The 113,791-nt window shown below is 47.0% G+C and overlaps 2 protein-coding genes and 1 pseudogene across 2 annotated transcripts in view; 2 read left to right on the top strand and 1 right to left on the bottom strand.

Moving 5' to 3' along the window:
- The first annotated feature begins 22,188 nt into the window (after positions 1–22,188).
- On the top strand, positions 22,189–103,817 carry ITGA10 (integrin subunit alpha 10). Its single transcript, XM_073609332.1, has 30 exons — positions 22,189–22,388; positions 37,958–38,069; positions 44,622–44,731; positions 46,842–46,930; positions 51,914–52,028; positions 54,848–54,975; positions 57,893–58,041; positions 61,662–61,812; positions 62,135–62,300; positions 64,074–64,147; positions 67,160–67,304; positions 68,343–68,491; positions 69,337–69,480; positions 69,996–70,199; positions 71,398–71,528; positions 71,808–71,974; positions 80,182–80,324; positions 80,828–80,938; positions 83,022–83,107; positions 83,295–83,436; positions 83,718–83,810; positions 84,791–84,867; positions 85,534–85,623; positions 87,087–87,171; positions 89,344–89,457; positions 89,544–89,630; positions 89,831–89,944; positions 95,564–95,659; positions 96,304–96,417; positions 103,261–103,817. The coding sequence occupies exons 1-30, from the start codon at positions 22,337–22,339 to the stop codon at positions 103,327–103,329; spliced, it is 3,507 nt and encodes a 1,168-aa protein (XP_073465433.1). The 5' UTR covers positions 22,189–22,336; the 3' UTR covers positions 103,330–103,817.
- On the top strand, positions 76,689–76,794 carry LOC141120770 (U2 spliceosomal RNA; annotated as a pseudogene).
- A 5,279-nt stretch (positions 103,818–109,096) lies between the features above and the next one.
- RNF115 (ring finger protein 115) overlaps positions 109,097–113,791 on the bottom strand; it is a 40,480-nt gene continuing 35,785 nt past the window's right edge. The window contains 3 exon segments of the mRNA XM_073609330.1: positions 109,097–110,034; positions 113,075–113,190; positions 113,662–113,755. Of these exon segments, the coding sequence (XP_073465431.1) occupies positions 109,903–110,034; positions 113,075–113,190; positions 113,662–113,755 (342 nt within the window). The 3' untranslated portion in view covers positions 109,097–109,902.

Below are 113,791 nucleotides of genomic sequence, written 5' to 3'. Positions count from 1 at the left end.
GATTTACTCCCTTTGCCACCCCAAGGCCGGGTCCTTCAATGCCGCCCCACCCACACACACACACATACACACACCACGTCCTTTATCGATGACTTCTACAATAGATCAATTAAAAACATATCTCCATACACGAAAACACTGAAAATAACTGGCTTTAATTGTACAGACTAAAAATACTTCAGGGTAAGCGCGCGAGGGGTAAGGATTTTTCGCAGGCAATTTTTCAAGGCAATGGCTGGTGTTAGTGCTTCAATCATCCCCGGCACCATGGTTGTTATGGTGTCAGGATGATTGAAACACATTACTTCTATCATTACATTGTAATATAAACTGAAATAGTTCAACTCACCATAATGCAGAATCATTGGGAGCCCTGAGTGTGTCACTTGCCACCATCTCTTGTCACTTGCCACTATGCCTGCCACCAGATGGGGATGTCACTTGCCATGCTGCCTGCCACCAGATGGGGATGTCACTTGCCACCATGCCTGCCACCAGATGGGGATGTCACTTGCCACCATGCCTGCCACCAGATGGAGATGTCACTTGCCACGCTGCCTGCCACCAGATGGGGATGTCACTTGCCATGCTGCCTGCCACCAGATGGGGATGTCACTTGCCACACTGCCTGCCACCAGATGGGGATGTCACTTGCCACGCTGCCTGCCACCAAATGGGGATGTCACTTGCCACCATGCCTGCCACCAGATGGGGATGTCACTTGCCACCATGCCTGCCACCAGATGGGGATGTCACTTGCCACGCTGCCTGCCACCAGATGGGGATGTCACTTGCCACGCTGCCTGCCACCAGATGGAGATGTCACTTGCCACGCTGCCTGCCACCAGATGGGGATGTCACTTGCCACCAGATGGGGATGTCCCTTGCCAATGTTGCCATGCTGCCTGCCATCAGGAGGAGGGCGGAACAGCGGTGCGGGCAATAGGAGATGTCATCTTTCTCCCACGCCGCCGCACCGCTGACACTACTAGCTAATCTCAATTTTTTTAAAAATGGCACCGAGCGGCGCAATCACGCTACTGCGCATGCGCCGCCCAGCCGAGCGCTTACGAGCTTTCCCGAGCCGGGCCGGCGCATGCGCAGTTGCGTGGTCGGCTCGCGGCCATTTTTTCTATGGGCACTGGTGCCCATAATAGACTTTAATGGGCAGCACGAAAGGGGGGGCGGCCGCGAAGTCGCTGCAGGAGCGGCGCCGCCCCTACACCACTGCCGCCCCGAGGCCTGGCCTCGGTGGCCTTGTGGCTAATCCGGCCCTGAGTATGTCACAGAACATGTTGGCATTCATGGTTCCCTCAATGATCTGTAGCTCCCCAGTGCCGGCAGCACTCATGCAGCCCCAGACCATGACACCCCCACCACCATGCTTGACTGTAGACAAGACACACTTGTCTTTGTCCTCCTCACCTGGTTGCCCCCACACACGCTTGTCACCATCTGAACCAAATACGTTTATCTTGGTCTCATCAGACCACAGGACATGGTTCCAGTAATCCATGTCCTTAGTCAGCTTGTCTACAGCAAACTGTTTGCGGGCTTTCTTGTGCATCATCTTTAGAAGAGGCTTCCTTCTGGGACGACAGCCATGCAGACCAATTTGATGCAGTGTGCGGCGTATGGTCTGAGCACTGACAGGCTGACCCCCCACCCCTACAACCTCTGCAGCAATGCTGGCAGCACTCATACGTCTATTTCCCAAAGACGACCTCTGGATATGACGCTGAGCACGTGACCTCAACTTCTTTGGTGGACCATGGCGAGGTCTGTTCTGAGTGGAACCTGTCCTGTTATACCGCTGTATGGTCTTGGCCACCGTGCTGCAGCTCAGTTTCAGGGTCTTGGCAATCTTCTTATAGCCTAGGCCATCTTCATGTAGAGCAACAATTCTTTTTTTTCAGATCCTCAGAGAGTTCTTTGCCATGAGGTGCCATGTTGAACTTCCAGGTGGGCTCAGAGTGCAATGCTCTGCGCCACGAGCCACCCTTTTTTTTAAGCCAATTAGAGCCTCAGGCTCTAATCATGTGCTTCTAGAAAAAAAAAACCCTCATTGGAATCCATGCACGTAGATTAGGGGTCCGGACGCATATATATATATATATATATATATATATATATATATATATATATATTCAGATCCTCGGAGAGTTCTTTGCCATGAGGTGCCATGTTGAACTTCCAGTGACCAGTATGAGAGAGTGAGAGCGATAACACCAAATTTAACACACCTGCTCCCCATTCACACCTGAGACCTTGTAACACTAATGAGTCACATGACACCGGGGAGGGAAAATGGCTAATTGGGCCCGATTTGGACATTTTCACTTAGGGGTGTACTGACTTTTGTTGCCAGCGGTTTAGACATTAATGGCTGTGTGTTGAGTTATTTTGAGGGGACAGCAAATTTACACTGTTATACAAGCTGTACACTCACTACTTTACATTGTAGACAAGTGTCATTTCTTCAGTGTTGTCACATGAAAAGATAGAGGAAAATATTTACAAAAGTGTGAGGGGTGTACTCACTATTGTGAGATACTGTAGCTCTGACATATACCGCAGCACTGTACAGAGATCACTGAGCCAGTCATATCAGTATCAGAGGAGCTTATGCTCTAATGTACCCCCACAATATTCTTATACATTTAGAGAAGTCTGATCTAGTATTGAAATCAGAGGATCAGTCTGACAGCCAGGCAGATGGCATTTTCAGAGTAGGAGGTCAGTCACTGGCCCCCTCCATGTCTCTATAAGGATGGGTGTCACCCTAGAGTCTCATCTTCCAGTAATAATTTTAATCTGCCAAATCTTAAAAATCAGTTGAGTAGCTGCAGCCTAAGATTTGATACGTAGATGTTGCTCAGGATCCCCCCACCAGTGACACCCAACCGCTTCCTCCCTGATCAGAAATGGTAGTCAGCAGCCCGACAATTGGTGACACATAGATGCCGAGGTGTGATAGCGCCAAGCGATGTTACTTCTCACCTCCACACCATCATATTTCCTACATTTTAAGTTATTTATTTCTTTGCAACTCTAGAAACTGAACTTTAACTAGCTCTATAAAATATTTACCAGCTGAGCATTTATTAAGGTGCACTCTGCCTGCATGCTTGTTGGCAGCCTGTGTAAAACTGACTACTTAGAGGAAACCAATGGTTTCACTTTAAGGGCTTAAAAAATGTTTATATACTGAACATACAATAATAAATACTTGCTTAAAAAATATTAATATATACAGTTCATCCGGAAAGTATTCACAGTGCTTCACTTTTTCCACATTTTGTTATGTTACAGCCTTATTCCAAAATTGATTAAATTCATTATTTTCCTCAAAGTTCTACAAACAATCCCCCATAACATGAAAGAAGTTTGTTTGAAATCTTTGCAAATTTATTAAAACTAAAAAACTAAAAAACATATCCCATGTACATAAGTATCAGAGACTCCTCCCATGTACATAAGTATCACAGCCTCCTCCCATGTACATAAGTATCACAGGCTCCTCCCGTGTACATAAGTATCACAGGATCCTCCCATGTACATAAGTATCAGAGACTCCTCCCATGTACATAAGTATCAGAGACTCCTCCCATGTACATAAGTATCACAGGCTCCTCCCGTGTACATAAGTATCACAGGATCCTCCCATGTACATAAGTATCAGAGACTCCTCCCATGTACATAAGTATCAGAGACTCCTCCCATGTACATAAGTATCACAGCCTCCTCCCATGTACATAAGTATCACAGCCTCCTCCCGTGTACATAAGTATCACAGGCTCCTCCCATGTACATAAGTATCACAGGCTCCTCCCATGTACATAAGTATCACAGGCTCCTCCCATGTACATAAGTATCACAGCCTCCTCCCATGTACATAAGTATCAGAGACTCCTCCCGTGTACATAAGTATCACAGGATCCTCCCATGTACATAAGTATCAGAGACTCCTCCCATGTACATAAGTATCAGAGACTCCTCCCATGTACATAAGTATCACAGGCTCCTCCCGTGTACATAAGTATCACAGGATCCTCCCATGTACATAAGTATCACAAGCTCCTCCCATGTACATAAGTATCACAGGCTCCTCCCATGTACATAAGTATCACAGCCTTTGCTCAATACTTGTGGTGAAGCTCCTTTGGCACCAATTACAGCCTCAAGTCTTTTTGAGTATGAGGCTACAAGCTTGGCACTCCTGTTTTTGGGCAGTTTCTCCCATTCTTCTTTGCAGGACCTCTCAAGCTCCATCAGGTTGGATGGGAAGAGTCGGTGCACAGCCATTTGGGCCACTCAAGGACATTCACAAAGTTGTCCCACAGATACTCCTTTGTTATCTTGTCTGTGTGCTTAGGGTCGTTGTCCTGTTGGAAGATGAACTTTCGCCCCAGTTTGAGGTCCAGAGTGCTCTGGAGAAGGTTTTCATCAAGGATGTCTCTGTATATTGCTGCATTCATCTTTCCCTGACTAGTTTCCCAGTTCCTGCCGCTGAAAAACATTCCCACAGCATGATGCTGCCACCGCCATGCTTCACTGTAGGGGATGGCATTGACCAGGTGATGAGAGGTGCCTGGTTTCCTCCAAACATGATGCTTGCCATTCAGGCCAAAGAGTTCAATCTTTGTTTTATCAAGCTAGAGAATTTTGTTTCTCATGGTCTGAGAGTCCTTCAGGTGCCTTTTGGCAAACTCCAGGCGGGCTGTTGTGCCTTTTACTGAGGAGTGACTTCCGTCTGGCCACTCTACCATACAGGTCTGATTGTTGGACATCCTGCAGAGATGGTTGTTCTTCTGAAAGGTTCTCCTCTCTCCACAGAGAAACACTGGAGCTCTGTCAGAGTGACCATCGGGTTCTTGGTCACCTCCTTGACTAATTCCCTTCTCCCCGATCGCTCAGTTTGGACGCCCACTCTAGGAAGAGTCCTGGTGGCTCCAATCTACTTCCATTTACGGATGATGGAGGCCACTGTGCTCATTGGGACCTTCAATGCTGCAGAAATGTTTCTGTACCCTTTCCCAGATCTGTGCCTCCATACAATACTGTCTCTGAGGTCTACAGACAATTCCTTGGACTTCATGGCTTGGTTTGTGCTCTGACATGCATTGTTATCTGTGGGCCCTTCTGTAGACAGGTGTGTGCCTTTCCAAATCATGTCCAAGCAACTGAATTTCCCACCAATTTCTGTCCTAGTGGCAATGATCCCCAGGTCCAGGGATTTATCACTTTCACACGCTACCTAAAACTAAAACAGAAATTGAATCCAGTTGGGGCCCATTCACATTGTGGCAAAATATGCACGTTAATGCAATGCATGGCACTGCATCTGCTCCAAATGCGGTCCAGCACACACTGCAAAAAAAAAAGGTTATATGCGTAAGCATGTGTTGCCACATCACGCAAGTGTGACGGAGACCCATAGAGTGTAGTTTTACATATAGCAAATATATGTACAGTGGAACCTTGGTTAACGAGTAACGCGGTTAACGAGCGTTTTGAAAGACTAGCAACTTTTTTTTTTTTTTTCTTACTCCGTTTGCAAGTGTTGCCTTGCAAAACGAGCAAAATTCAATCTAATGTGGTGTGCAGTACAGTACCACTTTTGGCCAGAGGTGCGGGGGCGCCGGTGACACTTGGAACGGTTCGGAAATACTCGGAATCACTCAGAAATACTCGGAAATACTCCATTCCCGAGTGTTTCCGAACCTTTCTGAGGGTTTCAGAGTTCGGCCGAGCTGTCCCCGAGTATTTCCGAGGCTCTCTGGCGCCCCCCCCCCCCCCCACCTCTGGCCACATGCGGTATTGCATGCAATAGAAGTCAATGCGGAACGAATTATCTTCGTTTCCATTGACTTCTATGGGGAAACTCACTTTGATATGCGAGTGCTTTGGATTACGAGCATTCTCCTGGAACGGATTATGCTCGTAATCCAAGGTTCCACTGTACCAAAGTCTTCACACAGTTCTATCTGTGAACATAGCAGAGGAAAGAACTCATCGCAATGTTGCTGCTTTGTCCATTTTACAGGCCAAGGATGGCTTCTTCTGGAGCTGCTGGTATTGCCCGGTGTGGTCTGCATGGAGGGCCAGAGCCTGGATCACAAAACTATCTTATGGTAATCGCAATTAAAGCTGCTTATAAAATGCACCAAGTAATGCAGCTCTGTAATAAAGAAAAAATATATATATATATATATATGTGTGTGTGTATATATTATAGATATACAGTATAGATATATATATTTTTTTAATACAAGCAGCGTAAGTATCTGAATGTGACCTGGTATCAGCCTCTTGCAGTCCCTGTACAGCAGGGCTGGAGTGTAAGAGGAAGAAGCCGCAGCACAAGGGGCCACTCAGTTTGTGTGCTGACAAGAAGCATGCTGCTAGGAAGAGAGAGAAGAGTGACAGAGAGATGAGCTCATCGCTGTGCTGCTTCTCCTTTCACTGTGGTTAGCATTTCTGCCTAGCAACACTAGGGTCCTCGATCCGAATACCAACTACAGCACCGCCTGCCTGGAGTTTGCATGTTCTCCCTGTGCCTGCGTGGGTTTCCTCCGGGTACTCTGGTTTCCTCCCATGCTCCAAAAACATGCTGGCTCCCGTTTTAAATTTGCTCAAGGATGTATGAATGTGAGTTAGGGGCCTTGGATTGTAAGCTCCTTGAGGGCAGGGACTGATTTAAATGTACAATATATATGTAAAGCGCTGTGTAAATTAATGGTGCTATATAAGTACCGGTAATAAATAAATGAGCTAATCACTGTGCTGCTTCTCCTTTCACAATTAAAGTCACAGGTCGGGGGCATGTCCTGGATGACCACAGGCCATCAAACTAAGGACATCTAGTGGCAGAAAAAAATTACTGCAGGGAAAATCCTTGGATTGAGGGTGAACATTGCAGCAAAAGCTGCTTTTTTTTTTTTAGGCTGTTTTCTTTTTTTCTTGTTGTTCTTGGCTGGAGAGAAGGAGCAGAGTGGCAAAGAGGTGAGCTAATCACTGTGCTGCTTCTCCTTTCACAATAAAAGTCACAGGTTGGGGGCTTGTCCGGGATGACCATGGGCCACGAGACCGAGGGCATCTAGTGGCAGAAGAAAGTACTGCAGGGAAAATTCTTGGCATTGATGGTGAAAATTGCTGCAAAATCTGCTTTTTTTTTCAGGCTGTTCATTTTTATCTTGTTATTTTTGGCTGGAGTTTTGCTGTAAATAGTTCATCGCTGTGTGTTTCGGTATTTATCAGTTTCCGTGGAGCTCGGCTCTCACACCTCTGCCACAATGAGCTAACTTTATCAGCTTTTCTGTGATAAGCGTTTACACGAGGTAGATCATCCAATAATATAGAAATATGTGTTCAGGAAATTCCCTCCACCACCACCTTTACCTAAAAAAAAAAAAGATACAAACATACTTTTCAAGTGTAACCTCTTAAAGGTACAGACCCTGCCATATAAAATGGAGATCACATATCTTCAAACTGGAATATAGAGACGACAGCTTGGCATCCAACCTACAAGGAACTGTAGTTGACCTGTAAATGAAGAGGGAACGTACTTATCTTTCCGTGTCTTGAAATGCCGCTGTTTCATTACTCCTTGAATGCTGAAAATGTGGGGTGCATGGAATACCTGCTCCCCCCGCTACTCATTGTGGTTCCTTTCGCTGTCTTGTATGTTACTACCATACAGGTGGGCAGGAGCAATAGCGTTGCCACCTTTGTTCTGGCAACATAATGAGTGGGGTTAGAGGGGGGAGTAAAAGGTGGAGCTAATAGTGGACAGTGACATCTGCATTGGATGATGATGTCACCCTCTCCTTGGGAGTTCCTTCTTCACATCGGACGCCTCCATTGCCCTTTCCTCAGTCCCACTTCACAGCCGAGTCCTCAGTTCCTTCTTCACAGCCGAGTCCTCAGTTCCTTCTTCACATCCGAGTCCTCAGTTCCTTCTTCACAACCGAGTCCTCAGTTCCTTCTTCACAGCCGAGTCCTCAGTTCCTTCTTCACATCGAAGTCCTCAGTTCCTTCTTCACATCGAAGTCCTCAGTTCCTTCTTCACAGCCGAGTCCTCAGTTCCTTCTTCACAGCCGAGTCCTCAGTTCCTTCCTTACAGCCGAGTCCTCAGTTCCTTCTTCACATCCGAGTCCTCAGTTCCTTCTTCACAACCGAGTCCTCAGTTCCTTCTTCACAGCCGAGTCCTCAGTTCCTTCTGCACATCGAAGTCCTCAGTTCCTTCTTCACAACCGAGTCCTCAGTTACTTCTTCACAGCCAAGTCCTCGGTTCCTTCTTCACAGCCGAGTCCTCGGTTCCTTCTTCACAGCCGAGTCCTCAGTTCCTTCCTCACAGCCGAGTCCTCAGTTCCTTCCTCACAGCCGAGTCCTCAGTTCCTTCTTCACAGCCGAGTCCTCAGTTCCTTCTTCACAGCCGAGTCCTCAGTTCCTTCCTCACAGCCGAGTCCTCAGTTCCTTCCTCACAGCCGAGTCCTCAGTCCCTTTTCTCATCCGAGTCCTCAGTCCCTTTTCTCATCCGAGTCCTCAGTCCCTTTTCTCATCCGAGTCCTCAGTCCCTTTTCTCATCCTAGTCCTCAGTCCCACTTCACATCCAAGTCCTCAGTTCCTTCTTCACAGCTGAGTCCTCAGTCCCTTTTCTCATCCGAGTCCTCAGTCCCTTTCTTTACATCGGAGCTCTTCATAATTCCACATCACTCCAATAAAAATGGGACAACGTGTGTTACCACGTGGTTTGCTACAGAGTTACAATATACAGTATGAACATTGGGGGGAGGAGAGACTGAGAAAATTCTTCCTGCTCCTACAAAGTTGCAATGTACAGTTTGATCACTGGGGAGGATGAGAGACTGGGGAAATGCCTTCTCCTGCCTGCAGCAGACTTATGACATCATCTCAGCCTAGAGAAAGTAGAGCTGGCATGAGATGGGTGGAGGTGATGCTCAGTCCCCATTAGTATGCACACAAGAAAAAACAAAAATTGCCCATGGGACTTTTAAAGAGCACACCTCAAGTAAAATGTATAAATGATTTATTTAACACGCATTTAAAAACGGCATATAATACAGAAAAAAGAAAACATATTGGATATCAACATATTAGTACATTTTGCATTCGTATCACAGGAACCTGGAATTGCAGATGCAAGCTTTTCCTCAAAAACATTACATCCATCTGTATTCCAGAACCTGGGGCAAGTAAAAATACCGTGCCCCAATTGACCACATTGCAGGCATGGGACATTACCTTTCATGTCTCTATGGGAAAACGGAGCAACTTTTCTGCTGTAGTTCCTGTTTTCAGGTGAAACCTTTCTTCTCTTTGCCAAAGGAGACCACACTCTCTCAGTGGACCTTTTCCAGCGCTCTCCATCTGGTTGCACAGGCTCCTCTCAAACCCATCTGTCATGACTCTCATCAAGAACACTCCACCTTGATCACACAGACCTCATGATTGAGTTCATCTTTGTTGCTACAGGCAACACCACCCATCTCTGCAGTCAGGCACACAACAATTTTTAACATAGTTCCTTTCAAATTAGGAAACTTTAACATACTTGTCTCTTTAAGACTTGCAAGACAATACACTTCTCCATGCAGACTTCACTGCAATCATATCAGCTGCTACACACATCAGAACACACAGTTTCTTGCTACTCACTGTTTCTTGTATTCAAGAATCTGGAACTCCACCATCTTTGCCCGCATTCTCCACCAATTGTGACACGTCGGGGTTTCTTAGCTCAATAGTAGTGCCAAAACAGTGAGTTTGCTCCACGGAGTCCACGCCAAATATAGTTTTCAGGACTTTCCTGCCCACTTTTATTTAAAGGAACATCAAAAGTTCACACAGATATGTCTGCACATGCAGAGGGTTCTCACCATCATTATGAATCAAACAAAACATTCAGCCTTCTGCAGGGGCGTCGGGAGGGGGTGGTTAGATGTGGCTGAAGCCCCGAATGTGACCCCGAAAAGCCCAGAGTCTCGGCCATTTATTTTAAAATTATTAGCCCCGAGTCCCCCATGAAAGTGCGGCGCCGCACTGCGCATGACCGAGCACAAAGTCCGGTCACGTGGGCTGAGGCGCCTAACTCCGAGTGACCGAGACTATTGGACGTCACACGGTTCCCCCCGCGATCCCGGCATTGGACCAGTGATACGTTCATCATAGGCGCCGCGCTGCCATGTCCTATGATGGACATCACACTGGTCCAATGAATGCCAGGATCGCGGGACGTGTGACGTCATTATAGGCACGCGCGGCCGGCCCGGAGAGACACACTGCGTCTGCGCACGGCTTGCACTTGAGTCTTGAGGACCGATCTGACCCCGAGCGGCGAGCATGGCCGAGTGACATAGCAGGTCCCGCCCTCTGGAGCCTGCAGTGCTTACGATGGACATCCCACTGGGCCAATGCCGGGACCGCGGGACGTGTGACGTCCATCATAGGCGCTGTAGGCTCTAGAAGGCGGGAATTACAATGCGGCCCGCCACGCCGTGTCACTACAAGATCCCCGCTCGGCTCTCCTCTCCTGTCATGGCTCTGGCTGCCTGGAGTCACCAGTGGAGTGCCTGCTGCAGTGCTATCTAGTCTACTCTACTCTGATGGGCGCGCCGCACAGTACGGCTGAGCTGCAGGACTCATCACCTGAAGTCTAGTCAGGTAGGTCACTCAGTGTGTTTTAGGTAGGTCAGTGTATGTCAGGTCAGTGTGTGTCAGGTAGGTCAGTGTATGTCAGGTAGGTCAGTGTATGTCAGGTAGGTCAGTGTATATCAGGTCAGGTAGGTCAGTGTGTGTCAGGTAGGTCAGGATGACCCCCCCCCGGTGCCAGGCGCGGACTTCGGGCTGAAGCCCCTGGTCTTTTTGCCAACTAGCAACGCCCCTGGCCTCCTGCCTCTATTGTGGCAGCTTTACTGCTCCAAGTACCTCTTCTTCAAGGTCTTCCTGACAATCAGTACCTTTTTGGTCCTCCTGAACATGAAACACGTCGCAGTGTTTATGCACAGACACAGCTCTTCATCTTCCTTACAGCTCCCTAGCTGCTTTGTCCCTCATGGGCTCTCTCTTTCTCAGACTCGGGCCTTGCTCTGTCTCGACTTGGACACCATTGTGCACACCAGCACCTCTCTGGGTTCCTTTTACACATTACCCCCTCGTGAGGGTGAGGTTGTGAGCTCTATCTGTATCTCATTTGAAGCCAGCACACACCTGTGCCATTAGTATGCTTTTTTCTTAGAAAATCTGGCATAAACCATCAAACCACCATCAGAAAATCTGGCATAAAAAGTGGCACAGGCTAACCATGCCACGTATTCCCTCCCCCTTGTTTCGACCCAGATGGAGGAACACATAAACCCATCACTGTGGTTGGGACACCTCTGTGCCAGCTGTTAGCTGCAAAGGGCCAACTCTTTATCTAGTTATGTTTCCACAAGCACTTAACACTGGCACCTCTGTGCCAGCTATCACGAACAGGTGTCCTAGTCTGTCCAACCTTCTATTTAAAGGGGCACTTGACTTACACAAGCATTTGTTTATGATCAGTGGGCTCCCACTAGTCTCTCTACTATCCCTTCTACCCTATGGCTACAGTACTTAACAGTTCCTAATTCAAACGTAACAGTTCTCTCAGCTTTACTACAACTTCTACTTGTAGTTTTTCAGCCCCTTGAGCCCCTAGTCTCTGACTGGAGTCTCTGATTCACTGACTCTGAATCCCATGAGCTCCTCAAGGCTTTTGTGGTGGTATCTCCCTCAAGCATCATCTACGCTTCCCTGCTGGGTCCCTAGATTTGCACTTCGGATACCTTAAAGTTTCACCCCTGCTGACCGGCACAGTCCCTAGCTCAACACACAAGGCTGCTCTGCAAGCGTCACCTCCGCTGGTTGGATCACTGCCTGAAGTTTCCTGATTCCCCACCGTGCCCGTTCGGTGAGAATGTTGCTCCGGTACTTGCTTCAGTTACTCACTGTGGTCCCTGGTAAAGGTGGTTGGTCCCTTAGTGGAGACAGCTTCCCCTCTACCTCCGACCACGGCAGGTTCCCCGGCGGCAGAACCGTCAATTTTGGTTGGACTGCAAGCCACAGCCCCAACTCTGCGGTGCCCTCTTACTTCTGGATAGGCCCTCACACAGCCTGTGTTCATTAACACTGAGTCATTCCAAGTCCTCATCAGTTACACTGCCCTTTGGACACTCAACCTTGTTCATCTGTTGAGGTGTGGACAAAACCTCTGCCATATATGCGCCCCTTATCTGGTCCTTCTGACTGGGGGGGGGGGGGGTTAATGTCTGCAGCAACTACTACTGGCGGCTCTGCAGACCCTCTATTTGGTACAGCGGCACTAGTATCCACCTCAACATTACCCATGGACACACTGTCCAACAGCGCAAGTACTTCCTTGCGCCACTCAACCTAGTCCATCGTAACATCATCAGACCGTGATAATACATGTTGTACCATTTGAATTGACTGCCTCTTCTGGTCCACTAGATCAGAATCAGAGCTGCCCTGGACAACCGCAATCTCTGACCCCCCAGGAGTCCTTGTGTGATTTCCGGGGACAACTCTACAGTGCCACCTGTGGTTGTCATGGGGAAACCTCCATCATCAAAATTATCATAATTACATTCCTCATTATTATTCCTGACTTTCATAGACTGTGTTAGCTCATTACCAGCTTGAGCCTGTGGGACACTTAATACAACACTTTTTACCTCATGTGAAATACACTCGTCTGTCGGGGCGGCCACACTATTGTCCTGGGGAACCTCAAGCTCAGACACCATGAGCTCCTGGGAGGTCTCCAGGGACACCTCTGTTGCACCTGTCACGGTTGCTAGGGGGAATGGCACACATCTCTCAGTGATCCCGACCTGGACACCATGGTGCACGCCAGCACCTCTCATAGCTCCCTTCACACACTGACCCCCCCTTGGGAGGGTGGGGCTCTGAGCTCTACCAATGAAGCCAGCACACACCTGTGCCATTAGTGTGCTTCCTTCTTTAAGCGCCCTCATCCTTCCGTGCTCACGCGCAGAAGCGAACCCATATATAGGTCACGTACGCAGGGCTGGCCCAAGACCTTGTGCTGCCTGGGTCCAAGAATGAAATGCTGCCCCCCCCCCCAAAAAAAATCACGCCCACCAAAAGGCCCCCACATCCATTATTTTATATCATGATAATTAAATCTAAAATAAAATTCATCAGGAAGTCAGATTTGCATGCAACAGCACCTTGTCTATATGCAAAATTATATGACATACCATTATGTTCAATTCTAAGGGGCGGGCTAGGGTAGTATAGGGGCAGGGTAGGGCAGTATATAGACAGGCTAGATAGTATAGGGGCAGGCTAGGGTAGTATATAGACAGGCTAGGGTAGTATATGGACAGGTCAGGGTAGTATATGGACAGGCTAGGGTAGTATATAGACAGGCTAGGGTATTATATGGAAAGGCTAGGGTAGTATATGGACAGGCTAGGGTAGTATATAATCAGGCTGGGGTAATATATGGAAAGGCTAGGGTAGTATATGGACAGGCTAGGGTAGTATATAGACAGGGTAGGGTAGTATATAGACAGGCTAGGGTAGTATATAGACAGGCTAGGGTAATATATGGAAAGGCTAGGGTAATATATGGAAAGGCTAAGGCAGTATAGGGGCAGGCTGGGGTAGTATATGGACAGGCCAGGGTAGTATATGGCAGGCTAGGGTAGTATATAGACAGGCTAGGGTAATATATGGAAAGGCTAGGGTAGTATATGGACAGGCTAGGGTAGTATATAGACAGGCTAGGGTAGTATATAGACAGGCTAGGGTAGTATATAGACAGGCTAGGGTAGTATATAGACAGGCTAGGGTAATATATGGAATAGCTAAGGCAGTATAGGGGCAGGCTGGGGTAGTAGGTAGATAGGCTAGGGTAGTATATAGACAGGCTAGGGAAGTATAGGGGAGGGCAAGGGTAGTACAGGGGCAGGCAGAGCATTGTCATCATGACACACAAAACTGCTAGAAAAAAAATCTTGGTCATCAATTTACTTGGTAAATAGAAGAGAAGAAGAGGTATCCGTGGTTCCATTTGCTGTCCCTCTCAATGTGCTGCCTGGGTCCAATGGACCCACTGGGGCCCATGGTAGGGCCGGCCGTGTTCGCACCACACGTGAGGTATCTCTAAACTAGTAACCTGTAAAAGAAAAAATGTAAAGCAAACCATAAAAAATAAACAGTAAAATAAATAAGAAAAAAAAATTAAAGGGAGTGTAAAAATAAAAAATTAAAGATAAAATAAAGAAGAAAAAAAATGAAAGGGACAGTGTAAAAAAAAACAATGCAAAGGGCCCCATCGCAGAAGCGAGCGCATACGTAAATCGCGCCCACATATGTAATGTGTTTGCACCACACATGTAAGCTATCGCCACGAACGTTAGAGTGAGAGCAATAATTCTAGCTTCAGACCTCCTATGTAACTCTAAACTGGTAACCTGTAAAGGCTTTTAAAGCGTTGCCTATGGAGATTTTTAAGTATTGTAGTTTTTTTTTTTTTTTAAATAGCGTTTAAAAAAACGCTGTGCAAATACCATGTGACATAAAAAAATAGCATTTTATTCCCTAGGGCAATGATGGTGAACCTTGGCACCCCAGATGTTTTGGAACATTTCCCATGATGCTCCACTACATTGCAGAGTGCCTGAGCATCATGGAAAATGTAGTTCCAAAACCTCTGGGGTGCCAAGGTTCACCATCACTGCCCTAGGGTGTCTGCTTAAAAAAAAAATGTATAATGTTTGGGGGTTATAAGTCATTTTCTAGCAAAAAAGACTTCATTTTCAACTTGTAAACAAAAAGTGCCAGAAAAAGCCGGGTCGGCATGTGGATGGTAAAAAAATGAAAACTGCGGAGGTGATCAAATACTACCAAAATAAAGCTGGATTTGTGTGAAAAAAAATTATATAAATTTAATTTGGGTACAGAGTTGCATGACCGTGCAATTACCAGTTAAAATAGTGCAGTGCTGCATAGCAAAAAAAAAAAAATGCCCTGGTCATAAAGGGGGGTAAATCTTCCAGAGCTCAAGTGGGTACGTGTGTTGAGCCGTATTGGACTTACAGTATAAAGTATAAATTACACTAAACATCTAAATCGTGTTCTCCACAAATCTGCCCTTTATGGAAGAGTGACAAGAAGAAAGACATTTGTGAAAGAAAGTCATAAGAAGTCCTGTTTGCAGTCTGTGAGAAGCCATGTGGAGGACACAGCAAACATGTGGAAGAAGGTGATCTGGTCAGATGAGACCAAAATTCAACTTTTGGGCCTAAAAGCAAAACACTATGTGTGGCGGAGAACTAACACTGCACATCACCCTGAACACACCATCCCCACTGTGAAACATGGTGGTGGCAGCATCATGTGGTGGGGATGCTTTTCTTCAGCAGGGACAGGGAAGCTGGTCAGAGTTGATGGGAAGATGGATGGAGACAAATACAGGACAATCTTAGAAGAAAACCTGTTAGAGTCTACAAAAGATTTGAGACTGGGGGGAGGTTCACCTTCCAGCAGGACAATGAAACATCCAGCCAGAGCTACAATGGAATGGTTTACATCAAAGCATATTCATGTGTTAGAATGGCCCAGTCACAGTCCAGACCTAAATCACATTGAGAATCTGTGGCAAGACTTGAAAATTGCTGTTCACAGACGCTCTCCATCCAATCTGACAGAGCTTGAGATATTTTACAAAGAAGAATGGGCAAAAATGTCCTCTCTAGATGTGCAAAGCTGGTAGAGACATCCCCAAAAAGACTTGTAGAGAAAGGCGGTTCTACAAAGTATTGACTCCGGGGGCGCCATACAAATGCCCCCCCCCCCCCCACTTGTCACATATTTATTTGTATCATTTATCGTTTTCCTTCCACTTCACAATTATGTGCCACTTTGTGTTGGTCTATCACATAAAATCCCAATAAAATACATTTACGTTTTTGGTTGTAACATGACAAAATGTGGGGAATTTCAAGGGGGGTATGAATACTTTTTCAAGGCACTGTAAATAGATCTCCTATTGGAAATCATCTGCATGAAGTGCTGCGAAGATTTTCCATCAAGGGGTTAACTGCCCAAAAGTTCAGGTTTCAGAATGCAGTTTTTCTTTCTTGGCTATTACGGCTTCTGTCAGCAGGGGGCAGCCAAGTCCTTTCTGTACGATCTGTTCAGGTAAGCGCAAGCCGCGCGTGAAATGATTCAACGTATCGCTAATACTACCCAGTAAACTCCGCAACCGTGCGAAAATCAGCAACCCCAGAGAGGTCACATTTATTCCGTTTTTGTTGTATTTTCCCCATAATCCCATTTTTTTTTTAAAAAAACATGCTTTGTGCGTCTGTTCAGGACTTTAGCCTCTTGCTAATGATTCTGTGCTGTGCAACCTCCCACTATTGCAATCAGATTTCTACAAAAAAAAAATCCCTTTTCAGTCTAGGTTCACATCTATGCCTGTTGCGCTTGATGCGTTTTTTTTTTTTTTTTTACTGCGTTTTGCATTTTTAAACCCTCGTTATTGATATTGGCCGGCCCAGCATGCACTGGTTGATGACGTCACAGGGGGGCCAGTGCCACCAGGTGATGTCGCCGGGTTGGCCCCGCCCTTTCGCTATGTCACACGGCAGGGAAGGCAGACGTTTCGTCGCGAGCGGAGTTTTTTTTTTTGGGGGGGTCCGGCGGGCCGCGTGAGTTGGATTTACATGGGGGGCACTGTTTTTTATTTTTTAATAAATTATTTTGTATTATTATTATTATTATTCTTTTTTTTTTTTTCTTTTTTTTTTTTTAATTTTTTAATTTTTTTAATTTTTTATTTTTTATTTATTTTTTTTTTAAATTTTTTAAATTTTTTAATTTTCATTTTTTTTAGGAAATTATCAAAAACTGCCTCCTGTCTTTATTTTTGACATTTAATTTTGGTGAATGGGTAAGGGCTCACTCACATATGGAGGAGTGGCCAGGTAAGTCCCCCTGCCTGCAGACCCCCCCCCCCCACAACCAACACCTAGGGTTGTTGAGAAGAGTCCCTTGTCCCCATCAACATGGGGACAAGGTGTTTTGCAGTGGGGGGGGGCGCTCGCCCACCCCCCCACCCCCTCATCCTGACCTGCCAGGCTGCTTGCTCGGATAAGGGCCTGTTACGGATTTGGGGGGGACCCCACGCCATTTTTTTTTTTGCCAGCAATTTTTTTTTTACATTCAGCTCTCAGCAGGGAAGCCCGCTGACATCTGATGACTCATCGGTTGTTAAGGACGCGGCGGCTGGCATCCCGGACCACTCCTTAGCAACCAGCTATATACAGTGAGTTCTTACGATAAAACACCTCTTGACGACAGTGTACCTCCACCACATGAATTGTGTGCTTACCAGAAGGCAAGCTTTAAGGAGCCTGTGGCTAAATACCCAGCCAGGGCCTTTATCCAAGAGCAGGGGCGTTGCTAGGTCTACAAAAGATCTGGGGCTAGAGCCCATTGCAGCATATTAAAGAAAGTTATACGCTTGGGCGGGCATACACATGTATATACAGTAATATACGTGTGTGTGTGTATATATATCCCCAGAGAGCCACCCCACTTACATCAGGGCCCCTAGAGAGCCCCCCACTTACATCAGGGCCCCTAGAGAGCCCCCCACTTACATCAGGGCCCCTAGAGAGCCCCCCTTTACATCAGGGCCCCTAGAGAGCCCCCCTTTACATCAGGGTCCCCAGAGAGCCCCCCTTACATTAGGGTCCCCAGAAAGCCTCCTCCTTTCATCTGAGTTCCCAGAGAGCCCCCCACTTGCATCAGGGTTTCCAGAGAGTCCCCCTTATATTAGGGTCCCCAGAGAGCCTCCCCCTTAAAATCAGGGTCCCCAGAGAGCCTCCCCTTGCATCAGGGTCCCCAGAGAGCTCCCTTACTTACATCAGGGTCGCCAGAGAGCCTCCTCTCCCCTTGGGGACCCCTGCAGAGACTCGAGGCTATGGGTCCCAGATTCGGGGCTATAGCCCCAAAAGCCACCCCCTACCGACGCCACTGTCCAAGAGGAAGATGGTTATCCACCACTGGTATTGGAAAGGAGCTTATAGTGAGCACCAATTAGCCTGGAATACTCGAGCATCAGCCACCAAGGAGCAAATTCAGGTATTACCCAGAAAATATAAAGAGAGACTCCATAGTGTATACCGTACCAGAAAGGATTTAATAGAATAAAAGGATTGCCCTTACAAATACGAAGATAAGAACAATCATTAAAAAAAACAGCCGGCCAGCAAGCGAACACCCGTTCACTGAGTATGCGTGATGACGTCAGCACGTCAAACTCCCTACTTGCGTTTCGTCACAATCTGACGTCGTCTCGGGGAAGACGTTCATCATAAGAACTCACTATATGTTTTTTATGGACTGTTCATTTTTTACTTGTGTCATTTATACACAACCATTGACTTGGACTATTTACATAAAAAAATTAAAAAAATGATTTTTCAATTCAAACTTATTTGGTCCTGTTTTTTTAGCACTGCTACTTTGTATTATTTATCTGTTTCTGTGTGTATCTCATGGTTTTAGCAGCTGCTCTCTTTACACAATTTTTTTGTTCTATATACGGTTTTCAGCGTGGTAGTTTTCCACTTTCTAGCTATATATTTGTTAGGGAGAAGAAAAACAAAAACGCAACATGCAAAACGCATGTAAACACACAAAACGCATGTAGAAACACATCAAAAACGCAACATTTGCGTTTCTGGTGTGGGTCCATTGAAGGCTATGCAATCTGCTGGGGAGGAATCCCCGACTCTTTCCAAAAACGCAGTGGCTGAAAAACCCAATGACGTGAATGTGTATACTATAGGAAACAATGTTAAATGGACTGTAGTGCATTTCTGCAAAATGCAGTAAAAACTGCATAGGTGTGACCGTAGGATCAGTGTTGCGTACAGTCGCTTGACTTGAACCTGACTCTTCAGCTTGAGTTTCGGATTTTCCACTGCTGGTTACTCAGCAGCGGAACCGCCAATGTAACAAAAGCGGTTTCTAGCCTCATTTTTAGGTCACAGGATGTTCGCTTCCTCAGAGACACATACGAGGGGTTTCTAGTTCTTCGAAAGGAAAGCGACCCACCACCCTGGAATGCGCCAGCGACCGCCTAATAATTACACGTAAGGCTGCGGATGGCATTTCATTAAGGAGCTGCAGATGGAGAAAGTGTCTCATGAAAGCGGCGGCGGGATCTGAAGTTATGAAGCGCCGGAGCTGGATGGGAGGGACTGCGAGGAGGGAGGGCCGCCATGATCCCTTAAAGGGGACCTGTAACACCATGCCAAGAATAGCGAATGCTGATTGTATACTGAGAATTGAAAAAGTATTCATACCCCTTTAAATTTCCCCCTTTTTGTCATGTTACAACCAAAAACGTGAATGTATTTTATTGGGATTTTATTTGGTAGACCAACACAAAGTGTCACATAATTGTGAAGTGGAAAGAAAATGATAATTGATACAAATAAATATGAGAAAACTGTAGGGGGGGGGGGGGGCATTTGTATTCAGCCCCCTTTACTCTGATACCCCGAACTAAAATCTAGAGGAACCAATTGCCTTCAGAAGTCACCTAATTAGTAAATAGAGTCCACCTGTGTGTCATTTATTCTCAGTATAAATACAGCTGTTCTGTGAAGCTCTCAGAGGTTTGTTAGAGAACCTTAGTGAACAAACAGCATCATGAAGGCCAAGGAACACACCAGACAGATCAGGGATAAAGTTGTGGAGAAGTATAAAGCAGGGTTAGGTTATAAAAAAAAATCTCCCAAGCTTTGAACATCTCATGGAGCTCTGTTCAATCCATCATCTGAAAATGGAAAGAGTATGGCACAACTGCAAACCTACCAAGACATGGCCGTCCACCTAAACTGACCGGCCGGGCAAGGAAAGCATTAATCAGAGAAGCAGCCAAGAGGTCCATGGTAACTCTGGAGGAGCTGCAGAGATCCACAGCTCAGGTGGGAGAATCTGTCCACAGGACAACTATTAGTCGTGTTCTCCACAAATCTGCCCTTTATGGAAGAGTGGCAAAAAGAAAGACATTGGTGAAAGAAAGCCATCTGCATAGCTCCGAACTGTCCCTGATTTTGAGGGACTGTCCCTGATTTGTCTCTGATTTCGCGGGACTGTCCCTGATTTGTCTCTGATTTCACGGGACTGTCCCTGATTTGTCTCTGATTTCACGGGACTGTCTCTGATTTGTCTCTGATTTCACGGGACTGTCCCTGATTTGGAGCAATGTCCCTCTGTCCCTTTTTCTTCCTCATTTTGATCTGATCTATATAGTTGTATTTAAAAAGCACTTTTTGTCTTTCAAAAAGTGTTTCCCAGTGCTAAGCCTTTCATTCAATTTCTAAATTGCTGCATTTGTACATTTTAAAAGCCAATATAAAGGAATAGTAGTGGTAAAAAAAAGCCCTTGTGGATTTAATTAACCTTTTTTTTTGGTTAATTCTCCCTTAAGGGGGTGTGGCAGGGGGGCGTGTCCTATGCCTACATACGTTTGATAGTAGGTGTTCCCATCTCAAAATGTTGGGGGGTGTGCAGAAGTCCCGTTGGAAATAGGGGAAGAAGTTGTCTCTGGGACAGGAAGTCGTGGGCAGCAATATTAATATAATATAACTATTATTATAATATAACAAATATTAATATAATTAAATATTAAATATAATATTATAATAATATAATTAATATTAATATGTATATTAACATTTAAAGCCCAATGCTAGCCAAAACTTTTGAAAGTTAAAACTTCTCCCAGTTTTTTTTTTTTTAATTCTGTCTGTGACCCCATTGGGACCATTTCCCTCAGTTCCTGTCCCTGTGGCACCAAAACAAGAAAATGGTTATGGGGGGGGTGATCATTACCAGGACAGGAAGTCACAGACAGCAGTATATGAACATCAAAGCCCAACGCCAGTCCAAAAATTTGAAAAGTTTTTTTTTTTTTTTTTTTTTTGCCTGTGACCCCATTGGGTGGATTTTCCCCACTTCCTGCCCCTGTGACACCTATGCAAAAAAAATGGGGGCGTGGTCATCACCAGGGCATGAAGTCACAGACAGCAATATAAACCTCAAATGCCAACTTCAGCCTAAACACAAAAAGTTTTTACATTTCTCAGTCTTTCTATTTTCAGTTTCTATTGGTGACCCAATTTGAGTGATTTGCCTCACTTCTTGTCTCTGTGACACCTGTGCAATAAATGGGGGGAGCAGCTGTCTCTGGGACAGGAAGTCATAGGCAGCAATATTATTATAATATAAATATTATTAGAAAATAATAAATATAAATATAATAAATATAAATGAAATATAATATTATTAATATAATATTAATATATAAATATATAATATATAAATATATATATATATATATAAACATTTAAAGCCCAATGCTAGTCCAAACTTTTGAAAGTTAAATATTTCCCCCAGTTTTTTTCCGTCCTTGTCTGTGACTACATTGAGACCATTTCCCTCAGTTCTTGTCCCTGTGACACCAAAACAATAAAATGGGGAGGGGTTATCATTAACAGTACAGGAAGTTACAGACAGCAGTATATAAACATCAAAGCCCATCTCCCATCAAAATTTTGAAACGTTTTTCCATTTTTTTTTTTTTTTTTGCCTGTGACCCCATCAGGGTTGATTTGCCCCACTTCCTGCCCCTGTGACACCCATGCAAAAAATGGGGGAGTGGTCATCATCGGGGCATGAAGTCACAGACAGCAATATAAACATCAAATCCCAACCTCAATATCAAATTTAGATTTTCTCAATTTTTCTTGTTTCTTTCTGTGACTCCATTGGGTTAATTTGCCCCACTTCCTGCCCCCGTCACACCTATGCAAGAAAATGGGGGGGGGGGGGGGAGTGGTAATCACCATCAGCAGTAAAAACCTAACAGGAGTTCCAATCCTTCCCCACTTTTTTTTTTTTTTTTGGGAGGAGGTACACTTTAAAGTCCATGAGATCTGTAGATGTGATCAGATCATCCCACACTCCTCGGGATTCCCGTTACCACCTCCGCTGGGAGTCGGCTCCTCGGGACGGACCGGAATGGGCTGCGTGTGCCGAGGTCCAGGAAAAACTCCCCGGATTATTTTTAGTGGCCAATGAGAGTCTCTGCCTGCTGGGAGAGAGGACAGAGCGAGCTTTCAGAGAGTGGCAACACCCAACATCCCAAATCTTAGAGTCTCCCCCTCCCAACCAGGACCATAATCTCCCTCCTCCCTACACAACCAGGACCATGGAGACACACAGACCTCTCCGGATCCTGCTCTGCCTGATCAGTGCTCAAGGTAAGACCCCCCCCCAATATACCCTCACTGCATGTCTACAGGACAGGGGCTGTCTGACTGGAAGGCTCTAAGGTGGTGGAACCTTCTCAAGCTTCACGTGTTTTGCTGATCTTCTCATCTCACTGAAGGTCTACCAGAGAGGGTCTCTTTAGATGGAAAGAGTAGGCTCTCAGCAGTCTTTGAGGATGTGAAACCCTCACAAGCCTCCTCATGTGTTCACCTCTCCCCCCCCCCCCCCCCATCTCAATATAAGTCTACCAGACAGGGTCTGTTTTATTAAAAAGGGCAGACTCTCTGCAGTCCCGAAAGTGGTGAAACCCTCACAAGCCTCCTCATGTGCTTTGCTGACCTTCTCATCTCCCTCCAAGTCTACTGGACAGGGGCTGTCTGATTAGAAGGACCAGACCCTCTGCAGGCTCTAAGGTGGTGGAACCTTCTCAAGTTTCATGTGTTTTGCTGATCCTCTCATCTCAGTGAAGGTCTACCAGACAGGGTCTCTTTAATTGGAAACAGTAGGCTCTCTGCAGTCTTTGAGGATGTGAAACCCTTACAAGCCTCCTCATGTGTTCATCCCTCTCCCCCATCTCATTATATGTCTACCAGACATGGTCTGTTTTATTGAAAAGGGTAAACTCTCTGCAGTCCCGAAAGTGGTGAAACCCTCACAAGGCTCCTCATGTACTTTGCTGACCTTCTCATCTCCCTGCAAGCCTACTGGACAGGGGCTGTCTGCTTGGAAACAGAAGGCTCTCTGCAGTTTCTAAGGATGTGAAACCCTCACAAGACTCCTCATGTGCTTTACCCTCTACCAGTCAGGGTCTGTCTGATTGGAAACAGTAGGCTCTCTGCAGTCTTTGGTGGTGAAATTCTTCACAAACTTCATGTTCTTTGCTGATCCTCTCACCTCACTGTAAGTCTACCAGACTGAGTCTGTCTTATTGGAAACAGTAGACTCTCTGCAGGCTCTGAGAATGTCAAACCCTCTCCAGCCTCCTCATGTGCTCTAATCTCTACCAGAGTCTGTCTTATTGGAAACAGGAGGCTCTCTGCAGGCTTTAAGGATGTCAAACCCCCCTCTAGACTTGTCACTGCAGGTTTACAAGACTAGGTCTGTCTGATTGGAAACAGTAGGCTCTCTGCAGTCTTTGAGGATGTGAAACCCTCACAAGCCTCGTGTGTTCAGCCTCTCTCCCCCATCTCATTATCAGTATACCAGATAGGGTCTGTTTTATTGAAAAGGGTAGACTCTCTGCAGTCCCGAAAGTGGTGAAACCATCACAAGCCCCCTTGTGTGCTTTGCTGACCTTTTCACCTTCCTGCAAGTCTACTGGACAGGGGCTGTCTGCTTGGAAACGGTTGGTTCTCTGCAGTCCCTAAGGAGGTGAAACCCTCACAAGCCTTCTCATGTACTCTACTCTCTACCAGACAGGGTCTGTCTGATTGGAAACAGCAGGCTCTCTGCATGCTCTAAGATGGTGAAACCCTCACAAGCTTCATGTTCTTTGCTGATCCTCTTATCTTACTGCATGTCTACCAGACAGAGTCTGTCTTATTGAAAACAGTGGACATTTTGCAGGCTCTAAGGATGTCAAACCCTATCAAGCCTTGCCATTGCAAGTCTACAAGACCGAGTCTCTTTAATTGGAAACAGGGGGTTCTCTGCAGGCTTTAGGGATGTGAAACCCTCACAAGGCTCCTCATGTGCTTTGCTGATCCTCTTATCTCACTGCAAGTCTACCAGACTGAGTCTCTTTAACTGGAGACAGTAGACTCTCTGCAGGCTCTAAGGATGTGAACCCCTCACAAGATTTGTCATTGCATGTCTACTGGACAGGGGCTGTCTGATTGGAAACAGTAGGCTCTCTGCAGGCTCTAAGGTGGTGAAACCTTCTCAAGCCTCATGGTTTGCTGATCCTCTCATCTCACTGCAACTCTACCAGACAGGGTCTGTCTTATTGAAAACACTAGATTCTCTGCAGGCCTTGAGGATGTGAAGCCCTCACAAGCCTCCTCATGTGTTTGACCCTCTACCAGACTGGGACTGTCTGATTGGAAACAGTAGGATCTCTGTAGTCTTTGAGGATGTGAAACCCTCACAAAGCCTCATGTACTCAGCTTTCTCCTCTTATCTCACTGAATGTCAACCAGACAGGGTCTGTCTTATTGTAGGCCCTCTGCAGGCTCTAGGGATATGAAGCCCTCACAAGCTTCCTCATGTGCTCTACCCTCTATCAGCAAGGTCTGTCTGATTGGAAACAGTAGGCTCTCTGCAGTCTTTTAGGACATGAAACCCTCACAAGCCTCATGTTCTGTGCTGAGCCTCTAATTTTATTGTATGCCTACTGGACAGGGTCTGGCTTATTGTAAACAGTAGACTCTCTGCAGTCTCTAAGGATGTCAAACCCTCACAAGCCTCCTCACATGCTCTACCCTCTACCAATCGGGTAGATTGGTATGGATTTTGGGGGGAGGGACCCCGCGCCATTTTATTCACAATTTCTATTAGCCGGAATTTTTTCTTTTTTTACATGCTCGCTCGTCCCCTCCCTTTCCTGAACTGTTGGGCTGCATGCCTGGATAAGGGTCTGGTATGGATTTTGGGGGGGACCCCACAGCATTTTTTAACCACTTCGCATTTAGGCCAATTCTGACACTTCGCTCCTACATGTCAAAAATCATCATTTCTTTGCTATAAAATTACATAGAACCCCCAAACATTATATATGTTTTTTTAGCAGAGACCCTAGAAAATACAATGGCAGTCATTGCAACTTTTTATCTTGCACGGTATTTGCGCAGCAATTTTTCAAACGCGTTTTTTTTTTTTTTAAAAAACAGTTTCATGCTTTAAAAAAAACAAAACAGCAAAGTTAGCCAAATTTTTTTGCATTGTGTGAAAGATGAAGTTACGCTGAGTAAATAGATACCTAACATGTCACGCTTCAAAATTGCACACACTCGTGGAATGGCGCCAAACTTTGGTACTTAAAAATCCCCATAGGCGACGCTTTAAAATTTTTTGCTGGTTACATGTTTTGAGTTACAGAGGAGGTCTAGGGCCAAAATTATTGCTCTCGCTCTAACGTTCGCGGCGATACCTCACATGTGTGGTTTGAACACCATTTTCATATGTGGGCGGGACTTACGTCTGCATTCGCTTCTGCGTGCGAGCTCAAGGGGACAGGGGCGCTTTAAAAAAAATTTTTTTATTGTTAATTTTACTTAAAATTTTTTATTTTGACACTTTTTAAAAAAAAAAATTTTTTGATCACTTTTATTCCTATTACAAGGAATGTAAACATCCCTTGTAATAGGAATATGACATGATCGGTCCTCTTTACAGAGAGATATAGGGTCAATAAGACCCCACATCTCACCTCTAGGCTGGAAAGCCTAAAATAAAAAAAAAAAAAAACGATCACCGCTTCCCAGCCGAAGCGGCGCCGTTTTTTTTAATGCAGAGGCCGAGCGTGACGTCATAACATCGCGCCCAGCCTCCGAACGATCATAGAGACTCCGGTGACCATCTGGAAATCTCTATGATCTACATCCGGCGCCGGCGGATCCGCTCTCCGACTCACCGGTCGCTGAGGTGAGTCGGTAGAAGCACCGGAGGGCGTCGGGAGGGGGGATATCCCCTTTCGCCGCCCGTAAGAACGATCAAGCGACGGAACAGCCGCTATGATCATTCTTATGGTGTATGGAATCGCCGGCTGAAAATGCCGGTATCTGAATGATGTCTGTAGCCTCAGGCATCATTCAGATATAACCCCGGAAAGTCGAGGCCGTCATATGACGGCCTCCAGATGTCAAGAGGTTAAAATTTTGCTCTGGGGTTCCCTTCCAGCAGTGGCGTCACTAGGGTTGGTGTCACCCAGTGCCAAAAAAATTGGTGTCACCCCCCTCCACCAACTACCTCAGTACAGACCCCCCTCCACTAACTACAGACCCCACTCCATCAATATAGCCCCCCTCCCTCAGTACAGACCCCCTTCCATCAATATAGACCCCCCCACTAAGTACAGACTCCCCTCCCTCAGTACAGACCCCCTCCATCAGTACAGACCCCCGCTCAGTGCAGACCCCCTTTCCTCAGTATAGACCCCCCACTAAGTACTGACCCCCTCCCTCAGTACAGACCTCCCATCAGTACAGAAACCCTTCCTCAGTACAGAGTCTGCAGACCCCCCTCCATCAGTATCAACCTCCCACCTCAGTGCAGACCGCCCCATCAGTACATACACCCCCCCCAGTGCTGACCCCCATCAGTATAGAATCCCCCGTCAGTGCAGACTCCCCCATCAGTATAAAATCCCCCCCTCAGTGCAGAGCCCCCCATTAGTATAGAATCCCCCCTCAGTGCAGACCCCCCATTAGTATAGATTCCCCCCTCAGTGCAGAGCCCCCCATTTGTATAGAATCCCCCTCAGTGCAGAGCCCCCATTAGTATAGACATCCCCCTCAGTGCAGAGCCCCCCATTAGTATAGACATCCCCCTCAGTGCAGAGCCCCCCATTAGTATAGAATCCCCCTCAGTGCAGAGCCCCCCATTAGTATAGAATCCCCCTCAGTGCAGAGCCCCCCATTAGTATAGAATCCCCCTCAGTGCAGAGCCCCCCATTAGTATAGAATCCCCCTCAGTGCAGAGCCCCCCATTTGTATAGAATCCCCCTCAGTGCAGAGCCCCCCATTAGTATAGAATCCCCCCAGTGCAGAGCCCCCATTAGTATAGAATCCCCCAGTGCAGCACCCCCATTAGTACAGAATCCCCCTCAGTGCAGCGCCCCCCATTAGTATAGAATCCCCCTCAGTGCAGCGCCCCCCATTAGTATAGAATCCCCCCCAGTGCAGAGCCCCCATTAGTATAGAATCCCCCAGTGCAGCGCCCCCCATTAGTATAGAATCCCCCTCAGTGCAGAGCCCCCCATTAGTATAGAATCCCCCTCAGTGCAGAGCCCCCCATTAGTATAGAATCCCCCTCAGTGCAGAGCCCCCCATTAGTATAGAATCCCCCTCTGTGCAGAGCCCCCCATTAGTATAGAATCCCCCTCAGTGCAGAGCCCCCATTAGTAAAGAATCCCCCTCAGTGCAGAGCCCCCCATTAGTATAGAATCCCCCTCAGTGCAGAGCCCCCATTAGTATAGAATCCCCCTCAGTGCAGAGCCCCCCATTTGTATAGAATCCCCCTCAGTGCAGAGCCCCCCATTAGTATAGAATCCCCCCCAGTGCAGAGCCCCCATTAGTATAGAATCCCCCAGTGCAGCGCCCCCCATTAGTATAGAATCCCCCTCAGTGCAGAGCCCCCCATTAGTATAGAATCCCCCTCAGTGCAGCGCCCCCCATTAGTATAGAATCCCCCTCAGTGCAGCGCCCCCCATTAGTATAGAATCCCCCTCAGTGCAGCACCCCCCATTAGTATAGAATCCCCCTCAGTGCAGCGCCCCCCATTAGTATAGAATCCCCCCAGTGCAGAGCCCCCATTAGTATAGAATCCCCCAGTGCAGCGCCCCCCATTAGTATAGAATCCCCCTCAGTGCAGCGCCCCCCATTAGTATAGAATCCCCCTCAGTGCAGAGCCCCCCATTAGTATAGAATCCCCCTCAGTGCAGAGCCCCCCATTAGTATAGAATCCCCCTCAGTGCAGAGCCCCCCATTAGTATAGAATCCCCCCCAGTGCAGAGCCCCCATTAGTATAGAATCCCCCAGTGCAGCGCCCCCCATTAGTATAGAATCCCCCCCAGTGCAGAGCCCCCATTAGTATAGAATCCCCCAGTGCAGCGCCCCCCATTAGTATAGAATCCCCCCCAGTGCAGAGCCCCCATTAGTATAGAATCCCCCAGTGCAGCGCCCCCCATTAGTATAGAATCCCCCCCAGTGCAGAGCCCCCATTAGTATAGAATCCCCCAGTGCAGCGCCCCCCATTAGTATAGAATCCCCCCCAGTGCAGAGCCCCCATTAGTATAGAATCCCCCAGTGCAGCGCCCCCCATTAGTATAGAATCCCCCCCAGTGCAGAGCCCCCATTAGTATAGAATCCCCCAGTGCAGCGCCCCCCATTAGTATAGAATCCCCCCCAGTGCAGAGCCCCCATTAGTATAGAATCCCCCAGTGCAGCGCCCCCATTAGTATAGAATCCCCCTCAGTGCAGCGCCCCCCATTAGTATAGAATCCCCCTGCACATGTCCACCCACATACTGTATGCATAAAGTTTACAGACCTCAGAACAGCGCGGACAGATGCACACAGCCGTGTGTGTCCCTCGGGCTCCTCCTCCTCCTGTGTGAAGTAAACAGAGAGGAGGGGGAGGCGGCTTCAGTCCGCTGTGCTGAGGGACACAGCACAAGCCGCAGCGGGCAGTGTAGCGGTGTGTGCCGCTACCTACGGGTGTCACCCCTCTGGCGGGTGTCACCCGGTGCAGCCCGCACCCCCCGCACCCACCTAACAACGCCACTGCCTTCCAGTTCCATATGGTATTGATCTGGATTTTTACATTCACACTTGCTCGTCCCCTCCCTTTCCTGACCTGCCGGGCTGCACGCCCAGATAAAGGTCTGGTATGGATTTCGGGGGGACCCCATGCAGTTTTTTTTAACAAATGTTTAACTTGAGATACTTTCACATTGTATTTACATTGGTTGTTATATTTTGGTCTATTTCCCTACGTTAACACCTATGCGTTCTTTTGTGTGTTTTGCATTTTGCAGAAATGCACTACAGTCTACTTAACATGGTTTCCTATGGTACACATTCACATCTACGCATTTTTCAGCTGCTCCATTTTTTTCCTGCATGCATTTTTTGACGCGTTTTTGTGGTTTTTTTTTATTTATTTATTTTTATTTATTTTGATTTTTTTTTCCCCTTAAAACACTGTATGTAGCTGGTTGCTAAGGAGCGGGCCGGAAAGGCTGCCGCATCCTTAACAACCGGTGATTCATCAGCTGTTAGTGGGGTCCCCTGCTGACAGCTTAATGTAAAAAAAGAGAATTGCCGGCTAAAAAATTTGTGAAAAAAATGGCGTGGGGTTCCCCCCCCCCCCATAATCCATACCAGACCCTTATCCAAGCATACAGCCCAGGAGGTCAGGAAAGAGGGGGGAGGAGCGAGCATGAATGCAAAAAAAAATGCCAGCTAATAAAAATGTGAATAAAATGGCGCGGGGTCCCCCCAATATCCATACCAGACCCTTACTGAGCATGCAGCCGGCAGGTCAGGAAAGAGGGGGGACGAGCGAGTGTGATTGTAAACTAAAAAGAATTGCCGGCTAAAAAATTTGTGAAAAAAATGGCACGGGGTCCCCCCCAAAATCCATACCGGACCCTTATCCAAGCATACAGCCCAGGGGGTCAGGAAAGAGGGGGAGGAGCGAGCGTGAATGTAAAAAAAAAAAGAATTGCCGGCTAAAACATTTGTTAAAAAAACAGCGTGGGCCCCCCCCAAAATCCATACCAGACCCTTATCCGGGCATGCAGCCCGACAGGTCAGGAAAGGAAGGGAACGAGCGAGTGTGAATGTAAAAATCCAGATCCATACCGTATGGAACTGGAGCGGAACCCCACAGCAAAATAAAAAAAAATGCTGTGGGGTCCCCCCAAAATCTATACCAGACCCTTATCCAAGCATACAGCCCAGGAGCCAGGAGGTCTGGAAAGAGGGGGGAGGAACGAGCGTGAATGTACAAAAAAAGAATTGCCGGCTAAAACATTTGTTAAAAAGACAGCGTGGGGTCCCCCCAAAATCCATACCAGACCCTTATCCAGGCATGCAGCCCGACAGGTCAGGAAAGGGAGGGGATGAGCGAGCATGAATGTAAAAAAAATTATTGCCGGCTATTAAAAATTGTGAATAAAATGGCGCGGGGTCCCACCCAAAATCCATACCAGACCCTTACTGAGCATGCAGCCGGCAGGTCAGGAAAGAGGGGGGACGAGTGAGAATGAATGTAAAATAAAAAGATTTGCCGACTAAAAAAATTTGTAAAAAAAATGGAGTGGGGTCCCCCCCAATCCATGCCAGACCCTTTGAGTCTGTTATGGATTGGGAAGGGAACCACACGTCAAAATAAAAAAAACATGGCGTGGGGTCCCCCCCAAATCCATACTAGACCCTTATCCAAGCACGCAGCCTGGCAGGTCAGGAAAGAGAGGGGCCGAGTGAGCACCTTATCTGCCTCTGTTGATGGGGACAAGGGCCTCTTCCCCACAACCCTGGCTGGTGGTTGTAGGGGTCTGCGGGTGGGGGGGGGCTCTGTAAGTCCCGTTTAACAAGGAGGCCCCCAGATCCCACCCACCATGTGAATGAGTATGGGGTAGATCCCAAAAAAAGAAGAAAAAAAAAGCTCCACCCGCCACAAACACTCCCGGCGTGAACGTAGGGTTAGAAACTTTTTTTGGAAACTTTGGAAACTTTATTATATATTTATTATACCTGAGGCATGTCACATTGTATTTACATTGGTCATTATCATCCATGTAAGGCTACAGGAGGCTGAGCCGACCTGCACTGGGTTGGGATGTTCTGTATGGTGATAGTGTCCTTCTCTCTGTCTTTAGACTTTTTAGAAAACTTTTAGAAACTTTTAGAAAATTTCCCACATTTTGTCATGTTACAACCAAAAAGGTAAATGTATTTTATTGGGATTTTATGTGATAGACCAACGCAAAGTGGCACATAATTGTGAAGTGGAAGGAAAATGATAAAATGATACAAATAAATATGTGAAAAGTGTGGGGGAGGGACATTTGTATGGCGCCCCCCTGAGTCAATACTTTGTAGAACCCCCTTTCTCTACAAGTCTTTTTGGGGATGTCTCTACCAGCTTTGCACATCTAGAGAGGGACATTTTTGCCCATTCTTCTTTGTAAAATATCTCAAGCTCTGTCAGATTGGATGGAGAGCGTCTGTGAACAGCAATTTTCAAGTCTTGCCACAGATTCTCAATGAGATTTAGGTCTGGACTGTGACTGGGCCATTCTAACACATGAATATGCTTTGATCTAAACCATTCCATTGTAGCTCTGATGTTTCGGGTCGTTGTCCTGCTGGAAGGTGACCCTCCACCCCAGTCTCAAGTCTTTTGCAGACTCTAACAGGTTTTCTTCTAAGATTGTCCTGTATTTGGCTCCATCCATCTTCTCATCAACTCTGACCAGCTTCCCTGTCCCTGCTGAAGAAAAACATCCCCACCACATGATACTGCCACCACCATGTTTCACGGTGGGGATGGTGTGGTCAGGGTGATGTGCAGTGTTAGTTTTCCGCCATACATAGCGTTTTGCTTTTAGGCCAAAAAGTTGAATTTTGATCTCATCTGACCAGAGGACCTTCTTCCACATGTTTGCTGTGTCCTCCACATGGCTTCTCACAAACTGCAAACAGGACTTCTTATGACTTTCTTTCACCAATGTCTTTCTTCTTGTCACTCTTCCATAAAGGACAGATTTGTGGAGAACACGACTAATAGTTGTCCTGTGGACAGATTCTCCCACCTGAGCTGTGGATCTCTGCAGCTCCTCCAGAGTTACCATGGACCTCTTGGCTCTTCTCTGATGAATGCTCTCCTTGTCCGGCCGGTCAGTTTAGGTGGACGGCCATGCCTTGGTAGGTTTGCAGTTGTGCCATACTCTTCCCATTTTCTGATGATGGATTGAACAGAGCTCCGTGAGATGTTCAAAGCTTGGGATATTTTTTTATAACCTAACCCTGCTTTATACTTCTCCACAACTTTATCCCTGACCTGTCTGGTGTGTTCCTTGGCCTTCATGATGCTGTTTGTTCACTAAGGTTCTCTAAGAAACCTCTGAGGGCTTCACAGAACAGCTGTATTTATACTGAGATTAAATGACACACAGGTGGACTCTATTTAATATTTAGGTGACTTCTGAAGGCAATTGATTCCACTAGATTTTAGTTGGGGGTATCAGAGTAAAGGGGGCTGAATACAAATGCCCCCCACACTTTTCACATATTTATTTGTATCATTTTCCTTCCACTTCACAATTATGTGCCACTTTATGTTGGTCTATCACATAAAATCCCAATAAATACATTTACGTTTTTAGTTGTAACATGACAGCATATGGAGCATTTTCAAGGGGTATGAATACTTTTTCCAGGCACTGTAATTACCCAGGATCCATTGCATGTCAAATTTATACTCAGTACATTTGTGTAAAGACATTGGTCGGGTCTTATTTTTCCAATAATGGACAATGAACTCGCTGACACCCCCCCCCCCCCACCCGCCTGTGTGTTGTGCATATTATTGCACCTTCTACCCCGCTGTGTACGCATCATGGCGGCCCTCCAACCGTCGCCCGGCGAGTCGCCCTGCGCTGTGGGCGAGATATATTTATATCTGTTTACTCTCAGTGTGTATTTCCAGCTGCATCCAGCCTGTAATTTACCATCCCAGGAACGATCAGGAATTTTAATAACAATGTCAGTGACCTTTAACACCCCGCCGCAGACCCCGAGACACCCCCCCCCAGCCCACTGCCAGTGTTCCCTCTCTAAGTTTAACTCCAGTGAAAATTGAGCATTTAACACGGAACACGTCTGCTCTACAGCCAAAGTTTATCCGTCACCAAACAGCGGCAAGATTTAAAAAACGGTCGCATTTAGCTAGCGGTCATCCTCGTTTAACGAAGGCTCTGTGCGTTTTAGAGTGCGTTAATGCCTTACACAGCTGTGAATGGGTGCTTTACCAATACCGAGAAGGTCGCTGCCCGCGATTTGCCGTTATTTCAAATGGCGGGCAGAATCGCGGCGATCCCTATCATTTCCAATGGCACCGTGATTGCGTCGCGATTTTGCCGTGATTCGTTTGGGCGTTGGGCGACAATCGCAGTAAAATCGTGCAAAACGGAATCGCGGGGACGCCTGTGGCCCAATAGAAGATCTTGTGCGCGATTTTACTGCAATTCATCGGGGGCGACAATTGCAGCAAAATCGTGCCACGATTGGGGGGTTCCATTGGAAGCGATGGGGATCGTACGGGCATCCCGTGATTTACCGCTTTTTGAAATTGCGGGCAGAATGGCGCCGATCCTGCCCACAATTCGGAATGCCAAGATGTGAACTGAGCCCCATCAACACGGGGGCATTTCACCACCCAGAAGGCACCTGTAGCGCACGCAGCCTGTCAAAATCAAAGACAGGCTGAAATACACGGCGGTTATACGCCCATCTGAGCGATATTCGCAATCATGGCGTCCGGGGACATAAGCCCCCAAGCACGTAATTTCTATGTAATAATAAATACAATAAATGAATACTATGTAATAATAAATAATATGTCATAATAAAGAAATACAATAAATGAATACTATGTAATAATAAATAAAGACAATAAATGAATACTATGAAATAATGAATAAATACTATGTAATAATAAATACTATGTAATAATAAATACTATGTAATAATAAATACAATAAATGAATACTATGTAATAATAAATAATATGTCATAATAAAAAAATACAATAAAGGAATACTATGTAATAATAAATAAAGACAATAAATAAATACTATTTAAAAATAAATAAATAACCCCTAACCACTTAACGGTTAGCATAGGTGTGCACCGAAAAATAGGTTATAAGGCAATTTGACTTAATATTGCGTTGGAATATAGTACGTTGTTGTTGCGTTGGACAGAACTTCGGATGTGAGTGAACTCTTCATTTTGAATAGCGTTGGGATTTCTTTGCTGTCTGGGGAGAGTCATCCTCTCTAGTTGTCCTGGTGTCACCTAGACAGGAAGAGACAGAAAATCCAAAACGCTAGTTGTCACCAGAACAGGCAGTGAAGGGGACACCTGTTCTGGTGACAAGTGACCCCACTTTTCAGAGATTCTTCTTACATCCTGTTGTGTCCCTGGGACAGGAAGTGAGGGGGATCTTCCAATGGGGACACCTGTTCTGGTGACAAGTGACCCCGCTTTTCAGAGATTTCTTCTTACATCCTGTTGTGTCCCTGGGACAGGAAGTGAGGGGGATCTTCCAATAGGGGCACCTGTTCTGGTGGCAAGAGGCCCTACTTTTTTAGAGTTTACTTCTTATATCCTGTTGTGTCCCTGGGGCAGAAAGTGAGGGGGATCTTCCAATGGGGACACCTGTTCTGGTGACAAGAGACCCCGCTTTTCAGAGATTTCTTCTTACATCCTGTTGTGTCCCTGAGACAGGAAGTGAGGGAGATCTTCCAATGGGGACACCTGTTCTGGTGACAAGAGACCCCACTTTTCAGAGATTTCTTCTTACATCCTGTTGTGTCCCTGGGACAGGAAGTGAAAGGAAATCTCTCTGTTGGGGACACAGGCAGGAAAAGAGTCAAACCCCTGCTACTCTCATCTAAAACTGAAACAGAGGTTTTGGCTGTAGATACAATGTAATAAATAGTCTTTATTTCTATTAATGATATGACATTGGATTGTATTATATTATAATATTTTTCTGTATTATTTTTCTGTTTATAGTTTACTTTATTTGTTACTTTGTATCTGTAATGTAATAAAACAAAAATAAAATGTATAAAGTTAGAGGAGACATTATGTCACGGGGCGTAATCGCACCCCCGGCTCTGACTCACCACGGCGTGCAACCGGCTGACATGTCAGTAACGTGTCCCTTAGGCTGCAGTCACACTTTAGCGTTCCGTGAAAGCGCATAAAAGTGCGCCACTTTTTTAAAACGCATGAAAAACACCCGTCATGCTTTAGTTGTCTTTCATTGTAAGTGTTACCCTAAGTACAGCAAAAAAAGCACGACTGACGTGGCGAAACAAAGTTCAAAGCTCGACGCTCAGACTGCATTCATACTGCGGCTTTCTGAATCGCAGGCAGATTTGCCGCAACTCTGCGAGCGATTTCAAAGCGGTGAATCGTGAATGACAAATCCGCATTTGAGATGCCATTCATTTGAATAAATTGTGCTGCAATCGCGTCAACCGGCATCACGTGAAGCACGTCACCCCCAGAAAAAGTTCAGGAGCTACTTTTGGCGTGACATGCTTCACGCTATGGGGGTTCCCGCGATTGCAGAGCAATTTCTCATGTGACAGTCGCGGCAGAACCGCACCGTGCTTTTACGTGCCATTCAAATGAATGGCACCTCAAATGTGCGTTCTGCGATTTTGTTATTCACACCTCGGCGCTTTGAAATCGATGTGTGTTAAAATGTTACACGTGTCCACAAAACGCCAAATGTGAATGTATTATATATATTTATATTATATTTTATATATATATATATATATATATATATATATATATATAACATTTTTTTTTTGCTGCTCTATGAGCGACAAACGTACCAAAGTAGCTCATGTAACTTCTTTAGCATCGAGCTTGGTGCGTTTTTTTATTGCACATTTTGCTACATTTATTGCGCTTTTTTTTTTTTCTTGCATTAGTTGCCCTTCTTTTTTTTTTTTTTTTGCTGCATTTGGGGTACCACCAACAACGAATGGCAATGCAAACGCGACAGGCGTTTTTCCTGAGTTTCGAAAATGCAGGTGAAATAGCACGCTTTTTACGCGCATTCATGAATTGCTTAAAATCATGCTGGATGGTTGTCAGCCCGCCCCCAACAGTGATAGGCGGAGCCTGGTGGGCGGAGTCAGCTTCTGGCTCCTAATATGTCTGCTCTGCTCCTGCACACCTGGGAGTTTTGGATGTCTCCGCCCCACCTTTGTACGTTCTGGCTCCACCCCTCACTGATTTTTTACAAAGTAAAGGTCAGCCAGCATGCTGGGAAATACTAATTGACATCCCATATGTACAGTATCTCACAAAAGTAAGTACACCCCTCAGTCACATTCTTGTAAATCTTTTCTTCTCTCTTTTCATGTGACAACACTGAAGAAATGACACTTGTCTACAATGTAAAGTAGTGAGTGTACAGCTTGTATAACAGTGTAAATTTGCTGTCCCCTCAAAATAACTCAACACACAGCCATTAATGTCTAAACCGCTGGCAACAAAAGTCAGTACACCCCTAAGTGAAAATCTCCAAATTGGGCCCAGTTAGCCATTTTCCCTCCCCGGTGTCATGTGACTCGTTAGTGTTACAAGGTCTCAGGTGTGAATGGGGAGCAGGTGTGTTAAATTTGGTGTTATCGCTCTCACTCTCTCATACTGGTCACTGGAAGTTCAACATGGCACCTCATGGCAAAGAACTCTCTGAGGATCTGAAAAAAAAGAATTGTTGCTCTACATAAAGATGGCCTAGGCTATAAGAAGATTGCCAAGACCCTGAAACTGAGCTGCAGCACGGTGGCCAAGACCATACAGCGGTATAACAGGACAGGTTCCACTCAGAACAGGCCTCACCATGGTCCACCAAAGAAGTTGAGGTCACGTGATCAGCGTCATATCCAGAGGTTGTCTTTGGGAAATAGACGTATGAGTGCTGCCAGCATTGCTGCAGAGGTTGTAGGGGTGGGGGGTCAGCCTGTCAGTGTTCAGACCATACGCCGCACACTGCATCAAATTAGTCTGCATGGCTGTCATCCCAGAAGGAAGCCTCTTCTAAAGATGATGTACAAGAAAGTCCGCAAACAGTTTGCTGAAGACAAGCAGACTAAGGACATGGATTACTGGAACCATGTCCTGTGGTCTGATGAGACCAAGATAAATTTATTTGGTTCAGATGGTGACAAGCGTGTGTGGGGGCAACCAGGTGAGGAGTACAAAGACAAGTGTGTCTTGTCTACAGTCAAGCATGGTGGTGGGAGTGTCATGGTCTGGGGCTGCATGAGTGCTGCCGGCACTGGGGAGCTACAGATCATTGAGGGAACCATGAATGCCAACATGTACTGTGATATACTGAAGCAGAGCATGATCCCCTCCCTTCAGAGACTGGGCCGCAGGGCAGTATTCCAACATGATAATGACCCCAAACACCCCTCCAAGACCACCACTGCCTTGCTAAAGAAGCTGAGGAGAAAAGTGATGGACTGGCCAAGCATGTCTCCAGACCTAAACCCTATTGATCATCTGTGGGACATCCTCAAACAGAAGGTGGAGGAGCACAAGGTCTCTAACATCCACCAGCTCTGTGATGTCATCATGGAGGAGGGGAAGAGAACTCCAGTGACAACCTGTGAAGCTCTGGTGACCTCCATGTCCAAGAGGGTTAAGGCAGTGCTGGAAAATAATGGTGGCCACACAAAATATTGACTAATTGGGCCCAATTTGGACATTTTCACTTAGGGGTGTACTGACTTTTGTTGCCAGCGGTTTAGACATTAATGGCTGTGTGTTGAGTTATTTTGAGGGGACAGCAAATTTACACTGTTATACAAGCTGTACACTCACTACTTTACATTGTAGACAAGTGTCATTTCTTCAGTGTTGTCACATGAAAAGATAGAAGAAAAGATTTACAATAATCGGAGGGGTGTACTTACTTTTGTCAGATACTGTATATAATACAAATATTACTGTAAAGCCTCCCTGCTTCTGTATGTTAAAGGATCTCTCCACCCAGAACTGATATTTCAGTGTTGGGTGGTGGTGGTGGGGGGGGGGTTATAGCGCCCTCTATTGATCTCTCCTTCCCTCTTCCAGGCCTGGTGACAGCGTTCAACATCGACGCGAAGCGCCCTCAGGTGTTCCGCGGCCCGGAGGAGGCTCAATTCGGCTACGCGGTTCTCCAGCATGAAGCCGGCGGACAGAAATGGTAAGCCGGTCCTCCGGGACTTTCCACATTCTCATAAACTTGCCCAAGAAAAAGCTTCAGTGCTGGTTTCCTGGCTGTCATTCTGATGATCTGGCTTTATATATGGAATCTCTGACCACACTCCAGATCCAATCTTCTAATGTGGTGGGTGGGTGAGACAGAAAGTATTGAAGCCAGAGGATCACCATGACAGGACTGACCATTTAAAGGGATCCTGCCCTTATTGCCCCTTTTTTAGGTGCCTGGCTCCCATACTGACTTCAATACGTTGAGTCTCCCCAAGTCGGGACTTTTCTCTGGCTTTCCTCATCTGCATCCTTTGTTGTGCTGACAGTATTGAAGCCTGAGGACCAGCATGGGTGAACACCAAGGGAGCCTGTCATTGGACGATCGGGTGTTCACTGAGTTTGTAGAGCCTGCCGTTTCCGTCTACTATAAATGCTGTCTGCCTGACAGTCATGGTAATCCTCTGGCTTCAGTGCTCTCTGAGATACAGAAATCCCGTGGATCAGGGGCTCACTCCAATTTCAATGGCTGCATGCTTGTTTAGGGGGGCAGAAAACGCATGGAGTTCAGAAACAGCCAGGAAACCGGCATCTTCAGAAGGAGGTCAACAATGGCAGCTCAGCTTTTCTTTAAAGGGGGCCGACAAGGTCAAGAATAAGGGGGGGCTGCTGTTATGGAGGTCTCCATCTGAAAATGCTGTTCGCCAAGCTGCCATGCCGATCCTCTGGCTTCCGTGTTTTGAGCGAGCTTCTCGCAATTAGAAGCTGCAGCAAATCAGATGGAACCCGCCTCATTTCCTGTCTGGAGGACGTCCAGCATTATCTAGGCCTTTCCTCCACAGGATAACTGTCTCTGTTCATCAGAGCTGGGATGGGGGGAGCAGAAGGGGCATGTGCCCCAGACTCAGTGCCCTGGACTGACTGTTCCTAGCTCTGCCCCTTTCATTAGAGCTAGGACAGGGGGCGCAGAAGGAACATGTGCCCCAGACTCAGTGCCATAGCCTAACTGTCCCTGGCCCCGTCCCTTTCATCAGAGCTAGGACAAGGGGGGGCAGAAGGGACACGTGCCCCAGACTTAGTGCCACAGACTGACTGTTCCTGGCCCTGCCCCTTTCATCAGAGCTAGGACAAGCGGGGCAGAAGGGACACGTGCCACAGATTGACTGTCCCTGGCCCCACCCCTTTCATTAGAGCTGGGTCAAGGGGGGAACAGAAGGGAAATGTGCCCCAGTGTCTGTGCCACAGCCTGACTGTCTGTGGCCTTACCCCTTTTATCAGAGCTAGGACGGGGGGCAGAAGGGGCATGTGCCCCAGACTCAGTGCCATAGCCTGACCGTCCCTGGCCCCGTCCCTTTCATCAGAGCTAGGACGGGGGGGGGCAGAAGGGACACATACCCCAGACTCAGTTCCACAGACTGACTGTCCCTGACCCCACCCCTTTCATTAGAGCTGGGTCAAGGGGGGGAGCAGAAGGGGCACATGCCCCAGAGTCTGTGCCACAGCCTGTCTGTGGCCCCACCCCTTTCATCAGAGCTAGGACAGGGGGGCAGAAGGAGCATGTGCCCTAGACTCAGTGCCACAGACTGACTGTTCCTGGCCCTGCCCCTTTCATCAGAGCTAGGACGGGGGGGGCAGAAGGGACACATACCCCAGACTCAGTTCCACAGACTGACTGTCCCTGACCCCACCCCTTTCATTAGAGCTGGGTCAAGGGGGGGAGCAGAAGGGGCACATGCCCCAGAGTCTGTGCCACAGCCTGTCTGTGGCCCCACCCCTTTCATCAGAGCTAGGACAGGGGGGCAGAAGGAGCATGTGCCCTAGACTCAGTGCCACAGACTGACTGTTCCTGGCCCTGCCCCTTTCATCAGAGCTAGGACAAGGGGGGGGCAGAAGGGACACATACCCCAGACTCAGTTCCACAGACTGACTGTCCCTGACCCCACCCCTTTCATTAGAGCTGGGTCAAGGGGGGGAGCAGAAGGGGCACATGCCTGAGAGTCTGTGCCACAGCCTGTGTGTGGCCCCACCCCTTTCATCAGAGCTAGGACAGGGGGGCAGAAGGAGCATGTGCCCTAGACTCAGTGCCACAGACTGACTGTTCCTAGCCCTGTCCCTTTCATCAGAGCTGGGACAGGAGGGGCAGAAGGGTCTTGTGCCCCAGACTCAGTGCCATAGCCTGACTGTCCCTGGCCCCACCCCTTTCATTAGAATTAGGACAAGGGGGGCAGAAGGGACATGTGCCCCAGACTCAGTGGCACAGACTAACGTTCCCTGGCCCCGCCCTTTTCATTAGAGCTGGGACAAGGGGGGTGGGGCAGAAGGGACACATGCCCCAGACTTAGTGCCACAGACTGACTTCCCTGGCACCGCCCCTTTCATTCACTGCATTTCAGTTCTTTCAATCATGGCGGTTCAGCATCGCATGTGGGCGTTATCTATGTAAATACAGCCTGCCTAGGAACACCCCCTCCTCCAGACTGACCCCGCCCCATCAAGGGATTTTGATATTTGCATAACTCCTCCTACTGCTTACATCAGGACTGGGGGCTCCGGAGAGGAGTACTGAGGCCGGGTGCTGTGATGTTATCAGTAAGCTATGTACAGCCCCCTGCCGTTCCTCCCACCAGCCATGATCTGCCTGCATTGCATAGAGAAGCATAGAGACCCAGTGATGATGTCATAGGATGTAAAATAAGGTATGTAATGAAATTGAAAAGCTTTATTTATAAATGTCATTATCATATTGATGGGGGGGGGAACCAGACACAGACGCTGAACATTTTGTTGCGTCTGTCTAGAAAAAGAACATTTTGATTGGTGGGATCGCCCACCTCTGGACCAGCTGATGTCTCCTGTACGGGGGTCACCTGTGACTCCTTCTCAGCACATTCCCTCTTCTCACGGTCGCCCACGCGTTCTCATCGGACGCAGCGATCTCTGGAAAAGACGTTTCCCCTTTTACAAGCCGGTGTTGTGTTTCACCTCCCCCGACAGACGCTACTGCCAGGGGCTCGTCATTATCCGGGTCACATCCCAGATCCCACGGATGGGAAGTGGAGCGCCCCCCCCCCCGGGGGGACATATACATAGGTGTCCGATGTACGCCAACAATAAAGAGAACCTGTCAGGGCGGAAATGAGGGAGACGATTTTCCTGGCCGTCATCCTCATCCTCGCTTAGTGAATATCTGACCCGTCCTACCAATGCGAGTCTACCAGTCAGACATGACTGATCGAAAACAATGGACTGTCTATGGGAGGTTTTATCTCAGCAGCTGTACATCAAATTGCAGGATATCTTCCATATGGATTGATTATCTGGGGGGAAAAAAGAGTGAACAGGTCGCAGCTGCACACCGACCTCCCTCCTGGGTCAGAGGTCAATATTAGGGTTAGGATTAGGGTTATGGGTTAATATTAAAGTTAGGAATTAATATTAGTGTTAGGGGTTAATATTAGGGTTAGGAATTAATATTAGGGTTAGGAATTAATATTAGGGTTAGGATTAGTGTTAGGGGTCAGGATTAGTGTTAGGGGTCAATATTAGGATTAGGAGTTTTTTGAAGCATTTGTATACGTGCTTTTTGTACAGCATTTTTAAAGCGTTTTTTAGCTTTGTTTTTTTTTAATTATTAGCCAATAGAGAATAATAGCATCTGTTTCATCATTTATTGCTAGGTTTTCAGCTTTTTCATTTTTATTAATTATTTATTATTTTTTATTTTTTTTTACTTTTTTTAAGGGGTTATGGGTCAGGGTTTTATGGTTATGGTTTAATTTATTTAATTTACTTATTTACTTAATTTTATGTATTTATTTTGTTAGGTTAGGGGGTGGAATTAGGGTTTGGCGCTAGGGTCAATATTAGGATTAGGAAGTAATATTAGGGTTAAGGGGGTTAGGATTAGGGTTAGGGGATAATATTAGGGTTAGGGGATAATATTAGGGTTAGGGCTCAATATTAGAGTTAGGGGGTAGGATTAGGGTTATGGGTCAATATTAGGGTTAGGGGTTAGGATTAGGGTTAGGAGTCAATATTAGAGTTAGGGTTAGGGGTTAAGATTAGGGTTAGGGGTCAATATTGTGGTTAGGGCTCAATATTTGAGTTAGGGGTTAGGTTAATATTAGGGTTAGGGGCCAATATTAGGTTTAGGAGTTAATATTAGAGGTAGGGGTTAGGATTAGGGTTAGGGGTTAATATTAAGGTTAGAGGTCAATATTAGGGTTAGGGCTCAATATTTGAGTTAGGGGTTAGGTTAATATTAGGGTTTGGGGTAATATTAGGGTTAGGGGCCAATATTAAGGTTAAGAGTCAATATTAGGGTTTGGGGTCAATATTAGGGATATATGGCAAATTTAAGGGTTAGGGGTCAATATTAGGGTTAGGTTTTTTTATTTATTTAATATTATTTATTTATTTTTCATTATTATTTATTTTTTATTTAATTATTGCATTTGAGCAGAAAAAAAGCTCAAAAACGCACAAAAACAAAAATGAAAATGCACAAATCTGCCCGATTTGATTTACAAGAAAACCTCCAGAACTTTTTCGCTCTTCAGGTGTTTGGTGTCAGGTGATTGGACGGGAGATGTGATTCGTCTCCACAGAGAATAATTGATTTTTTTCTCCTCCAGCGTTTTGGACCTTCGATCCTCCAGCTACAAAATGCTGCGTTGTAATTGGAGCCTAAAAGATCCCTAAGGATTGGCTCAGGGGTTTTATCTCAGCAGCTGTAGATGAGGGAGAGATCTGACTGAAGGAAAGTCTATAGATGTGTACGTTATAATACAGCGATGGAAATACGGAACAGCAAAAGTTCTGATCGCTGGGCTGGCACTCGGGGATGGTTTTATGGTGGAGGATCGGGGGGACGCGGTACAGGCGGAGTTCCTATCTCTGGTATGGCCATTGAAGGTTTAATGAGGGGGCCATGCTGTGTTTGGTGTATCCAGAGGAAGGTGGGAGGACGGAACGCGTAGACGCCGCGCCGGAGGCCACTGAGGAAGTCATTAGAGGCGAGTGAAGTGAAGCCAGGAATTGTCTGAGTCACAGTTCTAACATTTTACTGAAAGTAACTTTCCATGTGACTTCCACGCTTTGCTGTTCCATATTTCCAGAAGCCCATTATATGTGCAGATTTATAGATCCGTCTTGTAGGAGCTTTCACTGCATTAAAGAGGACCGGTCATTATCCTCACAGGTGTCTCACTATACAGAGGGAGGACACGTTTCCTGAAATGATCCAAGTGCTATCATTAGGAAGCTGATCTGGTGCTCCGGTGACTTTGCCTAGGCTGAGATGATGTCATCAGTCTGCTGCAGGCAGGATGAAGCATTCCCCCAGTCTCCCCTCCCCCAGTGATCAGACTGTACATTGTAACTCTGTAGTAGGCAGGAAGAAGCAATTTCTTTAGTCACCCCTCCCCTCAGTGATCATTCTGCTGCAGGCAGGAGGAAGCATTTCCTCATTCTCTCCTCCCACAGTGGTCAGTCTGCTGCAGGCAGGAGGAAGCATTTCCTCAGTCTCCCCTCCCCCAGTGGTCAGTCTGCTGCAGGCAGGGGGAAGCATTTCCTCAGTCTCCCCTCCCCCAGTGGTCAGTCTGCTGCAGGCAGTGGGAAGCATTTCCTCAGTCTCCCCTCCCCCCCAGTGGTCAGTCTGATGCAGGCAGGGGGAAGCATTTCCTCATTCTCTCTTCCCACAGTGATCAGTCTGCTTCAGGCAGGAGAAAGCATTTCCTCAGTCTCCCCTCCCTCAGTGGTCAGTCTGCTGCAGGCAGGGGGAAGCATTTCCTCAGTCTCCCCTCCCCCAGTGGTCAGTCTGCTGCAGGCAGGGGGAAGCATTTTCTCAGTCTCCCCTCCCCCAGTGGTCAGTCTGCTGCAGGCAGGGGGAAGCATTTCCTCATTCTCTCCTCCCACAGGGGTCAGTCTGCTGCAGGCAGGAGAAAACATTTCCTCAGTCTCCTCTCCCCCAGTGATCAGACTGTACATTGTAACTTTGTAGCAAGGTGAGAGACTGCAGCAGGGGCTGATCTGTGTCAAACATTTGTGAATACAGCCAAGAACTACGCAGGCAGCAGGATTAACATGATTGTGTCATCTCTGAGTTCAGGGAGTAGATGGTGATGCTGGATGATGCCTGAAAAAAGATGGCGCCATCCGTTGAAGGCTTTGTCAGTTGGAGTGCTGTGATCTCTGTACCTGGAAGGGTCACACTGACACATTACTGAGCAATGCTGATGACAGGTCCACTTTAGGCAGTGCAGTCATCATCAGTGCTTAACGCCTGCAGAGATAAGGCAGATAAGGAAGGTAGATAAGGCAGACTGGTTAGTTAAGACGCCATGAATGATGGAAATGCAGCCAGTGTGTTCCCAGCCCCGCCCACTACAGCTCTCAGAGAGGAGAACATAAGGAGATGTGGCCCCCGCCTAGGAGCACCATGAAAATCCTGCTGAATCTGGATGCTATATGAGCTCAGGTGACTGACTGATAGATACTCTTCATTGCCCGGAGTTACCCTTTAATTTTCCTTTTTCTTGCCATATAGGGTGCTGGTTGGGGCCCCGTGGGACGGGCCGAACGGCAGCAGGCAGGGAGATGTCTATCGATGTACCGTCGGCTCCCACAGCAACTCCTCCTGTGCTAAGGTCAACCTAGGTAAGTCCCATTAAGCCACCATTTCCGGCTCAGAAAAGCCACTTAGGCTGTCTGTCCCCTCCTGTGCTGTTGATCCCTTTTTTTGTAGGTGTCACCGGCACAGAAAGTGAGGTTAAATCTCCCCAATGGGGACACAGACAGATATAGCCTTGTTTGTAAAGGGTGGGTGAGGTAGCACCTGGACAGTGGTAGGTGATCCGCAGGCAGTTTGACTGATGGAGGGCCCCCCCAGGTGGGTCTCTTCGGGTGTGGAAGAGTGATGGTGGTGGGTGAGGGGCACCAGAAATTCTTGAAAATGTCATCTTGTTAAGGGTAATATTGTCTATAATAGTTCATAAAAATAAAAGACGACGCGTTTCAGGGGATGAAGGCTCCTCCTTCTTCAGGGCTCCTAATGTCATTGGTGAGTCCCAAGGACTGAGGGTTTTGTGTCACTCTCATCTCCTGATCAGTGCCGGGACTGGGACCGCCTGTTATTGCCAATGAACGTGGCTCAGTGTTTGGGCATTACAAAGAGGTCAGGTATCCCCAGCGGCAGTACCCACCTGAGTCCGGGTATGCTGTGTCCTTATTGTACCCAGTGCCTCCAAGTATGCTCCCAGTCCACGTGTCATCTACTGACTCTAGTGCACCCAGTGCCTCCAAGTATATTCCCAGTCCAAACATCATCTACTGACTCCAGTGTGCCCAGTGTCTCCAAGTATGCGCCCAGTCCACGTGTTACCTACTGACTCCAGTGTGCCCCATACCTTCAAGTACTCTCTTAGTCCATGTATCATCTACTGACTCCAGTGGCTCCAAGTACTCTCTCAATCCATGTATCAACCAGTGACTCCAGTGCACCCAGTGCCTCCAAGTATATTCCCAGTCCATGTGTCATCCACTGACTCCAGTGTGCCCAGTGCCTCCAAGTACTGTATATTCTCAGTCAAAATATCATCTACTGACTCCAGTGCACCCAGTGCCTCCAAGTATATTCCCAGTCCAAGCATCAGCTACTGACTCCAGTGCACCCAGTGCCTCCAAATGCTCCCCCAGTCCACGTATCATCTACTGACTCCAATGCGCCCAGTGCTTCCAAGTATGCTCCCTGTCCACGTGTCCTCTACCGACTCCAGTGTGCCCAGTGGTTCCAAGTACTCTCCCAGTCCACGTATCATCTACTGACTCCAGTACCTCCAAGCATGCTACCAGTCCATGAATCATCTACTGACTCCAGTGCACCCAGTTCCTCCAAGTATGCTCCCAGTCCACCTGTCATCTACTGACTCCAGTGCACCCAGTTCCTCCAAGTATGCTCCTAGTCCACCTGTCATCTTCTGACTCCAGTGCACCCAGTTCCTCCAAGTATGCTCCCAGTCCACCTGTCATCTACTGACTCCAGTGCACCCAGTTCCTCCAAGTATGCTCCTAGTCCACCTGTCATCTACTGACTCCAGTGCACCCAGTGCCTCCAGGTATGCTCCCAGTCCACCTGTCATCTACTGACTTCAGGGCACCCAGTTCCTCCAAGTATGCTCCTAGTCCACCTGGCATCTTCTGACTCCAGTGCACCCAGTGCCTCCAGGTATGCTCCCAGTCCACCTGGCATCTACTGACTGTAGCGCCCAGTTCCTCCTCATTTACTGACTCCAGTGCCTCCAAGTACACTCCCAGTCCACATATCATCTGCTGATTCAAGTGCACCCAGTGTCTCCAAGTATGCTCCCTGTTCACCTGTCATCTACTGACTCCAGTGCACCCAGTGTCTCCAAGTATGCTCCCTGTTCACCTGTCATCTAGTGTCATAGACTCCAGTCCCTATGGCTTATGGCTATAACATTAAGAGCCCTGATGAAGGAGGAGCCCAAATCCCTGAAACGTGTTGGTTATTTTTGTTCTGATCTTTTATATGACTTTAAACACAATATTACCCTTTAATCATCTGAAGTTTATGATACCCTTTCTATATAACCTACCAGAAATAAAAGCCTTCCCCACTCTATCCTAAACTACAAGATGACTTTACCCGGACTTAGGCTTTTGGGTTGGGTGCTTTGGAGGGGCCCTCACTTCTAATCCCATCTCTTACTTTCCTTCCTATCATGTCTTGTGTTGGCCATGTCCCCAGGTGAACAGGCTCTGCGGAACGTCTCCAAGCACATGAGGAACATGCATTTCGGGATGTCGCTGACCCAGGACGCACATGGCGGGTTTGTGGTAAGACTCTTCGTATATAACACCAGCTCCCGAGCTGTATAGTAGTAAACCTAGACCTAGTTCAGGTTCACAGCTCTAGAGCTTACATCCTGAGATTCAGAAAAAAGCTGCTTCAATCACAAGCTTCTCACACAGGTGTTTTTTTTTTTTAGCCCACAGTGCGATGTGCGAAATCAAAAGTGAACCAAAAAAGTATATGTGAACACATATACAGTCCATCCGGAAAATATTCACAGCGCTTCACCTTTTCCACATTTTGTTATGTTACAGCCTTATTCCAAAATTGATTCAATCCATTATTTTCCTCAAAATTCTACAAACAATTCCCCATAAGGCTCGGTTCACACTACCGCGACTTGGGATCAGACTTGTCAGACTTCAAGTCGCCCCAAGTCGCTTGACATCAGAAATTGCATTCAAGTTAATGAGAGCCGTCTTAATGTAAGCTACTGAAGTTGCTCCGACTTCAGAAAAGGTTCCTGTCTACTTCAATCCGACTTCTAGGCGACTTGTACCCATTGATTTCAATGGAAGTCGCCTCCAAAGTCGGATCGTGTCTTAACTGAAGCAACAATACAGGAAGAGAAGATGGTTTTCTCAAGCAAACCCCTCCCTCCCCCCCTCCCTCCCACAGAGCTGATTGTTGTTTGATTGGCCACTGGAAAGTCGCCTGTCCTGGAGGTGACTTGAAGTCGCCTTGTAAGTCGCCCCAAGTCGCGCTGTGGTGTCGCCCTCAGGTCGTGTCCAGGTCGCCTCGCAAAGTCACGGCCAGAGTCGTGTTGCTCCTGTGTGAACCGAGCCTAAGGACAACGTCAAAGAAATTTGTTTGAAATCTTTGCAAATTTATTAGAAATAAAAAAAAAAATCCCATGTACAGAAATATCACAGCTTTTGCTCAACACTTTGGTGACGCTCCTTTGGCACCATTTACAGCCTCAAGACTTTTTAAGTATGATGCTACAAGTTTGGCACACCTATTTTTGGGCAGTTTCTCCCGTTCTTCTTTGCAGGACCTCTCAAGCTCCATCAGGTTGGATCGGAAGCATTGGTGCACAGCCATTATTTTGAGATCTCTCCAGAGATGTTCAAGTCTGGGCTCTGGCTGGGCCACTCAAGGACATTCACAGAGTTATCCCGTAGCCCCTCCTTTGTTATCTTGGCTGTGTGCTTAGGGTCGTTGTCCTGTTGGAAGATGAACCTTTGCCCCAGTTTGAGGTCCAGAGAGCTCTGGAGCAGGTTTTCATCAAGGAGGTCTCTGTACATTGCTGCATTCATCTTTCCCTCGATCCTGACTAGTCTCCCAGTTCCTGCCCCTGAAAAACATCCTCACAGCATGATGCTGCCACCACCATGCTTCACTGTAGGGATGGTATTGGCCAGGTGACGAACGGTGTCTGGTTTCCTCCAAACATGACGCTTGCCATTCAGGCCAAAGAGTTCAATCTTTGTTTCATCAGACCAGAGAATTTTGTTTTTCCTGTTCTGAGAGTCCTTCAGGTGCCTTCTGGCAAACTCCAGGTGGGCTGTTGTGCCTTTTACTGAGGAATGTCTTCCGTCTGGCTACTCTACCATACAGGTCTGATTGGAGTGCTGCAGAGATGGTTGTTCTTCTGGTAGGTTCTCCTCTCTCCACAAAGAAACGCTGGAGCTCTGTCAGAGTGACCATCGGGTTCTTGGTCACCTCACTGGCTAAGGCCCTTCTCCCCCTTTTTGCTCAGTTTGGCTGGGCAACCCCCTCTAGGAAGAGTCCTGGTGGTTCCAAAATTCTTCCATTTACAGATGATGGAGGCCACTGTGCTCATTGGGACCTTCAATGCTGCAGACATTTTTCTGTACCCTTCCCCCGATTTATGTCTCCACACAATCCTTTCTCCGAGGTCTATAGACCATTCCTTGGACTTCATGGCTTGGTTTGTGCTCTGACATGCACTGTTACCTGTGGGACCTTATATAGACATGGGTGTGTCTTTCCAAATCACGTCCAATCAACTGAATTTACCACAGGTGGACTCCAATCAAGTGGTAGAAACATCTCAAGGATGATCAGTGGAAACAGGAGGCACCTGAGCTCAATATTTAGTGTCATGGCAAAGGCTGTGATACTTCTGTACATGGGAAGAGCCTGTGATACTTATGTACATGGGAGGAGCCTGTGATACATATGTACGTGGGAGGAGTCTGTGATACTTATGTACATGGGAGGAGTCTGTGATACTTATGTACATGGGAGGAGTCTGTGATACTTATGTACATGGGAGGAGTTTGTGATACTTATGTACATGGGAGGAGCCTGTGATACTTATGTACATGGGAGGAGTCTGTGATACTTATGTACATGGGAGGAGCCTGTGATACTTATGTACATGGGAGGAGTCTGTGATACTTATGTACATGGGAGGAGCCTGTGATACTTATGTACATGGGAGGAGTCTGTGATACTTATGTACATGGGAGGAGTTTGTGATACTTATGTACATGGGAGGAGCCTGTGATACTTATGTACATGGGAGGAGTCTGTGATACTTATGTACATGGGAGGAGCCTGTGATACTTATGTACATGGGAGGAGTCTGTGATACTTACGTACATGGGAGGAGTTTGTGATACTTATGTACATGGGAGGAGCCTGTGATACTTATGTACATGGGAGGAGTCTGTGATACTTATGTACATGGGTGGAGCCTGTGATACTTATGTACATGGGAGGAGTCTGTGATACTTATGTACATGGGAGGAGCCTGTGATACTTATGTACATGGGAGGAGCCTGTGATACTTATGTACATGGGAGGAGCCTGTGATACTTATGTACATGGGAGGAGTCTGTGACACTTATGTACACGGGAGGAGCCTGTGATACTTATGTACATGGGAGGAGTCTGTGACACTTATGTACATGGGAGGAGCCTGTGATACTTATGTACATGGGAGGAGTCTGTGACACTTATGTACATGGGAGGAGCCTGTGACACTTATGTACATGGGAGGAGCCTGTAAAACTTATGTACATGGGAGGAGCCTGTGATACTTGTGTACATGGGATTTTTTCCTTTTTTATTTTTAATAAATTTGCAAAGATTTCAAACAAACTACTTTCATGTTGTCATTATGGGGATTGTTAGTAGGATTTTGATGAAAATATTTGAATCCACTTTTTAGAATAAGGCTGTAACATAACAAATTGTGGAAAAAGTGAAGCTCTGTGAGTACTTTCCAGATACACTGTAGTCCCCTCGCAAGGTTTCTTCCTGACCCCCCGCGGTGCAAGACACCCATCGGGGACAAGCTTCCCACACAGGGGTCTTGCTTCTCACACAGACCCCCTTGATTAGAATATAACCTCCAATGTGGTTATTCGTGTCGTTTTTCTTTCTCGGGTGGAGACGGTGAGGGCGTTCACGTGTTGTTCCAAAACGCCTGCTTAGGGGGTTAACGTGAGGGCGGTGGGGCGGTCAGAAGAGGGGGAAGAGCATTTTTGTGGTCAAATGAAAGCATGCCCGCTCTTCGCTGCCATCTAGAGCCAAAACAAGCATTCCCCTGACTGCGGGCAGAACAGGTAAGACTTCCGCTGAGCCCCGGGTAAACAACGCGCAGCCAGCACATTGCGAAATAACGGCATCAGCTCTTTTCCACCGCGGCTCCACCACCGGGTCACACATCCTCCAGGATCGGCTAAAAAAAAAAATGTTAAAAGGTGAAATATGTGAACACTGCATACCCCACTGCTTGGAGTTTGGGTGTTTCAGGGGTAAAAAAAAACATTCTTGTGACTATCTCTGTGTCACAGAACGAGACGGAAAAATTCCTGCGTGCCGCAATAGAAGCCGAACTTGTGTTCTGTTCTTATTTTAACATTACCTTACTTTGTGTTTTAACCCTTTCTGCTCTCCTAACTACCCCCCCCCACCCCCCACCCCATGAACCAAAACAAATTTTATGTTTCTTCCTTGGCAATAACTTTGTCACTGTGTAAAATAACGTCAAACATATATTGTTATCTCCCGTCTGATCAATGTTTATAAACATTGTTACTTCGTATCTCTCTATCTCCTGTCTGATCAATGTTTATAAACAATGTTACTTTGTATCTCTCTATCTCCTGTTTGATCAATGTTTATAAACAATGTTACTTTGTATCGCTCTATCTCTGTCTGATTAATGTCTATAAACAGTGTTACTTTGTTTCTCTCTATCTCCCTTATGATCAATGTTTATAAACAATGTTACTTTGTATCTCTCTGTCTCCTGTCTGATCAATGTTTATAAACAATGTTACTTTGTATCTCTCTGTCTCCTGTCTGATCAATGTTTATAAACAATGTTACTTTGTATCTCTCTATCTCCCATCTGATCCAAACCAAAACGAATTTTATGTTTCTGCCTCGGGTCTGATTATTTGGCAATAACTTTGTCACTGTGTAAAATAACGTACAACATATATTGCTTATCTCCATCTCCCATCTGATCAATGTTTATAAACAGTGTTACTTTGTATTTCTCTATCTCCCGTCTGATCAGTGTTTATAAACAATGTTACTTTGTATCTATCTCCCGTCTGATCAATGTTTATAAACAATTTCACTTCCAGCAGGAAGCAGAGCCATAATATGTAATAAACAAATATTGTATTACTCAGATATTAAAAATAACACATATAAAATGATGTACATTTCTGTACACTTTTATCTCACATTATCCTGCACTCTGCACATGGATCTGATCATCGGTGCCTTTCCTCCTTCTCTTCTCTTCATCATCAGCCCCAGAAAACAACCCTCAGCTGCATTCATGGCAACATAGGCTTCTCATAGGGCACTATTAACATGCAGAAAAGCCTGATGATAGAAAGCTATGGAGTTAAGAACAGAGTTTCGATGTGTGGACTTTGTCAGGTGTAGTAGATCCCTGACGAGGTCTTTCAGACAAGGTGGTACTTTGTTGCACATTTATTACTATTTGTGATTGTGTGTTTATTGTCTTCCAGGCCTGCGCCCCGCTCTGGTCTCAGGAGTGCGGCTCCTCCATGTACAGTACCGGGATCTGTGCCAGCGTTGATGCCTCTTTCAGACCCACCGGGACCATTGCACCCACCGCACAACGTGAGTCACCCTGCGTGGTGCCCAGGCTCTATGATGCTATTGGACTGTGCTGCCACTTTAAGTATTAGGCGACACCAAGTCACATGACATGGGGATTTTACACTCTATTGGTTATATGTGCTTTATTTAACCCTTGTGTCACCTCTTGCCTCGGCTGATGACAATCCCATATCTACCAACATTATGGTTCTGAATCCTGGGGCACTGCTAACCTTGCCCACGGTCTGTATGTCACCCGTCAAATTTCTGGGTTAGAACATCCATATCAAACTCACTAAATGGGTTGTCCTGCCCAGACCGGCCTCTAAATATGCAAGACGGACCCTGTGCACCCACCTCATGGGTTGGTCCTGCTCAAACTCCAACCCATGAGGAGGGCCAACCCATGAGGAGGGTGCGGAGGGTCCCTGCCACCACTCCAATTAATTTTTTATATCAGTAGTGGCTGGTGCTGTCTTTTTTGTGGTGGGGGGCGGCAAACAAGCCACCCCCCTAATCACTCGGCGAACAAACACCCCCCAGCGCTCGCCCAACCACCCACCAGCCCCACACTTACCCCGTCCAGGTCGCGGGAAGCTTCCCCCTGCATCTCCTCCTCTGCGCCTCCCCTCCTTCTTCTGCCCCTGGCCAATATGCTTGCTTCTCCTCTTGACCAATCGGGTCTTAAGCCCCGCTTCCTGATTGGCCAGGAGGTGAAGTAGGAAGACAATAGTGAATATTAATTCGCTATTGTCGCACAACTGGGTGGGCTCACTGCGCCCCGAGCCCACCCTTTTTGAAGCCAGTTGGAGCCTCAGGCTCTAATCAGGTGCTTCACCAAGAAAAAAAAATAGATTGAAATCCATGCGTCCAGGGCCCTGACCATACATGCCTGACGAAGGGACCCTGTGCGGCTGTTAGAAAACATGAATCAGACTGAGACAGAAGTACAGTTAAATCACACTTGTTTAATAATAATAAAAAAAGGTAAACAGAGTAAACGTAGTCAAAACAACAGCTAGAGTTCAGGAACCGGTATGGATAGTCAGACAAGCCAAAACGTCAGGGAGCCAGAGATGAGCGTAGTAGAACAGCAAGCAGGATCTGGAGCCAGTAGAAATGTCAGCCAAGCAAGTCTTTAACAGGAACACAGGAGAGCGTCTCTAGAGATGTTGACCAAGGCGAAGGGAGAGATCATCTGAGCTGGATGGTTTAAGTAGGCAGGACTGACGAGCAGGATATCATCAACAGATGAGTCACTGTGGAGAGATAGGAGATGGCAATTAGCCGACAGCTGAGCGGCCAACTCAGAGAAGCAGCTCCGAAACATTGCATTTATCTTTATGATGTGATCTCTTTCAATAAAAGAAACCTGTGGGCAGAAGTGTTGATCCATGGTGTGCTGGTGAATTTGTACACCTGCCCATGTTCCACATGTCACCCGTCAAATTTCTGGGTTGGCACATCCATTTCAAACCCACGTAATGGGTTGTCTTGCCCAGACCGGCCTCTAAATATGCAGATACTGACCCTCCGCACTCACCTCATGGGTTGGTCCTGCTTAAACACCGCCTTTAAGACCCGCTTCCTGATTGGCTGGGAGGAGAAGCAGGAAGACAATAGCGAATATTAATTTACTATTGTAACACGACTGGGTGGGCTCGGGCGCAGTGCTCCCTTTTTTAAACCAATTGGAGCCTCAGGCTCTAATCATGTGCTTCACCAAAGAAAAAACACCCATTGAAATCCGTGTGTCCGGCGCCCCCTGCATGTAGATTAGGGGCCGGGCGCATGAATTAGGGGGGGGGCGCCCCCTAATGTAGCGTCCGCCACTGCTTTATATGTTACTACACATGTGCAGTAACTCAAGGTTGATTCTATGATCCCAGGACATGGCCCTGGACACCAACATCAGCAAGATAGAGCACCAAGATGCAGCGCCGCTCTGGCAAACTTGAGGCAGTTGGTGGCTATGCAAGACAAATTTATTTGTAAAAATTAAAATTTGTTTCTGTAACCATCAGCAGAAAATGAATGTCTATTGAACCATTAAAGACCATTAAACCACCTTAATGTCACCGTACCCATCCAATGCACTGAAGCACAATAAGGGAGCTTCAGTAAAAATGTAGTGGTTTTCGTTAAGATGGCGCTCATCCCTATAGAAAAAACACAATTTTAAAGAAACATTTTTTTGAGGTGATTGGGTGTAAAATACACAATACTGTCAAGTTTTTACAGCACTGTACACTATATTGTCAAAAGTATTGAGACACCTGCCTTTACACACACATGAACTTTAATGGCATCCCAGTCTTAGTCCGTAGTTCAATATTGAGTTGGCCTGCCCTTTACAGCTTCAACTCTTCTCGGAAGGCCGTCCACAAGGTTTAGGAGTGTGTCTATGGGAATGTTTGACCATTCTTCCAGAAGAGCATTTGTTGGATGAGAAGGCCTGGCTCGCAGTCTCCGCTCTAATCCATCTCAAAGGTGTTCTATCAGGTTGAGGTCAGGACTCTGTGCAGGCCAGTCAAGTTCCTCCAAACCAAACTCGCTCAGCCATGTCTTTATGGTCCTTGCTTTGTGCACTGGTTGAAATCATTTGGTGGGGGGGGGGGGATTATAGTGTGGGGTTGTTTTTCAGGGGTTGGGCTTGGCCCCTTAGTTCCAATGAAGGGAACACTTTAGGCCTCAGCATACCAAATTCATGTGCATGTAAAGGCAGATGTCACAATATTTTTGATAATATAGTATATAATCTTTTGAAGATGTCCCAGAGGTGGCATTAGTTTTGGGGTGTCGCTTCACCTTCAGGGTGTCCCCTTTTCCTTCTCCTCTAGGTTGCTCCACGTACCTGGACATCGTCATCCTCCTGGACGGATCAAACAGTATCTACCCCTGGTTTGAGGTGCAGAACTTCCTCAGCAACATTCTCAGCAAGTTTTTCATTGGTCCCGACCAGATACAGGTCTGTAAATTTGGTCAATTTGATTGGTGGATAATTTAATCCAATATTGCAAAAGCCGTATGTCTGCAGTCTCTGACCATCTCCTGTAATATGTCTGCAATCTCTGACTGTCTCCTGTACTATGTCTGCAGTCTCTGACCATCTCCTGTACTATGTCTGCAGTCTCTGATCATCTCCTGTACTATGTCTGCAGTCTCTGATCATCTCCTGTACTATGTCTGCAGTCTCTGACCATCTCCTGTATTATGTCTGCAGTCTCTGACCATCTCCTGTATTATGTCTGCAGTCTCTGATCATCTCCTGTATTATGTCTGCAGTCTCTGACCATCTCCTGTACTATGTCTGCAGTCTCTGATCATCTCCTGTAGTATGTCTGCAATCTCTGATCATCTCCTGTACTATGTCTGCAGTCTCTGATCATCTCCTGTATTATGTCTGCAGTCTCTGATCATCTCCTGTACCATGTCTGCAGTCTCTGACCATCTCCTGTATTATGTCTGCAGTCTCTGACCATCTCCTGTAATATGTCTGCAATCTCTGACTGTCTCCTGTACTATGTCTGCAGTCTCTGATCATCTCCTGTACTATGTCTGCAGTCTCTGACCATCTCCTGTACTATGTCTGCAGTCTCTGATCATCTCCTGTACTATGTCTGCAGTCTCTGATCATCTCCTGTACTATGTCTGCAGTCTCTGACCATCTCCTGTATTATGTCTGCAGTCTCTGACCATCTCCTGTATTATGTCTGCAATCTCTGACTGTCTCCTGTACTATGTCTGCAGTCTCTGATCATCTCCTGTATCATGTCTGCAATCTCTGACTGTCTCCTGTACCATGTCTGCAGTCTCTGATCATCTCCTGTATTATGTCTGCAGTCTCTGACCATCTCCTGTACTATGTCTGCAGTCTCTGATCATCTCCTGTAGTATGTCTGCAATCTCTGATCATCTCCTGTACTATGTCTGCAGTCTCTGATCATCTCCTGTATTATGTCTGCAGTCTCTGATCATCTCCTGTACCATGTCTGCAGTCTCTGATCATCTCCTGTATTATGTCTGCAGTCTCTGATCATCTCCTGTACTATGTCTGCAGTCTCTGATCATCTCCTGTACTATGTCTGCAGTCTCTGATCATCTCCTGTACTATTTCTTCAGTCTCTGATCATCTCCTGTAATATGTCTGCAGGCTCTCATCATCTCCTGTACTATGTCTGCAGTCTCTGACCATCTCCTGTACTATGTCTGGAGTCTCTGATCATCTCCTGTACCATGTCTGCAGTCTCTGATCATCTCCTGTACTATGTTTGCAGTCTCTGACCATCTCCTGTAGTATGTCTGCAGTCTCTGATCATCTCCTGTACTATGTTTGCAGTCTCTGATCATCTCCTGTACTATGTTTGCAGTCTCTGACCATCTCCTGTAGTATGTCTGCAGTCTCTGATCATCTCCTGTACTATGCCTGCAGTCTCTGATCATCTCCTGTACTATGTCTGCAGTCTCTGACCATCTCCTGTACTATGTCTGCAGTCTCTGATCATCTCCTGTACTATGTCTGCAGTCTCTGATCATCTCCTGTACTATGCCTGCAGTCTCTGATCATCTCCTGTACTATGCCTGCAGTCTCTGACCATCTCCTGTATTATGTCCGCAGTCTCTGATCGTCTCCTGTACCATGTCTGCAGTCTCTGACCATCTCCTGTACCAGGTCTGCAGTCTCTGACCGTCTCCTGTACTATGTTTGCAGTCTCTGATCATCTCCTGTATTATGTCTGCAGTCTCTGACCATCTCCTGTATTATGTCTGCAGTCTCTGACCATCTCCTGTATTATGTCTGCAGTCTCTGATCATCTCCTGTACTATGTCTGCAGTCTCTGACCATCTCCTGTATTATTTCTGCAGTCTCTGACCATCTCCTGTATTATTTCTGCAGTCTCTGACCATCTTCTGTAATATGTCCAGTCTTGGTCTATTGTCTGTAGCATTACATACACTTTATATTATGTGTGGCCCCTCAGTGATATCAGGGATTGCACTTATCGAGTAACTTGACCACCACTAGTCTCAGGTATCCAAAATGAAAAAGAAGGTCAATTCTGGTTACTCCGACCTGTCCCTTTAAAAAAAAAAAAATCTGTAAACTTACTTTGTAAACCAATTTCCAGGACTCCTGATCTTTGCACATGTATGAGTACCTAGCGTGTCGCCCTTAATCCTCGGATCCTGACACTTCCTGTGTGGTTTGCAATCTGCGTTCCATGCGCTTTATTTAGAAACAGACGCTGATGGCTGCAAATTTACATTAATGACCCAAGGCGTAAATAAACCACACGCATCTGCGAAGTGGAGGAGTCATCAGGAATGAGACAATGACACACACACACATTCTGACAAGCATCTGTGAGCAGCGTGTTCTCAGATATCGGGTGGTTTGGGTGGATTAGGGGTCATGGTGCGTGCCCCCATCGTGGTTATAAGGAACCTGTGGTTAATCACACACATAGGTTGGACTTGATGGACTTGTGTCTTTTTTCAACCTCACCTACTATGTAACTATATAAGTGATTGCCAACGTTTGCATTGGAGACCAAAGGTATTCGCATGTCTCATTCCATCATATACCTCAATATTATGCTATATTTGCACTATACACCAGCAGTTCTGGATGTGCGTCCGGCTGATGGGGCATAAAGAATTTATTTGCATGGCTCCACCCACTGTTTTAGAAATGAGGCGCAATCCTCTTAATTTTGGGATATGTGATAGAATGAGACATGTGATACCTTATTGTTCTACACACTGATTCTGTTGGAGGGCTTTTTTAGTCCTTCCTCACCTATACAGTTAGACTGTCTCATTGGAAATGGAAAAAAAGAATAATTTGCAGATTCATATTTTAACTTTTAACTCCTTCTGGACAGGTAGGGGTGTTGCAGTATGGAGAAGTAGCCGTGCACGAGTGGTCTCTGAAAGACTATACAACTTCTCGAGAGGTGATAGATGCAGCCAAGAACATCAGTCGCCAAGAAGGACGGGAGACAAGGACAGCATTTGCCATACACAAAGCTTGGTATGTCCAATAGCAGGGGCTTGCATATTTTAGGGGCCATAATGGGCATGTAAGGGGTCCCTGTACAAGATCAAAACCAGTGATTACTCTATTTATTTTTCCCTAAATCATACATATGTCACATACATATACATACATACATACATATGTCAACCTTACCTATGACTTCTCCAAAAGTAAGAGATGCTACCAAGTACATCAGTCACCATGAAGGACAGGGCTTGTATATTTTAGGGGCCATAATGGGCATGTAAGAGGTTCCTCTGCAAGATCTGAACCAACCATTACCTCATTGCTCTCCCTAAACTATACATATGCCAACCTTATTTACTACACTACTGTAACAACAAGGTAGGGGTCTTACAGTATGGAGGGGGTGTGCTGTGCATGAGTGTTTTTAAATACTTTATAACTTCTCAGGAAGTGGTAGATGCAACTAAGAAAATCAGTCGCCAAGAAGGACAGGGTTTTCACTAGAGGCCATAATAAGCTTTTAAGTGTTCCCTGTGCAAGAATTGAACCCCCATTGCTGTCTCCTTAATCATACACATGCAAACCTTTACCACATTACTAAAACAACAAGGTAGGGGTCTTGCAGTATGTGGGTGTAGTTGTGCATGAGTGGCTTCTAAAAGAATTTATGAATTCTCCAGAGGTGATAGGTGCTGCTAAGAATATCAGTCACTAGAAGGATAGGGCTTGAATATTTTAGGGGCCATTATGGGCATGTAAGTAGTCCTCAGTATGGGTGGTCTCTAAAAAAATATACAACTTTTTGGGAGTTAATAGATGCTGCCAAGAACTCTAGTTGCCAAGAAGGACTACTGATATTTTAGGGGTCATATTCAGCATGTAAGGGGTCCCTGTGCAAGATCTGAACCAACAGTTACCCCCATTGCCATTCCCTAAATCATATATTGTAGTAAGGGGATTAGCTGTGCATGAGTGGTCTCTAAAAGAATATATGACTTCTCAGGAGGTCATAGATGCTGCAAAGAACATCAGTCACCAGTAAGGATAGAGCTTGTGTATTTTAGAGGTCATAATAAGCATGCAAGGGTTTCAGTGGAAGATCTGAACAATCCGTTACACCCATTGCTGTCCCCTGAATCATACATATGCCAGCCTTTTTTACTACATTGTTTACTACATTGCTGTAGCTAAAATGTAGGTGTCTTGCAGTGTGTAGCCATTTGTGAGTGGTCTCTAATAGACTCTACAACTTTGCAGGTGGTAATGGATGCTGCCAAGAGCATCATTCGCCAGGAAGTAGAGGGCTTGTATATTTTAGGTGCCACAATGGACATGTAAGGGGTTCCTGTTCAAGATTTTAACTGACCTTTACCCCTTGAATCATACATGACAGTCTTATTTACTACATTTATGTAAGGTAGGGGTCTTGCAGTTTGGGGGTTTAGTCATGCACAAATGGTCTCCAAATGACTATACAACTTCTCAGTAAGTGAAAGATGCCGCGAAGAACATTAGTCACCAAAAATGACGACTAATATTTTATGTGCCATAATGGGCATGTAAGGGTTCCCTGTGCAAGAATTGAACCAAGTGTTACCCTCATTGCCCCCTCTGAATCATACATATAACAACCTTATTTACTACATTACTATAACTACAGGGCAGGGGGTGTAGCTGTGCATGCGTGGTCTCTAAAAGACTATATAACTTCATAGTCATCATCAGTCACTCAGAAGGACAACTTACAATGGGGATGGAAAGTATTCAGACCCCCTTAAATTTTTCCCTCTTTGTTATATTGCAACCATTTGCTATTTCCTCATTAATGTACACACAGCACCCCATATTGACAGGAAAACACAGAACTGTTGACATTTTTGCAGATTTATTAAAAAAGAAAACTGAAATATCACATGGTCCTAAGTATTCAGACCCTTTGATGTGACACTCATATATTTAACTCAGGTGCTGTCCATTTCTTCTGATCATCCTTGAGATGGTTCTACACCTTCATTTGAGTCCAGCTGTGTTTGATTATACTGATTGGACTTGATTAGGAAAACCACACATCTGTCTATATAAGACCTTAAAGCTCACAGTGCATGTCAGAGCAAATGAGAATCATGAGGTCAAAGGAACTGCCTGAAGAGCTCAGAGACAGAATTGTGGCAAGCCACAGATCTGGCCAAGGTTACAAAAAAATTTCTGCTGCACTTAAGGTTCCTAAGAGCACAGTGGCCTCCATAATCCTTGAATGGAAGACATTTGGGACGACCAGAACCCTTCCTAGAGCTGGCCGTCTGCCCAAACTGAACTATCGGGGGAGAAGAGCCTTGGTGAGAGAGGTAAAGAAGAACCCAAAGATCACTGTGGCTGAGCTCCAGAGATGCAGTCGGGAGATGGAAGAAAGTTGTAGAAAGTCAACCATCACTGCAGCCCTCCACCAGTCGGGGCTGTATGGCAGAGTGGCCCGACGGAAGTCTCTCCTCAGTGCAAGACACATGAAAGCCCGCATGGAGTTTGCTAAAAAACACCCGACGGACTCCAAGATAGTGAGAAATAAGATTCTCTGGTCTGATGAGACCAAGATAGAACTTTTTGGCCTTAATTCTAAGTGGTATGTGTGGAGAAAACCAAGCACTGCTCATCACCTGTCCAATACAGTCCCAACAGTGAAGCATGGTGGTGGCAGCATCATGCTGTGGGGGTGTTTTTCATCTTCAGGGACAGGACGACTGGTTGCAATCGAGGGAAAGATGAATGTGGCCAAGTACAGGGATATCCTGGACGAAAACCTTCTCCAGAGTGCTCAGGACCTCAGACTGGGCCGAAGGTTTACCTTCCAACAAGACAATGACCCTAAGCACACAGCTAAAATAAGGAAGGAGTGGCTTCACAACAACTCCATGACTGTTCTTGAATGGCCCAGCCAGAGCCCTGACTTAAAACCAATTGAGCATCTCTGGAGAGACCTAAAAATGGCCGTCCACCAACATTTATCATCCAACCTGACAGTACTGGAGAGGATCTGCAAGGAGGAATGGCAGAGGATCCCCAAATCCAGGTGTGAAAAACTTGTTGCATCTTTCCCAAAAAGACTCATGGCTGTATTAGATCAAAAGGGTGCTTCTACTAAATACTGAGCAAAGGGTCTGAATACTTAGGACCATGTGATATTTCAGTTTTTCCTTTTTAATAAATCTGCAAAAATATCAACAATTCTGTGTTTTTCTGTCAATATGGGGTGCTGTGTGTACATTAATGAGGAAAAAAAACAACTTAAATGATTTTAGCAAATGGCTGCATTATAACAAAGAGTGAAAAATTTAAGGGGGTCTGAATACTTTCCGTCCCCACTGTATATTTTAGAGCCCATATTCTACATGTAAGGGGTCCCTGTGCAAGATCTGAACCAAGTGTTACCCCCATTGCTGTTCCTTGAATTAATGTATCCAGGCATTAACTGTATATAGTTCACAAATCCTCTGGTAAATAATATTATCCAGCCAATAACAGTATGGTAAAAAAGCAGAATAAATGAGTGTGTATATAGTTCAGCACCTCTATTAGATGCCTATGAAATTATTTTTTTAAGGTTCTTGAGGTAATAATGGGATTATCTGTGACCCCTGGTCTACCTCTTTCAGCTCGGAAGCGTTCAGCCCTGAGAGGGGTGGAAGAGAAGGTGCAACCAGGCTTCTCATTGTTGTGACTGATGGAGAATCACATGATGGTGAAGAGCTGCCCCTCGCTTTGGCCGAATGTGAAAAGCGTGACATCACCCGCTACGCAATCGCGGTAAGTGACTATATTACGAAGTTACCTGCTGTTCTTTGCTGGCTGACTACACAACAATATGCTATTTACCACAATTTTATAGCATCATTCATTTTAATGCCAGATGTACCCCTGGGGTACCGTTCTCAGAAATGTGTTATTGAACAGACAATTATTGTAACAGTTTTTTTTCTTCTACATAGATATAGAAATAAAAGTTAAACTCAGAATGAACAGGCTGCATGTAAGCTAATCCTGCCTATGCTATGACTGCCCTCTGTGGGATTCATACACACATGGCATCTCTGAACTGGACACTCAATGTGTTATTGTTTTCCTCCAGGTCCTCGGAAATTACATGAGGAGACGGCAAGACCCCAACTCCTTCATTAATGAAATTAAATACATCGCCAGCGACCCCGATGAGAAGTATTTCTTCAATGTGACGGATGAGGCCGCACTGAATGACATTGTGGATGCCTTAGGGGATCGGATCTTCAGCTTAGAAGGTGAAAACACACCCAATCATGACAGTCATAAATGTGACCGTGACATCACAGTGCTGCTTGTGACAACACAATACCTACTAAGGCATCATCAGAGCTGCTGATGGGGGAGGGGGTACAAGCAGTTCACCCCTCTACTAATCAAATGCATTTTAGCATGAAGACATGCTGAGGTGAATGGTTTAAGATGGGTCCAAAGCTAAGGGGTGCAAGGAGAGCACAGAACTGAGTAGTGCAAGGTGGGTGCAGAGCTGGGAGATGCCAGAGAGACATAGCTGAGTAGTGCAAGGTGGGTGCAGAGCTGGGAGATGCTGGAGAGACATAGCTGAGTAGTGCAAGGTGGGTGCAGAGCTGGGGGGTGCCAGAGAGACATAGCTGAGTAGTGCAAGGTGGGTGCAGAGCTGGGGGGTGCCAGAGAGACATAGCTGAGTAGTGCAAGGTGGGTGCAGAGCTGGGGGGTGCCAGAAGGACAAAGCTGAGTAGTGCAAGGTGGGTGCAGAGCTGGGGGGTGCCAGAGAGACAAAGCTGAGTAGTGCAAGGTGGGTGCAGAGCTGGGGGGTGCCAGAAGGATGGAGCTGAGTAGTGCAAGGTGGGTGCAGAGCTGGAGGGTGCCAGAGAGACAAAGCTGAGTAGTGCAAGGTGGGTACAGAGCTGGGGGTGCCAGAAGAACAAAGCTGAGTAGTGCAAGGTGGGTGCAGAGCTGGGGGGTGCCAGAGAGACGTAGCTGAGTAGTGCAAGGTGGGTGCAGAGCTGGGGGTGCCAGAAGAACAAAGCTGAGTAGTGCAAGGTGGGTTCAGAGCTGGGGGGTGCCAGAAGGATGGAGCCAAGCAGTGCAAGGTGGGTGCAGAGCTGGGGGGTGCCAGAGAGACAAAGCTGAGTAGTACAAGGTGGGTGCAGAGCTGGAGGTGCCAGAAGGATGGAGCTGAGTAGTGCAAGGTGAGTGCAGAACTGAGTAGTGCTGGGTGGTGCAAGAGGAATGTAACTAAATAGTGCAATGTGGGTTATGAGTTGGGTGGTGCCACAGGGACGGAGATGAGTAGTACGAGGTGGGGGGCAGACCTGGATGGTGCAAAAGGGGTGCAAAGCCGAGTGGTGCAAAATGGGAATCAGAGCTAGGCAGTTCACAGGGGGCGCAGAGCTGGGTGGTACACATGGGGCACAGAGCTGAGTAGGACACAGGGGGCGCACAGCTGGGTGGTGCACAGGATGTACAGGTGCACAAGGGTGCAGAGCTAAGTAGTGCACAAGGAGTTCAGAGCTGAGTGGTGCACAAGGGGTGCAGAGCTGAGTGGTGCACAAGGGGTGCAGAGCTGAGTGGTGCACAAGTGGTGCAGAGCTGAGTGGTGCACAAGAAGGTCAGAGTTGAGTGGTGCACAAGCGGCGCAGAGCTGAGTGGTGCACAAGGAGTCCAGAGCTGAGTGGTGCACAGGGGGTGCAGAGCTGAGTGGTGCAAAAGTAGTTCAGAGCTTAGTGGTGCACAAGCGGCGCAGAGCTGAGTGGTGCACAAGCGGCGCAGAGCTGAGTGGTGCACAAGCGGCGCAGAGCTGAGTGGTGCACAAGCGGCGCAGAGCTGAGTGGCGCACAGGGTTTTCAGAGCTGAGTGGTGCACAGGGGCTGCAGAGCTGGGTGGTGCACAGAGGGTGCAGAGCTGGGTGGTGCACAGGGGGTGCAGAGCTGAATTCCTACTCCTTGACACCATGCTATTAGTTTAACATTAATTGCATAAAACAGCACTTCTCTATAATACACAGATTTTTATCAGTGTTTCCTCCCCAGGGACTCATGGCACCAACGAAAGCTCCTTCCAACTGGAGATGTCACAAGTGGGCTTCTCGATTCACGTTCTGGAGGTGAGAAAATCGGAGAACCTGCCTTTTACTACTAACAACCCTCTGCAAGATTTCACAAATCTATCAGGTGGAGCTAAACCAACCAATGATTGTAAGGGGCAGTAAACCCAACATACCAGAGATTGTCCTCTAAAGGCCAAATCTAGCCGAAAACCTTTGTTTTACTGTATTTATGGGCAGATGTGGGGTGTTATAACGTATTCTAGGTTATTGCTGTCTGTAGCACCATTGGGAAAATTCTCACTCACTTCCTGTTTTGGTGACCCCCAAATGTAAACATGGGAATCATCCCAGTGGATTCCCCTCACTTCATGTCAATTTGAACAGTGTTTCCCATAGACAGCATTTAAAACTACAGGTTTTAACCCTTCCGAGGCCCAGTCCTATCTTGGGCATCCAGCATCATTTAGGTATTTCCTCCCCAGCCTGACTGCCCCTGGCCCCCACCCCTTTCATTCTTTTGGACTTCAGTTCTTTCAATCATGGAGGTTCAGCATTTTCAAATTCGGCCTACCTAGGAATGCCCACTCCTCCAGACTGACATCCACCAATCCAGGCATTTTTATATTTGCCTAACTCCTCCCAAAAGGAGCCCACTGCTTGCATTAGGGCTGAGGACTCTCTTGAGAGGAATACTGAGGCAGGTGCAGGTAGGTCATGGCTGGTGGGAGGGTCTGGCAGGGTGCTGTACATAGCTTCCTGAAACTATCATAGCACCCTGCTGGCCCCTCCCACCAGACATGACCTGCCTGCATTGCATAAAGAAGTACAGGGACCCATTGATTACATATAATAAAGTATGTAATAGAAAGGGAAAGTTTTTTGTTTAAAACATTTTGGTAGCATGTTGATGAAGGAGAGGAAAGAAACTTAAGACTTCAGCTTTAACTCTTCCTGCTGATATGCAAATGATAGAAGTGGGCCCTGAGTAATGACATCCGTATTATTTGTATATAAGAGTCCACATTCCAAGTCATTAAAAAACGTCTCAGTGGTTTATGAGGGACAACTGTGTGTAAGTGGATGCCGGGTGTTCTGGCACAAATGTCTTTCATCGCCGTCAGAGCAGATGACACGCGTTTAAGGTCATAATTCATGTCGGGAACATATTTGTTAAACACATAACAACAAGATGTTTTCAGGACTGTGACACGACAGCCTGAACATCTGCTAAAACCCGACTCCAGACAAAACTTTTTTTAATTTTAGTGGGATAAGAATTAGAACCATCTGTCAATGCCTGTGTCTCCATTCAGTTGATTTTGCTTTACTTCCTGTCTTGGTGACAGCTGCAGGAAATGAGGGGAAAGGGCATTACCTGGACAGAAAGACTCAGACTATAATACAACCTAAAAAAGGGTTCTAACCCTTCTAACCTACCTAAATATCCAAAATGGAAAAAAAAAATTAGATTGATTTGGACTTTGATCAAATTTAGTGAATGGTTAAATCTCCAGGCTTTTTTTTTTTATTTTTTTGTTTTGGTCTGTGTGTCCATTTGCAAAGATTTGTCTTCACTTCCTGTCCCCAAGACGCAACAGGAAATGGGAGTAAATCTTTCCAAAGTGAGGAGAAATTCCCTCTTAGACAATTGCCACTGGAACAAGTATCCCATAGACCCCAACTGTCCCGCATTTGCCATTTTGGCCGATGTTGTGTCTCAGGCCATGTCCTGGGATCACAATGTCAACCTTGTTTGAGTTACTGCACATGTAACACAAAAAGGAATTATTTGGGCAATGAGTGGGTGGTCCCTATATATGTAGAGGTGGGCTCTGGGTGGAACCAACCCACAAAGTGGAAGTGAAGGGTGGTGAGCAGACATTTTAAAGACAAGTTCTAGGTGGGAACAACCCATAAAGCGGATGTGATGAATGAGCAAAACTTATTTAGAGATGGGCTGTTGGTGGGACCAACCCATAAAGTGGATGTTATGGGTGGTCCCCAAATATTTAGAAGGGGGGTCTAGGTGTGACCAACCCATAAATTTGATGTGATGGGTGGTGCCCGGATATTTAGAGGAGAGGTGGGACTAACACATAAAGTGGATGTGATGGATGGTGCCCAGAGGTCTGAGTGGGACCAATCCATAAAGTGGATGTGATGAGTGGTGCTCGGATATTTAGAGGAGAGATCTGGGTGGGACCAACCCATAAAGTGGATGTAATGGATGGTGCCTGGATATTTAGAGGAGAGATCTGGGTAGGACCATCCCATAAATTACATGTGATGGGTAGTACCCAGATATTTAAGGTAGAGGTAGGACAGATCCATAAATTGGATGTGATGGATGATGCCCAGATATTTTGAGGAGAGGCCTGGGTGGGACCAACCCATAAAGTGGATGTGATGGGTGATGCCCAGGTATTTAGAGAAGAGGGCTGGGTGGGGCCATCCCATAAATTGGATGTGATGGGTGGTGCCCAGATATTTAGAGAAGAGGTCTGGATAGGACTAACCTGTAAAGTGGATGTGAATGGTGGTGCCAAGGTGGGATCAACCCATAAAGAGGATGTTATGGGTGGTGGCCACGTATTTAGAGGTAAGGTCTGGGTGGGACCCACTCATAAAGTGGAAGTGATGGGTGGTGATTAGATATTTAAAGGTGGGGTCTGGGTGGGACCAACCCATAAAGTGGAAGTGATGGATGGCACCCAGATATTTAAAGGCGAGTTCTGGGTGGGATTAGCCCATAAAGTGGACATGATTTGGATGCGTCCACCCAGAATGTGGGTGAACAATATGGTAACCATTGGTGGGGTTAATAATATCCTGGGATACAGGACCATATTGTTGTTACGTATGGTGTCCCCATTGGAAGGATTCCCATCTATTCCTGTTCTGGTGACTACTTTAAAATTCAATTCTTTTTAAAATTAGAAAAAATCTTTTGGCTTGAGATACGTCCCTCCAACAGCAGAGCTCACCAAGAGTTTGTTGTCCTTATGTCTATTCTAAGCCCAGCTATGTTAGTATAATCTACAGATTTGTCCCTGATTTTGGTCCCCATAGGATGGGATTCTGTTCGGGACAGTTGGAGCGTACAACTGGGATGGGGCCGTGCTGAAGGAATACAAGGACAGCCGGGTGATGCCTCCTCGTGCAGCCTTTGAGAAGGAGTTCCCGGTCAAGATGAAGAACCACGCTGCTTACCTCGGTACTCTGACATTTTGGCACTGGGTCGGGGATCTAACACTTCATACAAGGCAGGGTTCCCTTTTCACGGGCAGGGAGCAAAACTGTAATCCCACATCTGACACCATGTTCTTCTCTATAAACAATCAATGTATCGCCTCAATACAGACTTTGCAGAATCTCTGGAGTCCAGAGTTAGCCAGGGTTAGAGGAGGCACTGAAGGTGAAGATACATTATAGAAAGCTATGGCAGTACAAATTATTGTTACTGTAACATATTATTATTATGGGACCTGGAGATACCCACAAATAAAACAAGTCTATCGGGAAAAGGGGGAAGGGGTATTCAAACCAACCTAGCCACCAATCTGTGCTAGACACCCTCCGAAGCTTACTACCACTTCCCTCTTATTCCACTCCAGCCTCTACTTGACCACAGCAAACAATTTGCATGGTACCTGATCCCCCATAATGGAGCACACCAATCACCAGACAAGCCCCCAGCACTGTCACATTGGGTATTGGGAGGTTGATTCCCCCATTATGGAGCTTGCCTATCACCAGGCCCCAGCACTGTCACATTGGTTATGGGGGGTTGATCCCCCATAATGGAGCTTCACAATGATCAGCCCCAACATTGTCAAATTAGGTATATGGACTTGAATACCCAATAATGGAGCTCACCCATCAACAGTAGCAGTGGTGTTGTCATTAACTTTCAGGGGCATTGCCAAGAATTTGAGAGGTGGTGAAGCTGTGCTAGAGGCACCAGAGGATGCCAGTCAGGGTCAGGCAGAGGGGTAGGCAGGAGAGGCATCCACTTTGGGCACCTTAGCAGAAGGGAGGCTCAAAAGGGTAGAACCTGCAACCTACTGTATACTACTAAATAATTCACAGCCCTTGGGGGCAGGGGGTGCAGTTTGGCCCTTTGGCCTTAGGTGCTGTAGTACCTTGTCCCAGCACTGATGCCAATCACAAGGTGGGGGTGGGCTTTACATGAAAATAGGAGCACACAATAGCGTAAACAATACCCCATTTACCTTCTGATCTCGCTCCCCAGGTTATACAGTTTCCTCCATCACACTTCGCAGCGGAAAAGCACTGTATGTGGCCGGAGCCCCCAGATTCAAACACAGGGGCAAGGTAATTTTATTTGAGATGTCCAGAAGTGGAGACCTGACCATCTCTCAAGCCCTGGTGGGGGAGCAGGTAAGTAAAAAGATGGCAAAAACTCCTTTAGATTGTTTTTATTGGTAGATTCATAAAAGATATACAGGAACGTAAAATCAAAATTTTTAAAGAGTTATTTCCACCCAAGGCTTTGGTAGATCACCATCTTTAGCTTTTCTCCATCACAGAACCTTTGACAGAATAAATACAGCTGTGAGGGAGATATAGGCAATGTGAGGAGACGAGAACAAAACAAGTATAAAACGTCTCTATTAAAAAGAGTTACTGTTTATTTGTATTTGTATTACTTTCCTTTTTTGTGGGTACTTTTAAAGGCCAATATACCAGAGATTTAGAACCTCTGTAGATCTGGAGGGACCTATTTGTGGTGGGCTTCACCTTCTTCTTTTTTGCGGTACTCAAGGTCCTCTCCTTCTGTAGATCTGGTGGGTGCCATACGTGGTGGCCTTCATCTTTTCCTTTATTGCGGTACTGAATGTCCTCTCCTTCTGTAGATCTGGAGGGATCCATTTGTGGTGGGTTTCACCTTTTCCTTTATTGCGGTAATCAATGTCCTCTCCTTCTGTAGACCTGGAGGGGCCCGTTTGTGGTGGGCTTCACTTTTTCCTTTATTGTGGTATGGTCCTCTTCTTCTTTAGATCTGGAGGGATCTATTTGTGATGGGCTTTACGCTTTTTGTTTATTGTGGTACTCAATGTCCTCTCCTTTTGTAGATCTGGAGGGATCAATTTGTAGTGGCCTTCACCTTTTCTTTTATTGTGGTACTCAATGTCCTCTCCTGTAGATCTGGAGGGTTCCATAAGTGGTGGGCTTTATCTTTTCCTCTATTGTATTACTCAATGCCCTCTCCTTTGTTCCTCCAGATTGGCTCGTATTTCGGCAGCGAGGTGTGCCCAGTGGATGTTAATAGAGATGGGGTCACTGACGTTCTCCTGGTGGCTGCTCCTATGTTTCTTGGACATCATCACAAAGAAGCAGGACGAGTTTATATCTACAGGGTGGGGCAGGTAATGCCTAATAGGACTCCGCTAGAACCAATAATATGGAAATTGTTTTTTTATGGAGTTCCCATGAGTTCACCAGACACTTGTGTATAAATTTTAATTTTAGCCCCTTTGAGGGCCACTCTGCATGCCGAAACTTAATGTGACTTCAAGGAGACGTCTACTAAGAAATGTATGGAGGCTACCATTACCTCTTCTTCTAAAAGCCTATAAAGCCAATGAAGTCCCATCTCCTGGTCTGCGTTATGTGGTTTAGGAAGTACTAATGTCACAGGATTAACATGATAGGCAGGCAACTAGCATTGTTAGAAGGAAAGGACAACAATGGTAGCCAACATAATTCTATCAGTAGAAAAGACATTCAGTTCAGTCATGACATGCAGGGGGGTTTAATCTTCAAATGTTTACACACTTGCCTGGCCAAGGTCAGCAGAGATGACCTTCATACCTTATGACAGGTTCTCTTTGAATATGGATACCCACATCAGTTACTACAATGTCCTCACCTTTTCATGCAGGTGCTCCTTACCCTGAATGGCACGCTCCACGCTGACCGCAAACTGCAAGACTCCCGCTTCGGTTACTCCATGGCCAGCGCCCCAGACCTCAACCACGATGGGTTCAATGATGTGGTGGTGGGAGCCCCGCTGGAGGACAACCACCGGGGGGCGGTGTACATCTACCATGGGCGCGGCAACACCATCCTGCCATCCTACAAGCAGGTCAGTCATCGCATGAAAAACACTTAGGGGTCTGTTCTTAAAAATTTTCCATTGCCATTCGTCCAGCGAATCGGCATTTATGAAAAAAACACTTTTTTTTGGCTATTTTTCTGAATAAATGTTCTTTTCTTATGGCCACTAGATTGAGCTAAGAAGCATAGGAAATACATACATCTTTTTTACAAGAGATGCAATGTAACAAGCTTAGAGAACGTTAGAGGGAAATAGCAAATAAATGTAACGCATGGTATCTTAGTCCCCTCATTCTCTACAATTGTTACATTGTTACTGTGCATGTGCATTATTAAAATAGGCGGGGACACTGTGATCCCAGGACATGGCCCGGGACCCACCATTATTGGAACTGAGGACTATCCCAGCAAATCCGGGACATACCATCGTAGGAACCGAGGACTATCCCAGCAAATCCGGGACATACCATCGTAGGAACCGAGGACTATCCCAGCAAATCCGGGACATACCATCGTAGGTATCCGAGGACTATCCCAGCAAATCCGGGACAGTTGCCATCCATGTAATCTACATAACTGCCATACAAACCATTCTGTTGTAACACCAAATTGTAATGTGATTAAAAAGGACATTTCCTTTTTAATCTGAAGCCAGATATACTGTAGAAACATAGAAGAGTGATGGCAGAAAAAGACCAGGTGGTCCATCACATCTGCCCCTCGATTATATATTTTTCTATAGCAACCCAAAATGTAAGTACTTCCTTGCAACTACAACAACCTCAGAGGCATTCCCTATACTATTTGTGAATAGACCACACCCATAAATCTCATTTCCTGCCTCCATGATTGGCTGATGGCCGTTCCCAGCAGATTTACCCTTATTGTAACACTAGGGCTGGTCATGTGATTGTAGTAGGCAAACCCTCCCACTGAGCACTTAAGGAAGTTGACTGTAGTGGACTGTCCCAGTCCCTCCAGGACAGAAACGGGTAAGAATCCCCTATGCAGTGTGTTAAGAAACTTGTAATGTGTAGAACCGAGCTGGAAATAGTTTTCCTTCGCCAACAAAAATGGTGTTTCATGTTCAATGTAAAGAATTGGTTTGAATGAAGTATCTACCTAACACGCATTGGCACAGTGCTGTGTAGCCATGCTACGAATGTCGCCCCTCTAGTCATGTGACCAGCATTTATTGTCTCCCTTTTCTTATGTCTGCCTTACAGAGAATAGACTCCGCCTCCTTTCACCATGGACTCACCTACTTTGGCCGCAGCGTGAGCGCACTGATGGACTTGGATGGGGACAGCCTGGTGGACCTGACAGTCGGGAGCCAGGGAGCAGTGGTCGTGCTCAGGTACTTACCCAAAATGTGGTGTCTGTGCAGTTCTTGGCTTGTGGCTTGCTGCAAAGTTACAATGTATAGTCTGATCACTGGGGGGAAGACTGAGTAAATGCTTCCTCTTGCAGCAGCAGACTGAGGACATCATCTCAGTCTAGGCAAATTCAATGGCTGGAGCTCAAGAATGGCTTTTAATAATATATGGTGGTCCTCGTACAGCACTCAGTTATCAGTACAGAAGGGGGCGGAGCTGAGAATTGCCTCTATAAGGGACGTTTTGCATCTTTCTTGCAGGTCGCAGAGTATCGTACGGGTCAACGCCACCCTCCAGGTGACCCCGTCCTCCATCAACATGCTGCAGAAGAACTGCGAGCGGAAGGGCAAAGAGTCCGTCTGCCTCAATATCACCGTCTGCTTCTCCGTCAGCTCCAAGTTACCCGAAAAATCGGACATTCGTTTCGGTCAGTACCGCCATATTTACTCCTGTAACGAAAATCTACAGTTATACAGAGGTGTGTCCCTCAGGTTCAACCAGCAGCTTATGGCAGGTAGGAAAGGAACCCTCCCAACCTCACAAAGGCACTCAGATTATTAGGACTAAAATATTCCCATACTATTGTTTAGTAACTATAGGGAGTCTATAGCAATTTGCCCAGTAAAAGTACATGTACACTCCTTCCATATGAATGGGGACAAAAAACAAATGTTATTAGGTTAGTCCCTGTGCTGATCAAATGTTTTTAATTGATTTAAAAGAGAAAATACCACATTTGGCCACTAGATGGAGGTAAGTACCATGGGAGTTTAATGCTTAGCACCATCTAGTGGCCAAATACAGCATTTTACCTTTTAAATTAACAAAGGACATTCAACCAGCACAGGAAATAGCCTAATGTTAGAGGCAGGGTCTGGGCAGGACCAACCCATTAAGTAGGCATGATGGGAGGTTTCTGCTTAGTTAGAGGAAGGATCTGTGCAGAGCCAACCAATAAAGTGGCCTTGATGGGAGGTTTACGCTTATTTGGAGGCAGGAACAACCCAAAAAAGTGGGCATGATGGGCGGTCCCTGCCTATTTAAAGGCAGGGTGTGGGGGCGGGACCAACCCATAAAGTGGGCATGATGGGTAGTCCTTGCCTTTTTTAGAGTCATACACAGACCCTGCCTCTAAATCGTCTGGGACCACCCATCATGCCCACTTTATAGGTTGGTCCCGCCCAGACACTGCCTCTAATATTATTAGGCCATTTCCTGTGCTTTTCGATTGTTTTTCATTGATTTAAAACAGAAAATACCATGTTTGGCCACTACCCTGTTTCCCCAAAAATAAGACCTAGCGTGATTGTCGGTGATGGCTGCAATATAAGCCCTACCCCCCAAATAAGCCCTAGTTAAAATCCTTGTAGGTCTTCTTTTCATGGTAGGGCTTATTTTCGGGGAAACAGGGTAGGGCTTATTTGGGGGGTAGGGCTTATATTGCAGCCATCACCGACAATCACGCTAGGTCTTATTTTCGGGGAAACAGGGTAGGTGGAGCAAAGTAACAGTGATACTTGGTACCATCTAGTGGGCAAATTAAGTATTTAAAGCGGAGTTCCGCCCCCAAGCAAAAAAAATAGTAGCTGCTGACTTTTAATAGTAGGACATTTACCGGTCCTGGAATCCAGTGCTGTCAGCACCCCAGCCGATGTTTCCATCAGCTCTCGGGTGCTGCCATTCGTGGTAAGGGAAAGGCTTCACTGCCGGTTCTGGGAGGGTCCAGCCCAGAAACTGGATTTTTCTGCTTATTTAAAGGCCGGATCTGGGCTGAACCAACCCATAAAAAGGACTTGATGGGAGGATCCTGCGTATTTAGAGGCAGGATCTGGGCAGGACTGACTCATTGAGTGGGCATAATGGGAGGTTCCTGCTCTCTTTGAGGCAGGATCTGGGCAGGGCCCAACCTATACGATGGGCATGAGGGGAGGTTCCTGCATATTATATAACCCATAGAGTGGACTCGATGGGAGGTTCCTGCTTATAGAGGCAGGATTTGGGCTGAACCAACCCATAAAAAGGACTTGATGGGAGGATCCTGCGTATTTAGAGGCAGGCATACCTCCCAACTTTTTGAGATGGGAATGAGGGACACCTATCAGCAAAAGTATGTAGGCATAGGACACACCCCTTGCCACGCCTCCTTAAAGGAGAATTGTACAAAAAACAAGATTGGTTAAAACCACAAGTTCTTTTTTTACCACTACTATTCCTTTATATTGGCTTTTGGAATTTACAAATGCAGCAATTTAGAAATCAGATGAAAGGTTTAGCGCTGGAAAACACTTTTTGATAGATAAAAAGTGTATTTTATATAGATCAGACCAAAATGAGGGACAAATGAGGAGGAACGAGGGACAGAGGGACATTGCTCCAAATCAGGGACAGTCCCTCGAAATCAGGGACAGTTGGGAGCTATGGGCAGGGCCAACTCATAAAGTGGGCATGATGGGAGGTTCCTGCTTATTTTGAGGCAGGACCAACCCATAAAGTGGGCATGATGGGAGGTTCCTGCTTATTTAGAGGCAGGACCAACCCATAAAGTGGGCATGATGGGTGGTTCATGCTTATTTGGAGGCAGGATCTGGGCAGGACCAACCCATAAGGTGGGCATGATGTGAGGTTCCTGCCTATTTAGACACAGGATCTGGGCAGAAGCAACCCATAAATTGGGCATGATGTGAGGTTCCTGATCTTTTTGAGGCAGAATCTGGACAGAATCAACCCATAAAGTGAGCAGAATGGGAGGTTCCTGCTTATTTCGAGGTAGGATCTGGGCAGAAGCAAACCATAAATTGGGCATGATGTGAGGTTCCTGCTCTTTTTGAGGCAGGATCTGGGCAGAAGCAACCCATAAAGTGAGCAAAATGGGAGGATCCTGCTTGTTTAGATGCAGGACCAACCCATAAAGTGAGCATGATAGGAGGTTCCTACTTATTTTGAGGCAGGATCTGGCAGGACCAGTCTATAAAGTGGGCTTCATGCATGGTCCCCTCCTATTTACTGTAGAGCCAGGGTCTAGGCAGAACCAACCCATAAAGTGGGCATGATTGGTGGTCCCTTCACGTTTAGAGTCAGAGTGTGGGTAGGACCAACCCATAAAGTGGAGGTGATACATGGTCCCTTCTTATTCAGAAGAATGGTTTTGGTGGAACTATCCCATAAATTGGGTGTGATGCGGAAGTGCCCAGAAATTGGGCTTCCAAAAAAAGGACCATAGTCGAGGTTACCAGTGTCTTTGGATCTGGGGCCATAATGTTGGTAAATATGAGTTATTAGCCCTGTATGAAATGTGGACTTCAAAGCACATCTATCTGTGTTACGGAAAAGGAGATGAGTTCTATAGTCCCGACAACTTTGCTCCTCCAGATATACAATATAGTGAGTGTTGTCACCATAGGACAGGAAGTGTGTTACTGGCGGGATCACCAGGTGGAAATAAAGGATATGAAGTGACTATCACATCCCCCCACCATGGGAACATGTAAAGGTTCCACGTTCCTCAAAGAATGTGGATACTTCAGTAATATTCATGACATTGGGGGGGTCTTGCTATGCCCATTTTTATATCAAATTTGTCAGCCACTTTGAGTGATGCGATCACAGACATTGTATCTCACATGCCGCTTCTGCCACGCAGGCCGCCGGTTTAACACAGCCCATTACAAATACTATGCGGCTTACACAGGACTTCTTATACCCAACACTATAATTATACTTCCCAGCCACAGCCTGTGACTCCATACCAGGGAATCCTGCATAAGGACTGCATTGTAATGAGCTGAGCTCTGTCGCCCCCTCATGGTAGACACTCAGTACTGCAATCTGAAAAGAAAATAGAACTTTCAGATTTTTATTTTATTTGAATATAAGGCATCTGTTTATGTCGTTCTTGCAGGATGGGGGGGGGGGGGGTCCTGTGCACCAATCAGAGGCGTGGGAAGGGGTATACATACAGTGTGTGTATATATATATTATGGGATTTAGGAGAGGCTCTTCAGGTCTCCAGTTACTATAATGAGTTTACCATCCTACCTGGAGGACGTGAGACATCTGGGAAAATACAGCCAGGAAATGGGGATTTTACTGCGGAGGAGGCAGCTGGGTGGGTGCGAGGAGTCGCAGCGCTCTGATGGATTGCGGTTATCGTATAATACATACATAGGATTTTATGCGCTACCTGTTTGATGATGATTTTATTACTAAAACGATAAAGCTCAAGCTTTGCCTTCCCGGTTCCCAGTGGCAGTCCCCCCCCCCAATAACCCACCCCCCCATAACCCACCCCTGGCTCTAATAGAGTGCTTAACCACTTCAGCCCTGGAAGATTTGGCTGCTGAATGACCAGGCCATTTTTTGCGATTCGGCACTGCGTCGCTTTAACTGACAATTGCGCGACCGTGCGACGTTGCACCCAAACAAAATTGACTTCCTTTTTTTCCCCACAAATAGAGTTTTCTTTTGGTGGTATTTGATCACCTCTGCGGTTTTTATTTTTTGCGCTATAAACAAAAAAAGAGCGACAATTTTGAAAAAAAAAAAAGCAACATTTTTGACTTTTTTGCTATAATAAATATCCCCCAAAAATATATAAAAAAAACAAATTTTTTGTCTTTTTTTGTTGATTTTTATTGTGACTGCGACATTGCTGCGGACAGATCGGACACTTTTGACACTATTTTGGGATCATTGTCATTTATACAGCGATCAGTGCTATAAAAATGCACTGCTTTCTGTGTAAATGACACTGGCAGGGAAGGGGTTAACCACTAGGGGGCGATGAAGGGGTTAAGTCTGTCCTAGGGAGTGATTCTAACTGTGCGGGGGATGGGCTAGAAGTGACGCGATGACAGGGAGCAGTAGATCTCTGTCCTGTCACTAGGCAGAACGGGGAAATGCCTTGTCTCCATAGGCATCTCCCCGTTCTACCTCTCTGTGAGACGATCGCGGGCACCCGGTGGACATCGAGTCGGGGGTGCGCGCACGGCGGCAAATTCAAAGGGATGTACAGGTACGCCCATTTGCACAGCCGTGCCATTCTGCCGACGTAAATGTACATGTGGCGGTCGGCAAGCGATTAAAAAAAAAAAATAAAAACACTGGAATCCATGCGTCCGGCGCCCTGTATGTAGATTAGGGACTGGGCTTCTCGGTCTTTTGGCTAAGATCAAGTGTAGTATCTGTTCTTATCAGGTGCCAGAGGAGGCGCTGTGCTGCTCCCATCGGGGAGGGCTATGCAAATCCTTTGGCATGATGGTGTCTAGATCAGTGATTCTCCACCAGGGTTCCTCCAGAGGTTGCTAGGGGTTCCTCCAGACTTTGCTAGGGGTTCCTCCGGAGGTTGCTTAGGGTTCCTCCAGAGGTTGCTTAGGGTTCCTCCAGAGGTTGCTAGGGGTTCCTTCAGACTTTGCTAGGGGTTCCTCCAGAGGTTGCTTAGGGTTCCTCCAGAGGTTGCTAGGGGTTCCTCCAGAGGTTGCTTAGGGTTCCTCCAGAGGTTGCTAGGGGTTCCTCCAGAGGTTGCTTAGGGTTCCTCCAGAGGTTGCTAGGGGTTCCTCCAGACTTTGCTAGGGGTTCCTCCGGAGGTTGCTTAGTGTTCCTCCAGAGGTTGCTAGGGGTTCCTTCAGCATTGGGCAATTTCTGCCTCTCAGATAATTCCCCACAGACACCATTGATCTTTTTTTAACTCTCTGTAAAGGAGGTAATTCTTCCCAATGACCACAAGTGTAAGGTCCATTCTTCCCACTGACCACCACACTAAGGTATCATGAATTGTAGATTTCATTATTTTTTTTAGCAGGGGTTCCTCTGTGTTGAAAAGTTTAAGAAAGGTTGGTCTAGATGGTCCGTTTCAGCAGGGGCCTAACCAAGCGCTCCTTGGAATTTTAGGAGGATAGTACTCTGTCCAGTCTGAACGGGCCAGAAGGGTACTCCTGGTACGGATGGGTGCTGCACTGGTCTGGCCGAAGGCTGGGTCATCCGGGCCTTCTGGCTAGGATTAGTGTGGTCTCTGTTCCTGTCAGTGTCCAGTGGAGGAGCTGTCACCCTGACCAAGAGATCCGGGAGATGCAGTGGCGGTGCGTCCATAAGGGAGCACGGGCGCCGCCCCCTCTCTCTAGCCACCCCCTGTATGCCCAATGGATAGATTCATGCATTGTGAGAATCTATCTATGGCCGCAGCTCACATCCCCTATTCAGGCAACCAGCCCCTTTTCAGGCACCGGGCATCTGAATTGCGGCGGGGGGTGTATTTTTGAAGCACATGATTAGAGCCATAGGCTCTAATAGGCGTCAAAAAAGGTAAACAGAGAGCACCATGCTTGGCGCTCGCAGTTCACTCAGCTGTGTTAGGAAAAGCGAATGAATATTCGCTTTTCCTAACACTGAACCGCCTCTCCACCAATCAGGTGCTCGGGTCTGTTACCTGTCACCTGATTGGCTGAAACGACAGGCGCCGCTATTGGACGCCTATCAGGAGGAGAGGACGGGAGATGAGGATGGCAGCAGACGCCTGAAGGACCCCGCTCGTCTGCCCAGCACTTACCCTGTCTTGGTGGTGCAGCGGGTAAGTGCTGGGCAAATGGTGAATGGGCGAGGGTCACACTGCGGGCATTCAAGGGCACACTGGCAGCATATGATGGGCACACTGGCAGCATTTAATGGGCACACTGGCAGCATTTGATGGGCACACTGGCAGCATTTGATGGGCACACTGGCAGCAAATGATGGGCACACTGGCAGTGTTTGATGGGCACACTGGCAGCATTTGATGGGCACACTGGCAGCATTTGGCACAGTGGCAGCATTTGATGGCACAGTGGCATCGTTTAATGGGCACAGTGGCAGCGTTTGATGGCACAGTGGCAGCGTTTGATGGCACAGTGGCAGTGTTTGATGGGCACAGTGGCAGCGTTTGCTGCGGAGTGGCAGCGTTTGATGGCACAGTGGCAGCCTTTGTTGGGCACAGTGGCAGTGTTTGATGGGCACAGTGGCTGTGTCTGATGCACAGTGGCAGAATTTGATGGCACAGTGGCTGCAATTGATGGGTTTTTTTCTAATTTTTTTGCTCCCTCCCCAAAAATTTTGAGCACCAGCCGCCACTGGGGAGATGCCATGCAAATCCACTGGACCACAATGGGGGCCTGGAAAGGTTAGTATTGGTGGAGGCCGTGTTCGGCGGCCACGGCTCTCCCCGAGAAAACCTAGAAGGGCTCACTATCTGGCAGGGATGGGGGGGGCTGCACTGGTCTGGCTAAAGGCTGGGCTGGGCAGAAGCCCGTGGTGCGTGTGCCCCTGGAGTGGCAGTCCAGGGGTGCCGTAACTTCACTGTGAGTGAGGGTCACTTTGAATTTTGCCACCAAGGTACCACTTTTTTTTTCACACCTGCCTCTTGGGCCAGGTCTTTTGGCTGGGACCAGAGGGATTTTTTTTTACTGGCCGAAGGGCCGGCTATTGTATTGCACATTGGTCACTTTCACTTACCTCCACTTTCTTCTTCCCCACTTTCTTTTATTTAAGCCCTTTTGTTTGTCAATATTTTGTCTTTTTTTGTTTGTACATGGGTTTTGCACGTGTGACTGGTAGGGTGTAGGTCCTCGGACCTGCCCTGAAAGTCTTGGAAGGGGGTGGACATGGCCTTCTGGCTTGGTTTGCCCTCTCTCATGAGGTCTATAGAAAGTACAGGCCGGCAACTTGACAGCTTCTCCATAGAAAATATCTATTTAAGCATTACAGCAATAACATAATCTAAATAATTCTGACGCGTTTCGGCCTTAGGCCTTCGTCATAAGCATTTTGTTGCTTTTGATGAAGGCCTAAGGCCGAAACGCGTCAGTTTTTGGATGCTATTGCTGTAATGCTTAAATAAATATTTTTATGGAGAAGCTGTCGAGTTGCCGGCCTTTACTTTCTATAGATCTTTTGTGAGCTTAATTAGCCAGAGCACTGACTACTCTACACACCAACTATACTATATAGCGGTAGAGCTTGGGTGAGTTTTTCTCTTGCTCTCATGGGGTCTCCCTTAGGGGGAGCCCCACCTAGTACTTGGGTGGGTCTGTTTCAGCAGACCCTCCAAAGAATGGGGGTCCGTTTGGTTTCAGCCAGATGGACCAAGTGTAAGTACCCCAGTCCCCGTATGGAGCCTAACACCCCGGGGGGATCAGGGCAAGGTTCCCTTAATTTCGGAGGACTTGTGTACACCCGTTGCATGTTTTGTGTATCACTCTTTATGTGTGTGCACTTTTTTTGGCACCGGGGTGGAGTTTTTGGGAGTGTGTTCACACACCACGGGCTTTCCAAAAAGAAAAAAAGGGACTGGGCGCATGGATTTGGGGGGGGGGCAACACCTCTGTGCCCTGTATGAGCGGCCGCCACTGCTGGTTCCCCTATACATTTTCAATTCAAACCTTATTTTATACCCATGCCAGTGCCTGATTCAAGCAGTGGGAGGAGTTATGCAAATCAAAATGCCTTGATGGGTGGGTGTCGGTCTGGAAGGAGTTGGCATGACAAATTTGCATAGGTAGCGCCCACATAAGATGCCGAACTTCCATGATTTGCACATGAATGGCGTAGAGATGGCGAAGTCAGTAATTGGTACCCAATGTACTAACCCTTCCCATCCCCCCACCGCAGGTATCCACTACAACCTCTCCCTGGATGACCGCCGAGGGACCCCCCGCGCCGTCTTCGACAAGAGTTTCCAGAAGCTTACCAGCAAGCGTGTGCGAATCTCCACGGGGGTGGTGCTCTGTATGAACGTCAGCTTCCACGTCATTGTGAGTACCTGGGGGGGAGGGGCTCTGGGTGGATTGAAGCCATTGGATCCACTTGACAGCCAAGCAATGAGCATTTCTTAGAGGGGGAAAGGGACCAATCTAATAATTGGAGACCCCCAAAAGATACAACTATTTAGGGACGTAACTTGCCCAACCAGGTAACTTATAAACTGAAATAACTTTTGGTTGCCTCAGTCTCCCTTCTCTAATAAGCTACCTCTGCTGCAGCTCCCAGTGCCTAAAACATGTTAGGATGTAAGTACTGCAACGCAACTGACTCAGTACATGCACTCCTAGGGGGTCTATTTATAAAACAAATTACACAGCAATTTGTTCTTCGAATCTGTGTGATCAGTAGTCCATGGTTACATTTCTTTTGTTTATTCCCTCTAGCGTTCTCTAGAATCATTACATTGTATCTCCTCTATTAGATATACCGCATGTCTTTCTTGTGCTCTTGATCACCATCTAGTGCTCATAATGAGGTGTTTCTGCCTCCCCAGGACACAGCCGACTATCTGAAGCCGATCGGAGTTCTCCTGCGATTCAACCTGAGCGACTCGGAGTCCAGCCCAGTGCTGGATGACAAGTGCCCTTCATCAGTGAGAAGGCTGGTGAGTGTTCAGCATCTGTCATAGACATTAGAGTGTAAGCTCCTCTGTACAGAGACTGATGTGACTGTGGGGGAGGGGACATTAGAGTGTAAGCTCCTCTGTACAGAGACTGATGTGACTGTGGGGGAGGGGACATTAGAGTGTAAGCTCCTCTGTATAGAGACTGATGTGACTGTGGGGGAGGGGACATTAGAGTGTAAGCTCCTCTGGTACAGAGACTGATGTGACTGTGGGGGAGGGGACATTAGAGTGTAAGCTCCTCTGTACAGAGACTGATATGACTGTGGGGGAGGGGACATTAGAGTGTAAGCTCCTCTGTACAGAGACTGATGTGACTGTGGGGGAGGGGACATTAGAGTGTAAGCTCCTCTGTACAGAGACTGATGTGACTGTGGGGGAGGGGACATTAGAGTGTAAGCTCCTCTGTACAGAGACTGATGTGACTGTGGGGGAGGGGACATTAGAGTGTAAGCTCCTCTGTACAGAGACTGATGTGACTGTGGGGGAGGGGACATTAGAGTGTAAGCTCCTCTGTACAGAGACTGATGTGACTGTGGGGGAGGGGACATTAGAGTGTAAGCTCCTCTGTACAGAGACTGATGTGACTGTGGGTGAGGGGACATTAGAGTGTAAGCTCCTCTGGTACAGAGACTGATGTGACTGTGGGGGGAGGGGACATTAGAGTGTAAGCTCCTCTGTACAGAGACTGATGTGACTGTGGGGGAGGGGACATTAGAGTGTAAGCTCCTCTGTACAGAGACTGATGTGACTGTGGGGGAGGGGACATTAGAGTGTAAGCTCTTCTGGTACAGAGACTGATGTGACTGTGGGGGAGGGGACATTAGAGTGTAAGCTCTTCTGGTACAGAGACTGATGTGACTGTGGGGGGAGGGGACATTAGAGTGTAAGCTCCTCTGTACAGAGACTGATGTGACTGTGGGGGAGGGGACATTAGAGTGTAAGCTCTTCTGGTACAGAGACTGATGTGACTGTGGGGGAGGGGACATTAGAGTGTAAGCTCCTCTGTACAGAGACTGATGTGACTGTGGGGGGAGGGGACATTGGAGTGTAAGCTCTTCTGGTACAGAGACTGATGTGACTGTGGGGGAGGGGACATTAGAGTGTAAGCTCCTCTGGTACAGAGACTGATGTGACTGTGGGGGGAGGGGACATTAGAGTGTAAGCTCCTCTGGTACAGAGACTGATGTGACTGTGGGGGAGGGGACATTAGAGTGTAAGCTCTTCTGGTACAGAGACTGATGTGACTGTGGGGGAGGGGACATTAGAGTGTAAGCTCCTCTGTACAGAGACTGATGTGACTGTGGGGGGGAGGGGACATTAGAGTGTAAGCTCTTCTGGTACAGAGACTGATGTGACTGTGGGGGAGGGGACATTAGAGTGTAAGCTCCTCTGTACAGAGACTGATGTGACTGTGGGGGAGGGGACATTAGAGTGTAAGCTCCTCTGTACAGAGACTGATGTGACTGTGGGGGGAGGGGACATTAGAGTATAAGCTCCTCTGTACAGAGACTGATGTGACTGTGGGGGAGGGGACATTAGAGTGTAAGCTCCTCTGTACAGAGACTGATGTGACTGTGGGGGGAGGGGACATTAGAGTATAAGCTCCTCTGTACAGAGACTGATGTGACTGTGGGGGAGGGGACATTAGAGTGTAAGCTCCTCTGTACAGAGACTGATGTGACTGTGGGGGGAGGGGACATTAGAGTGTAAGCTCCTCTGTACAGAGACTGATGTGACTGTGGGGGAGGGGACATTAGAGTGTAAGCTCCTCTGTACAGAGACTGATGTGACTGACTCAGTGATCTTTGTACAGCGATGCGGTATATGACAGTGGTGACACATGCACTGTGGGCACAAGTGGCTGCATATGATGGGCACAAGTGGGTTTGTTTGATGGGCACAAGTGGCTGCGTTTGATGGGCACAGTGAGGCTGCAATTGATGGGGGGGGTCAGTATTTTTCAGTTTGTTTGCGCCCCCCAAAAAATTTTGAGCACCAGCCGCCACTGGGTATATGTCAGAGTTATATAAATATTTGCCCCCCTCTGTTTCTCCCTTGTCAGGTCCCGTTCTTCAAGGACTGCGGAGAGGATGATGAGTGTATCACTGACCTCGCTCTAAGGGCTCGGATGGACATTGTTGGCACACGGTGAGCACACAGGAATAGTTTTTATGACTATGCCCCTGCAGCAGTGGGTGGATTTTATCTTGGTGCAGAGTTCTGCTTTAATAGGTGTAGCCATTGTAAATCTATTTTCATTTATATGCCATTCTGAGGTCAGCTGACTTGTCGGATCACATGACTTTTTTATTATTTTGTTTTTTTTTGCCACCAGGGACAAGCCGCATATTATCCGCAGGGATCGGAAGAAGCTGGCGGTGGAGGTGGAGCTGGAGAACCGGAAAGAAAATTCCTACAACACCAGCATGAAAGTTTGGTTCTCCAGGAATCTGCTCTTCTCCAGCATATCTGGAAAGGTAACGACTCCTCACTGCCCCCTACTGGGAACCCCTCATAATGGGCACAGCGGGTGTACAGACCCGGGAACTCAGCACAGGGATGGTGGGAACCCCTCATAATGGGCACAGCGGGTGTACAGACCCAGGAACTCAGCACAGGGATGGTGGGAACTTTTAGGGGGTTCAACTCTCAGGTATCCACCAAACACTGGAATAGGAGATGTGGGTGGAGTAGCCCGGTGGAGTTCTGGGTGGAAAGTGATGACCTCCTGATGATGACACAGTTTATACTCTGACAGGGAGAAGCTCTGAGTAAGGTGGAGTGTACAGCGCTGTCATCCAACACCAGATCCTGCAGCATCAGCTATCCGGTCCTGCGCTCCCTGGAGAAGGTGAGAGGACGGGATGTGGGGGAGGGTGGTACATTGGGGGGTGGGGATGTAGGATGTGGGGGGGGTGGGATGGTGGGATGTTGGGGGGTGGGGGGGTAGGATGTTGGGATGTTGGGGGGTGGGGGTGGGATTTTGGGGGTTGGGGGGTAGGATGTTGGGGGGTGGGATTTTGGGGGGTGGGGGGGTAGGATGTTGGGGGGTGGGATGGTGGGATGTTGGGGGGGGTGGGATGTTAGGTTGGGTAGGATGTTGAGGGGTGGGATGTTGGAGGGGTGGGATGTTGGGTTGGGTAGGATGTTGGGTGGTGGGATTTTGGGGGTTGGGGGGGTAGGATGTTGGGGGGTGGGATTTTGGGGGTTGGGGGGTAGGATGTTGGGGGGTGGGATGGTGGGATGTTGGGGGGGTGTGATGTTGGGTTGGGTAGGATGTTGGGGGGTGGGATTTTGGGGGTTGGGGGGGTAGGATGTTGGGGGGTGGGATGTTGGGGGGTGGGGGGGGTAGGATGTTGGGGGGTGGGATGGTGGGATGTTGGGGGGGTGTGATGTTGGGTTGGGTAGGATGTTGGGGGGTGGGATTTTGGGGGTTGGGGGGGTAGGATGTTGGGGGGTGGGATGTTAGGGGTTGGGGGGTAGGATGTTGGGGGGTGGGAGATGGGGCAGTATTTAGCATGTTCTCCAGGAAAGCGTTAAACTCTTTCATCCTATTTGGGGCTCCTCGGAGAATTCCAGCTCCTGGCTTTTTAACATCATGGAGAATTAAGGGCTGTATGAGGGCGGATCCCTTATCTGAAGGCAGTCATTGTGTAGACGGCTGAAAGTGACACCAATCAGTATTTGCTGAATATCACTCCTTCCGCCAGCACCTCCCCCACTAGATCCGGTCCCGGCCGTCCTTGCTGGTCTCAGATAAGGGTCTCGGACATCACACAGCCCTCCTCATAGAAATGAATGGAGATTCTCACATGACCTCTCTGCCCTCAGGTTCAGTTCATCCTGGAGTTTGAGTACAGCTGCACCAATCTGCTGAACCGCGTGCAGATCAAGCTGTCAGCCAGCAGGTGAGTGCACACCCGAGCGCCGCTATGACGGACGCTCAACCCGGGGGGCAGGAAATGACATCAGAGCTGTAGAGCTTTACTATTATCCTCCCCGCCTCTTATAATGTATAAAATATAGGAAGACTCTCTACATTCCCCTTTTACGTATACAGCACATAATTCTATCAGGACATCGATTGTGTATTTAGTTGGTTTAATGCTGCAGATCCATATTTTTTTAATTACCACTTATAGCCAGCAGGGGGTGCAGTCAGGTAAGCACTGAAGCCGGGTGGTATTCTGACTTGCTCTTCAGGAGATCACATGCGGCTGAATGAGGGGGCTACAACCCCTCCTCCTCTCTGATCACATGTCTCCATCGATGGTTTCAATTAGACAGAGTCAGCCAAACAGCGAGCAGCTGATGTTGGGTTCCTCTATTGCGGTATGCGAGGATCATGAGAGCCCTCTGTATTTAGGTGTATCTAAAGCCAAAAATGGGTTTTATTTTTTGGGGGATAGAGTGGGGGGAAGGGTTGGAACCCCTGTCAGGTTTTGCTGCCTGTGGGGATTTGCCCTTTCTATTGGTCCTGGTGACCGCTGTAAAATGTATAATTTCTCCAAATAAAATAATACAAAATAATAATAACATTCTTTCATTAAATCTTTTCTTTCTTTCTTCGTTAGTGACAATATTGAGATGAATGACACCCTACATGACAACACCGTACAGCTCACCACCAACGTCCGATACCAACCGGAGCTGTTTATATTGAGGTGAGCCGTACCCATCATAAGGTCCTTCAACCCAATCTGATATCTGAGTTTACAGTGGATACTGGAGGGCTAAACCTCCTGATGTGCCCATTATGAGGGGTTCCCACCATCCCTGTGCTGAGTTCCCGGGTCTCTACACCCGCTGTGCCCATTATGAGGGGTTCCCACCATCCCTGTGCTGAGTTCCCGGGTCTGTACACCCGCTGTGCCCATTATGAGGAGTTCCCACCATCCCTGTGCTGAGGTCCCGGGTCTGTACACCCGCTGTGCCCATTATGAGGGGTTCCCACCATCCCTGTGCTGAGTTCCCGGGTCTGTACACCCGCTGTGCCCATTATGAGGGGTTCCCACCATCCCTGTGCTGAGTTCCCAGGTCTGTACACCCGCTGTGCCCATTATGAGGGGTTCCCACCATCCCTGTGCTGAGTTCCCGGGTCTGTACACCCGCTGTGCCCATTATGAGGGGTTCTCACCATCCCTGTGCTGAGTTCCCGGGTCTGTACACCCGCTGTGCCCATTATGAGGAGTTCCCACCATCCCTGTGCTGAGTTCCAGGGTCTGTACACCCGCTGTGCCCATTATGAGGAGTTCCCACCATCCCTGTGCTGAGTTCCCGGGTCTGTACACCCGCTGTGTCCATTATGAGGGGTTCCCACCATCCCTGTGCTGAGTTCCCAGGTCTGTACACCCGCTGTGTCCATTATGAGGGGTTCCCACCATCCCTGTGCTGAGTTCCAGGGTCTGTACACCCGCTGTGCCCATTATGAGGAGTTCCCACCATCCCTGTGCTGAGTTCCCGGGTCTGTACACCCGCTGTGTCCATTATGAGGGGTTCCCACCATCCCTGTGCTGAGTTCCCAGGTCTGTACACCCGCTGTGCCCATTATGAGGGGTTCCCACCATCCCTGTGCTGAGTTCCCGGGTCTGTACACCCACTGTGCCCATTATGAGAGGTTCCCACCATCCCTGTGCTGAGGTCCCGGGTCTGTACACCCTCTGTGCCCATTATGAGGGGTTCCCACCATCCCTGTGCTGAGTTCCCGGGTCTGTACACCCTCTGTGCCCATTATGAGGGGTTCCCACCATCCCTGTGCTGAGTTCCCGGGTCTCTACACCCGCTGTGCCCATTATGAGGGGTTCCCACCATCCCTGTGCTGAGTTCCCGGGTCTGTACACCTAATGTGCCCATTATGAGGGGTTCTCACCATCCCTGTGCTGAGTTCCCGGGTCTGTACACCCACTGTGCCCATTATGAGAGGTTCCCACCATCCCTGTGCTGAGGTCCCGGGTCTGTACACCCACTGTGCCCATTATGAGGGGTTCCCACCACTACATGAGAGGACATCTGGAAGAGGTGGTCAGTGAGCTTAGAGGTTGCAGTCAGGACCCCGGGGTGCAGAAATGGTCTTTTTATTGGCTGATGAGATCAGTCAGGATACCAATCAATGTGATTATCATTGCAGTGAGTCCAGCTTGAACCGATACGAGGTGCAGCCGATCCTCAGGCCCAGCCAAGACTCCGGGCCGGAGTTCATCACAAAGTTCAAGGTGAGATGTATCAAAATATGTAGAGATGAAAATAATATATAATATGATGATATATAATAATAATGACCTCATAGCAGATACAGCCTGGTATACACTGCCCCCTGGAGGTCATTATAGTCATTATTATACCCAAAATGTAAAGGAAATGTTAAAAAAAAGAAAAAGTCAGTAAACTGGTATATGAATTGATTTTATATCTTGTGAGCCCCCGGAAGTAGCATCTATGTAGGGTGAAGGGTGCAGCACAGAAGAGCGCCCCCTGCTGGACTCATTTCACTTCTTTACAATACACAGGGGGCGGGGCATGACACCATGTCAAATTTCCCATTAACCCCCAGGAACTTTTCTAGACTAAAAGGCACTCAGTAATATATTGCTGCCTTGTGGAGCCTTGCAGAGATTTGCCCAGAAAAAAGGAAGCCACAGCTCATGAACTTACATAGGACTAGAGGGCTGTGTACAATCCTGGTCTCCTATTGGAGATCCGCTGAACATGAACTGGCTGGAGGGTAACAGAGGTGCCTCAAGGAGATTTCAATAACTAAATGGGTATGAAAGGTAAAGAAATCAGCAGCAGGTATATCCCAGCATGGCAGAGAAGAGCTCAGTCCTGGCACTGCCCTACAGAAGTCAATGAGCTCTAAATCACCAAACTAATTATTAAATAGGTGGAAGGAGATCTGAGCTTTCCTGAGAACCTCCAAAGCTCCCCTCCTCCAACACAAAATAGTTACAAAAGTAACAATGTTACTTCGTATCTCTCTATCTCTGTTCAATGTTTATAAACAATGTTACTTCGTATCTCCCATCTGATCAATGTTTATAAACAATGTTACTTTGTATCTCTCTATCTCAAGTAACATTGTTTATAAAAATCGATCAGACAGAAGATAGAGAGGTACAAAGTACCATTGTTTATAAACATTGTTCAGACAGGAGATGGAGAGATACAAAGTAACATTGTTTATAAACATTGATCAGACAGGAGATGGAGAGATACAAAGTAACATTGTTTATAAACATTGATCAGACAGGCAATAGAGAGCTACAAACAGAGATACAAAGTAACATTGTTTGTATCTCTCTCTCCAGTCTGATCAATAATTATAAACAATGTTACTTTGTATCTCTCCATCTCCTGTCTGAACAATGTTTATAAACAATGTTACTTTGTATCTCTCTATCTCAAGTAACATTGTTTATAAACATTGATCAGACAGGAGATGGAGAGATACAAAGTAACATTGTTTATAAACAGAAAGGATATGGAGAGATACAATGTAACATTGTTTATAAACATTGATCAGACAGGAGACAGAGAGATACAATGTTTATAAACAATGTTACTTTGTATCTCCCATCTGATCAATGTTTATAAACAATGTTACTTTGTATCTCTATCTCAAGTAACATTGTTTATAAACATTGATCAGACAGGAGATAGAAAGATACAAAGAAAAATTGTTTATAAACATTGTTCAGACAGGAGATAGAAAGATACAAAGTAACATTGTTTATAAACATTGATCGGACAGGCGATAGACAGCTACAAACAGATATATAAAGTAACATTGTTTGTATCTCTCTCTCTCTCTCTCCAGTCTGATCAATGTTTGTAAACAATGTTACTTTTGTATCTATCTCCCATCTGATCAATGTTTATAAACAATGTTACTTTGTATCTCTCTATCTCAAGTAACATTGTTCATAAACACTGATCAGACAGGAGATAGAAAGATACAAAGTAACATTGTTTATAAACAGAAAGGATATATGGAGAGATACAATGTAACATTGTTTATAAACATTGATCAGACAGGAGATAGAGGGATACAATATTTATAAACAATGTTACTTTGTATCTCTCTATCTCCCGTCTGATCAATGTAACATTGTTTATAAACATTGATCAGATGGGAGATAGAGGGATACAAAGTAACATTGTTTATAAACATTGATCAGAGTGGAGATAGAGGGATACAATGTTTATAAACAATGTTCCTTTGTATCTCTCTCTATCTCCTCCTATGTGAACCTCTCGATCTCTCATCCTGAGCTCCTCCACACTTTATTAGGTGCTGCACATGCTCAGTTGATAGGAGGTACACAGAGGAAGGGGAAATAGCGCCCACTATTGTCCATATGAGGAACCTCTCCTGTCCTTGTTTCCAGGTTCAGTATGCGGACTGTTACCCTCTGCACAATGTCTCGGTGAACATCCACACCCCGGCGATGGGCTATGGCAGCTCCTACTTCATGTCCGTCTCCAGGATCATCTCCGACAATGTAAGATGGGGGAGGGGGGGGCTGGAGGAGACATGACTTGTACTCGGTGACATCGGTGTCACCCCCTCTTATTATATATCTATCAGGTCACCTGTGTGTTATCCAACACCACCCGACCTGGAACAGCGCTGCTGCCCATACACCCCGAGGACCTGCTCCATACTCCCATTGTGGTGAGATTTATTAGATTGTGAGCTCTTGGGACCAGTTGTCTCTATTGGATCCTACCTGGAGGGTAGATTGCCATGTCTGCAATAGTAGAGTCAGACCTTGGTGGGGTTGTAGTGATGGGAGAATCCGGGGGAGGGGGCGGAGGGGGGGTCAGGAGAATGGGGGGACCCGTCACCCCACTAATCTCTTCTTCTTCTATCAGAACTGCAGCAACTGCCTCTGTGAGGTCATCACCTGCCAGATCCCTACCCTCCCCCGCAACGCCGAGGTGACCCTATCCATCCTACGCATCATCCACAACCACTTCTTCACCAACGTGAGTACCCCCTAATGTTATATAGACTAAGACTATGGGGGAGGGGAGGGAGCGATGTTCTGCAGATCTCTAGAGAGGTCAGTGATGGAATAATCTGCAGAATATATCAATATGGATCTGTCAGGAGGGGGAGGGGAGGGAGCGATGTTCTGCAGATCTCTAGAGAGGTCAGTGATGGGATAATCTTCAGAATATATCAATATGGATCTGTCAGGAGGGGGAGGGGAGGGAGCGATGTTCTGCAGATCTCTAGAGAGGTCAGTGATGGGATAATCTGCAGAATGATAAATAAAAAAATAAATAAATAGAATATCTCAATATGGATCTGTCAGGAGGGGGAGGGGAGAGATGTTCTGCAGTCGGGGAAGTTGCGGTGGTTTTGGCCCTCCGGTGGAGTTCCGCTCTCTATACAGAAGGTCTATTGTGTCCTCGGGAAGAAATTATCTCACATCTCTGGGTGCTAAACAGGAAAACGCTATTTCCAGATCGTCGTATCGCCATCAATCGCGGCTTTGTAGCGATGTGATGTGTCTCCAGGGCGGGGTCACCCGTGTCTGGCTCCGCCCCCTCCTGTCCACGGAGCTCCATCCAGGAGAAGAAGATATAATATACAATGTATCAATCATATTAAATATAATAGAAAGTTGTTACTGTAACAATTATGTAGCGACTCTCCAATGTTTACAGAATTGTTACATATTTTCCTTCTAAGGCTCCATTAACATCTGGACTAAAATGGCTTCTTTTGATTTTACTGCACACTGTGAGCTTCTCACATTGTGCATTAGAAGCTGCAGCAAGTCAGATAGAGCGCCGCCCTCATTTCCCAACATCATCTAGATTGCTGTCCCTGGCTCCGCCCCTTTTATTTATCAGGTTTCAGTTCTGCCAATCACGAAGGGTCAGCATCACATGTGGGCATTTCCTATGCAAGTACAGCCCTGTCTAGGAACGCCCACTCCTTCACGCTGACACCCACCCATCAAGGCATTGTGATATTTGCATAACTCCTCCCACTGCTTCCAATCATGAAGAATTGGCATCATACAGTGCCTTGAAAAAGTACTCATACCCCTTGACATTTTCCACATCTTGTCATGTTACAACCAATAACATAAATGTATTTTATTGGGATTTTATGTGATAGACCAACACAAAGTGGCTCATAATTGTGAAGTGGAAGGAAAATGATAAATGATACAAATAAATATGTGAAATGCGTGTGGGGGGGGGGCATTTGTATTCAACCCCCTTTACTCTGATACCCCCAACTAAAATCTAGTGGAACCAATTGCCTTCAGAAGTCACCTAATTAGTAAATAGAGTTCACCTGTGTGTAATTTAATCTCAGTATAAATACAGCTGTTCTGTGAAGCCCTCTGAGGTTTGTTAGAGAACCTTAGTGAACAAACAGCATCATGAAGGCCAAGGAACACACCAGACAGGTCAGGGATAAAGTTGTGGAGAAGTATAAAGCAGGGTTAGGTTATAAAAAAAATATCCCAAGCTTTGAACATCTCACGGAGCTCTGTTCAATCCATCATCCGAAAATGGAAAGAGTATGGCACAACTGCAAACCTACCAAGACATGGCCGTCCACCTAAACTGACCGGCCGGGCAAAGAGAGCATTCATCAGAGAAGAGCCAAGAGGTCCATGGTAACTCTGGAGGAGCTGCAGAGATCCACAGCTCAGGTGGGAGAATCTGTCCACAGGACAACTATTAGTCGTGTTCTCCACAAATCTGCCCTTTATGGAAGAGTGACAAGAAGAAAGACATTGGTGAGAGAAAGTCATAAGAAGTCCTGTTTGTAGTTTGTGAGAAGCCATGTGGGGGACACAACAAACATGTGGAAGAAGGTGATCTGGTCAGATGAGACCAAAATTGAACTTTTTTGGCCTGAAAGCAAAACGCTATGTGTGGGGGGAAACTAACACTGCACATCACCCTGAACACACCATCCCCACCGTGAAACATGGTGGTGGCAGCATCATGTGGTGGGGATGGTTTTCTTCAGCAGGGACAGGGAAGCTGGTCAGAGTTGATGGGAAGATGGATGGAGCCAAATACAGGACAATCTTAGAAGAAAACCTGTTAGAGTCTGCAAAAGACTTGAGACTGGGGCGGAGGTTCACCTTCCAGCAGGACAACGACCCGAAACATCCAGCCAGAGCTACAATGGAATGGTTTAGATCAAAGAATATTCATGTGTTAGAATGGCCCAGTCACAGTCCAGACCTAAATCACATTGAGAATCTGTGGCAAGACTTGAAAATTGCTGTTCACAGACGCTCTCCATCCAATCTGACAGAGCTTGAGATATTTTACAAAGAAGAATGGGCAGAAATGTCCCTCTCTAGATGTGCAAAGCTGGTAGAGACATCCCCAAAAAGACTTGTAGAGAAAGGGGGTTCTACAAAGTATTGACTCCGGGGGGCGCCATACAAATGTACCCCACACTTTTCACATATTTGTATCATTTATCATTTTCCTTCCACTTCACAATTATGTGCCACTTTGTGTTGGTCTATCACAGACATAGACTGGGCGGAGGGAACCGCGCATTCATCTAAGGCTCGCCAGTTCCTAAATGTCTTGCAGGACAATTTTATGGGTCAGATGGTAGACGCACCAACTAGAAATAAAACATTACTGGATCTACTGATTACCAACAATACAGACCTGATCACAGATGTGGAAATACGGGGCAATTTGGGTAACAGCGATCACAGGTCAATTGGCTTCAGTATAAATCACACAAATAGGAAACATAAAGGGAATACAAAGACACTGAATATCAAAAGAGCCAACTTCCCTAAACTACAAACCTTGCTAGAAGGCATAAATTGGGATAAAATCTAAGGAACAAAGAACACAGAGGATTGATGGGTTCGCTTTAAGAGCATATTAAATAAGGGCATTAGCCAATGCATCCCATTGGGTAATAAATTAAAAAGAGTGAACAAAAGTCCTGGATGGCTTAACTCCAATGTAAAAATGCATATAACAGCAAAGGAGAAGGCCTTCAAAAAATACAAGGTTGAGAGATCATCATCAGCATTCAGACTTTATAAAGAATGCAACAAGAAATGTAAGGGTGCAATTAGGACGGCTAAGATAGAACACAAAAGACACATAGCGGAGGAGAGCAAAAAAAATCCCAAAAAAGTATGTAAACAGTAAAAAAGGGAGGACAGACCATATTGGCCCCATAAAGAATGAGGAAGGACATCTGGTTACAAAGGATGGGGAGATGACGAAGGTATTGAATTTATTCTTCTCCTCAGTCTTCACGAGTGAATCCGGGGGGCTTCAGTAAACAAAACTGCAGTGTTTATCCTCATGACACAACACAGGAAGCACCTCCATGGTTAACAGAGGACAGAATTAACCGGTTCAATACCGGGCAATTTCACCCCCTTCCTTCCCAGGCCAATTTTTAGTTTTCAGCACTGTCGCACTTTAAACGTCAATTGCGCGGTCGTGCAACGTTGTACCCAAAAGAAATTGACGTCCTTTTTTTCCCCACAAATAGAGCTTTTTTTTGGTGGTATTTGATCGCCTCTGCGGTTTTTATTTTTTGCGCTATAAACAAAAGAAGAGCGACAATTTTGAAAAAAACACTATATTTTTTACTTTTTGCTATAATAAATATCCCAATTTTTTTTTTTAAAAAACACATTTTTTCCTCAGTTTTGGCCGATACGTATTCTTCTACATATTTTTGGTAAAAAAAATCGCAATAACCGTATATTGATTGGTTTGCGCAAAAGTTATAGCGTCTACAAAATACGGGATAGATTTATGGCATTTTTTAAAAAAAAATATTTTTTTATTTTTTTTAGCGGCGATCGCGATTTTTTTTTGGTGACTGCGACATTATGGCGGACACATCGGACACTTTTGACACATTTTTGGGACCAATCACATTTATACAGCGATCAATGCTATAAAATTGCATTGATTACTGTGTAAATGTGACAGGCAGTGAAGGGGTTAACCACTAGGGGGGCGGGGAGGGGTTAATATGTTTCCTAGGGAATGATTCTAACTGAAGGGGGAGGGGACACACTAGGGGAGGAGACCGATCAGTGTTCCTCCGTTCTGGGAACACAGATCGCTCTCCTCAGAGCTGACAGGCTGTAGATCTGTGTGTTTACACACACAGATCCACATGCCGGCCCGGTTAACGGGCAATCGCAGGTGCCCGGCGGACATCGCGATGTCCGCCGGGCACACGCACCGGGTCCCGAGGAACGCGGCGGGCGCGCGCGCGTGCCCCCTAGACGGCCGGGAATCCCGGGACGTCATATGACGTCCACCCAGGATGGGAGATCCCATCTGTGGACGTCATATAACTATGGGCGGGTAGGGAAGTGGTTAAAATTAGACTTGAGAAACTTAACATTAATAAATCACCGGGACCAGATGGCTTGCATCCGAGGGTACTTAGGGAACTCAGTCAAGTGATTGCCAGACCGTTGTTCCTAATTTTTACAGACAGTCCACTGACTGGAATGGTATTAGCTGATTGGAGAAAAGCCAATGTAGCACCAATATTTAAAAAGGGCCCAAAATACATCCCTGGGAATTACAGACCAGTTAGCCTAACATCGATAGTATGTAAACTCTTGGAGGGGATAATAAGGGACTATATACAAGATTTTAGTAATGAGAACGGTATCATTAGCAGTAATCAGCATGGATTCATGAAGAATCGTTCTTGCCAAACCAATCTATTAACCTTCTATGAGGAGGTGAGTTGCCATCTAGATAAAGGAAGGCCCGTAGACGTGGTGGATCTGGATTCTACAAAAGCATTTGACACAGTTCCCCATAAACGTTTACTGTGCAAAATAAGGTCCGTTGGCATGGACCATAGGGTGAGTACATGGATTGAAAACTGGCTACAAGGGCGAGTTCAGAGGGTGGTGATAAATGGGGAGTACTCAGAATGGTCAGGGGTGGGTAGTGGGGTCCCCCAGGGTTCTGTGCTGGGACCAATCCTGTTTATTCTGTTCATAAATGACCTGGAGGATGGGATAAACAGATCAATCGCTGTATTTGCAGACGATACTAAGCTAAGCAGGGCAATAACTTCTCCGCAGGATGTGGAAACCTTGCAAAAAGACCTGAACAAATTAATGGGGTGGGCGACTACATGGCAACAAGGAAGGCAAAATATGTTTAACCTCTTGGCACCGGCCGCACGCAAACATGTGGGCGGGCCTTGGCGCAGAGCGGCCACATATTTGCATGCATTAGTGCAAATACAGCTGTGCCCAGAGTGTGTGACCTGCGCACTCCCAGCACAGCTAAACGGAAAGCCAATCACGGCAGTCACATGATCATAAACCTTGGCCCCGCCTCCCGGCATCCAAAAAGGCCGAGCCGCACTGGCTCCCAGGGGTTAAAATTTACCTTTTAACAGCTGCTGAGATAATATCTGTTGCAGGATAAGCCACGCAGGGAATTCCCTGTTTATTGGCCATTTTAGGAATGACTGAGTCCATCCTGTTGTGGCGTTCTGGGACTTGCAGTTCACAAACATCTGGGACGGTATTGGCTGATTGACGGTACAGGTGGGCGGAGTTTCATATTTGCTCTGTTGTCTTGCAGGCGAAGTTTCGCTCGGTTAAAGTGATCAGCGAGTTCATCCTAAATGTGAAAGAGGACGGGGCTCTGTTCACCGACAACGCCCGGCACAGAACGCAGGTCTGCACCACCGGGATGAGAAGGGGAACACATGGAGCTGCACCATAAGGAGTCCACACTAGCACACACCTGTTCCAATGACGATGGAAGGGGGTTTCCCTTAATTTAGAGAGATTTCCTCACACTTCCTGTTGTGTCTCCAGTACAGGAAGTGAAGGGAAATCCTCTAGTGGAGACACCTGTTCCAATGATGATGAAAGGGGGATTTTTCTTAGTTTGGAGAGATTTCCTCACACTTCCTGTAATCTCCAGCACAGGAAGTGAAGGGAAATCTTCCAATGGGGACACCAGAACCAATGATGACTAAGAGGGGGGATTTTTCTTAATTTGGAGAGATTTCCTCACACTTCCTGTTGTGTCTCCAGTACAGGAAGTGAAGGGAAATCCTGCAGTGGAGACACCTGTTCCAATGATGATGAAAGGGGGATTTTTCTTAGTTTGGAGAGATTTCCTCACACTTCCTGTAATCTCCAGCACAGGAAGTGAAGGGAAATCTTCCAATGGGGACACCAGATCCAATGATGACTAAGAGGGGGGGGGGGGTTTCCCTTAGTTTAGAGAGATTTCCTCACACTTCCTGTTGTGTCTCCAGCAATAGAATTTTAATACAATCCTGATGTGTCATTATTGGATGTCCTTTGCAGAGTGTTCTGGAGTTGCTGCACCCCGTCCTCCTGCCGCTGTCGTTGTGGATTCTGATTGGAAGCGTCATCGGGGGTCTCCTCTTACTAGCGCTCATCATCTTCATCCTTTGGAAGGTAAGTCACGGACAGACAACTAAACACTCACTCCCGCTATTCACCTGTACAGTCCAGTGGGGGGGACCGCAGTACTTCATAATGGCCTGCAGATGGCGCACACCAATGCAGAACCTCTATAGATTATGACAGATCCATACAGGGGGCGTTGTAGCTGAATGCTATAGGAACCTCCAAGGCGGGGTTGAATGAAGAAAACATTCCACTATTTGGAGTCCTGCTATGAATTTTCTTTGAAGGCTGATTTCAGATTTCAGACTGTCAGATAAAAGGGTGCCGTTCTGTCTGAGATATTTCGGTATCTCACAGCTGCCAGATACCACCCCACCCCCGGGGCCATATCGGGGATCAGCTATGTCACATATGTACAGTAAAGTGCACCTGTCACCAGAATGATGATTCTGCCCTCACTGTGTACTGCTATACAGCAGAACTACAAGTCCCAGCATAGCACGCCTCCTGATTAATGAACATAAATTGTAATTGATAACCAGATCTACAGAGGAATGACCGGCAATTTAAATGTGGCGGCAAGGGAACGTCCCTTGCCGCTGCGTCTTTTTTTTTTTTTTTTTTTTTAACAGAAAGTTTTTATTGAACAAATCAGCATTACAATACAAAAAAATTTAGTACAATCAATGTGGTAATAATAATGATAGTAAGATCTATCTGCAGTCGATAGCCACTATTTATCAGCTATTCCAGTTGTGTAAGTGTCAGAAGTTTCTCTTAACAATACTCCTATGGCATTACATCCTTATAGACTCTAAGATAATATAAAGTAAATAACCAATATTCAATCAAGCCTAGGGGGGGGGGGGGAGAAAAGAAAAGGGGGGGGAGAAAAAAGGGGGAGGGGGAGAAAAAGGGGGGGAGAAAAAGGGGGGGGGGGGGAGAAAAAGGGGGGGGGGGGGCGGGAAGGAAAGGGATGAAGGGGAACTGGCATAAAAAATATAGTCCTGAAAAGTAGGATGTCCTCCACTGTGCTTCACTTCCTAATTATGGGGTAGGGGGTTCAGGGCCCCCCGGAGGCGTCCACCCATGAGGACCAGATTTTATCGAACTTCCCGGACATTGCCTACTTTCATACGTCAGTCTATATAGGGGGAGTACCACATTCACCGATCTTTTCCACGAGGCCAGGGCAGGAGGCTCTTCCAGTTCCCATCCCAGTAAAATTACCCGCCTAGCGTAGTACAATGTGAAGGTTAGACAGTTTAGTATACCTATCTCCTTCAACATCCTCAAGATGACTGAGCAGTAGTATTTGGGGATTCACCGGTAAGCTTGAGCCTATGACTTTGCTCAGTGTGGAGGCAACTGCTGACCAAAAGGGTCGGATTTTGGGACAAGACCAGACCATGTGCCAAAACGTGCCCACCTCCTGTCTGCATCTCTGACAGTTAGGGTCTCTTTGGTGGTAAATGCATGCCAGTCTCTGTGGGGTGAAATACGCTCTATGTAGGAACTTAAATTGTATGAACCTGTCTTTTGCAGCGATCATGGAGGGAATGTAGGAGATTAAACATTCCTTCCATTCCTCCTCATCCAAGGAGGGAATATCAACCCTCCACTTTTCCCAGGTTTTAGTTAATTTGGCATCATACTCCACTGTAAGATAAAGATATAGTGTTGAGAGAGGCTTCCCCATCATACTGGAAGTCAAGAGCCGTTCAATGGAATCTGGTTCCAGAATGAGGGGGGCTGGGAACTGTGCTTCAAAGGTGTGTTTCAGCTGCCAGTACCTAAATTGGAAGATGTACGGAATACCGAAGGATTGCCTCAGAGCTTGGAAAGGCATAAGCCTACCATCTTTAACCACATGTTTTAATGTAAGGATTCCCTTTTTCGCCCAGAGAGAGGGGTCAGGTATACTGTAAAAGTGAGGGAGCATAGGGTTACCCCATAGGGGCATGTGAGGTGAAATATGATTGGGCTGCCGATATATTTTCCTAGCCTCCTGCCAGACCCTCACGGTAGTTCGCATCAGAGTTGTCATGGACGAATTGGCCCCAAGTCCGCGAAACGGGAGATTGCTCAGGGCAGCAAAGGAGCCCAGAATGGCCGCCTCGAGAGTGACCGCCGGATTCTGTGTGGGCTGGGAGAACCACCACCGAATCATGACCAGAACAGCTGCCCAATAGTAAATTTGAAATTTCGGCAGTGCCAGACCCCCCCCCCGATAGCGGGAGATATAAGGTCTGCTTGGCCACCCTGGGTGGCCTCCCAGCCCAGACAAACTGTATCAGCAGACTCTCCAGCCTTTGGAAGGAAGTCCTAGGGATGTGTATGGGTGTATTACGGAAGAAGTAGAGATACTTGGGAAGGTAAATCATTTTTAGTAAATTGACTCTGCCAACAGGGGTCAGAATTGACTCTGCCAACAGGGGTCAGGCCGCTACGTCTTTAAAGACAAACTTTGGGCAGATGAACACGTCATATGGCCAACAGACTGTGGTCACCTGACCATTACACCTGTATGAGCTTGTGGGGCACATTCCAGGACCATGACCACAAGGGATGCTGGAAACACAAGAGTCCAGCAGGATGTCAGAGGCACAGGAGTCAAAGGGGACACCAGAGATACAGAGGGCGTGAAGACGAAATCAAAAGGGATGCTGGGGACACAGGAGTCACAAAAGATCCTGGAGAAACAGAGGGCAAAGGAGTCACAAGGGACACTAGAGACACAGAAGGCCCTGGAGGTACAAGGGGAGCAGGAATCAGAGGATCCTGGAGTCATAAGGGAGGCCAGAAACACAGGGGACCAAGGAGTCACAAGAGATGCAGGAGACACAGGGGATCCTGGAATCATAAGGGATGCAGGAGACACAGGGGTCACAAGGGATGCAGGAGACACAGGGGTCACAAGGGATGCAGGAGACACAGGGGTCACAAGGGATGCTGGAGACACAGGGGATCCTGGAATCACAAGGGATGCAGGAGACACAGGGGATCCTGGAATCACAAGGGATGCAGGAGACACAGGGGATCCTGGAATCACAAGGGACACAGGGGATCCTGGAATCACAAGGGACGCAGGAGACACAGGGGATCCTGGAATCACAAGGCATGCTGGAGACACAGGGGATCCTGGAATCACAAGAGATGCAGGAGTCACAGGGGATCCTGGAATCACAAGAGATACAGGGGATCCTGGAATCACAAGGGATACAGGAGACAAAAGGGATACAGGAGTCACAGGGGATGCAGGAGTCACAGGGGATGCAGGAATCACAAGGGATGCCAGAGTCACAGAGGACACAGGAGTCACAGGGGATGCAGGAGACACAAGAATAACAAGGGAGGCAGGAGACACAGGGGATCCTAGAATCACAAGGGAGACAGGAGACACAGGGGATCCTGGAATCACAAGGGATGCAGGAGACACAGGGGATCCTGGAATCACAAGGGATGCAGGAGACACAGGGGTGACAAGGGATACAGGGGTGACAAGGGATGCAGGAGACACAGGGGGGTCCTGGAATCACAAGGGGTGCCAGAGTCAGAGGGCACAGGAGTCACAAGGAATGCAGGAGACACAGGGGGGGTCCTGGAATCACAAGGGATGCAGGAGACAGGGGTTCTGGAATCACAAGGGATGGGGTCCTGGAATCACAGTGGATAGTGGAGACACAGGGGGCACAGGAGTAACAAGGAATGCAGGAGACACAGGGGATCCTGGAATCACAAGGGATGAAGGAGACACAGGGGATCCTGGAATCACAAGGGATGCAGGAGACACGGGATCCAGGAATCACAAGGGATGCAGGAGACACAGGATCCTGGAATCACAAGGGATGCAGGTGACACATGGGGGTCCTGGAATCACAAGGGACGTAGGAGACACAGGGGGTCCTGGAATCACAAGGGATGTAGGAGACACAGGAGGTCCTGGAATCACAAGGGACGTAGGAGACACAGGGGGTCCTGGAATCACAAGGGACGTAGGAGACACAGGGGATCCAGGAATCACAAGGGATGCAGGAGACACAGGATCCTGGAATCACAAGGGATGCAGGAGACACGGGATCCTGGAATCACAAGGGATGCAGGTGACACAGGGGGTCCTGGAATCACAAGGGAAGTAGGAGACACAGGGGGTCCTGGAATCACAAGGGATGTAGGAGACACAGGGGGTCCTGGAATCACAAGGGATGTAGGAGACACAGGGGGTCCTGGAATCACAAAGGATGTAAGAGACACATGGGGTCCTGGAATCACAAGGGATGTAGGAGACACATGGGGTCCTGGAATCACAAGGGATGCTAGAGTCACAGAGGGCACAGGAGTCACAGGGGATTTAGGAGACACAGGGGATGTAGGAGACACAGGGGGTCCTGGAATCACAGGGGATGCAGGAGACACAGGGGCTCCTGGAATCACAAGGGATGTAGGAGACACAGGGGGTCCTGGAATCACAGGGGATGTAGGAGACACATGGGGTCCTGGAATCACAAGGGATATAGGAGACACAGGGGGTCCTGGAATCACAAGGGATGTAGGAGACACAGGGGGTCCTGGAATCACAGGGGATGTAGGAGACACATGGGGTCCTGGAATCACAAGGGATGCTGGAGACACAGGGGGTCCTGGAATCACAAGGGATGTAGGAGACACAGGGGGTCCTGGAATCACAAGGGATGTAGGAGACACAGGACACAATGTAGCGTATGTTTGCTGATTAATGATGGTGCCGGCTTTCCTGGAACGGAGACCTCGTGCTGGATCGGGGAGCAGGAGAGTGTGACAGTTGGAAGGACAGAATTGTCTAAAATATTTTTCTATGATGTCGTTTAATCATCACCTTTCAAGTCAGTCATTTGGAGGGGGGAGGGGTGTCCACCTACTTTGGGCCATATAGTGTGGAAACACCTTTCTGGTCACTTTTACGCTTCATACAAAGTCATGAACTTATTTGGTAATCCAACCTGAGCTATTTGGAGCATCTCCACACCAGCTGAATGCCAGGGCTTGCGGCAGGAATGTTTGGCCTGCATGCTGTAGAGCAGAAGCCGGAGGTATTTAGGACCTCTTGCTGTTGGCACTGGCATTCAGAGCGGAGAATTCAGAGCTAAAGCATAAATATTTATAGCATTTAATGAGCTGGTTGCAGCAGTTGCAAATTTCTTGCAGCAACAAACCACGCACTTTCTGGCAGCTGTTTTCGGCTCCTTATGGAGTAACATATGAATAGGGCACAGTGCTGCATGCCCTCTGGTGATGAAGCTGGGGTACTGCACAGGCAGAAGGCTTTAAGTCTGACCCATGTCCTCCAGGTGTACAGGCTCCTCTCCTGGACTGACATGACTTCATCTGATTTCACTGCACACTGTGAGCTTCTCGCAATGTGCATTAGAACCTGCAGCAAGTCAGATAGAGCCCCACCCCATTTCCTGGCTGGAAGACCTCCAGCATTGGTGGATGAGCAGGATGTCCTCCTTACTCATATTTGTGTCTGTAGATGAGATGAGTAGAGTGAGATGGGTTGGGATTGGATAGGATAGGTTTGGTTGAAATGGGATTGGATAGATTAGGTTGGGATGGGATGGGATAGATTGGTTTGCAATGGGATAAGTTATGTTGAGTTTAGATGGGATGGGCTAGGATAGGATAGGTTAGGTTGGGATGCGATGGGATGGGATAGGATAGAATAGATTGAGCTGCAATAGGATAGGTTAGGTTGGGCTGGGATATGTTGAGTTGAGTTGGCTTGGGATGGAATAGGTTAGGTTAAGTTGGGTTGGAATGGGATAGGTTAGGATGGTTTGGGGGTTTGGGATGGGATAGATTGGGTTACAATGGGATTGGTTAGATTAGGCTGGGAAAGGTTGAGTTGAGATGGCTTGGGATAGGATAGATTGGGTTGCAATGGGATAGGTTAGGTTGGTATAGGTTAGGTTAAGTTGGGTTGGGATGGGATGGGATAGGTTAGGATGGTTTGGGATGGGATAGATTGGGTTACAATGGGATAGGTTAGGTTAAGTTGGGATAAATTGGGTTGGGTTGGTATGGGATAGGATAGATTGGGTTGCAATGGGATGGGATGGGCTAGGATAGGATGGCTTGGGATAGGATAGGTTAGGTTAGGTTGGGATGCAATGGGGTGGTATGGGATAGAATATATTGAGCTGCAATGGGATAGGTTAGGTTGGGCTGGGATATGTTGAGTTGAGATGGCTTGAGATAGAATAGATTGGGTTGCAATGGGATAAGTTAGGTTAAATTGGGTTGGGATGGGATAGGTTTGTATGGTTTGGGATGGGATAGATTGGGTTGGAATGGGAAATATTGGGTTACAATGGGATAGGTTGGGTTGGGATAGATTGGGTTACAATGGGATAGGTTAGGTTAAATTGGGATGGGTTGGGTTGGGATGGGATAGGATAGATTGGGTTGCAATGGGATAGGTTAGGTTAAGTTGGGATGAGATGGGATAGGGTAGAATGGTTTGGGATGGTTAAGGACTGGAGTTGAGTGTTTCTCAACTCCAGTCCTTAAGGTGCCCCAACAGGTCATGTTTTCAGGCTTACCATTATTTTGCACAGGTGATTTGATCAGTTTCACTGTCTTAGTAATTACCACAGCTGTTTCATCTGAGGGAAATCCTGAAAACATGACCTGATGGGGCGCCTTGAGGACTGGAGTTGAGAAACACTGGGTTAGGTCAAGATAAGTTGGGTTGGGTTGGGTTGAGATGGGATAGGTTGGGATAGGATAGATTGGGTTAAAATGGGATAGGATGGGTTGGATTGGGATGAGATACAATACATTGGTTTGGGATAGATATATACAATGCTCCTTCCCCTTCTCCATACTTATCATCCATGTCTCTTCTCACAGCTGGGATTCTTCACGAGGAAGGTCCAGGGTGAGGAGAAGGAAGAAGCCGCCGCTGAGAACACCCAGTGACCGGTCCCCGGTCCCCAACAGAGACTAGAACTGTTCAATATGGACCCCATCACTGTGCGGCTGGAGCTCAATATTCTGTATTATCTTCTTGATAAGGGAAGGACCGTCTGTGGAGCCGCAAATCTGGAGACACGACATAAAGTCCCACAACGGGACCAATACTGAATATAAGGGAACATGGAGCACTGAGGAGCTCACACTACTGGACCCATACAGGAGGACCTCAATGAGGAGGCTACTGGGAGCACAGAGACTATGATGGGACTTCTTCAGGAACGTTGAACCTGCCCCTGAGGACAGGATGATGAGGATTTACAAAACAACAGGAATGATAAGGGAATAGAATCAACTAGATTTCTTTTATATGGACCCCAGAGATTTATATATATATTGTGCTGCCCCCTATTGTCCGAGTGTCAGATGTGGATGGACATTGTAATATCAACATTTAATAAAAGTTATTTATACATAATGTAGAGGGACCGACGCTCGGGACGGCTCTGCCGCACGGTAATAGGTTTGTATTTTCTGTATGTATTTTATAAACCTTTTCATCCACTCTGCAGAACAGAAAATCTGACCTCCATCCCGCAGTTGTATATAAGGCACAGTGCTGCGCTGCCCTCTGGTGTGGAAGCCTGGGTACTGCACAGGCAGACCTCTATCCCAGAGTGGTCTATAAGGCACAGTGCTGCGCTGCCCTCTGGTGTGGAAGCTGGGGTAGTGCACAGGCAGAAGGCTGACCTCCATTCCCCCAGTTGTACATAAGGCACAATGCTGCGCTGCCCTCTGGTGCAGAAGCGGGGATTACTGCACAGGCAGGGTGCTGTGATGTTTTCAGCAAGCTATTTTCAGCACTCTGCCGACCCCTCCCACTAGCCATGAACTGCCTGCATTGCATTGAGACACACAGAGGCCCAGTGATGACATCACTAGGTAGAAAATAAAGTGTATGAAATATGGAATGGTTTCATTTAAAAAAAATCACATTCTCATGCTGATGAGGGGAAAGGCAAAATATATTAAACTTCAGGCTTAGGTATAAGGAGACATTAGCAATGGCCATCTCTGTATTTCTTTCAGTTCAGGCTTCCTTTACAAGACGACAGTCATGAAAACTACATGGGTCACCAGTTGCCTGGCTATGGCTGGAACAAGCATGTAGCAAATGAGAGTCAATGAGACCTTGATATATGTAATCTTGTTCTGGGGTCCGCAAGCCAAAATATCGAAAGCAAAAGATCATTGCAGGGGGACAGCTTCCCACTGAAGAGGGACTGAGGACATCTTGTGGCAGAGGCGGGTACTGCAGGGGGACTGGTTCAGATTGGAAGATCCAAAGACACCTTCTCGCAGAGGGCAGCACAGCACTGCGTCTTACGTACAACTGGGGGATGGTGATCAGCTTTCTGCCTGTGCACTACCAAGGCTTCCACACCAGAGGGCAGCAAAGCACTGTGCTTTATATACACATGGTGGACGGAGGTCAGCTTCCTGCTTGTGCAGTACCCAGGCTTCCACACCAGAGGGCAGAACAGCAGCATGTCTTGTATACAACCGGAGGATGGAGGTCAGCTTTCTGCATATGCAGTACCCAGGCTTCTACACCAGAGGGCAGCACAGCACCGTGCCTTATATACAACTGGGGGACAGAGGTCAGCTTTCTAGGGCCGAGGTATTGTGATTGACCTAGTCAATTTGAGGAATGGAACATGGAATATGCCATTGGTAACTTCCCATCCCGTAAATGCTACTTTGCGGACATGGCGATCCCCTGGCGCAGTGCCAATGTGCATGGAAGGACATCTGACTTTTGGCGTGACATTAATATTCTTCACACTTGTTCTGGACCAGAACTCTGGAACTACTGGTGAAGCAAGAGGAGGTTCTGTATAACGGCCAGGCAGTTGGCATTCACAGGTGGTCATCAGTGGCAGACTCCAGTCCATCCCTTCCCTACTCCATCCAACGCCTAAAGAAGTAGTTGACTGGAGGTACACTGTAAAGCAAACTTGTTATTAACAACAGTAAGTTGGCTCCATTTCCAAACCATCCTAAAAAATGTTAGCGATCTGGCTCTGAAGCTGTTCTTTTGCAGTACTCGTTCTCCACCACAAGGTGTCCTCGGTCTTTGTCCGCAATCTGGCTCTGAACCTGTCCCCCCGCAGTACCTGCCTCTGCCACACGATGTCTCCAGTCTCAAGCTGCCCCCCCCGCAGTACCTGCCTCTGCCACACTATGTCCCCCCCAGTCTCAAGCTGTCCCCCCACAGTACCTGCCTCTGCCACACAATGTCTCCAGTCTCAAGCTGCTCCCCCCCCCCCCCGCAGTACCTGCCTCTGCCACACTATGTTCCCAGTCTCAAGTTGTCCCCCCACAGTACCTGCCACTGTCACACTATGTCCCCAGTCTCAAGCTGTCCCCCCACAGTACCTGCCTCTGCCACACGATGTCTCCAGTCTCAAGCTGCCCCCCCCCCCCCCCCCGCAGTACCTGCCTCTGCCACACAATGTCCCCAGTCTCAAGCTGCCCCCCTGCAGTACCTGCCTCTGCCACAAGATGTCCCCAGTCTCAAGCTGTCCCCCTGCAGTACCTACCCCTGTTACAAGATGTCCTCAGGCTCAAGCTGTCCCCCTGCAGTACCTGCCTTTGCCTCACAATGTCCCCAGTCTCAAGCTGTCCACCTGCAGGACCTGCCTCTGCCACAAAATGTCCCCAGTCTCAAGCTGCCCCTCTGCAGTACCTGCCTCTACCACAAGATGTCCTCGGTCTTTCCAATCTGAACCTGTCCCCCTGCAGTATCTGCCTCTGCCACAAGTTGTCCCCAGTCTCAAGCTGCCCCCCCCCCCCCCCGCAGTACCTGCCTCTGCCACACTATGTCCCCAGTCTCAAGCTGTCCCCCTTCAGTAACTGTCTCTGCCATAAGATGTCCCCAGTCTCAAGCTGTCCCCCTGCAGTACCTGCCTCTGCCACAAGATGTCCCCAGTCTCAAGCTGTCCCCTGCCCCTGCCACAAGATGTCCTCAGGCTCAAAGCTGTCTCCCTACAGTACCTGCCTCACTATGTCCCCAGTCTCAAGCTGTCCCCCTGAAGTACCTGTCTCTGCCTCACAATGTCTCCAGTCTCAAGCTGCCCCCCTGCAGTACCTGCCTCTGCCACATGATGTCCCCAGTCTCAAGCTGCCCCCCAGCAGTACCTGACTCTGCCACAACATGTCCCCAGGCTCAAGCTGCCCCCCAGCAGTACCTGCCTCTGCCACAAGATGTCCCCAGTCTCAAGCTGCCCCCCTGCAGTACCTGCCTCTGCCACAAGATGTCCCCAGAGTCAAGGTGGCCCCCTGCACTACCTGCCTCTACCACAAGCTGTCCTTAGTCTTTCCAATCTGGAGAATGAGGACATCTTGTGGCAGAGGACAAGTACTGCGGGGGGGAGGTTCAGATTGAAGAAAGACTGAGGACATCTTGTGGCAGGGGCAGGTACTGCAGGGGGACAGATTCGGACTAAAGAAAGACTGAGGACATCTTCTGGCAGAGGCAGTTACTGCAGGGGGACAGGTTCTGTTGGAAAGACCGAGAACATCTTGTGGTAAAGGCAGGTACTGCAGGGGGCCAGCTTGAGACTGGGGACATCTTCTGGCAGAGGCAGGTACTGCAAGGGGGCAGCTTGAGACTGAGGACATCTTGTGGTAGAGAAATATTACTGCAAAGGGTTAAGTGATGTTGGGCGTCATTCAGACCAGAGGAATGAGGACATCATGTGGCAGAGAACAAGTACTGCGATGGACAACTTTGGATTTAGGAGAACATGAAGACATCTTGTTTCAGAGAACACATACTGCAAGGGACAGCTTTGGAATGAAAAGACTGAGGGCAAATACTGCAGATGAGAAGGTTCAGATTGGAAAGACTGAGGACATCTTGTGGTTGAGAACTAGTACTGCAGGGGAACAGCTTTGAATTGGAGAGACTGAGGGCATCATGTGGGAGACAACAGGTACTGGAGGGGGCAGCTTTGGATTGATGTGACCATGCCTGATGAAGGGGTCCTGCATAGCTCTGAAACATTGCTTTCTGCTGTAATTATGTGATCGCTGATTAAAGTTTTGGACCCAATTTTGGAGATCCTGGTGTGCTGGTGACATTACCTCCTTTGACTATACACGGTTCCAGCTCTTGGTCGCTTCAGCACCCATTCTTGAATACAGACATTTTTACAGGAATGTGTGCTCTGGGAATATTGCATTAAAAGCTTTGGATTGAAGAGACTGAGGGCATCATGTGGTGGGCAACAGGTACTGGGGGGGGGGGTGACTTTGCATTGAAGAGACTGAGGGCATCATGTGGTGGACAACAGGTACTGGAGGGGGCAGCTTTGGATTGAAGAGACTGAGGGCATCATGTGGTGGACAACAGGTACTGGAGGGGGTGACTTTGGAACAAGTACTGCAGGGACCAGATTTGGATTGAAGAGACTGAGGACATCAGTTAGTGCAGGGGGCAGTCAAGAGACTGAGGACATCTTGTGGCGGACAACAGGTACTGCAGGGGGCAGCTTGGGATTGAAGAGACTGAGGGCATCAGGTAGTGAAGGGGGCAGTCAAGAGACTGAGGACATCTTGTGGTGGACAACAGATACTGCAGCAGACAGCTTTGGATTGAAGAGACTGAGGGCATCATGTGGTGGACAACAGGTCCTGGAGGGGGCAACTTTGGATTGAAGAGACTGAGGACATCTTGTGGTGGACAACAGGTAGTGCAGGGGCAGTGAAGAGACTGAAGGCATCATGTGGTGGATAACAGGTACTGGAGGGGGTGACTTTGGATTGAAGAGACTGAGGACATCTTGTGGCAGACAACAGGTACTGCAGGGGGGCATCTTTCTATTGAAGAGAATGAGGACATCATGTGGCAGAGGGCAACTACTGCAGGTGAGAAGTTTCAAATTGGAAAGACTGAGGACAACTTGTAACAGAACAAGTACTGCAGCGGATAGCTTTGGATGAAGAAAATGAGGGCATCATGTGGCAGACAACAGGTACTGCAGGGGGAGACTTTGGATTGAAGAGACTGAGGGCATCATGTGGTGGACAACAGGTACTGCAGGGGGCAGCATGGGATTGAAGAGACTGAGGACATCATGTGGTGGACAACAGGTACTGCAGGGGGCGACTTTGGATTGAAGAGACTGAGGGCATCATGTGGTGGACAACAGGTACTCCAGGAGCAGTGAAGAGACTGAGGGCATCATGTGGTAGACAACAGGTAGTGCACGGGCAGTGAAGAGACTGAGGGCATCATGTGGTGGACAACAGGTACTGGAGGGAACAGCTTTGTTTTGAAGAGACTGAAGACATGTGGCAGAGGGCAACTACTGCAGATGAGAAGGTTCAGACTGGAAACATCTTGTGACAGAGAACAAGTACTGCAGGGGGCAGCTTGGGATCGAAGAGACTGAGGACATCATGTGGTGGACAACAGGTACTGGAGGGGGCAACTTTGGATTGAAGAGACTGAGGACATCATGTGGCGGACAACAGGTACTGCAGGGAGCAGCTTGGGATTGAGGTGAATGAGGACATCATGTGGTGGACAACAGGTACTGCAGAGGGCAGCTTTGGATTGAAGGGAGCCATTTTGTCGCCCCCACCCCCAAACACGAACCCAAATTTTTCAATACAAGGTGCTTCTGGGTATTGCTTTTGGTACATGGAACCAATCTATTGAGGAAGGGCCACCATGGAGAACAAACACACATAAAAACTCTCAGCGTTTCAGGGTATATGAACAAATTTATGTTAACTTTACAAATATTTAATAGTATATATGGTCATTAGACCTGTTTTTTGTTTGTTTTTGTTTTTTTAGACCCCCTTTAATTGTGTGCCCCACGCCCAGCCAAAAAGGGGAACTAAAAGAGGGGAAATCGGGAGGGGACAAGAAGGTCAAATTATGTGCAAAAATGAAAAAAAAAAAAAAAAAAAAAAAAGAAAAAACCCCAAGGATCTCAATATTCAAGTCCTGATAGGAGAGCGGTGAGATGTCACGAGGAGGGGGGGTAATTGTCCAGTCACAAGGCGAGTCTAAAAGAATTCATCCCCTTCCGAATATTACAATAGAAGGTCACATGACCCCCCCGGGGGGACAACCTACTGCAAACATGTGTGGCTCGGTTGGGTCTCTGGTTGACTCTCCCCGGCGTGCACACAGGCCCCCCCACTGAACCGGGATTTTTGCGAACCTGGACGAGTGGGGGGAAACTGCTGGAAGTCCAGAAACCTAAAGTCTCCACTTTGAACAGGGACTTGGTCGCTGCTCATACAGCAAAACTAAAAAAAAAAAAAAGGAGTTCACATTTTTTTTTCTGGAGCCAAGCAGCACTTTATTCCTTGAAGGAGGTCCCCCTTTCATTTCGGCGGGTGGTAGAATCTGGAAGGTTGGCGAAAAAAAAAATGATGGTTTGTGGCAACGTCTAGGGTCTTCCAGGGACCCCCTTTTCCCCCAAGCCTTTCTGGACTGACCTCGTATATACTGTACACGCCGCGAGGAATGGGTTTTTTTTTTTCCGAGGGGGGCCTTTAGTAGGTCCATTGGTCGTGTGAATGGCTGTCGCTGCTGTAGCTGTTGCTGTCGGAGGAGCCGGAGCTGGGAGAAGGGCGGGTCGAGTCCTCGCCATTTAAACTCTTTCGGCAGACGGGGCATGTGTCATGCTAAAGGGGGGGAGGGAAAAAAAAAAAGTTAAAATTTTTTTTTTTTACTTTTTCTCTTCCTTGCAACCAAGGCAACAGTACTCAAATCTGAAGGCAGCTTTCCCATATCTGCCCCAACTTCTGCTTCCCTACCAATCAATGAAGCCTTACAGGAAGCCTATGTCTTGGGGAATGTCCACAGAAATGACCTTATGCTTAGTGGGCATGCTGGGGGGAGGGGACAGCATTCCTCATAGCATTGGGCGGAGCTTCACTTTAGCGCAATCATCTGCTTTGCTCATACAGGAGGAGGAGGCAGTAAAGAGAACCTGTGCTTTGCCCTCTATGGGTGTGTTATTTCCAATACAAAACATTTTGAAGGAGGGGCATACATTGAGGGGGGAAAAGTATTTGATCGGCTGCTGATTTTGTACGTTTTGCCCACTGACAAAGAAACGATCAGTCTATAATTTTAATGATCGGTTTATTATAACAGTAAGAGACAGAATAATAAAAATATCCAGAAAAAAGTTATGAAATAATTTGCCGTTTAATGAGTGAAATAAGTATTTGATCCCCTAATAATCAGCAAGATTTCTGGCTCCCAGGTGTCTTCTATACAGGTAACGAGCTGAGATTAGGAGCACTCCTAATCTCAGCTTGTTTCCTGTATAAAAGACACCTGTCCACAGAAGCAATCAGATTCCAATCTCTCCACCATGGCCAAGACCAAAGAGCTGTCCAAGGATGTCAGGGACAAGATTGTGGACCTACACAAGGCTGGAATGGGCTACAAGACCATCGCCAATCAGCTTGGTGAGAGGGTGACAACAGTTGGTGTGATTATTCCCAAATGGAAGAAACAAAATAACGATCAATCTCCCTCGGTCTGGGGCTCCATGCTCTCACCTCGTGGAGTTTCAATGATCATGAGAACGGTGAGGAATCAGCCCAGAACTACACAGGAGAATCTTGTCAATGATCTCAGCTGGGACCATAGTCACCAAGAAAACAATTGGTAACACACTACACCGTGAAGGACTGAAATCCTGCAGTCCCCCGCAAGGTCCTCCTGCTCAGGAAATCACATGTACAGGTCCCTCTGAAGTTTGCTAATGAACATCTGAATGATTCAGAGGAGAACTGGGGGAAAGTGTTGTGGTCAGATGAGATCAAAATCAAGCTCTTTGGAATTAACTCAACTCGCCGTGTTTGGAGGAGGAGGAATGCTGCCTATGACCCCAAGAACACCATCCACACCGGAACATGGAGGTGGACCCCCAAGAACACCATCCACACCGAAACATGGAGGTGGAAACATTATGCTTTGGGGATGTTTTTCTGCTAAGGGGACAGGACAACTTCACCACATCAAAAGGGACGATGGACGGGGCCATATACCGGGTGAGAACCTCCTTCCCTCAGCCAGGGCACTGAAAATGGGTCATGGATGGGTCTTCCTGCATGACAAGGCTGGAAGCCAAGGCAACAAAGGAGTGGCTCAAGAAGAAGCAGATTAAGGTCCTGGAGTGGCCTAGCCAGTCTCCAGACCTTAATCCCATAGAATATATGTAAGGGAGCTGAAGGTTGGCGTTACCAAACCTCAGCTTTGAAACCTTAATGACTTGGAGAGGATCTGCAAAGAGGACAAAATCCCTCCTGAGATGTGTGCAAACCTGGTGGGGCCAACTACAAGAAACGTCTGACCTCTGATTGCCAACAAGGGTTTCTCCACCAAGTACCAAGTCATGTTTTGGGAAAGGCTCAAATACTTATTTCACTTATTAAAATGCAAATCAATTTATAACTTTTTTGAAATACGTTTTTCTGGATATTTTTATTCTGTCTCTCACTGTTATAAAAAAAAGACCAATAAAATTATAGACTGACCATTTCTTTGTCAGTGGGCAAATGTACAAAATCAGCAGGGGATCAAATACTTTTTTCCTCTCACTGTACATGTGGAGAGCTCAGCCAACAAAAAAGAAAATATACCGTAAAATGCCAAGTTTATTGTACAACATTTAGAAAAGGACATAGTAGTGACCATATCCACGTAATATACCCTGAACTACAGAGAACCCCCCCTTTCTTTTTCTCGCATGTTAGGGATGGAGGCATTTGACTTACACGTCCTACACCTCCATTCAAAGTCCCAAACTTTTTACTTTGTAAAAACAGGAATGTTCTCTGTAGTTCAAAGAAGATCTATTGAAGAAGCTTGACGCGTTTCGTAAACACAGCCCCCATGATCAATGCGTGGTATACATAAGATTACGCAAAAACCACCACTTTATTCTTCATTTATGATCGTTGTATACCACTACCAATTAATGACCATGCACCCATAGACACCACTTGATGCACTTACCTTCTACATACGCATACCCCACTCATATGGGCGATAGTTTATGGTATGTGCTGGTGCCACATTCATGAATTTATAATCCTTTACAAGCTCCCTGCTGCTTCATTATGCATGCCGACTCACCAGAATAAGGTCTTATGACATTTTTTTAATGCACTGAGCCGTGTTCTCGGACATCGTATGTGTTCACATGTTCTCCTGAAGAATGGTTTTACGAAATGTGTTGAGCTTCTTATATTAAAAATTAAGATTATAGTGGTGTTTTTTTTGTGTAATTCTATGTATACTGCACACCCATCATGGGGGCTGCTCATGGAGAGAAGAAAGTTTTACGAAACGCGTCGAGCTTATGTGGACCTTCTTTGTAAAAACAGGAATGTTCTCTGTAGTGCAGATGTGAATATTTAAAGCTGGGTATATTACACGGATATGGTCCCCACTATGTTCTTTTTAAATTTTGTACAATAAACTTATTTTATTCATTTTATGGTATTTTTTCTCTTTTGTTGGCTTCGCTCACTCCCTGTATGCCCCTCCTACAGTCCCTTTGCTACAAAATGTTTTGTGTTTTATAGATATTGGTGGGATATGGGAATAGTAACATGGATCCTCCTTCATTTATCCAATGGAGTTATTTCAACCCTTTCCTGATCAGATGGTAAGAAAGCCATTAGGACAAATGGAGGGACTTACCATTTCCAGCCAAGGCACGATACAGTCTCCATGGAAGAAGTGATTGCAGGGAAGCTGCCGCACCTGTTCCGATACCGTGTAATCGTCTTTACACACCGGACACTCCAGACCCATGTCTGCAACATAAAGAAAGATTGATCGGGGGGGGGAGAAGGCAAAGCCACCAATTGTTCTCTTTACCTCTTAATGTCATTTCTGTCACAAACCGTTACTATCTCAGAATATGGAGTCTGTCTCCTGTAAAGTGAGACCTTCCTGCTGATCAGCCCTGGACAGTGGTGGTTTCAGGCGATTGGGGGACATTATCACAGGCGGTTGGAGGACATTATCACAGGCGGTTGGAGGACATTATCACAGGCGGTTGGAGGACATTATCACAGGCGGTTGGAGGACATTATCTCAGGCGGTTGGAGGACATTATCTCAGGCGGTTGGAGGACATTATCTCAGGCGGTTGGAGGACATTATCTCAGGCGGTTGGAGGACATTATCTCAGGCGGTTGGAGGACATTATCTCACTCAGGCGGTTGGGGGACATTCCCTGCTGTGCTAAGGATAGAGAAGAAAGGGGGGATGCCGGACACTCACCCACTTGCTCCTGTGTGACTGTGACAGTTGGGAGGGAGGAGATTTTCTCTTTGTCGGCAGGAGGAGGTCCAGTGTTTTCTAACTGGCCCAGAAGCTGTGAGAGAGAAGACTCGGTCAAGGGTAACCTATT

The sequence above is a fragment of the Aquarana catesbeiana genome, linkage group LG13 (genome assembly GCF_042186555.1).
Source record: "Aquarana catesbeiana isolate 2022-GZ linkage group LG13, ASM4218655v1, whole genome shotgun sequence".
Taxonomy (NCBI): Eukaryota; Metazoa; Chordata; class Amphibia; order Anura; family Ranidae; genus Aquarana; species Aquarana catesbeiana.
The sequence above is the reverse complement of the archived record's forward strand: the minus strand, read 5'-3'. Positions and strand labels throughout refer to the sequence as shown.

Coding starts and splice junctions, on each gene's coding strand:
- ITGA10 (XM_073609332.1), top strand. CDS start 22,337: ATGGAGACACACAGACCTCTCCGGATCCTGCTCTGCCTGATCAGTGCT. Junction 54,976..57,892: donor TTGGTCCCGACCAGATACAG/GTCTGTAAATTT, acceptor CCTTCTGGACAG/GTAGGGGTGTTGCAGTATGG. Junction 71,975..80,181: donor AAAATCGGACATTCGTTTCG/GTCAGTACCGCC, acceptor CCCCCACCGCAG/GTATCCACTACAACCTCTCC.